The sequence below is a fragment of the Hemibagrus wyckioides genome, linkage group LG11, assembly GCF_019097595.1.
Source record: "Hemibagrus wyckioides isolate EC202008001 linkage group LG11, SWU_Hwy_1.0, whole genome shotgun sequence".
NCBI lineage: Eukaryota > Metazoa > Chordata > Actinopteri > Siluriformes > Bagridae > Hemibagrus > Hemibagrus wyckioides.
The window spans coordinates 21583561-21700500 of record NC_080720.1 but is presented as its reverse complement, the minus strand read 5'-3'; the positions used below and the strand labels follow the sequence as shown (position 1 = coordinate 21700500).

The following is a 116940-nucleotide window of genomic DNA, read 5'->3' as shown; positions in this document are numbered from 1 at the left end:
AGATGACCATATCTCAGCCACACACACACACACACATACAAGAAGAGATAAACACACAGATGTATTTCGTTATTAATTATGCCTCATGTCAACTAAAAGCCACTTTTAAAGTAGTTCACTTCAAGAAGGCAAAAGCTTTGGCATAATACATTAAATGGATTTCTTCTTCTATCTTCTAGATGTCTTGATGCACTGACCTTTTGGTTTGGTTTTGAAATAATCACATATACACATATACATACTTTATATCACATATAGCACCTGTGTAACACAAAATCAGTGCATTCGATGCAAGGAAAGTAGTGCATACATCTAAGCAAACTCAAGTCAAAGATTTTAATTTCCATATTTATCAGTAGCAATGCTTTAAACATAATGTAACATAATGCTAAGCTAGTTATATGTGATTATTTGATTATGTGTTTATTTTTAAATAAAAAATCTGGTTTTATTACATTTCCTTATGTTCTTCAGTTGTTATAAACAGTACTCGAGTGAAATGTTTTTCTGTGTATGAGATTGAGTGTGAATCCAAACTGGTTTGGATTGTGCGTGTGTGCATGTGGGAACATGTCTAAACATAAATCTTGATGTAAGACCAATAAAAATGTAATTAAGTGATGAATGCACACCAGCTTTAAATTCACACCCATGTCTAAGAATTGCCTCAAGTTGTTTTTTTTTCCTGCCTGTACATGAAAATAAAATTTCATTGTATTGTTATATCAAGAGAATATTTAAAAGAGAACTGAACGCTCGTCTAAGCAATTAAAAGTTTTTTTTCTCACCCCCTCCCCGCACCCCCTCTAAATATTACAAATATTGTTTGGTCATGTTAACAAAGCTGACCTGTTGTTCCTTGGTCTAACAGAGAAGCAATTCAGAGATTCTTGCTGTTAGAGCCCCGAGCAAGAGGCATCCAACACGTGTGGGACTGAGGTCTGCACTAAAGGCCTGATTTACCAGTCTTAGCGTCTTATAATGCTACTTAACTACTTCCTACTTTTCTGTTGAATTGCTTGATTACATGAATTGTAATCTGGTAATGACCTGATTTCATTTCATGACCTGATGTCATTGTTGAGATAGCTTGAAGAAGATTTTCTGGAGTTCCAATTAGGCCATTATTATGTTTAACGCAGAGTATTCATTTCTTTTAAGCATTATAGTTCTAGGAAACTTTTGTTTCCTTTAACTCTTTTTACCTGAAGACAAAAAAAATTTGGAATTTGAGTATGTTTTGCTGTGTCCATGTTCAGCACTGGATTTCTTTGTCATGTCACACTACACAGTGGTGCTATATAGCTCATATGAAAGAAGGCACTCATTTTTAATTCATTTTTATTCTAAAGGGGTAGGTTTTTATTAGTGTTCCTGTTTTTATCTTACCTATTTTACCTATTCAGGGCAATATACTCATTAAACAGTTCCAAAAAATCACAAAAGGTTGTTTCTTTTTATGCAAATGTTTCTCACACTGATTAAAATATCTGTCCTGATTAATTTTTATATAAAATAATTCAATTGTTTATACTGATAGAAAAGGTCTGATAATTTCTATTCTGCCAGTGGAATGGAACACTGGTATACTGGTAAAAAGGGTTAATGTTCAGCATACAAAATTATCTGGTTGTTCTAAGAACATTTTAGATAACATTTTTATTTGTAATATTATAAAATGTTTTGGAAGTTAATTGCCTAACCTTCATAGAAACTTTAGAAAACTTAGCAAACATTTATTTAAATGCACCTAACACAGTATACAGAGTACTCATTAACTCACTTAGTGAGGACTGACATCACATAGTCTTTAAAGATAAACTGAAATAAACTGGATTTTAGGGTTTAAGCAGTATATTATGTGGTAAAAATTTTTTAAATATTTTAACTGATTGAGAGCTAAACATTTTGCTAAATACACATTGCATTATATTTGTAAGAAAATGCTATCAAATGTGTATGTAAATGTGACACAACATATTTACTTTATGTCTGTAATGTAGTGATTACCGTAAATATAAATAGCCAAACTCACAGGACTTCCTAACATGTTTTTAAACCTTATACTGAGTTACATCAGAATTTGCATTTTAAGTAAAAGCTTTTCTAAAATAAAAAAAAAAATTAGCAAATTGTCATAATTTGTTTTTTGCAAATAGATCTATGTAACAATATATAGAGCATAGTGTATGAGTATGAAACAAGGCATTTGTGGTTAAAAAAAATGTGGAGTGAGAATTTGAAATATATAGACAAATAGCTATCTGAAATGTCTGATGGCACTGGGACTGGGACTGGGACAGCAGGACAGCAGGCGTGACGTGAGATGAGATGGACTTTATGAACGCAAACCGAGAGGTGATGCATGCCACAGACAGTTCCCTCCAGCCTAAAAGAACTTTGGTTTAAAAAAAGAAGAGAATGCTTCCCTTGTTCCTCCTTATCTCTTTTCCCCATTTTGTAAGTTTGTGGCATCTTCCTTTGGCCTGAAGTCTTTGGGATAAGAAGAGTGCATTCTAAATAGAAGCTATGTTCTCCAAAAAATCCCTGCAGTAAATACGCCATTGTTGATGAAGTCAGTGTAATGGCAGGCTTGTATCACCAAAAACGTGTATCATGTCCTTGAGTGGTTGATGACATTAATCGGAACTTGAGGTCGCAAGGTTTAATCACAGCTTTTAAAGACAAATTACTATTCAGTAAACTTTAATGGCAACACAGCATGGAAAAGGGGTTAAATTTAATACTACTGATTTTCAAGCAATTTTGAAAGAAAAAATGCCCAAAGGTCCTCTATGGAGTGTAATCTGCTCAGCATTGCTGATTTATTTATTATGATTTGAAAAGTTATGAGAAAACCTATTTTGAAATAACACATTGAGTTTAGATGTTAAAATAAAATATAAAATGTAAAATATTCCATAACTAGTGATTTAAGTGGTGTACGGGTTTATTCCTTGGACAAGATTTAGGGTTAAAATTTTGATATACATATTACATATTTACTCCCGATTTAAGGCTTTTGTTGAAATCTTTCTCCAAGAGGTTTTGGTTTTGATGCTGACTTAATGTGATTCAGACTTAATGTGATTAATGTTTGGGTTTTTATTAGCACATCGTCTGCTTCATGTGTTGATTGAAACTTTTTGTTGGACAATTATTGGATATTGCAACACATACATGGCAATGAAAATATGAAGGAACTAATCAGGAAATATTCTGTTTATCATGCTCAGCTCTGTGCTTTAGAGGCATAAATAACAGTATAATAGAAGTTATTCTGTTACTGGTCATGCAGTCGCCACCAAAAGACTGCACATTTTAGTCACAGCTCATTTCATGGAAGCAACAAGGACAGTATTTATTAGACGACTCTACATCAACAAATTCTCAGCTTATTCTCCAAACTATAATGACAATGAGTATTCAGTGCAGTTTAGCACCCTCTTTCCTTACTGGTGAACTGCAATAAATGTCCTCAATGAGGATGAGGATAAACAGAGGTTCTTTTTAAACAAAGATTCAAGCAATGTGCTTTTCAGCCTATAGCAATGAGGCAGTAAAAAAAAAATGGAGTGCTCACTTTTCAGAAGGACTAACATGAACTGACTTGCAGGAAGCTAAACCAACTGCTGTTGCTTAAGTGATAAACAATTGTAGTGTTTATGTGTTCAGGTAAGCTATTACCAGTAAAAGCTGCTATGACAGCCAGAACATATTTGATGCCCAGCCAGAAAATATTTGTTGCACCCAAATGGGGATGTCGAGACAGAGACGGATTTGTCACAGTGTCACAAAAGCCACAAACACCAAAAACAGAATGAATGATTTCTATCTAGGACTAGGAGAGAAAGACCAGGCAATTAGTCATTATCTCCAAGCAGACAATGAATTAATCATAAATGTATGATATAGTACAAACAAATGTATACAAGCCAAAAATAAGGTCAAAGTTCGATCTAAAAATTTGAATAAAATAAGAGCTAACTTATTTATAACAGGAATAAATCTTCTATAATTCTCTATCATAGTTAAAACATATTTCGGGACTGAATTGTAGTAAAACTAAGCCTAACTCACCAAAAGAACCAGATATACATCATGTAAAGGCTAATTTTATTTAATCCATCCATGAAGAAACCAAACATTTTCCTAGCCAGTCAAATCTGATTTTAAACTAAACTATTTTCCCCCCAGTTCACCCAAAGTCCTTTCATATCTTATTATTTTTAACAGAACAGAGGGCCTATTTCTATGGTCTGGGATTTGATAGAGCACCAAATACTGAGCCTGTGTCTCCCAAAGCTGGCACACAAAGAAAGAGTTGTTTGGGCCTGAAGCAGAGCAACTTAAAGGGCAAATCGACCACCAACAAGCTGAACAGGCAACCGTGAGTCCCATTTGCATGTGGAGCTCCAATCTGATGACATTTAAAAATCAGCTGGTTAGCAGCAATGGATTTTTATTTATGTATTTATTTATTAACATCTCACAACAACACAGTAAGTAAATGCAGTGGACATGCTTTTGGAATAGTTTTAATAGAAAATGAATATGTTAACCCAGATGTGTCAGAAAGACACATGTGACACGTTTGACCCCCCTTCAATAGTCCATACTATTTTTAACTACTGACACTGACTTGAGCTGGAGTCACTTATTACATTTACAATGTTATGTCTGTCCACACCTCAGAAACTAAAAGCTACATTCCTCATTCTTTCCAAGAAGCCTGTAAATAACTAACTACAATAATCACAAGCAGCAAATCCCAAATTTAGCACAGCTGTTCACAATAACAAATACTTTCTCAAATAAACAAGACTTTTACACCTGCATTGTGTCAGAGACATTACTAGGACTTGTATGCCTGTTTAGCTATTCCTATGCTTTATATTCCTGTAGTTTTGTGAATGAGAGTCATAAGATAATCAAAGGGGTGTCTTCATGATTATAGCAAAAGTTACAAATCCGTCTCTCAGGGTTCAAGGAAGCCATGCATTAAGACTCTTCTCCTGGGTGTTTTTTAAATGGATGGTATTCTTAGTCTGTGACTTAGTGACCTATCTCAGTGTGTTCATTGATATACACTTCATAAGCACTTCTGTAAGTCATGTAAGACAAAAGTAGTAATCCATATATACCCCAACATTGATAGATACTGCTCAAAAAATGTAGGAAACACTTAATCATCACAGTATAATGGAGGAGCACTGCAATAGCTTTACAAATTGAGCACCAACAGGACAGTGGTGTGCAGGTTTCTGGCTAAATTGTCAGAAACAGACACAGTGAGAGTGGTATAAGGGGCCGACATCCTCTAGTGGGACCTGTGGTTACAGCCCAGCACCATGCAAATCGATTGGCATTTGCCAGAGAACACCAGAATTGTCAGATAACAGCAGGGTCACACTGAGCACACTGACAGACATAAAAGAGTGTGAAGATGCCATGGGGAACATTAAGCTGCCTGCAACATCTTCCAGCTTGACCAGTTTGTTGGTGGGTCAGTGATGGTCTGGGGTGGAATATCCTTGGAGCATCACATGCCCAGTCAACTCAGAGCAGTGAGCTCTGGTTTTGTCTATGTCTGGTCTCATGTGGCCAGAGAGTGTAGGCAGTTTCTGGATAACGAAGACACTGATGCCACTGACTGGCCCTCATGTTCCCCAGATCTGAATCCAATTGAGAATTCAATTCAATTAAATTCAATTTATTTTGTATAGCGCTTTTTACAATCTTTTAGAATTTTAGAATCTCTATGATGTTATGTTTTAGAGCATCTGATACCGCAAAGTTGCACCACAGACTGTCCAGGAACTCACTGATGCCCTGTCAAGGTCATAGTAGAGATCCCTCAGGACACCATTCACCATCTCATAAAGAGCATCCCAAAAGTTGTTGGGCATGTGGCACCATACACACTACTTATTCACATTTTGAGTTGCCCTGATGAAATTGAAAATGCAAATTGAATCACCCTATAATTTCAGTTTTACTTTGATTTTCGGTGTGATTTTGAATCCAGCGCACAGTGGGTTGACAATTTTTGTCTCCATTTACCACTGTCACTGTCGTTTTGTTCTCAGCAAATGTTTATTAGTGAAGATTTTCAACTTTTGAGCAGTGTATATTGTATTTCATCAGTACATCCCACAAGAAATGTCAAGGCAAACAATCATAAGCCTTCTCAATACCATGTAGAACACAGTATTTATACACGTATGGCATGTAGATTTGCATCTTTTCTGATCAATAACAAAGCCAGCTAGAGTAAAGAGCAGGTCCATTTTACATGGCCTGGTCAGAGATTTCCTGAGTAAACCTTTCCAGGGAGGCTCAGGAGTGTCATTTTCCTATATTTGCAACACACTTAAAACTGTCCATCATGTGCCTTGCATTTACCTGACCCCACCATTCATCTTGCATGTGGTGAGCACACAAACCCACAAATGGTTTTCTGTTGCCTTTTAAGGCTAAGACCTACCAAGGTATGATGGTGGTCATCTTCAGCTGACCCTAATATTCAGACACCACTGCCGGCCTAATGCCAAAGATGAGATCCAGGTGTTTAATCTGCGCTACATAATACACTTCACATTTTTGTAACTTGCTCTTTACAGACCATAATCAAGGACCTTGTTTTTCATAGACAAATGAAATACTGATACTGAGTAAACAAACTCAAAATAAAATGAAAGACTTGCAAAATATTGAGAGGTTTAACTAAATTTGGTAGGTGGTTATTTAGTGGTTTTAGTATCATTGACATACTTCTTCAATTCCTCTGAATGGCCTGCACAGATTAGCAGTTCTCTGACCACCTCAAGTAGGCCTTTATTACTTCTCCTCTTTTGTGGAAGTGTTAGATGGCTCTGAGATGGGGAGATGTACTTAGACCCTTTTAAACTGTATGTTATAGTGCTCTACTTCTGCAGCACTCTTGCTAAGGCCAGTTAGATTGTATTATAATCAATTTAATCAGCAATATTCTTTTCACCTTATCATACCATCCCTGCTATAAGAACACTATTTTGTCATACTGATACTCAGTTTCTCTGAAACCTATAACCAAACACAGCCTATTTTCCCTGAATGGTGTTTTGTAGTGTAATTTGGGATGAACTGTATATATAGAAATTCCTGGGACCTGTGCAAACCATCCTACCCTTCTGTAATATCATGAGAACAAAATGTATGTGCCCTCTAACATTTGCAACAAATGAATCACTTGGGCCAAGTTGTATAAGTACAGGTCTCACCAAGAACCATTAACTACTTAGCACAATATACTAGTGGGAATCCATAACGTTGGACCTTCACAAATTCTTTAAATCATGTTCCATATGTGCAACAGTCCATATAATCTTATCAGCCTGTAAACCTCACACTATCAAGTCTCCATTGCTCAGCATCATTGGTTGCACTCAACAGAAGAAACCTATTCTAGTAGCCACAAATTGGGTCTCCAAGCCCTGGGAACTATTTCCTTTTCTTGATCTTCCTACGGCTTGCAAAACAGATGAAATACTTAATATTTATATTTTGGGCAGTTTGGCATTCCTGAAGGCATTTCAGATAGCAGGTCCTAATTCACGTCCCAGGTCTGGACAGCATTAATTGAGACTTTGGGGGTCTGCTCACATGGTGTCAGCTGCAGATCAATAGCCAAGCAGACCATGTCAACCAAGATGTTGACAGATTCCTAAGAAAAACTCACTCCATCATTTAGCATCCTAATTCAGGATTCAGTGTGTAACTGGGTATCAGTCTCCACTGTTCCCCTTAAATGCAACCAACATGCCAGTAGTTGATGGTCTAAGAAACCTTGGGTTTAAATTGAAACCGTAGTAATTTCTGATATTAATTTATTCATTAAAAAATAAAAATAAAAAAAATAAATCCACTAGCTAGCTTTAAAAATGGAACTGTACAAATGCTGCAGATATCTGAGGCAAAGATCATGGTATATAACTGTATAATTTGCTTCTTTATTTTTTATTTGTCCACAAAGAGCAGCGTCATAAATTTCCTGATCTTTACCAAGGAAAGAACAGACCCACATTCCTCATTACTATAACATCTGACTATCATGCAGAATTTATTTTCACACTGTTAATCATGACATTAAATCCTACAGATCTGTCTGACACCGTATCAAAGGAGTGACTGTTTTTTCCTTCTTCTAAATATGTTCTAGTATGAGAATAGCATGTGGAATTATGGGCATTCTTGCTTGACTTAGCTGGGTGTGTATGTACATGTGTGTAGTAAAACCACGTTTAGCTTTGTCATCTTGAGCTGCTTCTTTGCTAGTCAGGTCAGAGGTGATTGTACTAATTAAGAGCTCACCCAGCATTTGGTCTGAACCATTGGAGCTTAATGTTTTCACTTAAATGCTTAACCACTCTCTGCCTGGTACCTTGTAGCTAATTTTGCCTGCTTTGCAAAGACAAGCTAATCTATTTTATCAAAGCTTGAACTGCCACATAACTTTTACCAAACATGCAAGTCTGGTCATTAAAATGCAGACATTCAAAAAAAACCCTTCTGAATGAGAACAATTTGGACAAAAGCTATACATGACAAACACCAAAACTATAACCACAGCATTCAGCTTCAAAGCTGATAGTCTGCTTTGAAATAATGTTTCTCTGTTTGTCATTGCATGTCCTGGTGGAAATCATGCAAAACAGGATAATCATTTGCAAAACAGACATTAAATCAATGTTACAGCCTTTTAGTTACAGCACCCACACATGAAAAATGAACACTTGTCACTCAAGAACACTAAACATTTTTATTTATGCTGACTAGAATCAAATTTTACCTGAATACAATGGCAAGAATGGCAAAGAAAATACATATCTATTCTGTCTGGCTCTTGTACTGAAACTCATTAAAACACCAGTCACTTTTTCATGGACCCTTTCATTTCTCACTGTAAAGGTGGTACAATCCCCCTAATACCTTAACTGCATAAAGGTTATCATATCATATAAATAAATGCATCTTACCAGAGCTTATTAGGTTGAATTCTTGCAGAATTAATCATTTTATGAGCAGTAAGACCATGTTGTCTCCCTCACATTTAGTTTATGCAGTCTACTCAGACCAACCAGAAAATCAAAGCCATGAAAAATACGTCAGTGTAGTGGAGAAAATAGGATTAAACGTGCTGAACGCCAAAAGTCTGGAAACACAGCGCGAATTAAAGGAGGAATTCTCTGAGTAGAGATAATCCCCCTTATGGATTTAACACAGTTTGGTCGCAAAGAGCAATATTCTTTACCCCAGGACTGACACGGGCTGCAGAATTCACATGGGGTTTCATGAACCTACAGATGCAATCTTGGTGTGAATCCATCATCTCAATGTTTTAACAGTTGATCAACACAGTGCACAGAACATGCACTTAAACAGAACTATCTGGAGTGGGATATTCCTCTATCAATTGGATTTACTTGGATTTCCACTTTCAACCAGGGAGCAATTTGAGTCAGTACCAGAGCAGAGTAAAACAAGCACGATAAATTCTCACCTTCAGTACTGTAATGTCCACAGGAAGTATGGTGCATCTCAACCTCTCTAATGATTGCACACTTGCTCTTTTTTCTCCTCCTTCAACTGCTCCTGCATTTGCTGTGAATGGAATGCCAGTGATGATTATGTCAGCAATTTTGAATGACACTGACCTTAACTACAGCAAACATTCAGTGCTCCCGTGTTCAATTAAAAAAACGTCTGTGACATTACGAGAAACCGAAACAGCAAAGGAGATGGGCAATCAGCTTCTACTGAAAAAAGACAGCTAATTCCTTTAGTCTGAGCTTGCTTAAGGCAAAAAATAAAGTAAGTGAGCGAATAGGGAAATATCACTAAAGCAGCTGAAAAAGGAAGGATGGTATTACACATCTAGCAGTAAAAAGGAAGTAGAAAAACAGTAATGGATGACTGCTTCTTTAGTGGATGAGGGCCAATGCACTAGAATTTTTTTAAGTGTCAATATCTGGGACAATGACCATAGAGACTCGCCAACAGCAGCCTAATCACCTAATCCACCACCTGGACATCTTAAAACAATGACCACTTGTAACAAAGACCTTCAGAGATTAATATGTGCCATATTAATATTTTCCATAACAGAGTGTATTGTACTCTGTCAACCCCCAAATTAGTACTCGAAACATACTAAAGAAGAACATACCAAGTTTTTTTGTAGCTTTTTTACTATTGTATTGTAATAAATAAATAAATAAATAAATAAATAGAGCTGCTATACTTTTTATTTGCATTGGTCAGAAATGTCAGAAAATAGCACACAGGAATAATTGCTTACATGAAACTAAATTAGAAATGCATCAGCAGAGTACCAGAAAATTATGCATGTGTCTGTGCAAAATATATACATATATAATATTTATGATACAATATTAATTACACAATATTTGCTGTACTCCAGAAACTAAGGTCCCTCATTAACACTGTCTTCTTAATGGTTTTACCTGGATAAAGAATAGTTGCCAACCTTCAGGCCAGAATTTCCGGTAATAAATCTCTAGTAATCTGTCATAACTTCTATTTAATCTTTAATTATCATAGATGATGCTAAGTTTTCAGATTCAGTGGAAACTCAATAATTGCAATATGGTATGAACTACACATGAAACCAGCTGAAAAGTCCTGAAATTTGGGTGGAAAAACACACAACCCCTGTGTCCCGTGATGAATGCAAGCATTTTCTTTAATTGGAGAGCTTTATTTTAACATTTAGATGTGTTCAGACCTTTAACAAATGACAAAACTAGTTAACCACAATTATAAAAATAATAATAATAATAGTTAAAAAATAACAATAAAAGAAAATCGCAAACTCTAAAAATGATTCAGACTTGTTTGTTTGCATAAAGGTTTGAATAGAACTTGGTCTAAAATAAACCTCTTAATAACCCAGCTTATCCTTTGAACAATGTTATTCAGTAACTACTATAAATTATTTAGTAATTATACTAAGTAATAATAATACTAAGTAATTACAGAAAAACAAATAGAAAGGTCAGTCTGGATGCACCAATCCTAGATGTTTATATGGTTAAAAAGACAAAAAATACTAGTGTTTAAGCAGAGTTTCTCAAAACCATAAAGGTCATGTAATGGAAAATATGGAAATTAGTTCAACCTAAAGCAAAAAAAAAAAAAAAAAAACAGAGGTCTATATCAGGACCTACAGCACAAACGCAGAAACATGGCTCATGGGTGGAAATTTCCAGTCATTCTAGTCTTTCCTATTCCAAAGCAAGTCTATGTGTGTAGCCATCTCGGTGCCTGTGGTTGGTGCAAAAAAGGAAGAATGGGACATGACAAATTTGTCTCCAGGCTCTAAGTGAATCCAAAAATATGCTTCTTTTGTAAAAAGGTTCCTGCTGGTTTCATCACCTTCTTCTGTTCTTCTCAGCGTAAATGAATGCAGTTGTAGAGCTGCTATATAATTAATGTGTGAACAGTAATAGTTCTTATCTAGAATCATTTTCCAGTAACACTATGCAGTCTACTACTTTAGATAAAATCAATAACAAACTAAATGCCTTAACAAATTATGTTAAGTGGTAACACATTCTAGAAAGACTAGATAATTACGTATATTTATCAGGGGTTTTTTTTTCTTTTTTTAGAAGAGGGATTTTATGTCTTGAGTAAATACAGCATTGAATTTCATGTAAGTAGACTGTTCACAGTATCTTCAAACTGAATGTTGATATCAAACCATTTTCTGCTTTCTAAGATGCCTCAAGTGCTTGTTCATAAGCATCATAAATATGAAGTTATGTTCAACCACTAAAATTCTGTGTAAGGTTATTCCAACAGAGGAAAAAACATTTCACACTGAAAGCCAACACTGTCCGGACTAATTTTACATCAGACTTGCAGTGATAAAATAATTAATTTGTTCACACTGATAGAAAATGTCTGATAAGTTGATTTTGGAATGCCAGTGTACTGATGAAAAGGTTAATCCAGTTTCCAGTATGAGACAGTGCTATAAGAGACACAGATACAACTAAGTAGTTAAGCCAGTAGTCTCAATTAATTCTGTCATAGATTACTCATTAGCCTTAGTTTTTACAAAGGCTTTGTGAAGTCTTGCAGATGAACAGGTTAAGATCAGCTTTTCTGTACCAAGTTCCCAGTTTCTGCATCCTGTTAGTCCTTCTGTATTCAAATCATGCATATGGATGCACTATATTGCCAAAAGTTTTGGGACACCCCTCCAAATCATTGAATTCAGGGGTTGTTTTTCAGGGGTTGGGCTTGGCCTCTTAGTTCCAGTGAAAGGAACTCTTAATGCTTCAGCATACCAAGACATTTTGGATAATTTCATGCTCCCAACTTTTGAGAACAGTTTGGGGATGACCCCTTCCTGATCCAACATGACTGTACACCAGTGCACAAAGCAAGATCCATAAAGGTCCATTCAGGTTCCCTGCTCTAATTCATCCCAAAACTGTTCTCTCAGGTTGAGGTCAGGACTCTGTGCAGGCCAGTCAAGTTCCTCCACACCAAACTCACTCATCCATGTCTTTATGGACCTTGCTTTGTGCACTGGTGTGCAGTCATGTTGGAACAGGAAGGGGTCATCCCCAAACTGTTCCCACAATGTCCAAAATGTCTTGGTATGCTGAAGCATCATGTATGTTTTGCCCTGGATATGTTGTGTCTATGAGGACTGGATGAATACTAATAAATCACATGTGTACCCTGCTAAAGCTGAAATGAAGAGAAAAACAACAAAAGTGGCAGCGAGGACAAAACAAGAACAAAGCTACAAGAACAAAAGAGATTAATTGCACACTGTAGACCAGAATCATCGAATCACAAAAACCTGCTAACAAAACTGTCAGGAATTGTTACTAATTTTATTAGGATTATATATAGATGACATTGAATGAATCTATGCAAATGTCAGTCAACACTTAAATAATTGAGCATAAATGTCTGTGCATTGATTGGCAAACACAAAATAAATAATAGTTATCTATTTTATATACTTTAAACAATTTATTTATTCCCCTAAAGATCTGAAACTCTTTTAGAAGAGCTGACTTCTAAAAGAGATACTTTTGTGTAAGATGCTTTTTCCAGATAAATACATATATTCACAATAGTAAAATCATAACCATTATGAATAGTCAATTTTATTTAATTCTATGAGATAAATATATTGTGGAAAAGCTTACTCTTAATCTTACTCTTAATTCATTTAATAACAAACAAAGCACACTTATGTTTTCTTGTATTCCCTGATGGTCCAGCAGCCCAGGTTTGATACCCAACCAGCCACTGAGGGGTTAACTCTTCGTGCCAGTCCCAAGCCTGGATAAAATGGGAGGCTTGTGTCAGGAAGGGCATCCACCGTATAACCTGTGTCAAATCAAATATGCTGATTGGATGATCTGCTGTGGTAACCCCAAACAGTGCGCAGCTGAAGAACAACAACAATTAATTTTTTTCTTTTTTTGTGAAAGAATGACTAATCATCTTACAAACCATGCATGTTTTGCACCTCAAACATGGTTTCTAAATTTGATCTGCTCCTGAGTAATACTCTAAATCCATTGCTCAAAGTTAAAGCTGATCTTTGTTTCCCATTTAATAGCAAACAATACAGTTGTTTTGACTTGAAATGTTTTTTTTCTAGAACATATTTACATAGAAAAAGGCAAAAAAAAAAAGTAAAAAGAATGATAAGGAAGATGGGATACATGTATTTTTAACATACATAGACTGATGATACCAGACCTCTATAAGAGCCTTAAAGACCCTATAAACCACTTTTCCCTCCTGCTTTGATTATAAATAGGCAAAGTTCTGCTGCCTCCTCTTGGCTGACATGTAACTGTGAATTTACTGGAATCACATAGAAACTATGAAGATGGCTTTGGACTGCAGTTCATAAAAACAGTGTTGCTACGATGGCTTAGGACTACAATTGCTATGATAAGAAATTTGATACGATTGCAATTGATATATATAGTTGTGCTTCATCAGCGAACAGTTGATAACTTCAACAACATAGACTTCTTGTTAAATCTTAAATTAATTTTCTGTTTACATAATACATTTATATTTGATTAGATTGATAATCACACTTTCTGCTGTCACCCACATGATGATGGTTTTCCTTTAGAGTCTCATTGTTTCTTCCTTATATCATCACAGGGAGCTTTTCCTTGCCAACATTTCCTCAGGCTTGCTCATTAGGGATACACTGAATATAAAATTTAAATCCTGAATTTATATATTTCTCTTAAACTGCTTTGTGGCAATGTATATTGTTACACAAGCTATACAAATAAAGTTAAACTGAATTGTATAGTTATAATGTAAAAGATTCAAGATTCAAGAAGCTTTATTGTCATTTCAACCACATATAGCTGACGCAGTACATAGTGAAATGAAACAACGTTTCTCCAGGACCTGGTGCTACATAAACATACAACAACAAAGTTCAGCATAAAAACAACACCACAGAGCTAGGACAGAAGTTTGTCTTAGCCATGTACAGTGTGATGTGAAGTATGATGTGAAAAAAGGTTTCTCTGTTGCTCTTTTTTTCAAATTAAAAACAGAGTACAGAAAGCCAGTTAAGTCACATATAATATAATAATATGATATCTGATAATAAAATTTGTGAGCTCCTGACCATTATACCCATATTTGCTTTTGAATGTCCCATTCTAGATTTACTCCTGCTTTACTGTTACAATAATCTCTTCTCTTCTGAGGCTTTCCACTAGATTTTGAAGCATGGCTGTGAGGATTTGTGTTCATTCAGCCACAAGAGCATTAGGGAGATCAAGTTCTGATGTCTGGGGCATAGTCGGCATTCCAGTTCATCCCAAAGGTGATCAGTGGGGTTGAGGTCAGGGCTCTGTGCAAGATACTCAAGTTCTTCCAATTCAATCTTGGCAAGTCATGTCTTCGTGGTGTTTGTGTTGTGTATAGATGTACTGTCACACATTTAGGCCTTTTAGTTCCAGTGAAGGGAAACCTTAATACTACAGTATACACCAACCAGGCATAACATTATGACCAACATTGTGTTGGTCTCCCTTTTGCTGCCAAAACACAAAAAAATGTAATGCGTATTCTGACACCTTACTAACAGACCTAGCATTAACTTCTTCAGCAATTTGAGCAACAGTAGCTCGTCTGTTGGATCGGATCACACGGGCCAGCCTCCACGTGCATCAGTGAGCCAGCTGCCCATGACCCTGTCACCAGTTTACCACTGTTCCTTCCTTGGACCACTCTTTATAGATACTGACCACTGCAGACCGGGAACACCCCACAAGAGCTGCAGGTTTGGAGATGCTCTGATCCAGTCGTCTAGCCATCACAATTTGCCCTTGTCAAACTCATTCAAATCCTAACACTTGCCCATTTTTCCTGCTTCTAACATCAACTTTGAGGACAAAATATTCACTTGCTGCCTAATATATCCCACCCACTAACCGGTGCCATAATGAGGAGATAATAATTGTTATTCACTTCAATTGTCAGTGGTAATAATGTTATGCCTGATCGGTGTACAAAGACATTCTAGACAATTGTGTGCTTCCAACTTTGGGAAAGAACCACATATAGGTTTAGTGCTCAATGGCTCTATACTGCAGTGGTGTCGAATCTTGAGTCTACTTAAAGCCAAGCTCAGCTGACTAAACAGGTGAAATCAGGTGCAGTTCCTGCTAGTTGGAATGAAAACATGCTCCATCAAGATTGTATACCCCTGCTATATTGTATGAATGGTGTAGACTTTTTATGTTCACACATACTATGTAGGATTAATTTAATTCTAAAATCACACAGCTATAACATATTTATTATACTGTTTGGCCTATGCAGTGAACAAAGCTAAGAGATCCTTCTTCATTTTTTCAATATGCTATCAAACACTTCTATACCAGACTAGTGTCCCTGAACTATCAATTCAGTCTTTCTCCTGGTCAGGGTCAAGGATGATGAAGGGACTACACCACAGGAACACCACTAGAGGTCAGTATGGAATAGGTCAAGCAAGACCCAGTGACCATGCAAACGGTGTAGCACCCTTTGATGTCCCTGTTTAAACACAGCTGACTACTTACTGAGTTTAATATGTGTGTTACTGCATGAAAATCAACAGACTAGAGTGTTCTAGACTAGAGTGACAACAGACTAGAGTGTTCTAGAGTGTGGCCTTCCAGGATACTGGGCACAGCAGTGACAATGAAACATTTTATAGAAAGTCATTTGTGCCTCAACTAAGAATAAACCCACCATGAACAATGAGTAAGTGGTTAATTTAAATGTTTCTTTGTATATAAATTGATTTTGAGTAGCAACTGTGAAACAGGAGAACCAAATCATGATGAGGACCAAAATTCTATTCACTTTAATCTCACAATGCACAATTATTCTAAATGTTACAAAACACATCGTTTCTTATATGAATGCCTAAGAAAGGATTTTCCCAAACCAGTCAAACAGACAGTAAAATAAATCACACCAACAATTTGGGGATATGTGATCGTTCACAAGAGAGTTGGTGAGATCAGGCACTGATGTCAGGTGAGGAGGCCTGGGGGTTCAGGCCGTGTTCCAATTCATCCCAATGTTTGGTGAGGTCGAGGTCATGACTCTGTGCAGGTCACTTGAGTTCTTCTATGCCAATATTGGAGAGCCTCATCTCCATGAAGCTTGCTTAGTTTGCACAGGCATTGTCATGCTGGAGCATGTTTAGACCTCTAGTTCCAGTGAAGGGAAACTGTAATGCTTCCAAATTGGTGGAGACAATTTGGGGAAGAACTACATTAAGTGTATGATGCTCGCTCAGGTGTCCAAAAAATTTGTCCATGTATTGTATAATGTTTTTCTGTTCACAGGAGAACCACTTGTTTACTGAATTCACAGAATTGTAATGCACTGGATGACAACAACCTATTTTATCATTTTAATGAGACATGTATTAATGTGTAGTTTAGGGCAATTATACAGGAATGACAGATAATTTGTCTTGATAATATCTGCAACATATCCATTATTCTTCTTATTATTATATTTTACAATATGCAGCAGACTATGGCAGATTTACCCTCAGGCGATGGCATGAGACATGCTGAATAATAAGAGATTAGGACGTTGGGTGACATTATATTGCAGAAGATAGTGACAGGTTTGCTTTTGACAGGTAATTTCTCTGTGTAAATATTTGCTGCATGCGAGGCATAAGTTAATGCACAATCAAATGTTTACAATGTGTAATTCGCATTGAATCACACAAAGCGTTAAATCCTACACGTATTGCAATATATCACAAAACATGACTTTGGAAATGTGGTAATGATCAGGTGATCATGCTGTATTCATTTATACGCGTCCGAATGGCATGATGTATTGTCATTGCATGTGGAAAAAAACAAGCTTGGTTTCTTTACACAGATGATCTTAAATCAGATGTTCCTGATTTCATTATGATGAACAACCCACCAACACAATCCCTGACAGGGTGCAAGCCTACCACATTAGCATTTACATGTAAACGGATGCAAATGACAGAGCAGCAGAGGAATGGTAGACACAGAAATTACACGTCAGTGATAATCCCCAGGGTAGATAAGGCCGGGGGGAGATTTTCGGGGGGCACAGAGATGCATACTGCACACATGGCACTGGATAAGGAAGAGGAGGAGGAGGAGGAGGAGGAGGAGGAGGAGGAGATGGAATAATGTCATAATGTCTTCCCAAAGTATCAGCCAGTGGGGGGTATAAAAAGGAATTAGAAGGAAATCCTTATGTCAGCTGGATTTAGCTTTTAGTTTTACTAAAGTGTGTTGGCTTTGATCCTGCTATTATTGTTGTGCATAAATTTTGCTATGCTTTATCAGTTGTTTAATATTTCATAAGATTTTACACTTATTACATGGCAGACAATAATTCTAATATACACAATGATTGATTATTCAGATCAGTAATATTCAGTGTAAGCAGAACTGAAGTATTAATCACTGTCTTTCTTCATGTACAATAATAGAAAACATGGACATCTTGTGTTTAGTGAGTGATGCTGTGTTTTTCCAAGGTGTGTGGTTCTAATTAACAGGCTGAAACTGTGCTATTCGCCCCTTCTGGTTTCCATACAGCCACAAAAGCAGCTTAAAAAAAACTCACAGTGAGCACAAAGACAGCTATGATGATTCTCTTTTGTTGTGTCTATTGTATTTAGACAAAGTTCTTTTATTGTACTGGTCTTTGTTGCTTATTTTGATACTGGAAACACATTCTATAATTATGTCTTTGCTGTAAATCAGTTGAAATTATGTACAATAACTGTGTTGAAGTTATGTACAATAAAGAATTTTTTTATTCCTTCCTTTTTCCTGCAGCAGTGGATTTAATGATTTCAGGAGTGTTCCCATTGTTACAAATGCTATAGACTCCCAAAGCTCCGACACTCCCTTCCTTCCCCCATCCCTCCCTCCCTCTCTCTTTCTCTTTCTCTCTCTCTCTCTCTCTCTCTCTCTCTCTCTTTCTGTTTCTGCATGGCCACACGTTTTGCCTTTTAGAGCAAAGCCATGGTCACACACCTCCACACGCAAATAAGCTCTCATGCAGCTGTAGCTTTTTAGAATTCCTCTCCATGAGGAAAAATAAAAGGGAGTGGCAGAGTAAGAAAGCAAACCTGTATGATATATGAATTAAGATTAGCCACAAATGACATTCCTTCTAGATTGCTATTTTGGAGGTTTTGTTAAAGTGGCTTTAAAGATCATTAAACAGCTAAGACCTTTGCTATTTTTAAACCACAGTTTGAAAACAGCACATTCTTAGTAAAGTTACCAGCTGTACTGTTCCTCCTCCTCCTCTTCACTCATGGCTGATAAGGTGAGAAGTGGAAATGTTTTACTGGCTGGTGAGTCACAAGAAAATCATTACATTACGTTATCAGGCCAATGATTATGGATGTGAGATATGGAGTAGGCCATGCATTGCAATTTCACACACACTCAAGGGAGAAATCACGGAGCAGGAATAGTCAAGGTTGCCAGTCTTTATACACTTTGAACCTGATTAAGCAGTTTGTGTACTATAGACACTCAGAGGTCTGCACTGTTCCACAATGCAACAGTTATTTACAGTTCAACAGACACTGCGTATGTATATACAGTAAATACCAAGGGCATTGATTTACTTTAAAGTTTCTATTTTTTTTTCTCATACTATTTTTTATTTTACTCTTAGATGTATAGGGTTTTTTTGTTACTCCTCTTATTTGCGCTGCTGTGTTATCTTGAATTTCTCCAACGGTGGATTAATAAAGGTACCTTAAAAGCATCTCATCTTTATCATCAAGTATAATGTATGAGATTTCAGTCAATCATTCTGTTTTTTCATCAAATGCATTTTCAATGTGTGGTAAGTTGGGAAAACATCCATTTTTGACCCTTTCCCTCGATATAGTCATAAAAACTTAACCTTCTTTCTTTCCCTGAACAGAAATATGTTTCTCTTTGCATGTAATCTCATCCAGAAGTCAAGTAATAGTTTCTTAAAGATTGCATTTATAATTTATAACTATACAATCTTATGCTTATGGGGAAAAGTTAAGATCAAGTTTGCCCTTATTAAAAACTTCACTCACTGCCTTAACTTGAACTCCCAACAGAGTTTCTCTTCTGCTGTTGACACTGACACTACTGAGCCTTATTTACCTATGCTTTGTATATCCGGGTTTGTTTTTCTGCCTGCCTCTTTCTAGTTGTGTCCCTGCCGAGTTCAGCATGTTTGCTGATCACAGAACCCTTTACCTGCTTATCAAGTCTGATTGCTGCCTTCAGTTTGTCTGTTTTGGTTTGATAAATTGTAGATAAGAAAAAAAGAGAAGGATTTTCAATATCTTTAATTTTTAAGTTATAATTAAGATGTCTGATCTCTTATTTTGATGCATGTGTTCAGATGACACCCAGATGGATTTGATCTCAAATGGAACATATGGTTTTGTAACTTGTCCATGCAAGCATGAGTGCACACTGTCATTAAAGCAAAAATAGATAGATAGATAGATAGATAGATAGATAGATAGATAGATAGATAGATAGATAGATAGATAGATAGATAGATAGATAGATAGATAGATAGAAGATAGACTTTATTGATCCCAATGAGGAAAATTCTTGGAAGTTTCTTTATCTATCTATCTAAGAGGACAAACCAAATACTAATAAACTCTGAAAAGATTCTACTTTTCACTCAAGTTGTGGTCAGTAATATCATTTGTAATGAAAATTGCTGTATTCAATTAGAAAAGAACGCCGATAAAGATTCATTTTAATTAGTCGCTTCAGACTTGTACAGACTGCATGTTACGTGCTACAATTTCCTCATTAAAATGATGAGATGAGATGAGATGTACTTTCATTAATCCCCCACAGGGGAAATTCAAGCACAAGTTCACCGCAGCACAAGTACTACATCCACTTTTCCAATTAGATTTTTGCAATAAAATAGCCTCAAACATCTCTCAGTTCACTTTCTAATTCTAGAGTTTGAACTCATTTTAGAGTTTAATATTTTTTAAATTTATGTTTTTTAATTTTATAAAGGACAAAAAGAAAGAAACAGTATTTCCAGACACCAAAATTCATTCTGAGGCAAAACTACTGCAGGTCATTTAAAGTTAAATTGTTTAAACTATATGTTACTACACCAAACACAGCTTTTTGACCATCTACTTATCGTCTGTGTGAAGATGATATCGTATCGTCCATTAAATCTAAATGGAGCAATTTTGCGATGTTTATTTGCAAAAGGCTGCGTGTAGGTTTAACATAAAGATATTACTATTGGGAAAATAAATGAAAAAGGAAAAGCTATTCTGTATTAATTTTATGTTTACTTTTCAGTGTTAACATTTATTTATTGCTAAATTGTAATTATTATGTAGTGAGAAGAACCTTGGACCATGAAAACCCTGTCATTTCAGTTAAACTTCAACATTAGTTAAATAAAAAAAAAGAAAAAAGAAAAATAGCTTATTGATTTTGCTTCATTAAATGCAAACATCAGTTACATGCATACACAAGTTACATTAAGTTTTCCTACATAGAGAATGATTTGATAGTATATATATATATATATATATAAAAATCCCTGAATAGAATCAAACTCCATGCTCTTACCAGAGCTGAGGGTTGAATTTAGGTCATTGGTATGCTGCCACAACCGAATTACAGCTGTGCTTTTCTAATACACATGTTCTAAACACCTTAATTTAATTTTGTAGTCGTAGGTCACTTCAGAGCCAACATCTTCATTAGATTTCATAATGTAATTGTTTTATGTTTACACTACATGAATTGTTCACGCTCACTTTACATAATTCAATCTAGCAATTAAAAACTTGTTTTAAATTTGGTATAAGCAATGAAAACACATTTGGATAAGAAACGTAATATTTTTATGTAAACGCTACACTTATCAACCATAACATTGAAACCACCTGCCTAACATTGTGCAGGTGGCCCATGTTCCACCAAAACAGCTCTGACCCTTCGAGGCATGGACTCTACAAGATCTCTGAAGGTGTGCTGTGGTATCTGGCATCAAGATGCTAGCAGCAGACCCTTTAAGTTGGGAGATGGAGCCTCCGTGGACTGTACTTTTTGATCCAGCACATTCTACAGATCGATCAGATTGAGATCATTGTTATGAAGCTCAAACTATTCCTCAAAAAATTTTTGCAGTATCCTGCTGAAAGAGGCCACCACCATAAATGGATGCCGGTGCTATGAAAAGGGGTTAATTGGTCTACAACAATGTCAGAGTAACATCCTTCTTCCTATAGTGCCTCCTGGTGCCATTTCTTCCCCAGGCCACCTTCTACTATTGTTCCATGTCCCAGTTCTGATGCTCACATACCTATTTGTAAGCACTTTCAAAAAGTAGGTGGGATCAGCATAGGCACTCTGACTGCTCTGGATGCATGTAGCACCATATACAACAAGTTGTAATGCACTGTGTGTTTTTTTTATTATAGCCAGCATTAACTTTTTCAGCTATTTGTACTACAGTAGCTCATCTGTGCAATCAGACCAGATGGGCTCAGATCCTTACACTTGACTGTTTACTCACTCCCTAATATATCTGACCCAGTGACAGGTGCCACTGTAACAAGACAATCCGTATTATTTACATCACCTGTCAGTGTTTTTAATGTTACGGCTGATCGGTTTTAAATCTGACCGAGCCCATATTCCATTGTTTTCAAAGAAGTTACATATCCAGAGTCATCGGTCAGTCTGGGGTGAATTAAACATTTTGTGGCTGTGTTGGTTTCCTCCAGGTTCTCTGATTTCCTCCCACTCTACAAAAACATGCTGGTATGTGGACTGGCAAACACTAAATTTCCACAAGTCTGAATGAGTGTATGAATGTGCGTGTGCGTGTGTGTGTGTGTGTGTGTGTGTGCGTGTGCATGGGCTTCTACCATAGACTGGCATCCTAATGAAAGCATTCCTGTCACACAAAGGGCTCTAGACCACAGCCCTGACCAGAATAAAGCCATTACTGAAGATGAAGGAATGAATATGAGTAGAAGAATGAGTATTCCTCTTATTGTAGCCTATATGACATCGAATTTATTCTTTTTTTTTTTAGTTAGTTTTGTGTTTATATTTAATTCTTTTTATAATAACATGTCATTTATGACGTCTTTTTTTTGATGGACTGGGCTGTTGTCACTCAGCCAGGATAGGAGAGCGGGTGCAGTGTGGGCTGGTCTGTGTGTGGAGGTAAAGGAGGCGGAGGGAAAGTGCGCTTTTGTGTGAATGGGACGCGACCGTGGCGGCGGTATCCCGCGTCCTGACAACAACAACAAAAAAAGGGGAACTGGAGGAACGTTTGTGTGTTTATTCTGCGTTTATTTTCATGCCTTAATGCTTACCGAGTCACCCTTTTATTCCGTACTGGAAATGAGGCTGTAGTATAAACTAAAGCGAAGAAGCTCCGTTAGAAAGACAACACCGGGAACCTGACTGTGGACTGGAGCAGCGCTGAGAGGTGAGCTCGCTTTGTCACTCTAATATTCATGCCACTTTTTATTTCTTCACTGTACAGAAATCAGACACTTTGTCCAGGCTTGTGCCCTTGCTTTTCTGTAGCTGTTTGAGTGCAGGTTAACTACATTTATCATGTTCGAGCTCTTTTCATATTATAGTCTAATAGACAGAGATCTAGTTATATACGTGTTATAACCGCGTTGCTCTGCGTTATTAAAACACTAGGCATTTATAACTAGTGGAGGAGTTGCTTTGAACAGAGTGCACACTACCTGAGCAAGATGACACAATGACTTACTCTTCTGCTATAGGATTTCTGGTTTGCTTGTGAAATGTTTTCAGAAGAACTAATCAATGAAAAGAGATCTGATAACAGATTTGCATTTAAAATATGGCATTGTTCCTGCAGTAGCTCATAAAAAGCTGTTGGGTGAATGATCTCATGCCAGGTTGCCAATCGCACAGTGCTTGGCAAATCTTAAGGGAAAAACCTGTGGTGCACCAGGAGACATGTGTGTTCATGTTTTCCTGTTAATGACACATGGTTGACGTTGATTAAACCTCTGGTCTGGGTGTCTTGAAAACTGAGGGGTTTTTTTTTTAAAGACCCAACTCTATCAAAAACGCCTGTCGTTTCCCTTCACTGTTCCTGGCCGTGGTGGTGAACTTCCCGTTTCCTGGGAAAGACAAACAATAGGAGAACAGAGGACATGTGACATCCGGGCTGTGTCTGAAGCTGACAGAGTGCAGACCAGATTTAGACCGGTACCCTCACATCTAATAAAGCTGATTGTTATGGAAAGTGTTAGTGAGGACTGGGATATTTGAAGCAGATGATGTTGAGGGTTTAATCAAATGGAAGTACACATGCCTTAGAGAAAAGAAGTCTCTAGTCAGGCAAGGATTGGGTTGTGAATTAACAGGTGATGCATGACTTGAGGGCAGACATACTGTTTCGAACATTTCATGCAGGCTTGTTATTGTATTGATCACGAAAAGAGCACACACACACACAGAAAGAGAGAGAGAGAGAGAGAGACACACACACACACACCGCACACACCTCGCACACACCCAAACAAACAGAACAAAAGCAGACAGGCATTGTGCTGATTTTTGCTCTCGGATGTTCAGTTGCCTTTAATGCGGTCAGCTGTTCTAGTTCAATAAAGCTATTAACAGACACAAAAGGTTGAAGCTCAGCCAACACACATGAGAGTCATTTGACTCTCAGGCTACATTAATGGTCTCAGATATAGAAGTTATGCTTTTAATGTAAAGAATATGCATAAAAAGTCCTTTACCATATGCCATATTCATCGTGTAGGGGATTTGTTTTGTGTTTTTGGTTAAAGAATTTGACTTTGCATGCCATCTTCGCTTGCAATTTTCACTCTTACTGCATTTCAGGCATTTTCTTTCACACGGTCGAATATGAGTGAACGCTGTCATACGATCCGGTTGTAAATCCAGTCCTGTTTGTGACGACTAAACTGACAGATGGACAAATTTACAATGACATGTCGTTGGACAGGTTTTTAAGATGCAGGCGCTGCATAAAGTATTGGCTATTCATGCTTGGGAAAATACAACTTATTATAGTTGAAGCTACATATATGTCTTTTTTTATTTTTTGACCAGCTTGAGCGGCAATATGTGCTACTGAAACAACAGGAGGCTTTCATGTTTATAATGGAAGTCGGTTCGAAGCCCCTGTAGCCAGTGGTCACAGCAGGCATGGCCTGAAGGGACACGGAAATGAGGAGTCAGTTAAAGCAAATCAGTTAAAGTGTGACCGAGCCACGTTATGAGCTATAAACCTTCATTAGTAGTGGCGGGCAATGTGGGCTTACAGCAGGAGTGCAAAACAAGATTTAGAAGTAATTTGTGAGGATTGAAGTAACCGTGCTGCTGCATATTTTTTTTGGGCTGTTGGGTGGTGCTTTACATAGAAATGACCATCTTGTGGTGTAACTCGGGTCCACAAACTCAGAACACTTTTGAGAAAGAGACTGGCTGCTCAGGAGTAAGAAAATAAAAAAAACGATTTATTCTGTTATTTCTCTATCCTTCTCTCTTTTGCTCTGTAAACTCATAATATTGATAATATCTACATTTTCATTCTCTCAAGAAAGCAAAACGTGGGAAGGTTGACGCACGACATATTTTTTGTAGCTGTTTCGGAGCTATGTAGCTGTTGCTCTTATTCCCAAGCTGCAGAAACATTTATTAAATATTTCTGCTGTATGACTTGTATGAAGGTTGTTTATGTGTTTCAGTAAATTCATTAAAATAGAAAATACAGTTAAAAGCATTTACTTTTGTAGGCCGTGTTCTTTTTTTAGACACAATTGTTGGACATGTACTTTTGTAGACACAATGTTCGACATTTTTCCTGATAACCTCCCACATATGGAAGACTCTTGAGTCGCATTATTCACTCAAATGATTCCTAGGCTAATTCACAGTGACACACTCGTTCACCTTGTGCATGTGTGTGTTGAGTGGGTGTGTGATGAGGGGGGATTTGATGGCAGATGCTTCAAGTGCTCTCTACTGATGCGGGATCCCGTCGGGAGGCTCTACCTCTTTTGACAGGGACATTTCCGGAACAATAGACGGCACATTTGTTAACAAATCCGCAGAAAATTGCGCATTCCCTATTTGCCTAATGGATTACAGAGCCTTGCCTTTTTAGGCATTTGTGCCATGCTGTAAGAATAAATGCAAGTCCGAAATGGAAAGCTGCTTGCTTGTAACACAGCTAAACAGACCAAACATTCACAATGTGCTGCAGTTCTTTGTTGTTTTATGACTTGTTGCTCTCTGATGTCTATTTACATCTAATCCTTTTAAGTTTTTCCATTGTTTTCTTTTCTCGGTTTACGTTCTTAGAGCTGCTTTGAAACAGGTTTCACTGCCTTTTCTGAGAATCAAAGAAAATATGCGATGTAGCTGCGATAGCCTCAAGACTTGTGGCCTTTCAGAGTGGTGGGTCAGTCCGTTCTTATAGACCTTAAGGTGTTTGATTTTCTGGCATCGTTTTACTTCATTTATTTATCCATACAGATCTCAGGCAGAAAACCCCGAGAACAAAGCACGCTGTTCTGTTTCATACAGTATGCTGTAGCATCCCTGCTGCTCAGCTAATGCGCTAGAGGGAAAATTGAAGATGATTTGTTCGGTAATTACCTCATTCATCACACTCGCACATGCACATGCACAGCCACACACAACCACACACAAACACCTTATGCCACTGCAGAATAATAGTGATTGTTAATTGAATTCATTAGTAATTGGCCTTCGAAAAGATGGGTCATTGATGATGGGTTAGATGTCTGCTGCTGCTCTGTGTGTGTATTTGTACGTGTGTTTCCTCTCTAGAGAGACATTAGCAGAGAGTATTTGGAAACAGAAGGGCACCAGGGAGCAGTCATGACCTACAGTCTGGAAACGGCAGCAGAAATCAATAGAGCAGCGTGGGTAAAACGCGATGTCCCAGATGAATAGGCCTAGTTGACTGTGGGGGAGGAGAGGTAAACTGTAGTGAGGCACAGTGAGATAGAGGATCCCTCCTCCCTTTTCCTGTACTCCCTTGTCTCTGTCTAACCCGGTATGTGTGAACCAGGGCAAAAGAAGTGTGCAGAAGTGTCAGGCTCTCCGGCCAAGGTCTTCAAGCCAATTCAGACCACTGTATAATCTCACCATTAGTCAGACAAGACTGTGTAGTGAGTCAGAAGACTAAGACCGAATGAAACACAGGCCTTTGGTTGAAAGAAGAGGTGGTATTTTGTTGTTTGAGCTGAGTGGAAATTAAACAGTGCCACTGTACATCATTGCTACCTCGTTGTATTCACTGTTAAATTTGCTCATGTCCACAGTGTACATTGGGTCAGATAGAATAATTTCTGTACCTTTCACCTTCAAAGTGTGTGAAAGAGCTCTTCTCTTCATTGTTTTGACCTTTTTTAATTATATCTGATTCTAATTTGATGGTATGGAATTAAAAGTGATGTACACTACAAGGCTAAAAGCTTGTGGACATCTGACCATGACACTCATGTGCCTGCTGTTTAGCCACAAGACCCTTAATAAAGTCAGGCACTGATGTCGGGTGATGAGGCCTGGAGCTTGGTCAGTGTTACAGTTCATCCAGCAGAGAGGCAGTGGGATTGAGGTCAGAATCTAAGGGTCACTTAGGATCTTCTTGCAGCAACCTCAGCAAACCATGTCTTCATGGAGCTCCATCCAACTATGTGGCAGCAGTTTGGGGGAAAAACAACATGTGGGTGAGAAGGTCAGCTTTCTGCATACTTCTGGAGTTATATAGTGTATGTTTTTGTGAGAACACACACTTGACTAACAAGGTCTTAGAAATCTTCAGGTAAATTTGTTAAACTGCTTTTATTCACAAGATCTTTGCGCAAGGTTTCAACAATTCATCCATCCATTTTCTGAAGGACTTACACAGGATCATGGGGTCACAGCATCCCTGAGAGGGGCAACCCTGGATGGGGTGCCAACCCATCACACAATTGCACACACACTTACACACCCATTCTCACACTACACACAATTTAAAGATGCTAATCAGCCCACAACACATGTGTCTGGATTGGGGGAGGAAACCAGAGTACCCAGAGGAAACCCTCTGAGGCATGTAGAGAACTTGCATGTATTTAGGGGCAGAGGCAGGAACCAAAGCCCCAATCCTGGAGGTATGAGGCAAACATACTAACCACTAAGCCACTGTGTCCCTTGTCCCAGTTCTTCTGTGAAGAACATGTGACAAGAATTTACAAATAAAGCTCTTTTAATTTGATCTCCAGAAAACATTTGCAACATTGACTGGAGCAAATACCCTGGAATAAATAAGAAAGACCTTTTTCGCAATGGTAGCCCTTTCAGCTGACAAGGACAGAGTGTGCCTTGGTTAACTGTGAGAAGAAAGAAGATTGTCTGTGTCTGACAGCCTCATTGACATCCATATAGTAATTACAGTAAGGTATAGTCAAAATGAACTTTAAAGTAACTATTTCTGCCCTTCATTACAATGCAATTACTTGTTATAGAGTTCAGGGAAGAAAATTGCGCAACACCCTACATTATGACCCATGCACTCTATTCTGGTGAATGAAATATCCCGCAAAGTGATGAGACAGGATTTCCTGCTGTGAATCAGCCCTTCTTCTGTTGTGTCAGGACTCCGTCTACACAATTGCACAATCTCATTTCACCATCTGCAAATGTCACCATGGATCTCATGCTGACCATAAAATCGCAGTAGCACACATGGCTGGATAAAGGCTAAAAATGTCTAAAGAAATATACTGCATATGAACTTGTCTGAATGTTTGAAAATGATAAAAATGCTGTACAATTGCAGCAGCCTCAGGTCTACCCTATATCTATATATTGAGGTGTATTATGTTCTTTTGCCATATTTCACTGCCCTGAAAGAAAGCACGGTGTTATGTTATAGCCTCATCTACTAATGAAAATGACCTGCGTCAGCACAATGGTGTCAGTCACACTAACAATATGACCCGAGCTCGAGCTGAAACCTGATGCTCTCGGATTGTACGTTGCCCAGGCCACTGTTCCCAGAAGTTTTCAGCTGAACCTATAGATGGTGTGGGATGATGAGGTAATTTGTAGGACTGATGAAACTTTGATGACCCTTAAACTAATAACAGAAAGAACAAGGAAGTACAGATGTACGCTGAAGTGAATATAAACTCATCAAGTTATATGACCTTGGCACATATGCACTATTCCTGACCGTTAATTTAAACCTAGTATGTTAATACAAGCAGTTATCCTCGAATAATTGTGTTGTAGTGGTACAAATACAAACAAAAAGCTGGATACATGTACTGTTCACAAGTTAACAACCCTCATGGTTGTTAAGTGAGTGGAAAAAGGATGTTCCCTACTTTACCTGTTTACAGTTTATCATGAAACAGTGATTCAGAGAGGTTAAAAATGGATCCTAGGTGTAACTACCAACAAGACAGCAATACAAAACATTATAATCAAACTGACAAATCATTTATTTAATAAAAAGGGAGAACGATAAAATAAAGAAATATGTTTTCAGTCAGATTTAAGAAAAAATATTGTGTATATTTTACATAAAAATATTACATTTCTCAACAAAACTTTTTTAAAATTTTTGTTGCTTATATTAAACAAGTTTCTAATTACTGGATTGAAGTAAGGTAGAGCGAGTGTGATCATGTACTATTAACGTAAACCAGTTACACTGTAAGATGTTATGAGAATATGAGCACTGGTGGGAATTAAACCTCTATAAAGTACTGAATTCTGACAGTTAAACGTTTTAAGACACCAGCGTCAGGGGTTCAAATTTGGGCTCGGGTTCGAGCTTGTCATGTGTTTTTGTTCAGCGCTTTGAAAATTAATGATCTATTCATGTTGAATGTACGATAACTAATTGTTAATAACTATTGTTACAAATGTTACTCAACTCAATCAGATGGAACTGATACTGATGAGTTGATTAGGAAAAAAAATAGTGAGGTGAATATAACAACTGAGAGGATCCAAAAGTTATTTAGATGATAGTAAAGAACATGGAGACAGTTATAAAGATAGTTAATAATTCTATTTTATAACATTTACAAAAGGAAGTGAAAATTTTAACAATACATATAGAATTATTTAGTTTTTATTATATTATCTTATTATATTATATTAACAATATTATTATAATATTATATTAACAATACAATAAAGGAACATCTGTGAACTGTGCTAAATGTAACAGTATGAGAACTTTATTGTAGTGGATGGCCATGTAACAGAGTCACGATACTCTACACACAGAAACCCAACTGTCCTGACTAAACATATCACACTTGCTGTGATAAAATAATTCATTTGTTTATACTGATTGAAAATGTCCAGTAAGTCGATTTTGGAATGAAACGCCAACATACTAGTAAAAATAGGTGAATGAACAGGACAGTAGTATCTGTATATGTCTGAGCATTATCAGGAATCAGAAGGGGTGGGTGTGGAACTTAACATGCTAAATGTAACAGTATGAAAACTCCATTGTAATAGATGGCCATGAAGGCTTGACCTAATGTTCACCCAATGCAATAAAGCGTTTGTGTTGGTGGATGAACTGCGCCTGACTCTTGACAGATTTGTTGTAACATGATGCGTCTTAGGCCGTATTCTTCCCATGAGCATATTTCACTACAAAAGGAAATGAAAGGGTTATTAAATATGAATGTTAATACAAGATTTCCTCTCTTAGCAGCCTGTTGCATTTAAATCCAATACCACAGAGAGTAACATTAATCAGGTTTAAATGACTGACAGTTTAAACAAGGTATTACAGCGCTGTAATAGTTAAATAAGCAGGTGTTTGTACAACACTTACTTATTTCCAAATAGCGTTCCATGTGTGTCAGCAGAAAGGAGGATAGAGGACACACATACATACACACACACACACACACACACAGTTCTGGTAAATAATGCAAAAGGATATAAACTAAAAGAACAGACGTGTTAAAAACTGAGCATGATGTTGGAGGGATCTAAAAGCATCCAAGTAAAAGCCATTAGTAAAAATTTCTTGTTTCATTATTGATCACAAATTAATAAAACATTTAAGGATATGTTAATAGAAATATGAACTTATTATTTAGCAGTGTTTTAAAAATCCTTGAAATTAATGTAAATAAAAACTTTGCCCAGTCTGGGTCCACCATAGTGAAAAAAATTAATAAATAAATAGATAGGTAAATAAATAAATAAATAAACAAACAAACAAACAAACAAACAAACAAACAAACAAATAAATGTAATTGGGACTTTATATTTCACAAATTCTGACCTTTTTCTTGCAATTTGGAGGAACATCTCAGTTCTGACTTTTTTCTCAAAATTGTAAGTTTAAATCTCACAATTCTGGCATTATTCCTTGTAATTCTGTTTTTATATCTCTCAATTCTGATTTTCTTTCTCATAATTTCAATAATGAAGTCATTACACATACGTGCAATCTTGTAAATACAGTGTACTCTATTTACTATTTATTCAGCTTTTTATATTTAAGTTTTAACATAATTTAAATCCCTTTCAGAGTGTCCTCATTACTGTCTGAGAGATGCCACGCTAAATTCTGTTGTGTTGTGTTCAATGACAATTACCCTTTAACTCTTAAGGCTTAAAATTCAACTCAATTCTGCATTTATTCTTGCAATTTTGAGTTTACATCTCACAATTCTCACTTTTTGTCTTGCAGCTTCACGTGATGCAGTACCTGACTAACTCCAGGTAACAAGCACACTTTAGCGTCTGGTTTTCCTTGTTGTAACTAATTAATGTTCTCATGTAGCCTATTTATAGACAGTAATTAACGCTCGGAGTATTCTTTGTAACTAACAAGCCGAAACTAATCCTCTAATGTTTTTCCATTATCACACAGTCCTGGCGTCTGATGACATGCAAAGACAGACACTATGATCAAGAAATATGACGAAGTAAACTTATCATTGTGAAGAAATAAGTCCGTTAAATCGCAACTGAGAGAAAACAGTAACTTAGAGAAAACGAATATAAAGCAAGATACAAAGTGAGTAATGACCTTTTTTTATTTATTTTTTCTCCTTGGCAGAAACAGGCTTCCATAAAATTCTGACCACATATGGAGTGCTTAACTTTTTTTCAGTGTTCTAATGCTGTCTGAATAAATATACATGTATGTATCCAATGTAAGATTTAGACTAGTTTGGACATCTTTTTATCTGAGCCTTAATGTATTTGGAAGAGGACATCTGGATGGATTATATACCAGTGGAAATGTGCATGAGATATAAAACCAGGATTGAACTGGATTTTTGTCTTTGTCTGTAGTGCAATTAAGTTAACACTCTGATCATTTTGTTATAATCTTATTGTGAGGTAGCGTCCTGCTATCAAAGCTGCAAATAAATACAACTGAGGGTTAAGGGCCTTGCTCAAGGGCCCAGCAGTGGCAGCTAGGTGCACCTGGGATTTGAACTCACAACCTCATTCACAGTTGCTGATCAGCAGGCCAATGGCTTAACCACTAAGCTATCACATCCCCTGTGTGTTGAGTTGAGATGTGTTGTGTTGAGAGCTTGAGTGCGCTTGAGTTGTGCTGTTCATCCTATTGGATATAGTGTCATTGTGGAGAGATAAGACTTATTTGCTCAAAAGGGGTCTTTCACATTGCCTTGCTTAGAAGCAGCTGAGGTATCATGCAGAGTCACGATAATCTATGCATGGAAACCCAACAGTGTCCTGACTTATATCAGACTTGCTGTGACAAACCTATCTATTTATACTGATTGGAAATGTCTGATAAGTAGATTACAGACTAGTAAAAAGGGCTGAATTAACTGAACAGTAGAAACTGCATATGTCTGAGCATTACCAGGAATCAAATGGGGTGTGTATTCCCGCCTACTCACCGAATATCATTCAGACTTCTACAGTGCTTGAGTGACTAAGTAGGCCTTTAAATTAGGTATTGCGAAACATACCATTTGTATGACTCAGTAAAAACCTGCGTACGAGTAATGCTAGCGGCATCAAGTAATGTTACTGGGAAATGAACATGACTTGTAGTAATACAACACCTCAGGTGTTTTAACCAGTTTTTTAAACAAGTTTTTTTACAAGGCCCTTATAAATTTTTTAACGGCTGCTCCCTGTCCATGATGTCAGATACTGTGTTTTTATTAATATTTTGTGTCAGCATTGTAATAAAAACTCAACAAATGCTATTGGTTTTATGGTTTTGCAAGGGAGGTACAGTTGCCCTCAGGTCATTCTAGCCCATGCAGGGAAGCTCAGGGAATCTATTCATGCTGGTCATCTATTGCATGTGATATTTAAACCCAACACCCCTTTTCTTCTCCTCTCTATTCTGCCTTCTATTCTTTCGCTCGAAAGCTCAGCATCTGTGCTGTCCCTCAGAGACCTTATTAGTGGGGGCAGACAGACAGCATGCATGTGACGTTAGGCAGTGGCATCGTTTACCTCCCCCTTCTGCTCTGTGGCATCTGTGCTAGGCGCGCACACACACACAAACACAAACACACACACACACTGTTTTCCACAGTTCAGAGGCTGCTTGGTGGGGTGCAACTCTGTAGCTCAATGCCAGCAGCAAAACCCCAAATCTTAGTGTAAATGGACATCTCAATGGTTCAGTAGTGGCAGAGCCAGACATGCTGTCGCGACTCACAAAGCAGGGCCTGACTGTGCTGCTGAAACCTTTCTTCCATTGTTTTTTATCAGACTTGATCACACTTTTTGCTTTCTTCGGTGAACCCATGGTTTAGTTCACTAACAGTGTTTTGTGAAACTGGACTCCAATAAGAGAATGAAAGAAGCTCCAATAAAAAAAGTGATGATATCTTAAATCTAAATAAATGTATCTGCTATTTCCAACCAAATATACTGTAATTGTCAAACTAAGAGAATTTAAAGCTTAAATGTAGTAAAATGCGCCTAGAAATAGGTGTAATAATCTAATATTTATATGGAAATAGTAGATAAATCTCACTAGGTTCAAGATATTATTACTTGCTAAAACTTTTGCATTTTTACAAGCCCCATTTTATTGAAGCTTCTTGTAATAAATATGCTAATATGATAATATCTTGAACATTGTGAAATGTATTTACTATTTACAACCAAATATAACATTATTTTGCCTAAATCTAGGCATGCTGTACAGTTTTTAGGCATTAAAATTTTATTTCATTTTATTTTATTTTATTTTAGAAATGCTTTAAATGAGCAAAAAATCTGCCAATAGAACAGCTTAACAATAGTCAAATATGTCTAGAAATATGTTTAATAATCTTATATTTGGTTAGTGGATAAATAGTAGATAGATTCAAGATATTATCCCGTGCTAAAATATTTTTAAGCCCAATTTTATTGGAGCTTCTTTCATAAACCATAGTAAATTAAATTATTAGTAAATTATAAATGTCTAGAAATAGGTTTAATAATCTTATAACTGGTTTACTGTAATCTAAAATAAGAAATAATAGTGTGGTACTATATTCAGAAGTGGTAGCTGATTGGGTTACAGCTTAAAAGGTTGTGAGTTCAAATCCTAGGACCAAGGTCTTTAACCCTCAACTGTTCAGTTGTAAAAATGAGATAAATTTAAGTCACTTTGGATCAGGACCAAATGTTGTAAATATTTGAGCTTGCTGAAATGTCAATTGAGGAAGCTATTAGACTGAACACAGTTAATATTAACTCTCATCTCAATTCAATTCAACATGCTATTCAATCTGATCATCGTTTTATTTAATAAATCGTATTTTACTAAGTGATTTGTAGTTCAGAGTGACTTAAGCTGGTGCCTGTGCTTTAGTAAGACAAACAGGTTTTATAAAGTCAAAATTGGTCTTGTGCCTTTATCTAATTGTAATGTGTGGATATTGGCTGTCTGACAGCTGCTTGCCCATCGAGACTGTTGAAGCCATCTGGATATAGCTCTGACTCCTTCTCACCTCTGTAAGATCTTCACACATTTATCATTGTGTGAATGTGATCATGAGCAAGAGAATCTTTTACTGGAGCAGCTTTTATTAGCGGGAGTGCAAGAGAGGGATCAACTGCCACTAGAATGATTAAATAATTAAAAATGTGTGTGTGTGTGTGGTGAAAGTCCACTTTAAGAAATAAATATATAAAAAACTATAAATAATGAATGTATCTAAAAAAACAAACAAAGAAAACCTTAGTACACATCATTTCCTGATTCCCCCGAAGCCTCCTGCCCTCTGCTGCCTTAATGTGTTCAATAACAGTGGATTCATAGTTGAGCAGTGATGCATTGTGGGTGTTCTCTAAAACAGCATGCAGTTGAAAACCAGACAATAAGTGCTTAAGGGTGAGCAGTATCTTGCCTGGAGAGTAATCGCTATTGCACTGAAAAGATATGTCTGTACAACCCTTGATATATGGAGTCTTGACAATGCGGAGGTCACGCCAGAGGTCACACAGATGACACGAGAGTACTGTGAGTCAGGGTGTGAGGTCATCATGAATTGCCCAGCTGAAGCAGGAATACTAGACAAAACCAGGGGCAGGAATTGACAGACACACAGGACAATCTACTCAGTGAACTAACTGCAACCTCTAATGCTCTGGGTTTATTTTCTGTTGTTATGCTGGGGAAAAAAAGCTTGTTGGATTGATCTGAGCAACATTACATTGTGTGTTCACTGGTAAACATTTCGAGACTTGAAGATAAGCTTCAGTTCAACTCACAAGACAATGGATTACTTTAATTTTTATACACAAACTTCCAGTTAGAGTTAAAGAGAAGAAATAAGCTCGCATAACTTAATCAGGCTAGCATCTTTTACAATGTATTACAATGTATGTACGTGATTACAATATGATTCAAGTATATTTTTAAAGCACCCGCGCTGAGAACAAAACCCACGATGCTGCTGTTTTGCAGTAAACACATTACCATCGCACTACTCCATGACACATATTCATTTGCTAAATCTTTTCCCCAGTAGAGCCAACATCCTTGTGAGATTGCACAAATGTTTGTAATTGGTTTATGTTAATACTACGTGAATTGATCATGCTCACTATACATGATTCAATCTAGTAATTAGAAACGTGTTTAAATTAAGTTTAGTATAAGCAACAAAATCACATTTTGTTGAGAAACGTAACAACTATACATATTTTTTTCCCTAAATGCAGTCTGACTGACCACATATCAGTACATGTCATGTAGATGTAGATGTAATGCATGGTGCCTATAATATATTTAAAATTATTACGATGTACCAAGTATTATAGTTCTCTCAAGCATATTTAATAAAGATTTTAGTCCCTTCAAACTAAATGTTTTGTATATTATGGTACTGATTAATATATTTTAAAGCAAATCTAACCTATAGGTAAAGAAACCTATTGGCAAAAATGTCAGTATTTCAAAAGCACCACAGAAAGAATTTTATTTAATGTGATTCAAATATACACAGTTTATATAGTTTTGACATGTTCTATACATTTAAATCATCGCCTATCACTCTGTTTTTATGTCACCGACAAACGTCATACCATGTATGGTTGTGTATGTGAACAGTAAAAGTTTGATTTTGATTCGATTCGATTGAACACAGAGTAAGAAAATCTCCTGATCTCAATAGAGTCTCTCTTTGTGTAGATAAGACTGCCAGAAATTCTTCGGCTGATTGTGTATGGCCGTAACTGAACTTGCTCTTACATTTTTAACTTTTACTGTTTTAGCCTTTCAGATTCAAGGGTGGGTTTTTCTGCTTTTTTTAGCTCCCAGTTAGTTAATTGTTAATCAAATGCACAGCTCTTGCACTGATGTAACTTAATCTTAAAGCACAGGGTTCAGATTTAGAAGAACAGTGGTATATTCTTCCAACCTGGAGGCTGTGTGTGTGTGTGTGTGTGTGTTTTAGGATGAGTGCTTTGCAGAGTCTGGAAGCGAGGGATGTGGGTGTGTTTGTTTTGGTCTGTGCTCACTACCGTTTTGTCTGCAACTACAAGCTGTACCTCAGAAAGCTGACACAAGCTCATTTTGTACTGAAGGAAACAGACCTTTTTTCCTGCTCCTCCTTTTCAACACACACTGGAAATCTAGAACGCTGCTACAGATATCTGCTTGGTTCTATCCACCTGAATGAATTGGATCGAATGTGTCTCATGTGATTAGGAAAAGCATTGGCTGTAATCCACTGTGTCTGCTACTGTTCCAAACCTGTGATAATTAACACCGCTGAACAAAATGTCAGTACTTGGATACTCTAGCTAGAATAGAGGCTTCGCGTGTAGAAAGAGAGGCACTTTGTATATAAAAATTAGTTTGCTTTGTGATCCTGAATTATACCTAAACTCATTACCCAATTAACCAGGTACGATTACTGCTATTGTGTGTACACTTCTATTTCTTATATAAATGAAATGAGACCATCATAAACCCACAAATATGCAGATATTATCTGAGTGATACACTCTTCTCAGAAGAGCAGTAAAGCATGGCATGGTAGTGGTAAAGTGTGTGTGAATGTGTGTGTGTATATATCTGTGTGTGTGTCACTGGTACAAGAAAGTACTAGTCTGTGTACATAAAAAGTCAACCTAATAAGTATGTTTAGCACTGCCTAGTGTATTAGATATCTGATAGACTCCTAAAATGGTTTAGAGGAAGATAACAGTGTTAGTAGTGGTCCAAATCTAATGGAGACAGATGTCTAATCCATCCCGGGGTTTCTGAATAAATCTGTACCGATTAACAAATGGGAAATTGAAGCTTCTTCCCAAATCCCTAACCTGCTTCAGGGGAGATTTTGTTTTGATCCTCTGCTCCTGTTCGAACCCTGATCTTAATGATCGATGTTGGTTTAGACCCAGTTGCATGTTTAAACCTGCTGATGCTTATAACATGCCTTTCTGTGCATTCCACTAAGCAAAGAAAAAAAAAACCACATACCCTTATTCGACCTTATTTATTGTTTGCAGAGTAGATGTTCATTGTGAGACAGTGGAATGTGCCTAAGTACAGACCTGTGTAGATTTACATTTACCCATTTGGATGGCGTTTTTATCCAAAACAACTTGGAGACAGGATTCAGCGGAGAAAATGAGGATTATGGGACTTGAACCTAATAGAGGCCGGAGAAGAAGTGGTGGAGAAGAAGGTGGTGGGATTTAAACTAAAAACCTTCTGAATGAACAGCCACAAATGGCATATATGTAATGAATAAGTTAGCATTGTCACGTCATGGACTTTTACTCAGGGCATAAAAGAAAGGCACATAATATGACATGCTTTAGCTGTGTTTATGTAAGTCAGTTTAAGGCACTATTGCAGTAGTTTGATAGTAGTTGATATCTAAGTATCATTGTCAGAAATATTTTGATGCCCATCCTAGATGTTAATATCCTTCTTTCATTATTCACAAAGTTAGCACTAAATGAAATCTACCCTTCAACCCTGTTTATATAACTGCTTATAGCCAGCTTGGCTTGTGTGGTGGCGGTTACTGGGTTATTATCCAATTTGGGGCAAATTAAATTAGAGCTATTGCTGCAGTTCTTTTATATTGATTGGCCTGGTTTCATAAAGCAGCTCGGTGCATTGATTCAGCCAGCAGAAGGGGTGTACATTAATAGCTGGTGCTTGATTGTTTCTCAATTTCGGTCACGCTGTTTGACTGGCACTTGGATCCGTTCTTTTTGTTTCACCCAAACACATGAATCATATGAAGTCAGGAGCCACACAGCAGTGCACATGCATGTGTACACTTTAGTTCCTTATTTCTCCTTTAATCTTAGGGGCTTATACATGGCACTTTAGTCTGAATCTGTAATGTGAAAGCTGTCATGTGGAGCAGGAAGCACAGCAAGTTACTGAGTCCGAGGCTACCTGTAGGAGGTCATGTGAGTTCACTTGAACTGTGGCATGATCCCGGTGAATGTGAACGCAACTCGTACTCGGGTCTGCACTTGTTCAGGAAGAAATCTAAACTGCGCTTGTTTTTTAGTCAACACCATCAGTTTCCACAACACAACACATTTGTAGCATGGGGAATGTTGTGGGACAGTGAAGAGGTGAGGTGTCTTACTGTGTATAATAGCAAATAATAATAAGAAGAAGAAGAAGAAGAAGAAGAAGAAGAAGAAGAAAAATTCATTCATTGATTGATTGAGATCTCGATGTGCTTCTGTGAGGATGAACGCAAATGCACCAGGGTTTTATAGAATCTGGAAACATGTAAAGTGTGAAAACCACCTGAGCATGTTCTGGGAGACTGGTTTCTCAGATTAGTGAAATGTTTTGTGAAATACTAATCAGCCAAAAGAATATTTATTTCCCTTTAAGTTTCATTAAAATTCCTTGATCTGATTCAATTTTATATCTATAAGCCTTTCAACAATAGATATCGTTGCAAACCAAAATCAGGATGTAGATTTAGATGCCTAATGTGGAAGACAGAGGACATGACAATGGCAAATTCCCTGAGACAATGCGAGGAAGAAACCTTGGCTACATCAAATAGTGGGATTATAAATCATTATACTTCAAGAACTGTATACCATAAAGTCGTCATACAGTACAGTGTATATCCAAATCTTCTTGTATAGTGTATTGAAAGGATGCCCAGAATGAGTCTATAATGAACAGGAATCCTGGAATAAATACAGGAATGTCTTTATGATAACAGTAGCAATTATTAGGTACAATACAGTATCTAGTTGAGATTATCTACCATAGGCAGATTTTTTCGTTTCCATTTTGGACTACCAACATTTACAAATATACTGCCTTTTTTCTTTTTTTCTTCAACTTCCTTGTACAATGTTTTCCAAAGTCAAAGTGCAGACGGAACCATGTTACCCTTGTGCCACCCTCACGTCACGGATGAGTGAAATAAAGGTTATTTTTAAAAGGATTTCCTTTGGAATATACCGGGTGGAGTCGTCTGATGCCTGGAGGAAACGACACTCTGGGGGGAAGCTCAGAATCCAGTCTTCAAAATATACAGTATCTTTTAAATAAGCCAGTTTTCTCAGCTCTATGACGTCATATAAAGAACCACTGCACAGAAATATTATGAGCTTTTAATTATATATGGAAGGACATCAACATGTCTGGAAAAGCTGCAGCTAATGGAGTCATCAGTGTACACCATTATCCGCTAATCAGCGTAAGCACCAAAACAGCTATTCTTTTAGTGCACGTACATCTTTACTGAATGTCAGGCTGTAGTGCAGGGTTCGAGTGAGAGGCTTTGGAAAGACATGAAAATAACAGAGTAAGAAACCACAATGCCTGTTTATGTGGACAAGGCGGAAAGACTGGGCTAGTCATTGTGTCTGCTTGTGTGCGTGCGTGTGTTTATACTTTGACTCCGCATGTGTATATGTTTTGTGCATTTGTGTGTGTGTGTGTTTGTAAAGTGGGCAGAACGGGTAAGCTCTGGGGCCTGCCCTCCATCTCTCTCCTCCAAAAGAGGGAGAAAGTCTTGGATTTAAGCCTGTACATGCAGCACTGAGCACCAGCTACTAGCATCAAGACCCAAACCTTTTTTTTACAGTTAGGTTAAGAGAATTCCCGTAGGAGTACTGCTTCTTAGCAGTGTTTCCTCCTGAAAAAAACATGGCCCTGGGCTTCCTGTGTGGCATGGAGGATGTTCTAGCTTCTGGGAGTCAGTTAGTATGGACTGTTACTGAGCAGATGCTGAGAAGATGCTACAGTGATGGACTGCTGCCATGCAGGAGGTTGATTCAGTCATGGTGGCAGATCGGAGATGTTTATCAGGTAGGACAGGAATGAGCTTTCAACAGCAGTTGCGGGGTCATGATAGTTACAGTCTATGGTTAGATGGCTTATGGATTCCAGACTCATCCTATTTCTTGATTCATTATAGGTCTGAGCTGGAAAAAAAGGGTTAAACTTTAATGCCTCATCAATGTGGAACAACTTTATGGCACTTGTAAATAGCTTTGAGATGATGGAAGCTGTTTCTGTGGTATCTGATTGTATACTACTATGTTTTGTCTTGTTTTTTTTTAACATATGTTAATTGTTGTGTCTTTACTTTTTGTTGTGTCTTTTGCTGCCTTCTTGGCCAGGTCACTCTTTCAAAAGAGATTTGCTCAATGAGTTTTTATCCTAGTTAAATAAAGGCTATTAAGATTAAACATAATTGTCAAAATACAGGATTTGAGCTTGATTTCCAAGATAAGGTTCCTTTTGGGGAATATCTTGTGGCAGATCTGCGATTTTAGTATATTATTTGTGTTGTGATGTTTGCATAAGTCTTTTACAGCATCATCACCATTACATCAGCTGTAAGTTAATGTTCTTCATTTTAGTGTGTGTGGAGGGAATGGGGTGGATGGTGGGGGGTGGGTTTAGGGTCTGTGTATACACGGCCGTGTCTGTCACGGTTCTCAGAGCTTCTGTGGAGAGAAAACTGATTTCCATGAGATCCATGTCAGTTTGAATGATTTGAATGATGCCACTAATGTGTTTGCATTTTTCAAAGAAGGTTTATTTGAACAAAATGTCATTTTGTGTGTGTGTGTGTGTGTGTGAGAGAGAGAGAGAGAGAGAGAGAGAGAGAGAGAGAGAGAGAGAGAGAGAGAGGAAATTAGACTGATTTTAAGACTGGGACCTCGTGAACTAATAACAATGATAGAAATTGATAGAAAATTTCGTATACCACTAGGGACAATGATCATAGTGTAAATATAGATGAACACAAATTGGTGTCATCATTTAGAAGACATAAACCATACATAGTAATATAAAGAATATCAAGCAAGAGAGGCAGGTCAGAATTTGAAACCAAAGATGTGAAACAACTGGAATCTTTCAAAACATAGGAAGAAAGGTATCCCATGAGGCATTTTTACAAACAAGTCTGCATAAGTGATGTATAAGTCGATGAGCTATATTCTTGTATGTGACATTGAGATTAGACCAAACCATGTCCCCAGTTCACTTTTATATTAAAGGTTATCTGCAATTTGTTGTTCTATTCAGATTAAACAGAAAGAGGCTTCGGAGTATGATCAGTTATTGTACTATAGATCAGGGGTGTCTAATCTTATCCACATAGGCCTGGTGTGGGTGCAGGTTTCATACCAGTAAAGCAGAAGCCAAACCTGATTTCATTGGTATAATCAGTTGATCTTGGCTTTCAGTAGACTCAGGTGTGGTTTCTGCTTTGTTGGAATGAAAACCTGCACCCATACATGCTCTTTGTGGAAATTATTGGACACCTCTGCTATAGAGTAAAGAGATACACACATCTCTAATAGTCAGATCCCAATCCAACAAGGGAAAATGACATATTTAGAACATTATAGCTAAAGGATGTTATGTGAATTGCACAGACTCAGAAATAATGTCTTTGGTTTGTTGGTTAAATCAAAATCTGGGCATAAAGTGTGGCTTTGTTGTGGCTTTATTAATGCAGATAAACATTTTCAACTTTTATATGAGGAAGAAGTTTTTAGAAGATTTTTATACTTCTTTTGTCATCCATAGTTATTTCAAATCCTTTGTCCTTTTGTCTATGAACACATTTTACAGCACATTTATCCACAGTGTCTTCTTGTCGTCACTTTTTTCACTTTGGGTTGGATAGTCATACGTTCAGACAATCGCCTCTCCAGATGTTGCGTTTGGCGTCAGACCTTTATAGTAGTATTTGGAGTTGGTAGATATGAGTCATTGCCAGTCAGTTTTATTTTATTTTTTTTCCATGATGACTCCAGTGGTGACTCTTTGTGTGTGTGTGTGTGTGTTTAGTATAGAGCTAGGGAAATTATCAGTAAAGATTTAAGAATTTTCAGGTCACTGACACTGCATTGTCAAAGTATTAAAGAAAATTAGTAAAGCACTGCTGAGCTGGTTAGGGCTTTTGTAGAGTCTCACGTCATTGACTGCAGAAAGAAACTCAAGTTTTGGGGTGAGGATATTTGTGAGGGGGCTTTGTTTGAAGATTCTAACCCCGAGACTGGGCCTCGGGGGATGTTGACCCCTGTGTCATAATCAGTGCACATCACATGACCCCTTTCTGTTTTTACCATGGGATACCCCAACTACACTCACACTCGGACACAAACAGTAAAAAAAAACAATAGTTTTGTAGAATTCTGTATAATTAACAAGTAAGAGAACATAACTGTTTGTGTCTGGGTCCAAACAATAACTGGATATAGCTTTCTCCTTGTGACTTGGTGGACCCTGGTGATGCAAAATCCACTCTGAACCAGGCAGAGCCACCGCCTCGTAGATGGACAGACAAAAGCACAATGAAGCTGCTGTGCTGAGTGAATACATACAGATTCATAGCAGCCAAACAGGCACTTATCAGTGAAGGATAAGTGCGAGTGGTGGATAAGGACAATAGAGTGGGGGTCGGGTGTTGGGGCCACATTGAGATTACATAATACGAATACTGCCAGGATTAAACAAAAAGCTTTTCAGAACTGTGTCTTTCAGTCAAGGTAAAGTTTCTCGATCTGCACTACTGCGTTATGTTCATTGAATGACATTGTTTTTCTGGTCATGCTTATTAAAAATGCTAAAAGCCCCTAAACAGTTAAATTGACTGTGGTTTCAGATTAAGCTCTGCTTAGTATGGAGACACAACTATTGTTGACTTGTACCCATATAGGTGTGAAACATTAAACCAGCACTAATTCTGAGTGGTGTTGATTAACTTTCTATAACAGCAGCTCTTACAGAAGCTCTGATCACAAGGTTTTAATATATTTGCATTCGCTGTAATATAGTAGCAATTTACATAAGTACAGAGAATGCTCCACTTTTAAGTGTCATTTTTTGTATGGTTGTCTACATGTTTGAAAGCAGTGTGCAGCGTCAGATCTTTTAACCCTCAGAAGTAAAAGCTGAACGTTCTCTGATGTGGGAAACTCTTCAGGGCAGAAGGCTTTGTGGTTTCTCGGTAACATGACAAGCTGCATTTTTGTCTTATTAACTTCGTCAGAGAGAGGCTGATACATGAAGAGATCAACATGACAATATTTTAATGACAGTTTGAGGTGGGCAGTGATTTATAATCTTTAGGAAATAATAAGTTTCCGATAATAGCATGCCTGGTCGTGTTTTATTCCTTATTCCTGAGCAGAACAATTTACAAGCGTAGACTGAAAACTAGTAAAGTTATTGTGTTTTGATTTTGGCATTACAATGCAGCGTTGATAATGAAGTCCCTTAGGGGGTTACTATAGTGAGTAATTCCTTCTTAGACAATAGAGCTCATGAAATTATCAGCGCCAATACTTCTCTTGATTAAGATGGATTAAGCAGAACAGCGGATGTGTTTATAGGGGCTGAGCATGCCACAATACAAAAGCAACACAATTTGAAATTTCATATGTTGACAGCATATTAAAACATTTGTGTTAATATGATTACATGTGTAACCTGGATGTACAACTTGGCAGTGCTTCTGAATAAACCAAACACACATACCTTCTATATACTGAACCACAAAACTCAGAACAATTTATTTATCCATCTTCTTAGTTATGATTAAACAATTTGCTAAAAGCCACATGAAGAAAGAGAATCTAAAACAGATAGACAATCTGGGTCTGTCAAAGACAGTAGCTTATGTCTTAATGTGTTTCATTGCAATACACTGAAAAAAATTTGTAAGAGAAAGAGCAGCACATTGGATAATTAAAACATTTCTGTGGTGATCTTTTAAAGAGGAGAGCAAGTTCTGACAAAGTGTACAAAGTTTACATGTTTACAGTGTAATTTATTCCAGCTCTTATTGCGGGTGTGCGTTGGACTGGGTGTGTATTGCATGCGTGAGTGTGTATGGGTAGGTGTCCAAATTTTCCATCAGCGGGAGGAGGTTTCTTGGTACTCAATGAAATGGTGCATGTTTGCTGTAGCTTTCATTTCTAGGCAGCTGTAATGCCTGTACATAGTCTTATGTTACAAAGTATTCACAGGGGTGGGTTGTATATAGCTTATCTGTGTTTGCATGAATGACTAATTCTATAGAGGAGTGTCCATTCATATTATGAAAATAAGGGAAAATGCCAAAAATGACTAGATATCATGAAATATCCATATGGAAAAGGCTGTATTACTTAAAAGGTGGTGTAATAAATGTGTGCTTTGCCATACTGATGATTGTGGGTTTGGCTGAAGCTGTTTTAATGGTGTTATCTTGTTGCTTCTTTTCAAATTAAACTCATATCAAAAGGTACAACACATTTTCTTTTCTTCTTGGCAATCCACTTTTAAATATATAATCCATTTGGATGGAAATATCTGAAAACATTCTCCTCTAAAATGGTTTCTCACTTGCAGAATTGTAACACACACTTTTTTTTGTACATTTGTATATTGTTCAAAATGAGTAATGCAAGGTATTTGCAAAGCATGGGCCCTTGGGTCCTAGGTTTGATCCCAGTCTTAAGTTTCCTCTCACTGAACTTTCCAACCCAAAGACATGCATGTAGACAAAACAGCTCTGATAAATTGCCCTTAGGTGTGAATGAGTGTGTGTGTGTGTGTGTGTGTGATACAATGTAAGAGTTACAATACCATGTACTATACATCAAGTATGTACAGATCAGCCATAACAGTAAAACCACCTGTCTATTATCGTCCCCATTGTGCCACCAAAGCAGCTCTGAGCTATCAAGGCAAGGACTCTAACAAGATCTATGAAGGTCTGAAGGTGTGCTATAGTATCTAGCAACAAGATGTTAGCAGCAGAGTCTTGTCCTGTAAGTTGTGAAGTAGCTCCTCCTTGTTTGTCCTGCAAATTCCACAGATTCTCTATCAGTTTTAGATCAAACAGACTAACCTTTGCTACCCACGCACATCAGTGAGCCATGGGCCCTCATGAACCTGTTGCCAGTTCATTGGTTGTGCTTCCTTGTACCACTTTTGGTAGGTAAAAACCACTGCATACCAGGAACACCCTACAAGGCCTGCTGTTTTTTGACCCATTTTTTCCTGCTTCCAACAGATTTGAGAACTTTGAGAACTGACTGCCCAATATATCCCACCCCTTGTACTGAGATAATATTATTCACTTCACCTCTCAGTGATTTTACTCATTTCTCATTTTCTCACCCACCAGTCAGCTCTCCCATTTCACCCAGCTGAAAGAGTGAGGGCTGCCATGTGCTTCCATGAGACACATGAAACTAGCCAAAAGCATATTTTTAACTGGTGCTCCTGTACTATGATTGACAGGGGAGAGAGGTAATTATACAATTCCTCATAGCCCGACAGCATGGCCAATTTTGTTTCCTTGGCCAAGTATGGCTTCGGCATTCTCAAAATTCAAACTCTTGGTCTCCAGAGGATAGGATGGACACTTTTCTGTTGCATCTCTCTTTCCCTTTCTAGGGTGCCATTCATCCATCCGTTTTCTATACCACTTACCCTGAGCAGGGTTGCGTGGAACCTGGATTTTATCCCTGCGCCTTGCGGCACAAGGCCGGGAATCACCCTAGATGGGTACCAACCATTTACAACCCATTATTATCAGCCTACAACAAGGTCTTTACAACAAAACCTCAAAAATGATGGTGGTAGCATCAATCAGAAATGACTTTTAACCATGAAAACCCTTTAGTTTTTCTGGTGCTGATTTTCTTCTGTGTAGTACTTTAGTACTTTAGTTAGTAGTTGCACACATAGTACTGTGTTTATTATTTGAATTATTCCTCTCATATGCTGTCAATATTTGTCCTGTATTGTCTTGTATGCTCTGTCATGGTCTTGCCAACATTGTGGCACACTGTCCTTGTTTAAATATAAAGGATAGCATTAAAAATGGGCTTGATCTTCTTCATTATGTATCCAGACTATTAATATCCATTTAAAGTTGCCCTCAAAGCATCTTCAGATTATTAGATTAATTGTAGTTGTTTTCTGGCTATAGGAGCTACTGTCTCAGGTTGGTAAAGATCGCATGAAAGTGTACAGAGATAAACACTGCATCAGCTACCATCATCAGTAAATGGCATCATACCTTGATATATTAGTCAAAACACCAACTGTTCCTTTTTTTCTCAGATGACGGAGGGTCGGCAGTGTCAGGTGCTTCTGCTGGATGACAGACCGCTAGAACTGCTGGTTCAGGTGAGGTGACTTTTTTCCCGAAGTTTTACAAGTTATTCATCAGTGTTTCTGCTATATTACTAACTTTCATAAGCAGACTGCTAAAAAAAATCAGTTTGTAACACAGTGGAATGGAAAATAGTATCAACCTGTTTTTATTTTTTTTCACAGCCCAAACTGCTGTCTAGAGATCTCTTGGACATGGTCTCATCCCATTTTAGCCTGAAGGAGAAGGAGTATTTTGGAATTTCATACACCGACACAAAGTAAGTGCATGAAACAGCTGTTATGTGGATATGTTACGTGGCAGGTTAACTGACTTGATATAAGTAGCACACACACACACACACACACACACACAGTAGAATTTGTTTGTCCTTCTTACATACTTCTATCTATCTATCTATCTATCTATCTATCTATCTATCTATCTATCTATCTATCTATCTATCTATCTATCTATCTATCTATCTATCTATCTATCAGTGAACTCCTCTGACTGTAATTGTAATATATGAATAAAAAGGAAGGGCAACAACATGACAGATTATTCCAGTCATAAAAGATGAATGAATAACCAGCCTAAGTGTGTGAGAATGTTCCTGTAGTCAGTTAGAGCACAGAGCAAAGCTAAACACTGTGATGATTTACTGCTACAGATTGTGTGTGATGTATAGTGAATAAATCATTTCTTTGTTAGTGGTCAGACGAGCTGGCTGCAGCTGAACCGGAGAGTACTGGAGCACAACTTTTCCAAAAAGACTGGACCACTCGAGCTCAAATTTCATGTTAGGTGAGTGCAGACATTAAAACTTGTTTAAATGTAAACACAGACATGCGTAGGACATGATACCGTCTACTAGAGGGCGATGTTGTGCAACATACCGAAAAAGTGGGACCGTTGGAAGTGGTTCCTAATGCATGTACCATAATGAATACTTTGTTCATTATTGAGTATTATATTCATCTCTGATCTATGTAATGTTTATGTTTAAGGAGAATTTATAGTTCACATGTTTACATACACCTAAATTTTAAAAATGTGTTTAAAATAAGAGGGATGAAAAATAGCATTTCATTTTTTGTTCAGTTGTGGCCGTGAATAAGCTATTCCACATAACATATGTTTCCATATTGTCCACAATAGTATCTGAATTTACATAAAGCAGTTCAAAAATTTACAAACACTTCATTTTTAATACTGTGTATTGTTACGTGGTTGATCAGTGACTGTCTTTCATAGTTTTTCATGAATCCCACATTTGTCCTGAGCAGTTGTTCTTCATGAAAAACCTCCAGGTTCTGCACTTTCGTTGCTTTTCAAGCATCATTCTGCATATCTGACCCCTTTCCAACAGTGGTTAAGGTACAAACATTCATTGATGCTCAAGAAGGTAACACAACTCAATAATAGCCAGAGGGGCGTAAACTTTTGAACTGGATGATCAGTATAAAATGGTGTTATTTTGTCTTCTGGGAAGCATCTAAATATCATATGTAGCTTCAGAAGGGCAGTATTAAGGGCAGTAGGGCAGTATTAAAAAAAGGGCAGAAGGGCAGTATTAAAAAAATAAGATCGTTAAACAGATTAACAACTTATAAAAGTTGTTGCCTTTTTGAGCATCAGTGAATATTTCATCTTTTGTAATCGTTGAATATGAATCCATCAGTCATCCATAATGTGAAAAAATAGATCTCAGTGTCATATAGCTGCTGTTAGAAAGAGTTCAAATATGCAGAAAAACCTGGAAAAGCAAAGAATGTGCAGGACCTGGAGAATTTTTCTGTAGAACAGTGGGAGGTTTAACTGCTCAGGACAAACAAGGACTCATGAAAAAATAACATAAAATTGGCTGTTGATCATTCAGTAACAACACACAGTATTAAGAGTCAAGTGTATGTAAACTCAGCTATCATTGTGTCTTGTGGACTGTATGTAAACAACTGCACAAATGAAATTGCCATGTGTTTTTTAACAGATTTTATATTGAGACTGTCGGATTATTGAAAGATCCCTCCACCGTGAAGCTGTTTTACTGGAATGCAAAGTCTTCTGTCTACAATGTAAGTGCTTCGTGCTTAAGTATTACAGCAGCATAAAGTACTTCACTATACTGAAATACCTAATAAAAAACAGTCATTGTATTTTTTTTATTATTTCAGTTTCTTTATGCTAATTTATATTAGAAAGATTATTTATTAGGCAGATATCCAAAATGTTTTACAAGTAAGGCAGAATGCAGCACAAATTCAGAGCTGTTGAACAAATCTACAGTGATCCAAGGATGAGAAAAAGGATGAATTTCTACCAAGGAGGAAGAGTATGCTAAAAAGAAAGACTAAACAAACACACAGAGCAATTAAACATGAGGGTTGGATGTAGTTAGTCAAACTATATATGGAAGTCTTAACACTGAAAGAACCAGCTTTTAATAATGAAAGCAAAACTCAGTAACAGGAATACGAAGAAAGGAATACATGCAAGCATAGAACAACAGGTATGGGAGCAACAGGTAACATGATCCCAGTATGCCATCTATGATAGAACATTTTCAGCATCAAAATAATTCTTCTGTTACTAAACAAACCAACCGTAGGTTAGTTTGCCAGTAAGGAAAGCATTTCTGATTTGCTCTAAGACCCTCTGAAATGTTAATCTTCATTCAGCTTTTAGTTTTAGTGCCCAATGCTACATCGCCACTGGTTAAACAATGCCAGCATTCAACTCTAGTACAAAGTATCAACTGATTCTGTAATCCTCCAAAAATATCACTTGACTGCATGGATTTTTTAGTGTGCCACTGTAATAACAGTGGGAGCAGAGGCAGGGAATAAAAATGAATAAAAGGTCGTCAGTAATCTGAAGCTTGTACCACACACATAGTCCAACAGACACAGGCCAAAAGTGTGTTAATTAAAAAGGGGGAGTGCAGCAGTGCATTGCCAATAACTGTGAGGAGAACTGGCTAGACATTCCGTCCATCTATCTCACACACACATATATGCACAAAATGTAACATGTAGCCATGTTAACCAAATTTGCAACGCATTTCAATAATCATACCAAATTTGAAATATTGCTAGCTAATTTGCTTATTATTTGCTTAATATCTTCATTTCTGCCTTATATTATGTGTTCTAATTTAGTACACTTTCCAATATACAGTCATAAAGCAATTTATTAGGAATTCTACCTTAATTCAGAGTAGGGGCTTTATTTACTCTCAAAACATGGCATGAAGATAACATAACAAAGATGTTAGGAACATTCCTGTGAGATTCTACTCCATGTTTATATGATTGCATCTAGCAATTCCTGCAGATTCTTCAGGTGCATTTTCATGCTATGAATCTCCCATTCTACTGGATCCAGACCTGGTGACTGGGAAGATCACTGAAGAACACTGAACTCATTGTCATGTTCATGAAACCAGATTGAGATGAATTTTGGGAAGATTGTGACCATGAAGGATGCACATGATAAGCAACAATGCTCAAATAGACTGTGGAATTCAAGCGATAATTGATTGGCATTAACAAACCCAAAGTCTGCCAAGAAAAGATTCTCCATACCATTACACCACCAAAACCAGCCTGGACTGTTGACACAAGACATGTTGGGTCCATGGATTCCTGCCGTTGGCACCAGATTCTGACACTAATATCTGTGGCTCAGTAGAAATCAAGATTCTTCAGACCAGGCTATGTTTTTTCAGTCTTTAATTGTCCACTTTTAATGAACCTGTGTCCTTTGCAATCTTAGCTTTCTGTTCTTGGCTGACAGAAATAGAAGTGTTGTAGCCCAACCCCCACGTCTTGACGTCTTACACATTCCAGGATGCTTTTCTGCTCACCAATTGTACAAAGTGGTTACTGTAGCCTTTCTGTCAGCTCGAACCAGTCTAGCCAATCTTCATTGACTTGTCTCATCTAGGCATTTCCATTCGCAGAACTGCTGCTCACTTGACATGTTTCTTTATTGCACAGTTCTGCGTAACTTATAGAGACTGTTGTGTGTGAAAATCCTAGGAGATCATCAGTTACTGAAATACTGAAATGCAGGTACAGGTGTTCCTAATAAAGTGCTCAGTAAGCGAGTGTATTTACCTTGTCTTCAGTTTTTCTTTTCTATTGTAATGTCAGCTCACTTGTCAGATCCGATAGTGATGCAATTTGACTGCAACCAGCTTGTATTACACGTGCATTGGGTAACGTGGGACATCTACGCATTTGTGTGTTTATTCTTTGGTGTTATGAGATCAAGTAAACATTGCTAATACTAAGCCTTAGTATTGACACAGTCAACTCACATGACATCATGGTGCGCAGGGCAAGATACCAGGTTTCCAAGACTATGAGTAAGGTATGACCAATGATAATCTATAAGATGTAAACCGGTTCTTTATTGGAATAAAATTCAAGTACATAAACATGTAATAAAATACACATTAGATTGATTAAATGATGTTTTCCTTCATGTTTCTGCAACACTGGGAGAATTCTTCAAGTTGCCTTTATTTGTCACATATACATTACTGCACAGGGAAATTCTTTCTTCACATATCCCATCCTTGGGGTCAGAGAGAAGGCTCAGCCATGATGTAGGGCGGGTTGGGGGCCTTACTCAAGGGCCCAGCACTTGGCAGTGCAGGGGCTTGAACCCTGATCAGCATCCCAGAGCCTTAACCACTCAAGCTACCAATGTCCAAGTTATCACATCAAAAAAGATATATATTTCAAACAGACATTTATTTTACTAGGCGACGCTCCTTCTCACCTAACTGGTTTTATCACGCTACAGTGATAGGTGGCTTTTACTTTGTATCTCTAGTAGTCAAAGTTAAGACACTCAGGCTCTTATCTTTGAACAAAACACATGAACCTAAATGCGGTGTTAAAACATGGAAAACAACACTAAATGTTTGGTCATGTATCTTGTGAATATCTTATCTCCATAGAAGTGACTATACGGGTGGTGGGGGGGGGGGTGAAAAGACCTCAAGTGTTCTTAAATGCTGGATTCATGACAGAAACCTTTTGAATTCAAAATAATAATAATAATAATAATAATGGTCCCAGATCATCCTATTTTATCACTTTCTGACAATACTCGAGTAAAGCTGTTATCGATGTTGATGTCTTCTGCTTTGAAGGAATTTTATCTTTCTTTTTTCTTGATGCTACTTGACGCGGTTTGCTGAACCTGTTAGCAGACTGTACCAATTCAGTGCAGGGGCTCCGATTACACTGAGGTTTTACTATCTGTATTAAAGAATTGTACGCGTTTTCATTTTAATATGCTGTATAATTGTGGTCATGTGTTTATCATTGTGCGATAAGAACTTTTTTTTTTAAATGACGGGCATATCGTTAAATGTTTATAACAAAGGGAAATGAATGGCTCCAGTTTTTGTGGTGAATGGTTTCTCCCTCGTGGAAACCTGCGAGGGGACGGGTGGGACTGAAATAGTTTAAAACTATCGGAGCCGCCAGTCGGCTAAACTAAACATTTTTTTATTTACATTATTTCTGTTTGTATTTTATTACAGGGCGCTATTGAATTGGAGAGTGAAGATGTTTTTAAGTTAGCTGCGTTCGTGTTGCAGGTAAGTGCGCTGGTTAACGTTGCCTTGTTTGACAGACTGTTCACACAAACACGTTGCGTAGCTTCTTCAGTTTGAATCTAAACTCATTGAAAGCCGCGTTCAGCGCTGCTACACTGTAAAGCTGAAGATTTCTGTTTGTAAGGGTTTCGTGTTTGCGTATAAATATTGCATTGTACGTACGTGTTGTGTCGTATATTTGTTGCTCGTTTACTCCATGGAGAATTTCGAAAACAAGCTTATTTGTGCTCGCGTGAAGCTTTTGCACGAGTGGGAGAGTTAAGCTTCTTAGTCTGTGAAGATAAGTGGGATGCATCATGTGTTTTTATCACTAATCCACCTAATATTGTTTATTGTCATCATCCAGCTTTTCCACGACCCGAGTATATAAATGCCATTAAATATAAGGATAGAGTGGCTTTCAGCAGGATTATAACATAATAACAGTACAATAAAAACATTGTGTAGCAGAGCTTGCACTGGCTAGATATCCTGCGCTTGCGCACTGCTCACCTAATGAAGTGCAGTTCAATATAGAAATTGTATTATTGTTCAGCCAAAAGTCAATATGCAGTGTTCACTAATTCTGGTGTGTTTGTGTTTTTCAGGAGGCTAAAGGGGACTACACAAGGTAAAGCCCAGATCTTCATCCTTATCCTTACTATGAAGAATATAAAATGGTTAAAAAAAAAAAAAGTTCATTGTAGTTGTATCTGTGTTTACAATTTGCACGTTTTTTTTGTTGATCTCACTGTTTACATTGTCATGTTTTGTTTTGTTCTTATAATTTACTTTTTGAAGAGGATTCTTATGTATGTTTTGGGACATCCCTCTAAATCATTGAATTCAGGGGTTGGGCTTGGTCCCTTAGTTTCAGTGAAAGGAACTCTTAATGCTTCAGCATACGAAGACATTTTGGACAATTTCATGCTCCCAATTTTGTTTGGGGATGAGCCCTTCCTGTTCCAACATGACCACACACCAGCACACAAAGCAAGGTCCATAAAGACATGGATGAGCGAGTTTGGTGTGGAGGAACTTCAGAGTCCTGACCTCAACCTGACAGAACACCTTTGGTATGAATTAGGGCAGAGACTGTGAGCCAGGCCTTCTCGTCCAACATCAGTACATGAACTCACAAACATGCTTCTAGAGGAATGGTCAAAAATTCCCGTAAACACACTCCTAAACCTTGTGGAAAGCCTTCCTAGAAGAGGTGAAGCTGTTATAGCTGCAAAGGGCAGGCTAACTCCTTGGCCCGGCTCACAGTCTCTGCTCTAATTCATCTCAGAGGTGTTCTATCAGAGGTCAGGACTCTGTGCAGGCCAGTCAAGTTCCTCCACACCAAACTCTCTCATCCATGTCTTTATGGATCTTGCTTTGTGCACTGGTGTACAGTCATGTTGGAACAGGAAGGGGTCATCCCCAAACTGTTCCCACAAAGTTGGGAGCATGAAATTGTCCAAAATGTATTGGTATGCTGAAGCATTAAGAGTTCCTTTCACTGGAACTAAAGGGGTCAAGCCAAACCCCTGAAAAACAACACCTGAATTCAATGATTTGGAGGGGTGTCCCAAAACTTTTGGCAATATAGTGTGGGTCTGTTTTTTCTTTTTCTGATTTTTTTTTGTTTGTTTGTTTTTTGTTTTTTTTTTGTTTCATGTTCTCTATATCTGTAACAAAAGAAACTTGAATGAACCTATTACAGTATACCACCATACCGGTATATTGTCTCACCCCTAGTGGCAGTGTAGCTGCAGGTCTTTAAATATCCATGAATTGGGTGTGTTGGGAAAATATCTGTGGTTTGAGTCATCAGATGACTGTCATCACTTGTGTGTTAAGGGTGAATGGGCCGATGTTCTAATCTTTAAAGAGCTCACCTGCACAAAATATTAAACAGCCAATGAAAAGTTTACTTGTGGAGACTAAAGTACTCTCTTTTGAGCAGTATGTGAATTGGCACACCATTTTGAGTTTGATGTAAGAACTGATTTGGAGTTTAAGGAAATGGATTCCTTGAATAGATTTGACCCTCAGTACCTTGAAATGTTTTGTTTCGTGAGCATTGCTTTACTGTCACTCTTGTGATTGTGATTTGCTTCTCAGCTTGTTTTAAGGGTATTGTTTATATGTAAATTTCTACCAGAGAGGCTGACACTTCATTCTTAGTGCTAGTTAATATTTATGCTTGATTTTGCTCATGTGGTGGTCAAGTGCACTTGATTATTACTTCAGGTTGAGCTAGGTCACACTGAAAGGCCAGAAATCCCAGTATTTCAGTATTCTTGAATTGTATACTATAAGAATAGTCATTGATAGCTTAAATTACTTCTGACTGCATGCAGTGATACATTAAGAAAGCATAATCAGGCTTAAAAAAAGACTTTTGTAAAGCTTATATTTATTATGGCATAATGATTATTGAGGTACTTTTCTATTACGTTTATATTTTATGTTCATGCTCTGATTCTTCATGGAGATCGCAACAAATATCTCCTCTGTTAAGCTGGACTCTTTTGGAAGTAGTAGCTGCCGGGTTGCATAATCAGTAAACATCACACCAGTAAAGTGGACAAGTGTGTAGGTTGACGCCAAACCAGTTTGTTTGCTTTTGTCCCTCCAATTGTCCCAGGTCACATTGTTAGAACACAAAGCGCTGTACGCTTTTAGTTATGTGGTGTGAAAGTTCAGCGCTGGACTCTTTTTTACTCTGTCTACCGTGTTTGTCTTTCAAGAATGACCTTTACTTTTCCAGTTAACTGCAGCTGTGACACGGTGTGCAAATTCTTAAGAAATGGCTCTCCACAAACTAGAAATATGACCCTAAAATAGCCGCATATAGGGACGTGTTAAAAGCATGCTTTCAGCTGTCTTGAGCTTATACACGGTTTGCTTTTTGCTTATGTTTGAGGTGAAAAGACTCAGACAGGCATGATATTGGCCCTTTCACTGAAAATGAGCAAAACAGAATAACCTGGCGAGGAGACATGAATTTTTGAGCTACAAAATACCTGCACATGTTTATCATGTTTAAATTTTTGTTCTTTTTCCAAACACAATATTTTTTCTAAATAAATCAATGTTTTTCTGGCACACCCACTTAAAATATTGGCACTTTTACGGTTCATATTTTGTAAAGAACAGTCTCCACCTGTAATGTCTAATTAAAATGGAGGGACTCTGTAAACTCCTCCACGCAGCATATTTTACGCTTTCTCACATTCTCATGTTAGTCCATGTGGACTTTAACTTCAGACCACACAGGCTTTAAATCCAGAAAGTGAGATGAACGTTAGAAAATATTGCTTTTGTACTCTGGTTTGGTCTATGGCGGAGTCTGCACCTCCTGGCAAGGGAGACCAGATTTTGGGGTGAAATATCCTGGTGTCCAGGTAGATGGACGTTATGATGTCATCAGTTTTTAGAGTTCATGGACCACCAGCAACAAAAAAAAAAAGCACTAAAGCGTAAACAAATCCCTGCCATTTTTCATTGCACCTTTCAGGTGCTTTGCCTTGTACTTAGTCACTTTTGTCCAACTTTCTTTTTGACTAACTTTCTGTTAGTGTGCATGACCATAAAGTTCACAACACACAGTACCGGTTGCTGTGTTAATGATAGTTGGTGAAGTCCAGGCACTGTATTTTTCTTGCAACTCCTCCAAACTGCCTGGTTTTGCAGAAGTGGCATTTAACAAGTGATTTTAGAAATATGGCAAGCACAAGAACTAAACATACCTTTAATTGTTTGCTTGTGTTTTTAGCCATTGTGCTTAAGTATTCAAGGTGGTCTCATAGCCATCATATTAAAACTGAAACCACTTTTTGGCACTAGGCGTTTGGTGAACTCTTCTTTCTGAAAAGTAGACTGAAGCTCCTGAATCCTCTCCATACAGCCCATGCAGTAGACACCAGCATGCCATGAGATTAGGCCCCCATCCTCCCTTCCTACCGCTACCTCTGCTTTTAAGCCTGAGTGGCTGTAAAGCTTGAGGGAGTAAAGATATTGTTCCCTGGCAGACACTCGGGCGTCAGGCTGGTTAGTGATGTATCAGTGATGGGTGTCATTAAAAACATAAAGAACCACTGTTGAACATCTTATCGCTTAAAAAAAAAAACATCGTAATGGCACATAATTCTAGGCAACATTTGCTGGAGAAACTCCTCTGAACTCTTTAAAGGGAAGTCAGTAATATCCTGGTTTGATGTGAAGCATTCCGTACACTACATTGTGTGTGACCAGTGCTGATGAGGAATGTGCTGATCATTTCTGTAATGTAGCATTTAACAAAAAATGTGTTGGTGTGGATTTAAAAATATCCTCTTTACCCCACCTACACCTGGGAGCGGGGGAACTGGGTGGACCTTACCGCTGATGAAGAGAGATTCACTGAAAGAACATTCAGTCATTCACTGAGCATTGACGTTTGTTTCACCAAGGCTCGTGTTCTGTTTAAGTGCATCAAAAAAAAAAAAAGGTTAGTTTTGCATGATGGTTGAGCTTTTAATCAAGCCACATGTGTTTTAGCTAAATGTTACAAGTCGTTAGATTCCATTGAAAATACTTGGAAGACCTCAAAATTGTTTTGAATTGGTTAAATATGCAATTAACTATATTTCCCGACCATACTAATTTTTATAGTTGTGTATTGTGACTCAAACATGTATGCAGAGAGTCTATGAAAATTTGCATCGTATTACAGATATTTTGCTTTTATTCCATTGAGTCTAACTGCTGGTATTTAACAGATCATCCACCTTGTTTAACAGACAGAAATCAGTTTCATCTGTTTGCTCTCATATCATTTTCAGGTGTATAACCAAGAGCTTTTAACATTCCTGGCTGATTATTAATGAGCTGCTGTACACAGCATGTACACATGGCAGTTGTATCAAAATGACCTTTTTGTTTTCACTCCCCTCTCTGCAGGAGGTGGCTCGGTCTCCAGTGAAATAGCTGACACATTACTGTTCCTCTGTGACACGTTGCCTCCTGTAGTCAACTGTTTGATAGTACAGACATCCTAATGAATTCCAGATTGCTGACTGGGCTTTGCGGTGAGAGCAGAACCGCTCCGAACGTAACCGCACGATCAAATCCCCCTGCACAGCAGCCAAATTAATGCCATCAAACATTAAATGCGAATCAGCGAACTGTTAAAGACTGCTGCCTTGCTATAAAACCGCTTACAAAAGAGCTCCTGTTCCTGTTCCTGCTTTCATTCATGCTAGCAGGGTTGGCTGTGTTCTTGTGTGGCTAACAAGGAAGTATTTCATGTATTAAAAAAAAAATGAAACACTTGCACTGCTGCTCATTAATCAATCTTTCGGTAAAGAAAGATTAGTTTACATTAGTGAGTTTCTGTTATTCCCTGATTTACACGTACTCGAGGTCGCTTGTAAGATGCAAGCGTTTTTCTGAGCTAGCTACATTTACAGACATTTTCTTGTAAATGCTCCTATGAGCAGGGTGAATATAAATGTTTTGTTTGGTTTTTTTTTTTGTGATTGTTGCGGCAAAAAATTCCTCATGCTTTGCCACAACATACTGCCACAGCTGTACTCGTCACATGATGCACCTTGTCCTATTTCTATGGAAAACTGCAAGCGCCTTCAAATATTGCCTAGTCTGCTTGACTTCTGCAATCGCAAATATCTGGTCACCTGGATGGACTATAAAAATGTAAAACCTGAAGATAGAGAATGTGTGGGCTGGGTCACTAGCTCTCAGTACTGATTAAATCTGCTTGAATGGCTTTTGTGTAAGTTGAGTAGTACAGCACCCTGCCAAGCAGCACTTCTCTTCATGGTGTTTTAATTGCAAGGCACTTTGCTCTGCACATCACTCGTGGGATAGATGGTGTTGCTTTTGCACGAACACCTCAATATCTCGACAGTGTCCTGCTCATCCTAACAAGCTCGGTCCCCTAAGATAATGTACTAATACCACATTGGCATTTTTTTTTTTTTTTTTTAATAATGCTTCAAAATAAGACTGTATAAAAAGTTGCCTGTAGTTTGTTTGAGATCTAGGACAGGAAGTGTCCATAGTAGTGTGCTTGTTGCAGAAACCGTTGACCTCTGGAAGTACTACAGGGACGTGATCTGGAAACATCAACAAACTCCCTTGTAGAAAATATTTCTGTTCGGTGTCTCCAGTGTTTGGCAGAAGAGGTTTTATTAGACATTTCTGTCTTATCAGTTCACACACAAACTTAGTTTGAAATTAGGCACTTTCTTATTGACCAAGCAGTTCAACAGTTTCTGTGTATGAGTTCTGAATTATTGTTCACTCTATAGCAGCCGATATCAAATTGGCATATGGAGCACTTCTGCTTTCCAGTTAATACAAAATGTTTGTTTGTTTTTTGTTTGTTTCTCCCTAGTGATGAAAGTGCAACATCAGACTTGAAAAAGCTGCCCGTGTTTCCCACAGCTGTTTTAAAGGAGCACCCATCCCTGGCCTATTGGTAAGAAACTTGCCAACATTTAAAGGACCATTAAACAGTTGAAACCTCTGCTTATATGTTTACTAGCAAACAACCGTAAATTTTACTCCCAACGCCCATGTAATTACCATTTCCAGCATGTTTAATTGTAGTCTGGAAGTGCAAAACCTGCATGCTCCAATGATGAAAGTTTCTTTAGTGCACTCAGAAGGCAGTGTGCCAACGTGCTCAGGCCATGCATGCAGTAAACTTGTGAGCCAATTGATCCTGGTTGGTTACAGTAATTCCTAGATGTAGAAGTTTTTCCCTCTGGATCATAGTGGCTCATAGGAGGACGTGTGTTGAACACCTGTGTGGCTATGTGTGTGCAGAAACAGCTGTGAGGGCAAGCGTGTGTGTCTGTGCGTGTGTGTCTGTGCGCCCGCATGTGTGTGTGTGTAATACGAGCATATATTAGACAGAGGGTGGATGTTTGACAGGACAGTTGGCCAGATGGCATTTCATGGATGAGTGTGCTGAACTTGTGTCAAATAATATATTCATAGTTCAGCCTAGCGTTTAATTCCTGTTCATTTTGCATGTGCAGATTGTAATGCCTCTCTCTCTCTGTCTGTCTTTCTTTCTTCCTTTCTCTCTCTCTCTCTCTCTCTCTCTCTCTCATATACACACAATTTTCCTCTCCCCATATCTGCTGTGTAGTGAAGGCCGAGTAATTGAGCATTACAAAACCCTCAAAGGGCTCACCCGAGGAAAGGCCATCGTACAGTAAGTGGCCGAAAATATCTCACTAACGCACCAAGTGCATTGGATATACCACATATAACGTATTTACTCTAGAGAGGCGTGTCAGTCTGTGGTCATTTCGATCAGATTAAGGCTATATTCCATGATGCACAGATAAGATCAACAGTAACCTGTTGTATTAAAAACTAAATATTTCTTCGTTTCTGATGAATGCTTATTCTATTCTCAGGTATCTGTTGTTAGTGGAATCCTTACCGTCATATGGTGTTCATTATTATGAAGTGAAGGTATGCTAACATTTGGTTTGTGGAATTTTATTGAACCTATTTTTATGACTTGGCAAAGAAGCATTGTAGTATATCATCTGATATCTGTAAGCATTCGATGCCATGGAAAAGTCGTGGTAAAGCCAACTGAGGAGATCAAATGAAACAAATGTTTAACTGACGAGCCATATTACACACATTGGATCTTTTGTCTTGATAATACAGCTTAAATTAGTAACTTCCTTTTATAACCTGTGCAAATTTCCCTTTCGCAGGACAAGCAAGGAATTCCGTGGTGGTTGGGAATCAGCTACAAAGGCATTGCCCAGTATGACCAACAAGACAAGCTGAAACCCAGGAAGGTAGGTTACAGTGAACAGCAGAGGAGACAGTGACCTTTTCCCTTTCACCTTTTTAATGCTTTATCTGTCCTCAGAAGTTAATGTTTCACCCAACTACAGATATGCCCACAACAAGGCAAATGTGTGAGAGAATGTTCAGAGTACACAGAATCCGTATCCGTTTCCCACGTCATATACTCGCACAATATTTCAGATGATATTTGTGTATATGTGACTGTCTAATGAGCAATAAATATCAGAATAGTATTTTAAAATAGACTTGTATCATCTAGTTTCACACCTGCAAACCTTTACACAGTTGGCCAAGGAGCATCTCTCTTTTGTTCTCCAAAATTAAATTGCAGATGAGTGAACTGACATGTGAGTCTGGAATGATTGACAGTTACATAGTGTACAAGCTTATTTATTACAACACATACTTTATTTATTTTTTTTATTTCATAATGTAGGAGGTCATGCAATTTTTGTATCCCAACATGCAGCATAGATTACACTTGTCTCCATCTCAAAACTCTTGCCATTAAACTTCATGGAAATAAAAATGCATGTACTGCAACATTTTAGTAATGGAAATAATCTGGCACCTTTGTTTTAAATGACTTTCTACATTGTCCTCAAAACACAAAACAGCTATTCAGATTTTGAACTGGACTCTTCTAGGTTGCTATGCAGTAAACCCTATTTTGGGTGGAGTCGTATGGGACATAAGACACGGCTTGTGAGAATTACAGGGAGGAGTGAAAGACCTATTTAAATGTGAACTTTGCGGTGTTAATGTAAGCAGCAAGGTGTATTGTGAGTGTGCGTTTCTGTAGTTCTGTATTGTTATTTTGCCTGCTAGCTAAAAGAACCACACCTTATTCGTGCATAATCAGACTGCAATCGGATAACATGCTCTGGTGCTAGGAACATGTGGTTAATTAGCAGCTTCATCTCTCCTAGTCACAATTTCTGTTAAACTGTTTTTGGCTTCCTGCCTTTCTATTTATGCTCCATATAAACCTTGTGCTTTTTTATTTGGTGGCTGTCCTGCATTTTTCTGCAGGGCGCATGTCATTACAGTGTGTGATTTCTGGCATTCGTTAGTCGAGTGTAGCTGGTTGAGTGTCTGGTGGCACAGCATGAATGGGCAGCTCCCTGTCTGTACAGCCCAAGTCTTTAGAGATATGGTGTAATCATGGTGCTTGAAGGCAGAACGGGGACTGAAGCTGGCATCATGCCAGCCAGAGACAGGGTTTCTGAAAGGGGTCTCAGCTCATTTGGTTCCTCCCCGCCAACCTACTTTTCCTCCGGCAAAGCTGAGGTGGATATAGGGGGTTGAGTGGAAATGTCCCAGGAGCACATCCTTTTCTCACTCTCATTTTCTTTCCCAACCAGCTCTTCTGGCAAAGTTATAGCAAGGACATGTAAAGGCGGGGGCAGCTCACCCCTCGTTTTCCTCCGTCTTCTATTCTGCCTTGCTTTTGGGCAAGGTTTTTTTTTTTTTTTGTTTTTTTGTTTTTTTTTTGTACATTCTTTTTAAAAGTACCCCCTCACCCGGTTGTCAAAGTGCACCCCATCTTCCTGCCAGTATTGATTGTGCTTGCTGTCAACACTGGCTGCCTTTGTATCTTCCCAGCCCACTACCAGCAGACTGCTCTCATTATGCAAATCCACCCCAGTCTTTGTGCTCTTCACTCAGTCCAAACAATTGATCAAGCAATAAAACACAATTAGTCTGGCAGGGGGGCTGAGAGAGAGGAGAGGGTGGGCCTCGCAGTTGGGCCTGTCTCACGTGAACAATCTATTGGGGGTCGTCGGATTAAAAAGCTTTTAAAAAGCGTTTTTCCTGCACTGTAAAATCCTGGCATGTGAATGCTGCCACTGCAGAACGAATTCTTTTCTCTTACTGCTACAGTAAATCTTAGCTTTAGTGTGTTTGTGAGTGAACCAAATTATTTCTTCTTGGTAATAACTAATAAATTCAGACATGGTTTTTCTGAATTCTTCCAGAGCCATTAAAAAAAAAAAAAAAAGACACGGTGGACTAAAAAAAGGAGCATGTCCATCATTTCAGTTTTAAGGAGGGCAGGGGAGGTGTAGAGTATTACTAAGGTACTGTAGTATTTATGAAAAACTAAGCTGTATGGTGAACTTTTTAAGTAACTCTTTAAAAAATAATACACAGTAAACAGTTAAAGAAAATCACATTTCAGTAAAATTCTTCCTGACATTTTCTCTCTTGATGTGGCTCAGTGTTGAGCAGGAATGTACCATTAAGAAGAAACCCCTGCATATTTAAGCTCTTTCTAATCATCACAATTAACATTAAGTTGTAAAGTGTTCGATTTGACACTCCTAGACCTTTTTAATCCCTTTGAACCAGATTCTTTGTGTTTTCACTTTATAAATAAACATGGTGATGTTTTGTTGGGTAAGGGCAATAATGTCTGATAAAATCGAACAGAACTCTATGATTATCTGACTGTCGGCATTTCCCAATTAAATCAGTTCGGTCACTGAAAGTTTTATCTACGTTGACTGTTAGAGCTGGTGTGGCATTTTAACTGCATGAGAGAAATTAAAAACCATAGTAAAAATATTGCTTGCAGACACCGTCACCATGTTTAGACACACACAATTTACTTTGTGTGTGTGTCTCAGACTGTTTTCTCGCACATTATGTCAGACATGTCATTAAGCTGTACGTCTAAATATGTCTAACTTTACAAACCCTGTATCATGTATATAATTTATTTTTTAGAAAGTCCTCCCTCACACCGGAGAGTCGAGCTCTTCTTCATAAAGGCGTAATAAATCATTAACCATCACCTCTTTACCAAGGTTTTAAAATGCTTACATTTTTTTTTTGGATCGGCTAATATTGGAGAATGATTACACCAGTTCAGTGACACAGAGAAGCTCAGTTTATACAGTAATGAGCAGAGGAGGAGACATTGCACTATGACCCATGGTACATGTTTCTAAGATTTAATTACATTTCCCAGATGCAAATTTAATTAAAAACAAACGAGAGCCAATCTTGTTCCAGTGTACAAATGTCGGCCTTTCTTACTAGTACATCTGTTTATCAGGGGAATGTGTAGGCGCCTACAGGGTTACAAGCCACTTTGCATATTCATCAGAATTTCTTGATGTGTGCAGCTATTGTACAGTCTTTTTCTGTCCTCAAAGTATTTTTTGTTTTTTTTGTCTAACCTTGACATTAAGCCATTTCCTATTTAGCATTAAAAGATGTATATGTTTTTTAAAACAAGTAAGTGACTAAGTTACTGCTCTCGGCTTATTGCTGAGGGTGTATGGGTGTGTCCCTTCCTGGCTTAGGGCCCAATAAACAAACTCCTGTTGTAGTAACTACCTGAAACCATAATCTTCATAATAATTAGATAAATTGTAAATCTCTTGATGAGTAAACATCTATTGGATGTTGATGTTTACTGTACAGGGTGCCTCTCCATACATAAAAGAAACTTCATTTCTTAGCAAAACTTTGTGTGAAACATCCTCTACATGATTGTCATTTTTTTGTACACACACACACAAGGAGTCGTCTCTCGTTCTCACGATGAACACATCTGGTGTTATTCATGTAATTGCACTTTGAATGCGTTCCTTTAGATTATCTTTGTGCTGTATCTTTTACTGGAACAGCAGTACCCTTCTTTTGTTAGAGGTTTCTTTTAAAGGTGTTTAGACATTTTAGCTTCCCTTTAAAGACATTTAGCTACAAAGTGTTCATTTCCAGTATGTATGGAGACTTTTAGGACACACATACGGATGCTTAATGCTCGTGATCAACATTCCAAGTGGCTGATAGTTTCTTAATCAAATATTTTTGGAGGAATAAGGTGTGGTGTTATCCGTGACACATTTTCTTGTGTCGTCTTTGCTGTCGATCTTGGTTAATTTGTGGAAGTGTTTCTCGTGTGTGTTTTCGTTTATTTTAAAATTAAATTTTTTAGCACTAGATCTGATAAAATGTGATCTAAACATTATTTTTACCTGGCTTCAAATGAAATTTTTCATGTTAGAGCTTGCTACGAAATGGTTCAGTTCAACTCTTAATAATTCTCAACCCTACAGCAGTGTGTTTTCCTGTCAGAGAGGGGTTTTAGGGACCTTTTATTTATCCAGTAAACCAGGATAATATTTTGACAAACACACACACATTGTTAGACTAATGTAAGCTGAGATCGGGTAGTGACGACGGGTCGAGGTTGTAGCCCGCCTTCACGTGATCTGAATCTTCATGTGATGTTTGCTTCATAAACACAGTGTACCAATGCTCTGTTTTCACAAGGTAGACTGAAGTACTTTCTCAGCCAGCAAAGTTTATTCCAGAAACATGTGAGGATGGTTGCACTAGTAATGCACCTCCACTCGCTCGTTCACACCTCCAGACTCGTCTGGATATAACCCGCCTTTTGAAATTCAAGTAGCCTTGTTAATTTGGGGCTGTAATCTAAACAGTTTGTATGTGGTAAAAAGCTTTGTACCTCTCCCTGTAGTGTAGATGTAGGATTTTCTCAACACAAATCCTTAATAGAATAAAGTTGTTCTATAATTGAATTATATCTGAATTACTGGTAAATATATCCAAGTTGCTTGACAGAGACATCTAATTGGATAAACCTTAGAATGCTAAGAGGTGGTGAGAAGTGGTCTGGAGTCAAAAGTAACAGTGCACTTTTAATTAAACAGCAGAATTTCCGACTCTTTCGACTGAGCTACAGCTAATGCGGAAATTATCTCTTTAGATTCCACAGAAGCATCACATCACAATGTTTTTTTTTTTTTTTTGCTTCCTCTTCCTTTTGCTGTTTCAACAACACTTAATTCCAGCTCTAATGGAATGGAGTTTTGTAAGAAGTTTCTTTTTCCAGGTTTTGATTTTTGTGTGTGTGAGAAAGCGCACACACTGCTTCCACCTCGATCTGTCTGTAGTGTCTATACGTTCTCTCTGTATATTGGGGCATCAAGTAGAGAGGTTTTCTGAGGCTTCTGATAAGGAGAGTGAAACATTTTCTGTTGTCAGCATGAGCAGGGGCCGTCATGTTTTCATTAAGAGGTTAAGAGTGCCATGGCCAGCGATTAATGATTACATTTAAGTAGTAGATTCCATGCATATTTGCCCTGGGAAGCCTCGGGAGTGTTGAGGAGTTGCTGCACAGGATCTGTTGTAGGTGGTGCATGCAAGGAAAAAAAAAAATCACACACCAAACACCAGGAAACGAAGCATAAAATTTAATGAGTGGCTACAGAAGAGCGTGCTAAATCTGCTGTGTGCTAGGAAACGGGCAGAATCAGAATCAAATTTGTTGCCCAAGTGAGACTATAAGCAGTAAAGGGTAGAAGCTGTTGTCTATCAGTGTATAACCTGTAAATCTGGTTTGAGGAAGGAGGCACAGCCAAAAGTACAGGGGGGGGGCAGTAGATAGGCTGAGAGAATGAGTATAGGCTTAGTCAGAAGAAGAAAGGGAGGGGCAGAAAAGTGTATTCCACTCAGAGTTGTCAACCTGCCGTAGATGGGCTAGGTTTCTATGTGAGATTTTTTCGTGATGTCACACAGAGGAGGAGTGTATGGGAGGGACATGTTGAGCTGAAACTCTTGCAACACCTTTTGCTTTCTCGGAGCAAAGACAAGAGAGTATTGTTCAAGGAAGCCACAAGCTTGTGGGAAACTTGAGCGTAGGACTTCACAGAACCTGTTCGACTTTAAAGGGACTTTATACAGCATTCTTCACCTCACCGATAAGAGCTCCCCTTGGATCTATGTAAGTCACAGCACAGTGATTCTTAAAAAAAAAAAGGTATTCTGCCAGGTGTATTTGAGATTTTTCTTTTTGGAAACCCTACCTGAATCAATTGAGTTGTCTTCACTATCCGGTTTCTCAAAAGCTTGTATGAGAAAAGGGTGACAAGCCCTTTAAGCATAGTCAAACAGGTTCCCAGATTATATTCCGTTTCAGCTGTATACAGTTCATTCATCGTCCTTCGTTTTGTGCATGTGTTCGAAAGCTGTGGAGTGTGTTTCCTGGTTGTGGGATTGTCCGCTAGTATTTCCGCTAGTTTTCTAGGTAATCTGTAATCGTGATTACACGCGCTGAACCGATATTTTTCTATAGCTGTTTGGAGTGTGACCGAGCCGGCGATGAGTTCCTAGGAATACTTTTCCAGCCTGCGTTGCCTGTCGGTAGCAGATGTTTTACAGTGAACATATCCATAGCCTCATTTTGAGCTCTCTTCCTTTAGGGCAGATTTGAAAATAAAAGCTGTGGCTTTGACTGTAGCTCATCTTCTGTAGTTTCATTAAAGGGGCATTGGTGCTAAACTGACCATGTAGCAGATGCTTTTTGTCATCCGTTTCCAGCTAAATGAACTTATATAACACCTAGTGCTCTTTGTTTTCGCTATTTCTAAGAAAAAAAAAAGTAATAGTATTTTAAACACAAATGTCTTGACATAATTTACAGCCCATGGGTTTGTGCAATAAAATGGATATAAATATTTGTGTTCTGTCCGTTGTGTGTCAAAACACCCTTATGTTCACTTCTGTTTATCTGCCGATTTTCCCCAAAGCATTTACTATTGCCATCTCTTTTTTTTTTATTTTTTTTTTTAGGTCTTTCACTGGAAGAAGTTAGAGAACTTGTATTTCCGTGAGAAGAAATTTGCAGTTGAGGTCAACGACCCTCCCAGGTGAAAACCAGAGAAGAGTTACACATCTGAGTACATCCTCACACACGCTGCACTATTCAAATCATTTCAATGCTCTTGAAAGTCTGTTTCTGCAGTTCACAGGAGTTGAAACATTTTAGCTGTGTGCTACGCTGCTTCCGGATTGTAAAATGCTGCTCCTGGCAACATAAGTCATAACTGATAGTCACTGATGCTTGGCTCATGATGGTAGCTGCCTGGCTGTTAAAGCTGTACGATGACCACAGAGCAGCTGCTGAGAAGAGAAAGTGTAGTTATAGCATTTTATGGGCTCATTTATATATCTTCCTAGCATCAAGGTCAGGGCTGCTGTCCATATTGAACTATTTTATTTGTAATGGGGGGCTTGAGTTGATGTGTAAACACACTTTTCCTAGCAGGCTTTTCTCTTTTCTAGAGCTTGATTATGGCCATTAGTTGTCATGATGCCACTTTTTAAATATGTGTATACATTAATCTCCAGGAGAGCATCATCCAAATCCACTTTTGGCCAGTCTGGACAGACGATCCACACGTGGTATGCCAGCCACTCACTGATCAAAACCATCTGGGCGATGGCCATCAGCCAGCACCAGTTCTACCTGGACTGCAAACAGAGCAAAGTGAGTCTTTCAGCATTCAGCTACATCAGACTTTCTCTATTCTGATTTGGAGCTCATGGAGCAGTGCATGTTATTACAGTACACTTAACTTACATTAGAAGTTTGCTTCAGGTTTTACACATTTCTGGTATAATGTTGATAGACAAGGCTCACATGTTTTCAATGTTTGTCATTTACTTGTATTATTATTGATTCATTGCAACCTGAATCTTATACGTATTTAGCAGTACAGAGGTGGAGCATTTTCTTGCCGCCAATTGTCTCGAGTTGAGCCGCTGATCTTTCTAGCCTCTTCGCTGACATTTTCATACTTTTTTTTTTTATACAGTCTAAAACAAGCACATCTAAGAATCTGGGAGACATTGCCATGGATCTTACAGATAATGGAGCCTCCAGAGTCAGCAAGCTGGTGAGCGGAGAGAGCAAAGACCAGCTCATCATGGCCAGCAATGGAAGTTTGGCATCTGCAGGTAATAAATCTAATAAACAATCACTGTTCTATTTTATTAAAGCCTTTGAGCCCCTCGTATTGGTTTATTAGATGTAGACAGCCGAAGCTGGACTGGACTCACTCCCAGTTTGACATCACTTTCATATGTATATACTATATTTGTATTTAACGCTGAGCTTGTTTTTGTGTTCAGGTTCTGCAGATTCAGAGGTAAACGAGGAGCTGAAGAAAGAGAAGATTGCCGAGCTGAAGCAGAAAGCGAATAGCCTTCAGGAACTTCTGAATAAGAAATTGAGTGAGCTTAAGAAGATCTGCCTCAGAGAAGCAGTTAGTGTTTTCTTTCAACCTAAAATCACTGTAGACGATTAATGTTTTAGACTACATTACATTAAAAGATATCTCTCTTTCTCCAGGAACTGACAGGCAAATTGCCAGAAGAATATCCTTTAGCATCAGGAGAGAAACCTCCTACTGTTAGAAGACGTGTAGGAACTGCTTTCAAGCTGGACGATCTTTTCCCTTACAATGCAGTACGTCACTTTTGTCTTTTATCTGCTTTTCGGGTCAGTAATAAAGTGCCCTCAACTAAGATTATCCATTATTTATTTTTTTTAATTAAGTGCTGCTGTATTTCCTCTCCTTGCAGGACCCTCACGTAAGGAACTTAGAAAGCCGGTTTGCTCTACAGCAGAAGATTGTAGAAGCTGCAAAGAAGCTTGCCAATGAAACCGAACTCTGCAAAACTGTGAAGAAGAAACGAAGGAGAAACTTTGAAGATGCTATGAAGACACTTCAACAGATTGAGAATGAAATTAATGACTATAGAGTGAAGACGGGCAAGAAACCTACGCAGAGGGCCTCTCTGATTATTGGTACATGCTTTTTTTTCTCTCTCTCTTTTTCTTTTAAAGGGAGGAAAAAAGAACAAGTTACATGGGTGACCTTATTTATAGTGGTTTATTGTGTATTGATAATATAGGATTAATTGATATGGCTGCTCTAATTGTTTATTTCAGTTTTACAAAAAAAATGTCTTTATAGTTCTTTTATGTGGCTGAAGTCAGTGCTAATTACTGTGTTATAATTGATTCGTTGTGTCAAACAAAACAAACTGAAGTCTTTGTCTCTTCTTAGATGACATGAATGCAGCAGATCTCAGTTCACTATCTGACAGCTTAAACCTGGATGACGGTAACCGTTAAAACAGTTCACATTTAATTCTACTGCTTTGTTATATGAAAGTGGAAACCTCTCTCTGCATCTCACTCAAACCCTTTTCCATTCCCTTTCACCTCAGACGAGACATTCGTAGTGCAACGGCAGCGTTCCCGTTCAGTCCAGTATTCTCCACGGCCTCAAGACAATCTCAGTGTTCCATATATCGCCGATCGCAGGGCCTCTGAGCAGCCAAACAACTCTGACAGGTGAGACCCCCCCCCAGCTGGAACACTCCTTTTCTTTCTGTTTATGTCTAAGTGGAGCTTTTATTTTGCATTTGGGCCTTAGGCTGGTTGAGGCCTGTTAAGTCGTGTTAAGGCTTGTTAGAAACCAGACATACATTCCTGTTTGGGTTCCTACCTCTATCTATACCTCTTATCAAATGAAGCACACTCAATGTGTTAAAAATAGTGCGAGACAAGCTTGTTTTTGAAGGACTGCTGAAACATTAAGGAGACAGAAAAGAAAATGTAGACTTACTGAGGAAGCTTTTGCAGAATTACTTTTAAATGATTGGAAACTGTGCTTAGAAAGTAGAGAAAATCTCTTTTAGCTGTTAAATGTTTGTAAAGTGTAAAGTTTTTTTCCCTCATGCCAATCGACTGGGTTTTTTGTTGTTGTTTGTCCTTTTTGTCTTGCTGCTTGAGTGATTGGTTTGCATAATCATAACCTTTTAGAAGTCAAATCTTCTGCTCTGTGTTGTAGAATAAACTACGGTGAAGTCCAAGAACCTTACTCCTACATCAACCAAGATGCTTCATCACCGCACAGTAGCCCCTTTTACGCTCCCTCCAGGCAAGCAGGAAACTCCCGCAGCATGCCCCCCACACCCCAGCTGACCCGCAACGCCTTCAGCAGCATCCAGCTCAGGTACTGAATACCTACACTGGTACACTGTACCAGGCGTCCATGTCCAGCTCTCCAGCATGCCTCCATCTGTCCCATTTACCGTACATCTATTTCAAGCCCACCATGATTAATTTTACTGACTTTAGCCTCAACACTGCTGCAGCTCATGTACACAAATACATATGCAAAAGTCAATAACCTCTAGTTATATCTAGTGAATAAAATGCATGCATTAGTGTGGTCATGCTAACCGCTATAAACTGTTATTTCTTAGTCACGGTTAATCACGCTAGCATTTCTTTAGAATGATGTATATATGTATGTGTATGTGCACACAGGTGCGAGGAGGACACGCCTCAGCACTTCCGTCAGCGGAGTGGCAGTCTGGAGTCTCAGTCACTCTTTGCCTCAGAGTGTGATGGCCCCGAGCCTGTGTTTACAATCACCGCTGGAGCCCGCCGCAGTAACAGCACAGAGGTACTTGATGATGTCTCCTCACACACCAGCCAGTCAAGCACAGAATACTGCGGCCATTCGCGTGCTCGAAACCGCCACCGACGCCAGAGGGATTACACCTATGCTAATACAGGCAGCATGCCCAACCTGGCACAGAATGATTCTCGCTGCTACACCCACAAGGCACCGACCAGGCCCCCCACAACAGCCTACTATGTCACTGGATACCCCTGCTACGCAGATCCGTACACCAACGGAAGCTACGCATACGAGGACGAGACTGCGGGCCATTATAGCGTAAATCCCACCTATCAGGCTCTGTCCTACCATCCACAGGAACCATACAGTGACTACGCTCATGCTGAGATGGACCCCATGAGCCAGAATCCATATGCTACACTTAGGCAGGCAAGGAGTCGACCGCCATCGAGGAACGAAAACGTCATGAAGGACATGCAGAGGGCCATGGTGGCCGAGCACTTACGAGGCTGGTATAACCGGAATGCACAGCACAAGCAGATGCCGTACGAGTATGAGAGGGAGCCCCAGCAAATCCTGCCGTACAGAATGACGCCACATCCTTATGGCTATAACGATCGCAGCCACTTATACGGCTCAGGTTAGGCATTACTGCTTTCATTGTTATGGAAGCCCTTGTGTTCTGTTTAGGTCCATATGTTTACATATTTTTGAAAATGACCAGATCTAAAATGAGTGTAAAATGATTCATATTCATTATATATGAAACAAAAAAGGATAATTGTAGAATTATTTTTGACACCCACTCACCTTCAGAAGTATCCAGAAAGCAGGTGAAGGAGATTTGTGTCCTTTTAATTAAGTATTACTAGTATTGCTATTAATTCAGATAGATGGCGAGTACGTTTTACAATTCCAGCAGCATACTGTATAAATAAGTTGGCCCAGGTCACTGAGCATCCATTGTTATCAGAACATAAGGTCTTCAAACAGTCTTATTCTCTTCTGCTTCTCCAGCCTGCTCAAGTTGGAATTCTGTAGGTTTTTGAAACGCACAAGATCGTAAGATATGAAGTATAAGATACAAACTGCATTGTTATTAAATGCATGGAAATAAATATTGTGATTTTATTGAAATGTATGTGTAATGCATACGGATGTGTTTAAGCTCTGTAAATGAATAATAGCTAGTGCACAACAACACATGACCATCTCATGTGGAAATCATGACATCCAAATAAAACTCGCAGGCATACACTTTTAATCATTAGTCACTAATAGTTGATTTTAAAAAAAATACACTCCTTAGCAAGACATAACTTAAATGGATTTATACACTGACTTGAATTGCATTATTCTTGATTTCCAGTTTCTTCAGCATCTAGCACGGGAAACTGGCGTGATCACTTGTCTGTGGGTTTATCGGAATACAACATGGGTCTTCATCCGCAACATGCCTATAGCTACAGTTCAGTCCATCAGAGTCACCTTCCACAGAGCCGGTAAGAGCCTCTAGGCTTCAATGACCTTGTAGTCTTTACATTAATTGTCTTAACCACCATGTCATGCACCTTGTAGTAATTCCAGAGGATCAGTTCACCGTTGAGCAGTGCACTTGGGCCGCACAACGCTCAAAATATATTTTGCCAATTGCCACTTACTACATCTTTGATGATTTTGCTAGTGGTGTACTAGGGGTTAGAACTCAATAGAGCTTAGGACTGTATTCTTACGGTACTGTGTTCTGCATCTCGCCTCTCTCTCCCTTTCTCCCACCCTCTTTCTCAGACATGCCTTCAGTCCACACCCTGCACCCTCCTGGTACTACCCACCTCCTTCCTTCTCACCTAGTGCCTGTTCTTCCTCATCCTCTTACTTCTCCCTCCCGCCACCCCCTTCTTCCCGCTATCGGGTGGAGCGTTCAGGCTGTGATGGTTCCAAAACTGACATGGTTAATAAAGCCTCCTTGCTAAATGTAGCCCTTGATAGTAAGTAAAAAATGTGTTTAGTCATGTGTGTTACTCTGTTTTTCTGTGTGTCGTTTTGTGAGTCGAGTTATTTAAGTCTCTGGTTGTTTGTGCTCCATGTTTTTGCGGTTTATGTGGATTTTCTGGGTTTGTCCTTTCATGAAAGTAAAGTTGCATGGCTTTAAGTGTCTGTGTTTCTCCAGACAGAAAAGGTCTTAACATCATTTCCTTGGCTCACACATTCCTAGTTGTGTGTAAAGGGAAAAAAAAACACACAAGTTTTCTGCTTTATCTGACTAACCATCATCCCTTCCATGCCAGCCGCCAGACACATCTTCTAGCTCCGCCCCCAGGCCCCAGAGCTCCATCTCCATTTGCTAGGAGGAGCCCAGCTCCAGGAACTTTAGACATGCCTGGTGCTGTTGCCAGTGGTTATGACCAGGACTTTTATTACACTCAGTGCTAGTGCAACTTGCAGCACTAAACAATGTGGTGAGCTGCATACAAAAACCCCACACTGCTTCTCTAACCTGTGTGCTAAATTAACTGTTCTCACTCCTAACAATCAATTTCCTTATGCACTAAACCTGTCTGGTAGCTCGGCTTTTTTGCACCACACTGCTGGATAGGTTTGTGCGTTCAGTGGTGGTGGGTCGGTGTTGTGGGTTCGGGTGTCATACTACACGGGTGGTGTCGTGTTCTGAGGACCAACATGTCATGTCTTGATTTTGTGAGTTGTACATGTGATTGTGCACGTCTGTCATCAGATGTATGAATATTTTAACCCCATGTTGAACAAACCTCTTCATACTGAAAAGTTGACTTAGTATTAGCCATGCATGCAACACCTTCTAATGGTGTTGAAATCTAATCTCAGATTTCTTCATTATCCTCATTTATTCTGAGAACCTGAGGAAGAGGAGTTATATTATTGCATATTAACTTTGGCCCTGTATTTCCTAGAATTTACTGTGAAAAACTAGGGGTTAAAATGTTCAGAAATTTTTGAATTTTCTGATGCACATTTCTAATGCCATATTTTATATTTCAGGTCATACATAGATGTAAACCAGATGGATTCATGCCTGAATAGCCCAGTGGACAGTTTTGACTCTGAGGATCAGACACTTTACTGGCACGAAGACTCTAAGCCTGGAACGATAGTGTAAATTAAGATGACTACTTCATGCTTTGTGCCTTTTTTAAAAAAAAAAAAAAACTATTTTTGACACGTTCCAAGCATCAGTGTTTCAAGGATTGTTACCAGGCAAGAATTGTACACGACAGCATTCAGTCAGCTCAGAGAGCACAAGTGCATAACAGGAACCAAAACAGGCCTTTGGGACACTCTGGAGAGCAACACATATTGTGTGTGTGTGTGTGTGGTGCTAAGCACTTCTGGAACCTGGCCTGCCCTGACAAATGCCTGCTGTGGAATTTCTTTGGGATTTGTTAATATGCTAATAGCGTTTGGGCCAAGGAAGGTGGTATTCGAGCCAAATAGCCTTGACTATTCCATTGCCATGGAAGGATATTACAATCGTAAATCCTCTTCATGGACACAAAGCAAATATTAATATGAAGGACTAAACTCAGCTGGTTTCTGTTGTGTGGAGCTTTTCCCATGGATATTTTTACAGATTGTTTAAGGAACCCGAAGCATAAACCTTTATATTGCTATTGAAGTTAATTCTCCTTTAGGGAATTTTTTTTTTTTTTTTTTTTTTTTTTTTTTTAACAAAAGTTTCATATATAATTATACTTAAAATTGGATTCACAAGGGCTTTTAACAAGATTTTGCAACAAAATGGAAGTTCATTCAGTATTTTTTCTCCAAGTTACCCCACTCCAGCAGGTGTTGCTCTTCTAATCATGTATTGACTTACTGAATTATTTACACTCATTATTTAAAATGCACTGTGTTGCTTTACTAGTCTGCTGTGTGTATCTATCTATATATATTTTTGAAAGAGCAGGAATCTGTAGCAACGTATTGACAGATAAACACTACTTTGGAAAGGTGCTTGAGAAAACACAGCCCAGCTACCAGCCATGCCATATATGTGTAAATCATGCCTTAAAGCCCAAACTGTTTTACTTTTTAAGTATAGCTTAAGATTGTTACAACATTTTTATTTTATATTTTATTTTTACGTCCAGTAGCAGAAACCAAGGCCTGTTTGCCATTTGTTTCTCTCTCTCTTCAGCAGAGAGCTGTTTATATGTATATAAATTCTGTATAAAGAGTTTATTTTTTGTCATTTTTAAAGAGAATTTTTTTTTTTCTATGTGCTTTTTTGAAAAATGTGTAATATATAGTAATCAGAATTGTTAAGCTGGTTCTTAGTAATTTCTATTAATGAAATTTCTTTGAATTAAAGAAAAATGACCAAACAAAACAAAGCAATTATCATTTAAAACATACATAGCGAATGATAAATGATGAAGTAATAGTTTAGTGAGTTCTATAAAAGATTTAGAATTAAGGCTCTAAACCCGGTAATAATCTTTAAATTAGATTGTAATATGATGTAATGAAACATGGATCTGAACTATACAGGAACGTATAAACTATAGAATGATTACTTAGCACACAGTCACTTAACTAGCAGTGCATTTTTCTTGTTGTTCTTCTACAGCGTGACATACTAGGTTGTGAACATTTTCTCCGCAAGAAGACATCTAATGTCTTACATTCTTTCTAGTGTCAGAGTATGAAGACAGACCAGTGCTGTTGTGCTGCATATATAGAAAACCAGAAGAACCTGTAGGAGGGTGGACACACCCACTCATTCCTCATGAGGACCAAAACCAGATCAGCCATGTTTACATAGTTGAGTAACAGCAGATCACACCTGCAGTTCTCATTCACCGTGTAGGTATAATACACTATTTACAAAATATATGATCCATTTAAAGTTCATTTTGTTATGCTACTTCTGACCGGTACACTAGATTAATCTTTCTAGGTCATGCTGGTGAAACATTTCAGAGCTTAAGCAGTTCACCATACTCTTTCTGTTGGCTTTTATTGTTGTTGTTCTTGTAATAAGCAACATCTGAAAGTACTCCATGTAGACACTTGAAGTATAGTCAACTCCTTCCTGACTTTCTGGGAAACACTACAGCAAAACACAACACAAGCAAAACAGCAACTTGTTCTTCTCAAACTCTGATTTAAACCTGGTTACACTTTAAAAAGTTTTATGTTCAGTAGTTGTATTGTAGCCTGAATGTAAATGGTCACAATCATCAGCACAGTATGTAAATTCATCACTACACTCTTATTCTGGAATAGAGAGGTCTAAACAGTCGCTAAGTTAGAAATGGTGAACGCATCAGTCTGTTAATAAAAAAAAAAAGCTGTTGTAGTAAGCAGAACAAGAGGCAAAGTACAAATACAAGAGTTTAGTCACCACTTTTTATTTGTATTTTACTAAAATTGAGACACTTTGCTTGCAGGAAATATTCTACTGGGAAAGTGCTCGTCTGTGACTTGATCTGTATGTAGTATGTATTTCCTGTTAAGGTCAGATCATGTTTCTGATTGGCTGGTGATAATAATCTCAGTCCACTGATGCCAACCTGGTCTTTTTTTAGACCCCCGCAACAACTTGATTTCAGTAGAGCTAATCTACAATTCTAGGGACGGTTTAAACAGACTTTAGCAATGCCCTGTGCCCTATACTTCCCTCCAGCTCACCATCACAGCTGCTGGTTACACACCAGTGTGTAAAGCCTGACTTGCCCTTGCTGGAACTGGCATTGCTTGGAAAAAAAAAAAAAAACTAAACATCCCACCCATGTACCTCTTTGTTTTTATTTTAAGCTCCTCAGCTGTGCATATGTTTATATTCAGGCAATTGGTAGCAATCTTATGTAATTTGTAAATCTGTAACATCTTTCTTCATGTCTGTTTTTCAACTCCACCATCACTGCTTCTTTTCTGCTGCATTCCTGGGAGAAATTATACTTGTGTATTTTTAGTAAAGACACTTTAGGGGGTCATGCTGGCTAAAATTGATCATTTTATCAGTACTTAAAACTTGGCTTTACTCTGTTTTTGTAAATTCATATATAGTTTGTCGTGCCATGAAAATAGATAATCCATAAGATTACAACCACCTTCCTAATATTGGGTAGTTCCTCTTGTGCTACAAAACCAGCCTGAGCCGTCAGTATGGACTCCACAAGACCTCTGAAGGTGTGCTGTGGTATCCGACACCAAGATGTTAGCAGCAGATCCTTTAAGTCTTCTTGTGAGGTGGCTCTCCATGGATCGGACATCCTACAGATGATTAATCAGGTTGAGTTTTGGGGGATTTGGAAGGCTGGAACTTGAACTGTCATGTTCCTCAAACCATTCATAAACAATTATTGCAGTTTGGCATGGTTAATTATCCTGCTGAAAGAGGCCACTGGCATAACCCATGTGCATCAGTGACCCTGTCACTGGATCACCAGTTGTGGGGGGTTTTTTTTTGGATCACTCTTGGTAGGTATGATCTACTGCATACCAGGAACACCAAGTCCTGCTGTTTAGGAGATGCTCTGACCTAGTAGTCTAGCCATCACAATTTGTCAAAGTTGCTCGAATCATTTCTGTTGCCCAATTTTCCTGAATCCAACACATCTTTCAGACCTGACTGTTCACTTGCTGCCTAATATATCCCACCCCTTGAAAGAATGCCTCTGCAACAAGATAATCAATGTTATTTTTTTACCTGTCAATGGTTTTAATGTTATGGCTAATTAATGTATAATAGACCCGAGCACACCTTAAGTACACCAAAATAGACTTCCGGACATCTTAAACACACCAAATTAGACCTGGGGACACCTTAAGGACACGAAAATAGACCTGAGGACAACGTATGGACATAAAACTAGACCTGGGGACATATTAAGGACACCAAAACAGACCTGGGGACACCTTAAGGACATGAAAATAGACCTGGGGATGCCTTAAAGACACCTTATGGACATCAAACTAGACCTGGGGACATATTAAGGACACTTAAAGGACACTTTATGGACACCTTATGGACATCAAACTAAACCTGGGGACACCTTATGGACACGGAAATAGACCTGGGGATGCCTTAAGGACATGAAAATAGACCTGGGGATGCCTTAAAGACACCTTATGGACATCAAATTAAACCTGGGGACATATTAAGGACAGCTTATGGACACCAAAACAGATCTTGGGACACCTTAAGGACATTTTAAATAAATGACAATGACTGTCTTTTTTTTTTTTATCATGCATTAGGCAATGTCTGTAAATTAAATTTTTACTTCAAAGTTTTAAACTTCACCCAGTTTCACTCAACTGGAACAACTGGCTACTGTACTCTAGTAAACTCAGGTCCACACAGCTCACCGCTCTCCCCAAACAAACCAGGATGTCCAGGTCACAGCTGTGCCCTGCTGTCTCTCTTCCTTCTCTATTCAAGACACAACAGCTGCACAAAGATATCAGGGAGGGCAGCAGCAGCTGACACCGGTCTTTAAAACAAACAATGGCCTTCTATCTGTATCTTACCTTACCAGACGCTTCTTCCTGCATCTAAGCGCCATTTAACACGTGTGTATGACCTGGGTTTTTCTTTAGTAGCCAACATCAGTGGCTTGGTCGTAGATTATTCTACAAACCTGTCTATTTCTGAAGCACATTTTTACCTTGAAAGGAAATGGCTTGACCGTTTAAACTTTGAGGGCAGAAAATAGTCTTGTACCTACCTTCTAATTATACAGCAAACCACAGGTCAGCAAGTTCATAAGAGTCCTAAACAATGCCCTCTAATTATCGAATTATTAGAAGCCCAACCATTTCAAAAGCAGATTATTTTGCTCTTGCTGCTAAACATGATCAGTCTTCTGAACTGTACGTCAGAGGAAGAAAATTTGTGAAACATGTTGTAACACCATACAGCTCATCTTGCCCATCAGGATAATTTATGAAGAGATCATATTCATCTAATAACTGAGGGGAAAAGCAGAGTAGCAAGAGTTTAATACCACAGGAAAAATTGTAAAAATTACCAATTGTAAAACAGCTCTTAACCCTTTTTACCAATACCCTGGCAATCCAAAATCGACTTATCATACATTTCCATCAGTATAAACAAATGAATGATTCTATCGCTACAATGAGTCAGGACATTGTTAGCTTTTAGTGTGAGATGTTTTTACCTCAGTTGTGATAACCTTACACAGAATTTTAGTGGTTGAAGATAACACTTAATTTTAGATGCTTATGAAACAAGCACTTGGGGTGTCTCAGAAAGCAGAAATGGGTTTAATATCAACATTTACTTTGAAAATACAAACGTGTGGAAAATGGGTTTTTTTTTTTGTAACCTTTCTTTGAATTTATTGTTCGTAGAAGACTAAGTAAAAACAAATACTAGGAATAGAGTGTCTACTTTCATATGAGCCATTAATCCCCACTACAGAGGTAAAAACTTGTCAGAGGAACTCTAATTACAGTCTCACAGTTTCGGTTGAAGTACGTAATACTGCTACTGTGTACACTATTCCTGTTCTGCACACCTTCTACAATGGTGAAACTTCTCCTGTCAAATACAGTATGATTGATTTTAGTGTTATTGCAAAGTGGTGAGATAAAAGTTCTACTTTTCATGTTGCAACTTATTGTTTTGCTTATATTAATTTGACCGTAAGATAAACCACATGGAGATATTGTCTCTTCTGTACAGCTGTTGCAGAGAAGGGGTTGTTCTACATAAATGATCCAACTGAACAGGGAGGCACAGCAGGTAGTGTTGGTGCCTCTACACGCTACTCGGCTCAGATTACTGTCTGTGTGGAGTTCCGCATTTCCATCCCATGTCTGTCTGCATTTCTTTTCCTCTCCAGGTTCAGGTTTCATCTATGCATGTAGACCTAAATGTATAATGTCTGCATGGATCTTGAGATGGATCGGTAAACTTAGGCTAAGGATCGACTCAGACCCTGATCAGGATAAGGAAGCAGGTACGAAAGATGAATGAGAGTAGAACCAGCTGATTAAAACTTAACGCATAATCAAATTAGCTATTATTGGTGTTGCTAGGCCAATAATCAAGAACTGAAGTCCAGCACCAGCACTCCAGTCACTTCAGGACACACTACAGCAAACACACACAGCTGTTTGCGGTCTGTTTTGGAGAGATTCCTATAATAGCATCTGCACTCCCTCTGATCTATTGCTACATTCATTTGGTTGCATTGGCCCATGTTGCATAAAAGTCATCAACCTCATAAGCAAGTATTTTTTGTTTATCGAATTTAATAAACTATTAAATAAATTGATAGTATATTATTGAAGGACATCAAAATTCTGCCTTAAAAGTGCCTTTTTATTGTAAGTAGTTGTATACAGTATATTGTACTACAATACGGGCTGTTGAGTTCTTGAACCTGACTGGCCATCGTTATCCTAACAGGAACCTGGCGCTATAACAGGACACAAATCAAATGCACCCATACACCTATTCATATACTATAGACAGTTAAGTGATGCCAATCAGCCTCATGTCCTTAGAGAGTGGAGGGGGAAACCGGAAAACCCTGAAGCATGGGGAGAACAATGCAAACTCCACATACACAGGACAGAGGAGCAAAATGTGTTAACCACTAAGCTTCCAGCAGAAGATTTGGTATTTGAAACTTGGATCTTCTATTTACTAGGAAGGCACTTCAGAGTCCTCTTTAGCTTCTGATTGGTCAAAAGGCGTTTTCTACAACAGCTCGGCTTTGACAAATGTAGCAGCTGTCGTTTAAATGATTATTTAATGCACTTGTTCCAATACACTATTGTTTCAATAGCAGCAGCTCATTCACTAGGAGGTATTACATAATCTAAGGCTAAATAAAAATATAACAAGTAAAAAATTTAACAAGTAAACCAATGTTAATGTAAGGAGCTGTGTATGTAACATGGTAGGAGTGGAGTGTCAGTGTTTGTAACAGTCAATATTCAGGACATTTTCATATTCTCTGTAAAAAGAGAATGAGTTAATTGTTTTATAAACTTCAAGAAAAAAAGTAGTCTCAATAAGCTCCCTAGCTTGCTAGATTATGAATCAGTATGTCTTTGTACACAATTTGGGACACTTCTAAAGACCCTGGCTTACTCCACACTTGACATGACTATCCATAAAACGCAAACATATAAACTATTTAAATTAAATACATTTGTTGGCTTAATCAAGCAGGATTGTAGTCTAGCTACTGGATATTTTTAAATAATGAAACATTTCATAGTCATTAGATTTAAGCAAACTGTATATAGGATGTTACATACAGTATCAACAACAAACAACTTGTACATTTGTACATGAAGATGACCGAGAGTTCATCTGCCATTTTTTTTCCAGCTGAGAGGCTTCAGAAAATATGAGGGAGCATAGTGAAAATCGATGCTTCTGGTTTTGCAGTGCATTGTGGGATTTTTCGGGTTGCAAGCATTCTAGTGCACTGGAAGGATGTTGCGAAGTGCCCTGACTACTGAACCGATTGAGACTCACCCTAAGAGAGCTTTAATTCCTGAAGGGATGAAATTCTATAGGTTTTATAACCTGATAACAGGAACTGACTTGTTTTGCAGAGATTTCCCATTGTATATGTATAGTTACATTTAACTATAAAGGTTTGAAAGCATGAGAGAATGGCTTTCATTAATAAATAAAGAATTGTAATTGTAGGCGAACTGCTGTGGTATGAGGAACGCTGTTGTTGGACTTCCAGGCGGCATCACACCATGCCACCATTGAACAATTTCCTACAACAGCACATCCCATAGTGTTTTATTTCTTATTTAACATGCGCCTACTTCTTATATACATCCCAAAAAACTGGGCTCATAACAAACAGAGCAGGATTCATTAGCTCACATGGGGTGCAGCTTGGAAAAAGAAGCACATTATGTTGCACTGTTGCTAATTCAGCAGCCATATGAGTAACTGCAGAACCCTCAAACTCCATAAGCCCCCATAGCTCAATAATTCAGTCGCCATTTTAAAGGCTCTGTCTCTCAATCGCAAAATTAGTGCGCTGGAACGTTTGCTCCCATGATGCAACACAAAAACCAGGAGCATTGTTGCTTACTATGTTCCATTTCTGGAAAGTATGTCATATTTTCTGAAGTGTCTCGGGTAAGACAAAATGGTAGAAGAACTCTCTGCCAACTTTACAAACATAAGCAGCTCTCAAATGATTACTTGCATTTCCATATTTATTTTTAAATTTTATTTAATTTTCTATATACATTTTGCATCTAACAACTTTAACAGTTAAAGAAATCCACTAGATAGACTACCATCCTGTTTGAAGTACAATGAAACATTAAAAAATAATGATATCGGTTCTTCCTGTTGTTGATGAATGCTACTGGTGAAGTTTTAAGTTTTTACACAAGCAGTAAAGTGTAGTTATGTTGCCGGAAATTGATTCTTCAGTGTTCCAGTGAGCAGTACACCAATACATGTACAATATACTGAGTCATGACCTAGGGAGCTGTTCCTGCAATCTACTGCACCTATTGAGGAGGGTAAGGTGTGAGAGAGAGAGAGAGAGAGAGAGAGAGAGAACACTCTATTAGCCATTCTACTGATGTGCTATGAAAGAGCACGCCGTAGAAAGAAAAAAAAATTCAAACACTTTATTTTTGTAATTCAGTAACATCATGGAGTGTTTTTGCTGTATTCATCTGAATGATGAATTTTAACACTTGATCTTCAGGTTAACTGTATAATAATAACTTCATTATTTATTAATACTAAACATCTTGATATTTTTAAGGTGGTAGCTAACAGGCAAACAGAAGACAAACGGTTCAGACTTTCACAGTATAAATGATTCATTGCATTATTTCCTCTTGAAGCAAGACATGCTGCTGTTCATGACTGTTCAAGATAAATGAGACGCATTCAAATACAGAGAAGTTACTGAAAATGAGCAAAATATTGTCAACAAATTTTGGTTTCTCATTGATTAAATAAATCCCAGAAATCCACCCGGGACGAAAAGTGGACCTTTAAATCATGCTAATGGTACTTGAACCTAGAAGCCACACTCATCACATTAGCTTCACATCCTGCAATGTTCCTTTCTTTTCAGTTCTCATAATCTTTGGTTATTTCTTTATTTAAAAAAAAAAAAAAAACCTTCAAAGAAAAACAAGAACATATCAATTAACAGAAAAAATTGTGCTTTGTAACATATGATATCATGTCACTTGATAAACATCTCACTGCAAGCAGTTAAGCGCACTCTCACATCTTTTGCAGATGCAATCATCCGTACACCCGGATCCTGATCATGCAGAATGAAAACATGGAAAAGTCGCCAACGTCGCCATCATTCCTTGAGCTTGCTTTCCAGGAAGTCTTGAATCTTGTTTAAATTCTCTTCCTGTTGGCCGAGTGCTTCCAGTAGAATGCCCATGGGTGACTTTTTCAGCCCTGCGCTCTCCATCTTATTCTCCAGTTTGTTCTTCATGTTGCGCAGACGCAGAGATGCGTGAGCGAAGATCACTGGAATGCAAAAGGACAAGATTCAAATGAAACTGAGAATGCTTTGGGTCATAGAGTTTCATTTTTTCCCCCCAATACCAATAAGGTGGTGATTCTGGGATTAGAACAAACATCCAAATATCTATCCATCCATCCATCTATCTATCCGAACATCAATTCATCTGAACATCCATCCCAACATTCATCCATCCATCTGAACATCTATCCATACGAACATCCATCCAAACATTCATCCATTAATACATTTGAACATCCATATATCTATCCATCTATCCATCCATCCATCCCAACATTCATTCATCCATCCGAACACCCATCTAAACATCGATCCTTCCTTCCATCCACCCGAACACCCATCCATCCATCTTCTTTACTGCTTATCTTACACAGGGTGCCAAATTGATATATTACTTTCTGAAATGTATATTCTGCCTGAAAACTCTGTCTTGTATTGTAAGTGGTTTCATGTATATTATTATCATTATACTACATTATATCATGTGCTGTTGAATTCTTGAACCTGACTGGTCATTCTTATCCTACACAGGGGGAACCTGGAGTCTCTGGAGTACCAGGAGAGGGGACACCATAGAGTTCCAACACATCAAACACACATACCCATTCATACACTACACACAAGTTAGAGATGCCAATCAGCCTACAATGTCTTTGTATTAGGGGAGGAAACCCCTTAGTCATGCAGAAGTGTCTTGTGTCAGACATTTGGTCTCCTGTTCACTAGGCAGACACTTCACACTTCAGAGAAATCCACACACACACACACACACACACACACGTCAGAGAATCAAACCGCAAACCCAGAGCTGTGTGGCAAACGTGGTAGCCACTATAGTTTATGATCTTAACAATTCACAAGAACTTTCATTTTATCAAATAATTTTGATTTGATTTTAATTTCTATGCTCATCTTTGAAGAAAAAAAAAACTTGGACTGAGATACTTTAATGTTAACTAAATCAGTATGTTGTTTGGATGATTAAGTTTTCCCATATTGTTGCATCTTAATTTGAAACACTGAGCATGATTCTCTTCCTTAATTCATCGCTGAATCATCGATCACAAGACCTGAACAAATTTTGACTCACACATCAGCGGGAGTTTAATCCCCAAAAGTAGAACCATGACTCCGCCAAAGAGAGACATAAGGAGGTAGCTGGCAATCATCACTAAAAAGACAAATAGAGTAGGGTTGTCTTTCTTAAAGTTCTTGATCACAGCTTTGTTTTCTCCAGCCCACACAGCGCCAAGGAACACTGCTACCACTACTGAAGCTCCGGTCAACATGCCAATGGGGTTCATGAACCTGAGGACAGAGAAGAATGGACAAAGGCAGAAAACACACAGTATTTGAGAATGGTGACATCTAGTGATGGACTGAGAATACAAGCAGGTAATCCTAGTTTGATCTAGACAAACACCTAAACTAGATCCACTTTTTCAACAATTACTTAGAACATAACTCTATTTCAGCATATATATGAGACATAGCATTGTACCATATCTCAAATATACTAAGAAGTACAAGAGAGTCATTTCAGGGTTTCATTTCTTTGCAGAAATTAATGCAAAATCAAGCCAACTCCCTCTCTAGATTTTCCCTCTCTAATTCATAAGTACAGCTATCAGTAATTACAGGTGGCTTCACTGCTAGTAGTTTAAAAAAGTATCCTGTGCTTAGAATTTCATCAATTTACACAAAGCTCTGAATCATAAAATTTTAAATAAAGCCACAAAAAAACTTTTTACCTAGGAATTTTCCTGAATATCCTAAAGGGACAGTTTCATCCACAAAACCTAAAGCAAGCCAAAAGTAGAAACTATACACAATACAATTACCTCATTTATCAAGCTGGATATGAAAAATTTATGTGTAACTTTCATAACTTTCTCACATTTACATGTGAAATCTATCACTGAAAACTCAGCTAGTTTGGAAAAACAGAGTGTGTGTAAATCAGGGAATATAAAGAACTCACTAACGTAAACCTTCAGCTATCCTGTGCTTGCAGATTTGCCAATTCAAGTAATTTACCCAGCAAAAATGAAAGAAACAAAGAAATAATGGAAAGAAAGCACTTTTTTTTTAAAAAAGCGGCAGCAAAATCAAGCGTTTTTGGCCAAAACAATAATAAAAATCTGCCACAGAATCCTGGAGGGAGTGATAAAAGTGCAGGAGACAAACACTGGGTGAGGTTCAGCAGAAATGTAAAGCAAACATGATCAGAATGTTTTCAGTAAGTAAAGCAAACACTCATTCAAATCAGTTCAATATTTGACTGATTTTCATCATACAGCTTCCTGAAGTAAAGATCCGTGTGCTGTCCCTTTTCATCCTGTGACTGGTCAGCATTTCTTTTCTTTTTTCTAACTTGATCATTAGCTACACTATATTGCCAAAAGGTTTGGGACACCCCTCCAAATCATTGAATTCAGGTGTTGTTTTTAAGGGGTTGGGCTCGGCCCCTTAGTTCGAGTGAAAGGAACTCTTAATGCTTCAATATACCAAGACATTTTGGACAATTTCCTGCTTTCAACATTGTGGGAACAGTTTGGAGATGACCCCTTCCTGTTCCAACATGACACCACACCAGTGCACAAAGCAAGGTCCATAAAGACATGGATGAGTGAGTTTGGTGTGGAGGAACTTGACTGGCCTGCACAGAGTCCTGACCTCAACCTGATAGAACACCTTTGGGATGAATTAGAGTGGAGACTGCGAGCCACCCCTTCTCGTCCACCATCAGTGCCTGACCTCACAAATGCGCTTCTAGAGGAATGGTCAAAAATTCCCATAAACACACTCCTAATCCTTGTGGAAAGCCCAGAAGAATTGAAGCTGTTATAGCTGCAAAGGGCGGGCCAACTCCATATTACATTCATGTGCATGTAAAGGTAGATGTCCCAAAACTTTCGGCAGTATAGTGTATATTACAGTTTAACAGTATAAGTGAACTTTAAATTAAAGGATTACAGGATAATCAGGTCATTACAAACTCAAATAATTCAGCAGTTGTGTGTGATTTGACAGAAAAAAGTAGCAATGAACAAACAGCTTTGTGAATGGGGTTGAGTAGCTACAGACTGGTCAGAGTGCCCATGCACTATGGGAAAAAACGCAAGCCAGTGAAGGCAGCTCTGGGAAATGTTTTGCTGTGCGTGTGGATGTTGCTTTGAGACGAACCACCTACTTAAACATTGTTGCAGAACAAGTACACCCCTTCATGGCGACAGTATTCCCTAATGCCAGGCTTCTTTCAACAGAATCATGTGCGCTGTTTTGTTCAGGAATGGTCTGAGGAACATGGCAAACAGTTCAAGGTGTTAACTTGGCCTCCAAATTTTCCAGATCTCAATCTGATCTCAGTTCAAGATCCATAGAGGCTCCACATCACAGCTTACATGACTTATTGTCTTAGTGTCAGATATCACAGCACACTTTCGAGGGTTTGTGGAGTGATGACATGAGTATACTCTGAAAACAAAAAGTTGTGAGAGCGTCACATGAAAACTGCTCCTTCTTGTGGCTGGAGCTGGACTTCATTCACAAACTGTGGAGCTGATCCCTGTGGATCTGGCATTAAAAGACAGTTCAGCAGTTTATAGATATCGTGTCATCAGGGTTAGCCATCACTGTGGGCGGCTATATTTACATCCAGCAATTATCTCATGTTTCCATATTGGCCTAAATGTTGAAACACTGCAGCTCATTACTCAGGAGCCAGCGAGCTGGAGCTGATGTGCATGTGGCAATATGGCCTCTTTTACTCAGCACTTTTTTAGTCGTCTCAGGTTTAAAATGTCGGATATTGATGAGTCAAAGTTTATATTAGGTTAAAGAGAAAAGCATGATTAAATAAAGAGTCTCTAAGTATACTCGAAAGCTGAGGATCACGACGCCATTTACCTACTAAGTTTTATGCAGAGTGGAGCTAGTTTATTAGATACACAGATTAAATAGCAACATCATTTATCTTTAAGATAAATTGCTAAACAAATAATAAGTTAATGAGATAATAAGAAATTGATCACAGTTCCGTGTTAAATCTCTTAACAGAGGTGAAGGAGAGTAAAAAGAGAGACTTGTGCATCCGGCACTCACCCAACTATCAGAAACACGATCACTGCCATCGCCATGTAATTAGTCTGGTAATAAAGAAGGTTGCTGACAACTCTGTTGTTCCATTTCGATAAATCGCGGATGTCTGGTTTGGCAAATCGTTCAGATCCAGGGAAGAAATCATCCCAAGGTCTAAGCGGCGTTAACTCTACTTTAGCCATTCCGCCTGCTTGTAAACTTCTTGACCGCTGTTAAGCGCGGCGGATCTGATAGAACTAAGAGTCTCGGGAAATCTCGCGAGATCTCAGCAGAAGCTTACACACGCTTCGTTATTTACTGTGAATGTTAACGTATATAAGGTTAACATTTTTCTCTTAAAGTATTAATGATCCGCAAATGTGCTTACTGATTATTAATATTTGATACGAAAACGTAAACGAGAGCTCACTTTTGCGCTGATTCTGAAGGTAATTTGAAATCAGTGAGCAAGCGCTTCAAGTATACGCCTTTAAAAAGGTTCAATTTCAATTACCCCATTGTTTTTATAAAGTGCACTATATAGGGTATGGGATAATGGGTTTTACCATCTAGTGTATCTTTTGTTTAATGGTTAGCCATTTAGGATTTACAAATAACATTTAAAGCATTTCTATTGGCTGATAAAAGTCGGTGTGTGTCACGTGCTAAATGACGTTGTGCACACACACTTGCGCTGCCTTTCAGTTGTCATGGCCGAACAACAGCATGCAGCCAACTCCAGCATAGGAGAACACTGACCTTTATATTTGTGCAGGTAATTTTTGCTCTCCTCTCATAAAACTCAGCTTGTCTTACATAATAAAAATGTCGTGTTTTGTGTACAAGCACAAGGAATTATAACTGTAGCTAAGCTAAGAAAAGTACAAACAGGCAGACAACTACATGCTACATGCTGCTTTTAGCGATAAATAATAAAGTGAACATTACAGGCAAACGTGTGTGTGTGTGTGTGTGTGTGTGTGTGTGTGTAAGTAAGTAATAGAATTAACATATGTAGCTGATATTAACCCGTATTGTCAGAACGTCACAGTATATGATTTACAGCTGTTTATTTACTTCCAGATGTGGGGAAGAAGATTTCTCTTCCCCCAGGTGGTTAAAACAATTCGCTTCACGTGGAGTCACCGCCGACATTTCTACACCATGCAGCTGAAAACCAAGGAGTTCCAGTCATTATTCACTGATGGACTGAATGCTCTAGCAGGTAAAACTGACAAGCTACCCATGATGCATCTGTTTAATTGCATTAATGCTAAATTTACCTAATACACCACGAACTATCCAGTTCCGCTGGAATTATTTGACAGTGGTTTTGTGTGTATATACACTGATCAGCCATAACTTTGTGACCATCTGCCTAATATTGTGTTGGTCCCCCTTTTGCTGCTAAAACAACCCTGCCCCATCAAGGCATGGACTCCACTAGATCCCTGAAGGTGTGCTGGGGTATCTGGCACCAAGATGTTAGCGGCAGATCCTTTAAGTCCTCTAAGTTGTGAGTTGGGGCCTCCATGGATCGGACTCGAGGATTGAGATCTGGGGAATTTGGAGGCCAAGTCAACACCTCAAACCCGTTGTTGTGCTCATCAAACCATTCCTGAACTGTGCGATGCACTGTGTATTCTGACACCCTTCTGTCAAACCCAGCATTAACTTCTTCAGCAGTTTGAGCAACAGTAGCTCGTCTGTTGGATCGGATCACTCGGGCTAGCCTTCGTTCCCCAGGTGCATCAATAAGCCTTGACCGCCCATGACCCCGTCTCCGGTTTACCACTGTTCTTTCCTTGGACAACTTTTGATAGATACTGACCACTGCAGACCGGGAACACCCCACAAGAGCTGCAGTTTTGGTGATGCTCTGATCCAGTCGTCTAACCATCACAATTTTGGCCCTTTGTCAAACTCGTTCAAATCCTTACACTTGCCCATTTTTCCTGCTTCTAACACATCAACTTTGAGGAGAAAATGCTCACTTGCTGCCTAATATATCCCACCCACTAACAGGTGCCATGATGAGGAGATAATCAGTGTTATTCACTTCACCTGCTCATAATGTTATGGCTGATCAGTGTATGTCTACATGCATACTGTATTCATCAATTCATTCATCTCCAGAAACAGCTTAATATAATTCTTTAAAATATTGTATGAAAATAAAGCAACAGTTTTCAGTGAATGATGATGATTGTGTTTGTCCAGAGATTTTTCAGAAGCATCAGTTTGAGCTAAGGATTGCAGGGGGAGCCGTACGGGATCTTCTGTCAGGGAAACAACCTGAAGATGTAGATTTTGCCACTACTGCTACACCTGAGGAGATGAAGCACATGTTCCAGGCTGCAGGGATCCGAATGATTAACAACAAAGGAGAGAAACATGGTACCATCACTGCCAGGGTGAGAGAATTCATGCACTGTCCAAATGTCTTTTAATCACTTTTCACTTCACTTTGTTTATTCAATATGAATAATGAAAGATCTCTGCATGGGAATGTATTGGGCACTCCTAGCCAAATTATATTGTTGTTTTTTAAATACAGATAATTTTAATCACTGTTTAGTGAGTTTTAATGCAGATTTTAGTACTGCAAGTTGACTTGCATATTGCATTTAAATGTGCATGCTGAAAGCTATCTCTTTATATACATTTATATACAATACATGCATGTTAAAGTTTATAAAATGGATATTTAAATGATTCAATTCTTTATGCATTGGACAATTTAAATTCTAATGTTGATTCAATCCACATGCAGCTGAATAACCAGAACTTTGAAGTGACCACTCTGCGTGTGGACGTGCAGACAGATGGGAGACACGCGGAAGTGGAATTCACAACCGACTGGCAGAAAGATGCTGAGCGCAGAGACCTCACAATTAACTCCATGTTCCTCGGTACTTCATGATTTCGTGCCCTATTGAAGAACAGGTTGTTGAATTTTGGCATTACCATCTTACTTCTTTCTATCTGTCTTTTTAGGGCTGGATGGGACCTTGTATGATTATTTCCAAGGTTATGAGGATCTCCAGAACAGAACTGTTCGCTTTGTTGGGAATAGTGCACTTAGGATTCAGGAGGACTACTTGCGGATTCTGAGATATTTCAGGTGTGTTAGCGTTTCTGTTTGAGGTAATAATCCATTTGGGTCAAACGATTCATGGTAAAATTAAAAATGTGAATAGCTTTGAACAGGATATCATCAGTGTGCAACTCGGCTGCAACAGTAACAGACTGTATGTTGTATTATGATGTGCGTTAGAGTAGTGAAAAGTATGGAAGTATTTTCTGGAAATTTTTCCAGAAGTTATTCTGTTTTCTTTTTTGGCTGTTTACCGCAAGATGGTCTAAAATGAATCACTTCAAAATACAGACACACACCCCAGTGTACACTCCTAGTCCTCACACTGACTGACAGGTTTTTGTTCCAGGCACCGGAAATGCAAACGCACATTGGAAATGAGATTACGATTCCATTTGAATTTTGGCAGACAACAAGCGCGATGCAGAGGAAGTGCGATAGCATGCAGGGTCATTGCTATTGCTATTTCAATATGACAGGGTCATAACTCATAGGACATGAGAAGTGCATTTGTGCATAGATTTTGTTTTCCATTTGAAATTTGGCAGTTGTTGTACATTCTTGTAAACAAAAATGCAACCTAATATGCGATTTTGAATTTTCATTTGAATGTTCACAGTGTATGCATTAACTGATAGGAAATGCAACTGCATATTACTTTTGAAAATTGTTTGGAAAAATCTTACCATTTAAGCAGGCTAAGTATTGGTGAAAAAAATCTGAATATTCATCAAGAACAAGTGAGTTTGCCTCCACAATGTGGAAACATCTGTGACTTGTTGGCAGCTTATGTGTCTGTTGTGCTATTTTACTCTTTAAAATCTTTTTCACAGGCCAATACAGACTGAATTAACAATATGCTTCTTATTTTCACATGTACAAAAAAACATGACAGGCATTATTTTTTAAGCACTGGATTAAGTCATGCTGTAATGTTAAACTGCTCATTCATTTCACACACAGATGATGTACATACAGTGCTGTGAAAAGGTTTTTGCCCCCTTCCTGTTTTTTTATTTTTTGCATGTTTGTCACACTTAAAAGATTCAGATCATCAAACAAATTTGAATATTACACAAAGATAATGCAAGTAAATGCAAAATGCAGTTTTTAAATGATTATTTCATTTATTAAGGGAAAAAATCTGCACAAACCTGCCTGGCACTATGTGGAAAAGTAACTGCCCCCTAAATCTAATAACTGGTTGTGCCAACTTTTGCAGCAACAACTGCAATCAAGTGTTTGTGATATCTGGCAATGAGTCCTTCACATCACTGTGGAGGAATTTTGGCCCACTCTTCTTTGCAGAATTGTTTTAATTCAGCCACATTGGAGGGTTTTCGAGCACGAATGGACTGTTTAAGGTCATGCCACAGCATCTCAATCGGATTTAAGTCTGGACTTTGACTTGGCCACTCCAAAACATACATTTTTGTTGAGCCATTCAGAGGTGGACTTGCTGGTGTGTTTGGAATCATTGTCCTGCTGCATAACCCAAGTGCACTTGAGCATGAGGTCACAAACTGACAGCTGGACATTCTCCTTCAGGATTTTCTGATAGAGTTCAGAATTCATGGTTCCATTAATTATGGCAAGTCATCCAGGTCCTGACGCTGCAAGGCAGCCCCAGACCATCACACTACCACCACCATGTTTGACTGTTGGTATGATGTTCTTTTTATGAAGTTCTGTGTTGGTTTTACGCCAGTTGTAATGGGACACACACCATCCAAAAAGTTCAACTTTGTCTCATCAGTCCACAGAATATTTGTCCAAAAGTCTTGGGGATAATCAAGATATTTTTTGGCAAATGTAAGATGAGCCTTGTGTTCATTTTGGTCAACAATGGTTTTTGCCTTGGAACTCTCCCATGGATGCCAATCTCTTTCTTATTGTTGAATCATGAACACGGACCTTAATTGAGGCAAGTGAGGCCTGCAATTCTTTAGATGTTTTTCTGGGTTCTTTTATGACCTCCTGGATGAGTCGTCGTTGCGCTCTTGGAGTAATTTTGGTAGGACTGCCACTCCTGGGAAGGTTCACCACTGTTCCAAATTTTCTCCATTTGTGGATAATGGCTCTGACCGTGGTTCGCTGGAGTCCCAAAGCCTTAGAAATGGCTTTATAACCCTTTCCATACTGATACATGTGAACTATTTTATTTCTCATCTGTTCTTGAATTTCTTTAGATCGCGGCATGATGTGTTGCTCTTTAAGCATGCTTCACTTTGTCAGACAGGTTCTATTTAAGTGATTTCTTGATTCTGGCAGTAATCAGGTCTGGGTGTGTCTAGTGAAATTTAACTCAGCTTTCTAAAATAATTTGGTTAATCAGTTCTTTCTTGGCAATTAATTTTTCACATAGGGCCAGGTAGGTTTGGACAGCTTTTTTCCCTTCATAAATGAAATAATCATTTAAAAACTGCATTCTGTATTTACTTGCATTATCTTTGTGTAATATTCAAATTTGTTCGATGATCTGAACCATTTAAGTGTGACAAATATGCAAAAAAAAAAAAAACAGGAAGGGGGCAAAAACCTTTTCACAGCACTGTACATATTATCAAGCAGCCCGCATATATTTGTTGCAGGTTTTATGGGCGTGTAGCGGCCGAGCCAGGGCAGCATGATATGGACACTCTGGAAGCTATCCGGGACAACGGAAGAGGCCTGGGTGGAATCTCAGGGGAGAGAATCTGGGTGGAACTAAAGAAGATGCTGGTGGGGAATCATGCGGCTCACCTGCTCGAGCTTATTTATGAGCTCAGATTGACTCAGTACATAGGTCAGTGTGCACACACTGGACTTTGACTAGAAAATCGAATTCTACTTTCTTGTTTATGAATGGTATGTGTAAAGAATGGTTATTATAATGCTGTTTGTCAGAGAACATAAGCATTCATTAAGCATGTAATGTAGTAGATGTATTGCACTGATTTGACTAAATACAAGCCTAAGATGTACTTCTTTTTTGTGCCTTTTATATATATATACATTGTTCACTTACCATTTGTATTCATGCAACAACTTGCATCCTAACTTTCATAGGACTCCCTGCTTGTGCTTTGACATTTTCCAGGTCTTCCAGCAGATGTCAGTATGGAGGAGATGAAGCAGGTGTACCAGAGGACTGAAGGCAGCTCTCCTAAACCAATGACCGTGCTCTCAGCTGTGCTGCGTGGCGCAGAAGACGTGGAAAAGCTGGATCTGAGGTTGAAGATCTCCAGAGAGGAGAAGACCCTCGGCCTCTTTCTGGTGAAGCACAGACGAGACCTTGTCAAGGGACACGATGAGAATGATGGCCTGAAGACCTTCACTGATTTCATCATCGACGTAAGTAAAACTCACCGGCTGATATGGTGTTTTTGACAGTAGATGTAAACTGTCACAGAGAGAAGGTGGAGTGTGATGTACAACAGTATAATGCTTGTACAATCCTAGCTGATAGTGAAAACGACAGATTTCAAGACTGGTTCAAGTCATCACACTTTCTTTGACTTAACAATTTGCCATTAATAAAAGACAACACATTATCAGATTACGGTCATATAACCTGCATAAAACCTTTTGCACCTTTCAAAATCAGCCTGATTTATCCTGAAGTGCAGCCTAGCCAGTAGGGTGATTCATTAGATTATCTATTCTGAGTAAAGGTTGGGATTTAATGGTGTATTCATTAAATTTGTAGTCTCGAGAGCCAGACGCCCAGAGCAAAGTGCTGGAGCTCCTAAAGTACCAGGGTGAGAGGAAGCTTTTGGCTGAACTGAGCCGCTGGTCCATTCCACGATTCCCTGTCAGCGGCCATGACCTGCGTCGCTTGGGAATCACCTCGGGCAAGGAAATTGGTACGACCTTGCAGGAGCTCCGTGATATCTGGAAGAAGAGCCACTACCGGTTGGGGAAGGAAGAACTCTTGAGTACCATCAGCAGGTCCTAATATAAGACAAAGAAAACCAAGAGATGGTTGTCTCAGTGAAGTGCCCCTACCTCCATACTATTCACAGTTAACAGAGAGATGAGAAATAGAGAGGAAAAACTGGCTGTGTGCAGCATAAAGTTGTGTAGTTTGGTGAATCTCCTACCTATCCTAGCTGCATGAGAGCTAGGAATATTTGGTAATAATCTATCAACACACACACACACACGCACTTAAGGGATAAACAAATTCCTTTGGTGTCATGATGGACAGACCTTCCCCATTGCTTCACTTTGTTCATATAGTTATCTTTGCCATGTTACTTTTTTCTTCACCTTTCTTCACTATTTAATATCAGTAAAGTAGTTTGCCATTTGACCGTTGCTGATGATTCATTTAAGACCTAATTTGCCACGAACTTTATATTTTTATGTTTATTTTGCTTTCGTAATTTACATTTAGAAGTCATCAGAGGTAAAGTTCAGCTGGCTCTGAAAGAGAAAACGTTTGCCTAATGCAACAACCGTCATGAGTTCATTATGAAGAGAAAAAAAGATTGTAGGTTGTAATGTAACACTTATTCACTTATTGTCTGATTTGGAAGTAAACAGATCTATAAACTAAAAAGGTCTCTGACGTTTTGTTTTTAATGGTCCACATTAACCTTTCAGAGTTTTATGCATGATGTGCCAGCTGGAGTGGAAGTTAATTACATGGATGTAATTAATGTGGGGCTTAGCACCGATGTAAGCAAGGAGGCAGATGAATGTAAAATAAAATTTAATCACATATAATGTGCATTCAGTAATCTTATGACCCTCTGACATCACATGCTTTTCAATCATTGTTTGGATGCTTTCACTTTTTGCAGTGATTTTTAGATTCCATTGAATTAAAGGGATTAAGACTTCTGCTTTCAGCTAATTGAGGCATGCTTTATAGGATACAATTTACAAGATTGGCTTGACCAGTGCAAAGTCCATTTTCTATGTCCTTTGATGACTCTAAATATATTTATTCTTGTAAATAAACGTACTTTTTGGTACACATAATAAAGTAAATACATCAGTACTAAAGCTGACAGAACATAAAGTTGATTCTTTTAATGCTAAAATCATGGATTTCCCCAGTTTCACATATAAGCTTTTTTGCATTTCATCATTTACATCATGTTAGATTATTTTGTCCTGTATGTCTCTATACTCTTTGCTGCATAACATGACTGGCTTCTTAGAAATCATGATTTTATTATAATCTATTTTTGGTTGCTGGTATAAAGCAGAATTTATTTCATTGATGGATGCTGCATCTACCCTCCCCATTTGTTTCCTCATCTGACCAATTAATAAGCACATAGCATTTGTCTTTTGTTGTGTTTTTATTTAAATATTTACTTTGTCTTTATTTCATTTGTCTAGTGTGGTTCTGATTAGAGTTTTTTGCGCAAAATTAGTCTGATTAGAAAATTGTTTTCTTAGGAAGCTTTCGGAAAATATACGTGATTTGTGCGTAAAGGCGCATCACACCAAACACGGCTGGTTAGAACATCTGGGCATTGGGAGCTTTGATTGAGCAGACAGACGAATCAATGTAAAGATGTCACGTGTGCATTACATGGGAGGTCTCTTGTATCAGTGTGAGGTGGTAAATTCGCACAATTCCTCGACTCACCTTGACTTTCTTTAGAAGAAGGGACTTGGAGGAGCGTGGTGCTGGAGGACAGCTCCTCTTTTCCAAGCAATCGGAGACTACATATAAATATAAATCAACTTCTCTTACTTGCTCACAGCTCCAGTCTGCTCTCCAAAGTGGTCAAGTGAACGTTTCTTGCTTTTCCTACATTCATCGTAGGTGGGTCTATGAATTCTTTGGCGTCTGATTTAGATTTTTAACAATGGTTCAGGACAAATCATGAACGCTAACTGTTTCTTTAATGGTGTAAACATGTCGTTCTTGAGCTCAAACCTCAGCAACGTGAACCAGACTCCGCAAGCACTAGACGACCAGCAGCCGCGAGATGAGAGATTAGCTCGGATCGAGATCGCACTGCTGGGTGTCATCTTCCTGAGCGCCACGACTCTGAATCTGGGACTCCTGCTCGTGCTGGTGAAGCGGCGCGAGTCCATGTCCCGCATGCGCGTGTTCGTTTTGCACCTATGCCTGGCGGATCTCACTGTGGCTTTGTTCCAGGTGTGTCCTCAGCTCCTGTGGGACATCACGGACCGCTTCGTAGGTCCAGACTTGGTGTGCCGCTTGGTCAAGTACCTACAGGTTGTCGGCATGTTCGCCTCTACTTATATGATCGTGGTGATGACATTAGATCGCTACCAAGCCGTGTGTAACCCCATGGGCACTCTGCAGAGGAAGAGAGCACGCTGGAACTTGCCGGTGTGTATCGCATGGGCAGTATCCCTCGTGGGCGCCCTGCCGCAGATTTTCATTTTCTCCCGCGTCCAGGTGGCTCCGGAAGTCTTCGACTGCTGGGCGCAATTCGTGCAGCCGTGGGGACTTAAAGCGTACGTGACCTGGACAACTTTAGTCATATTCGGACTGCCGATCTTGACGGTGATCGTGTGCCAGGTATGCATTTGCCGCGCCGTGAGGGTAAGATTGCACATGAATACACACCACGAGGGCTGCACAAATGCTAGCCGCGTGCCCGGGCTCTCCAAGGCGCGCGTAAAGACCGTCAAGATGACCGTTGTGATCGTCCTCGTTTACGTGGTTTGCTGGGCGCCGTTCTTCACCGTACAGCTGTGGTCAGTATGGGACGACGACGCTCCGACTGAATGTAAGCGATTAATTTGACCTTTTTTTTTTAATTAGTGAATATACATTTACAACTTTTTGGCACAAAAAAACACGCATAGGGTTCTCTGTCTAAGGTTACCAGATTTATATAAAAACCCATATTTAAATGATTATATGTGATCTGACTTCGATAAAAGAATTTTTTGCGGTCAGGGACTACTTACACTACTGAATGAACCTACTGACTAAAATTGTCATTAGATTCATTGTGACCTATTTTGTTTACTACTAAATCAGTTAATCGGGCTAATAAGAACAGGAACGCAATAAAAACAAAAAAGGAACAAAAATATCTGCATGGAACCATTTCAACAACTTTTTTTGTTTTACATACAACTTTTAAGGGTTTTCCCAGGGAAGTAACCAAAGATCCTGAGTGTAGCAGCCATTTCCCCGTCCTGGTACGAATAAAACTAATCCAAATGGAATAGAAAATTTGGCACTGATTGTGCTACCTGCCATCCTGAGGGAGGGAAATGTTAATTATTCCTGCTGGCTTGTCTAACAGTTCTGATGGTATACTGTTTTAATTGCAGCTGCAACATTCACCATCCTCATGCTCCTTGGAAGTCTGAATAGCTGTGCCAACCCCTGCATCTACCTCGTCTTCAGTGGCCCAGGACCCAAGCAACTGTTGGCACTGATGTGTACAAGCCACAGTGAAATTAAAGGGTCTTTGCCTGAGGACGCCACAGTGATCAGTACTGTCTACCTGAGCTTGAAGGGTCTCTCTTAGGTAAAAGCCTTTGTCTCATACCTATGAAGCTGCCTAAGAGTTGTGGTGATAAATGATTGTATCCAAACATTGTATTGTACTTATTACCAGATTAATTTATAGTACACCTTCAGCCCTGACTCTTACAACCATGGTTTGTTGGTTTCCCAAGAAGGAAAAAAAAAACATTTGACTATTCAATGAACTCTATTTTAAAAGTACCAAATGTGCATTACAGTCATTGTTGCAACCACTATCATCTGCCTGACCCCCACCCACCCACCCCCCAAGGCTCACTATTAGATCCTAGATATTAGCCATACTATAGATGTGGTTATACACTTGAACATCCATACTCATAACCAGGATGTGGTCACCAAAAAAAAAAAAAAAAAAAATTAAGTTATTACGTTAACCAGAGGTCAGAGGTCTTTTATTGTTTACTTTGCATCAGTGTGAATAAAGTGTTTGTCTGTGAATCAACATATAGTCTTTAAGAAATGTAGGAGTTTTTAATGCAATGTATAAAAGAAGGATTTAGATTCACTAGCCACATTATTAGAAACATATGTACAATACACCTGCTTATACTGATATATATATATATATATATATATATATATATATATATATATAGATATAGATATAGATATATATATATATATATATATATATATATATATATATATATATATATATATATATATATATATACACACAGTTACATCCTACCATAACCAGACTATTACATTCACTGTCCACTTTAATAGGAACACCTATAAATATAACTATGTCCCAACAGTGAGTATGTGACTATATGCTCATGATGGTCCTATGATTTATTTGATCTCATACAGTTTCTATTCTTAGCTCATTCCCCCTGTTCCCAGGATATGTTCTCCATTTACTACAACCCTAATTAGTATAAAATGAATAATTCAAAAATGAAGATTACATGAATCAAGTAATATGAGTTACTAAAAATGAATGTATAAAAAAATGATGTATGTCCTGTAAACTGTATAATGTCTCAAGTGCCATAAATACATGGATACAAGCGGTCCATGATGTCCCACAGAACAGGACACACCTTGAACAAAGCCACGGTGAGATCCACCATACTGACCCATTTTGGCCAGATTCAGGTTGTTTATATAGATTATATAGAATCCAAACTACTGTGTGATTTTCTTTTGTTCCTGTCAGGTCTGCCTACCTGTCTTCATACTCCATTTCAGTTGTTCTTGTTTTCTTTACAGCAGTCAGGTCATGACCTCAAGCTTTATCTGTGTTCAGAATAATTAGGAGATACCTAAAATATGAAGGTCACTGAAGTGCTGAAAGTAACACCTTCTGAAAGTAAATGCATGTAGCTGAAAGTGTTAACATAAATGTCTGTTATAAATCACTGTAGCCTGTAAAATGATTTAAATGGCTTCCCTTGAGCAAGTTTCCTCTTAAACAGCTGGAATAATAGCATTTGATTGACAGAAGGTTTTCCCTGGATAGTGCTGCTCTGAGATTTATGCGTGGTGTAAATCAAAGCTATAAGATCCATACCCTGGTGAGATTTTGACTAGCAGAGAAAGGTTTAGGGGAAAATGGCCTGTAATTCTATATTCTAATATAATCTATATTCTGCTTAATTTATAGTTGAACAGAAGAGAACAGTGATCCCAGGGAAAATCTTCAGACATGGCAGCAAAAAGTGAAAAAACAACACCAGGTTTTTCATGTTCTTTCCTACACTGTCATCTTTTTGCTTTTAAACCACATAGCAACAGAACCCCAGAAATATAGTAAGCTTTGTAAATGCCACGGAGCAACAGAAACACAAAACAATTTGTAATCTTAAACTACTGCCACTGAGTGAAATATGTATGATTTATAAGAACAGATTTACAAAGTCCTCAATTGTTCACTATAAAAACAAACAAGAATTTGTGAGGGGATAGCACATGGTAGGTTATATGTAATCAATCTCTGTGTCCTTACAAACACTAAACAGATCAGCACTGATCATCAGTCTTGCAAATAAAAATGATGTGTAGACAAAACTTTCACAATTCTTTTAATTCTTCTTTCAATTCTTTAACAATGCACTGTATATTTAGCCTGGACCTGCAGTCTTGGGGGAAAAGAAAGTACAATATCCTTCAATTCTATGTTCTATTATCACAACCTAATCACTAACAATTGTGTAAACTGGTTACAGTTGCACAGATTCTGAGCACAGTAAATACTAATAGAAATAAAATCACATCACAAGCACCAGAGTGATGGACAGGGGTAAAAAAAAAATACGATGCCTGGTTCTATAGGTTGAGCGTAAAGGAAAACAGCAAAAATCAAGTGAAATGCTAAATGGAACTGATAAAATTGTAAATTTGTGTGCTCTGCTTAGTAAATATGGGGCATAAATAACCTCAGGTGACAACAAAAACTGACATATTTCAGTACAAAGTCATTTTCCCCTAAAACATATACCAACATTCACTAAGCAAGTGTGAAAAAAATAAATACACCCTTCCTACAGTCATTACAAAAGAAATCAGCAGCCATGTGCTATGAAAGAAATACACAGATTGGTTAATCTTCTAGAAGTGTGTATCTACATCTTACCAAGAAGAAAGGTCAATAGCCATAACCTCAGAGAAGCAACTGTTGTTTCTTACCAATCTGGGAAAGGGTATAAGGCCATTTCCAAACAATTTGAATTTCTACAGAGAAGGATTGTTTGCAAATGGAAAGCCTCTGCCAATCTTTCCCAGGAGTGGGCATCCCAGCAAATTCATTTCAAGTGTTCAGGTCAATTCAGGTATTTCAGGTTATCAGGGATGGTTGGCTAGGAAAAAGTGCTTTGAACAAAGGGACAATGATCCTAAGAACAACAGCAAATTACTTTTGGATGGGGAAAGAAGACAATAATGAAGGTGTTGGAATGGCCAAGTGAAGTCTAGACGTTAATGTCATTGAGCTGCTTTGGCAGGATCTCAAGACAGCTATATATAAACAAATCTCCTCAAACATCAATGAACTGAAGCTGATAAAAAAACGTCTATTATTGGTGATAAAAAGAGTTCTACATATTACTGGGCACTTATTTTTTCACACCTGCTTTCTGAATGTTGGTTTATGTTTTGGGAACAAAATGGCTACAGTAGCAGGAGGACCACACAGTTGTTTTGTTGGCAAGCTGCACTTTACACAGGACTTTAAATGGTGAAGTGTCATAGCACATGAAATCTGTATCTGTATTTTATTTGCTCACACAATAAATTACTTCAAATATATACACAATACCGATCAAGAGATATGTTATAACTGTCAAATAGACAGAAAAGAACTCAAAACATGTTTATTAAAGTTAGAATATTCTATGTTGATAATATGACAGTATATTTGCTTTTAATTAAATCTGACCCACTCTTTGGATGATGAGTAATTCATGTTAGACTGTGTAATGCATAGACCTGTTGATGTCTATAAGAAAATATGTGGAAGTATTTAGGTAGATAAACTTGGGTATTCAATTAGTCACATATAAGACACAGACAGTCAGAAAGAGAGACAGAGGGGTTTTTTTTGACTTGCAGTTTAGTCAGAAACAAAGCACAGTTTCCGTGTATGGTTGGTAATGTGAAAGCTGGAAGCCTACCATGGAAATGAACCCAAGGTAGTGTGAGTTCAGTTGCACTGAAACTGTGCTGTGATTCCAGTGAATGCGAACACAACTCATGCTTTTACAATAAAAACTGGAACCTGCACATGTGCCTCATCCGATGAAGTCATCATTAGTTTCACACCAACACACGTGTACCATAAGTAACAGAGGAATGATAGAGTATAGAGTATATACAGAGAGAGAGAGAGAGAGAGAGAGAGAGAGAGAGTGAGTCATTGTGTTTTACATGTGCGTTTGTGATGATGGAAGATGAATGCAAATGTACTGGGGTTTAATATCCTCAAGTGAGTCTGAAACCAGACCGACACAGTAGGAACACCAGGAACAATCACACACTGATTGAGACCTCCACAAACATGGAAAACCATCAGAGTGAAAGCTACGGATTTACTGCTTATCTTAAGGCAAACAGTTTCATTCTCAATTCTTAGTTGGCATTTCTTTACATGCATGTGCTCAAATGTATAAATGTCCAACTTTGGACACTGTAACTATGTATTGAAGTGTGATTTGACATTTTTATCAAAATCCCTGGGGTTATGCTACTGTTTAAGAACCTATGAACTTATGTTCTGGTCCCTAGTGAGATCACTTTTCACATATATACATGATAGATACCAAACTGACCTTCAGAAAAGACTTCAACACACCTATATATATATATATACTGTATATATACTGTATATATTTTCCTATAAAGTATATCTAAAATGTAGCATTTGAGAATCAGTTTTTCAAAATAGCACAAACCCTTGATGTGAAAAGGGAAGTACATTTAACACTGCACAAATCCTGTTACAGATCTACCAGGGTGCAATCACACTAATGCTCCATAACAGACCTGTAAATGTCTTGCGCCACAATCCATTCAAACAACCGAACCATTATAAAAAGAGACATTTCATCTCAGGCAGAAATGGCACGTTATATCCCATGTCAGCCCGAATGATCAGAAAAGCTCTAATGACAACATGTGTGGACAGATTTCACACTGACTGTTGGTGACTGTTGATTACTAAATCAATTGCCAATGGGTTTAATCACCGTTCCAAGAAAACAGACCTGCTGGGGCTTATTTGAGTGCACAGAGGGGATGGAGGCTGCAAAGAAAGAGAGAGATCGAACTCTGTATTACTCCTATCAGCTAGTGTTCTTCTTGGACTTTGGGCACGTGTTTTTCAACGAACACGTGGCCACACACGTTTTCCATGGAGATTTGAGTTCATCTGGTAAAAATGCAATCACTCCACTTAAATGCCATGTGTGCATGACGAGCATGCATGAAAAGACGTATACAGCACATCAGATGCACAGCATTAATAAAATGTATGTTGTTTAGCATCCACTACTCCCAATTAGTAACATTCAAGTGACTGAAAGAAGCAAAAGAGGTTGCACGTGAGACCATCTTTAAGAGTATCCTTATCAAACAATAATGTATTTAACTCTGAAATTTTTCTGTTATGTAGAAATAATTAATAGCCCTAAAATCTTGTCATAAGGCACAAGAATCATAAGGCAGTTCTCGATGGTGGGCAAACTCACGTGAGCTTCATGCAAGTTCATGCACATGCACATGCACGTGTACTCACACTTAGTCCCATTAGTCAGAACCTGAGAGTGCTTTGATTCACCTCACCCTGATACAACCATGTCAGGTTTTTTTCATTAGCATGCATTAACAGCATCCTCTGTTTGTAAGTGTAGAGTGCACCCACTCCATTTGTTCGTCCCTAAGATGATTTGAGAGACATAACCTGTACTGTGTAGTTCAAGTTGTACCCTAAACAAAAAGAGGCCATTTTTACATTTATGTGAAAACACTTTGACCAGCTTATTTCAAAGCTGTGCTATTTTACTCTAGCATATTTGTGTGCTGCTAAATTTTAAATAATGTAATTATTTGTGCGAGTGTGATTTGAAAAAGCTCCAGAAATAACTATATGGCTGATGTATAAAAGGGTAATAAAGTGTCTTCTACATATTAATCACTGAATTTAAGACTGAAATGAAAAACAACAACAACAAACATATTTTAGTCTGACATATAGCCACAAAGAATGTTTAATTCCTGATATGGCTGGAGCTCTTCAATTACATTTATAGAGTTATAGACATTTTATTTCTTTGCACTCTCTCTCTCTCTATATATATATATACAGTGTATGTGAAAAGTAAAAAAAAAAAAACTGGGATGGAATTTTTCTGCTCCTTTTGAAGTAACTCCCTACAGAAATAAAAAATAAATAAAGCAAAATGTGTCCTCACAATGATTTGAAAATAAATGAATAATTAAACCTCCTGTGAGTGTGTGAATTGCCCAGCTGTACCTCTATGAAATTTGCGCTTCTATGATCATTTTAATTTTGATGTTGTCCTTGTCACAGATTGTACCTCTGCAGCTTCCATTAACTCACAGCCACCAAACACCAAACTTTCAGCAGCCATCAGCACTCCTCCGCTTTCAATCTCTGGACTTTTAATCACACAAACAATTAGTCTGTGACTCACTCACCCTTTATATACTCTGTGTTTTCTTTTGTTCCTCATGAAGTATTCACTCCTTTCTGTTTTGTATATGCTTCTTGGACGTCGATTTGGATTGCATTTTTTGGTCTGATTTTCCATGTCTCTTATTTTTGCCGTTGTGCTCCATGTGTTTTATGTCACAGCCCTGTTCCTATGTTTTGTTTTGTTTTTGTTCAGTTTTTGTCACAGCTTAGTTGTTTTTTAGTTCTTTAATAAAGTATTTTCTGCATTTTCCATCCTTCTTCAGCTCTGTTTGTGACAGTCTTACTTTACAAAATGCTAAATCTCCCACATGAGATGGAGCACATGACTGAACTGCAATCTTCAAGTCATGCCACAAATTGAGCTTTGACTCGGCCATTCCAAAACACAAACCTCTCTTTTTTCCCAAGCAGGTTTGTTTTGGCTTGTTGTCCTACTGGAACCTACAGTCATGGGAAAAAGGAAGTATACCCTACCCCCAATTCTATGTTTTAGTTATTTCCATTTGAAAACCATTCACTCCTGCTGAGGATTGCCCCTAAAGAGGCTGGACTACTGTGGATGATACCTCTAAGAAACGATGAAGATGGCTTTGGACTGTAATGGATGCAATCTGTTTTGCTATGATAGCTTTAGGACTGCAGTTGTCACAAACAGTTTTACACTCAAGTCTCCATCAGTGAACAGTTGATAACTTCAACAAGATAGACTTCATGTTGAATAAATTTCCTGGTTCTGCACCTTTTGGCCATAAAGTCCACAGTTATACAAAAGAAATATTTTATCACACTATACTGTGTCACCCAAATGAAAATGGGTTTGCTTTCGAGTAAGGTTTCTTTCAAGGTTTCTTCCTCATATCAGCTCAGAGAGTTTTTTTCTTGTTTCCATCAGTTTTGACATGCTAGAGAAAAATTATACAGTTAAAATATATATCCTGAATGTATATATTTCTGTAAAGCTGCTTTGTGATAATGTCCATTTTTAAAAGTGCTATACAAATAAAATTGAGTAATTGAGAAACCTAAATAACAACTGTGTACTTCTCACCAGCTTCCATAAACAAACAAAAGACCTCAGCTGACAAAAACAACAACACAAAAACACCGGTTTCAGAAGATGTTGATTAATTTCCTAGTGCTCTCTGCCAGGCAATTGAGATATTTATATTAATTTCACTTTCTAATACATCATTGTTTATATAGTGTAACAACAAATTCACAGCAAATACTAGGGCAATTGCTTTACACAGTCTAATAAACAGATAAAAAATGTGCTGTTATTTAACAAAATTGAACAAAAGACATAGCAGTTGATAATGGTGATGTCATCTTTAAAGAGACATCGAGTTAACATTTTTGACAGATGTCTCAGAGCTTTGTAACGGTGTATAAGTTTTCTGCCATGGGGGAATTATTATGATAAATGACTTGCAAAAATGCATGTACTTCCCAGTTGAGTTACTGCTATAATGTAAGTAATAACAGCAATAACAGAAACTATGTTTTTCATGTACTGTATATTTTACATATTGTATGTAACTATATAAAAGTATATGTCTAGCTGTAAATACCTTTTTTAAAAAAGGAATCAAACATGGCATGTCGTTATAGCAAAATAATCAACTTGTTCATTTAGCACTGGACTTTTGTGTTTCGTAAACAGTTGTCTTGAGATCTCCGTGGACAACTTGTTGATCTCCACTAGACTTATCTCACCATCTCTCAGGGTACAAGGAAGCCATCCATCAAGACTCTGTTCTGGCACTGAGGCGGTGGAATTAACTTTCTCTTGATGTCCAAATAGTTGAGTCACTAGTCTTTAAACAACCCCTTACTGAAATAAATATTTCAAACACTTCTTTAAATTAGCACTTCTATTCTTGTTCAATAAATACAACCAACCAGCCAACCAACCAAGCAAACAAACAAACAAGCAAATAAGTATTACCTCTCAACAGTGTTTTGGACTCGTGGTAATGATGTATATAGACACTTTAAAAGCACTTCTGTATGTTGCTATGTATAAGGACATCTGCCAAATGCCAAAAATGTAAGTGTAAATGTAAATACATCTAAATAAAAATCCAGAGAGCTTTCTTATTTTGACACATTTATCTCTAGCAATCTGGTGAGTACATTGATTTTTCTCATCAAGAAACCTGCCATGTGTCTGTCTCTCTGTCTCTGTCTCTCTCTCTCTCTCTCTCTCTCTCTCACCCTCTCTTTTGCTAGGTAGATGTAAAGATTGGTAAATGTAAAGATAGATGTAGATGTAAGCATTCATGCAGCCACAATGTGGATGAATCTAAGAACATAAAAATGTTAATGTAATATCGCTTCATGAATAGACCTGTCAGATTAATAGTCAAATGAGAGGGGAGTAAATATATAAACATGAGGGTGTCAGTAGGCTGTTGCTCATATATGACATAAGTGCAATCAGCTGCTCTAATCATTTTCGAAAAAATTCTCAACATCATCAACAAATATGTACCAAATACAGAAAAATGACTTTGCTTGCAAAACATTGCCAGCTTTGCTGTGATATTTATGATAAAGTAGGTTTTCAGCAAGTAGTGCAATAGAGTGTAGCAGTAATGTAATCAGCAAATTCAATTCAATTGAATTTTATTTATATAGCGTTTTTTAACAACAGACATAGTCGCAAAGCAGCTTTACAGAAATATAAAAATTTTGAGCAACTTATAAATATGAGCATCAGCATAATTTCTGAATCCCTTACAGCTTTAACAGAAATTACAGTTCTCAAAAATGCCTCAGTTCTACATGGTATGGATTCCACTGTGTCAGAAAAAAATCCTGTTCCATGTTCACATGATTGCATTGAATATTTGTTACAGTTTTGCCAGCTGAGGTGAATGTGGTGAATCTCATATTCCACCACATCCCAATGGGGATTCAGGTCTGCTGATTGAGATTCATTGATGTGAACCAGTTGAAGTCACTGGTGTGTTTGTCGAACCAGCGGGAGATGACTTGTGCTTTGTGGCACAGCATAGTGTCAAGCTAGAAGTAGCAGTTAGAAAACTGGGGCAATAAGATTATATAAGGCAATAAGAAATAAGCCATTTTCACCAGGCACCAAATTCTTGTGCCAGAAAGACAAACAAACAAAAATAATTATATAGATGGCAAACAAACATAATAAAAAGTAAAATATTCTTTAAACTGTATGTTGTGTTTCCGAGGGTTTGGGACAGAGGAAATTGGAGGCATTCTCTCTCTCTCTCTCTCTCTCTCTCTCAAACACACACACACACACTCGCTATATAGAAATAAACTCACTTAAGACCTCAACAAACTGAAAAATTAAGAAACAGACACGACAAGAATATCTATCACAGCTGATCAACCCATTTAGATGCACAAGAGGGAAACATTAAACAAAATAAACTTAACTCAAACATAAGACAAATAACTAGCCATAAAGTACTCAGGTAACTCTATAAAAGTAGTCCACAGTCTGGTATAGTCAGTGAATCTACAATATATAGGTTAACAACACACCAGAAAAATATCAGGAAAATGTACAGCAACATTAATGGGCAGCTCTCAAAGCAATATGGTAATGTATAAAAGCTGTGCTTGTATAACAGCTATTCAGTGCATATATGAGGGAATAGGGGTGTTACTATATCACTGGTTAATTTCTCTATCTTAGCCCTAAACTAAAACATTCCCCAAAGACATGTTATAACCTTTTGTACGCTGAAATCAAAATGGATTCAGGTCGGGGATCTGATAATGAAAAAAACCTGCATTGCACAAAGAAAGTGCATTTGCTTAGAAATTTTTATATACACATATATGACAGACCCTAGCTTTTCTGATCAAATGGACAAATTGACTTATCGGAGAGATGGAATAGTAAATCAACTTTGTCCTATCCTTTTTCTTTCACTGAGAAAATAAAACTGACCTAGATTTACAGAATAAATGTATAATGAATGGATAGAACAGAGGACCTCGCTGTAGGCCTTACAACCTGTGCTCAGAGGTTTTAGCATGATTTATTCAAGAATCAGGGTGAAAATCAATAACAGGTCAAAGCGTAGACGTAAAAGTTCAGACAAGTTAATTAATTTAGGGTCTAAACACAAAAATAAGGAATCAACACAGAGATATGCAGTACAAATACAGGCAAAATGGTTAACCAGACAAGGATTACAATAAAAATGATGATTTTATCTGTGTTTGGTTGCATGATCATACTAATACACCAATCAGGCATAACATTATGTCCACCTCCCTAATATTTTGTTGGTCCCCCTTTTGCTGCCAAAACAGCCCTGACCCATTGCGGCATGGACTCCACTAGATCCCTGAAGGTGTGCTGTGGTATTTGGCACCAAGATGTAAGCAGCAGATCCTTTAAGTATTTAAGTTTCTACTTACAGGACTTAAAGGACTTACAAGACTTAAAGGACACTTTTGATAGATACTGACCACTGCAGACCAGGAACACCCCACAAGAGCTGCAGTTTTGGAGATGCTCTGATCCAGTCATCTAACCATCACAATTTGGCCCTTGTCAAACTCGCTCAAATCCTTACACCAATCCTTGCTGCCTAATATATCCCACCCACTAACAGGTGCCATGATGAGGAGATAAACAATGTTATTCATGTCACCTGTCAGTGCTCATAATGTTATGCCTGATCGGCGTATATTCCATACTCTTACTACTTTAATGACAGGTGAAATACTAATCTTTTGAATTTTCACATCTGTGGAGCTGATTTGAATCAGAAACATTTGCGAAACATGCTTTTAAATGCTGAAGTTAGTTTTTAAATAAAAGTTAAGATAAAAAATAAAAGTACAATCACTTCTGAGTTATGATGTTATAGACAATGCTTATTAACCATACTTATAGACCATGCTACACCTAAACACTTACAGTTGATTTACACATCCCACGGGAGAAATCCTGCATGTAGTGAAGGCAATCTGATCTGTTTTCTTCTAGTTCATATTTCAAAAGTGACTAAATGGGCCTATCCTTCTGCAAAAGTAAAAGAGAGCTAGATCTTCTTGTGTCATTTATGTAACAATATTAGGATGACTCAGACACGGTAAATGCCTCTTGTCAAATGTTCTTGGCCTGCCCTAAAACTGTCCATTGATTTCCCCATGGAGCAATTGGATATGGGATTACACCTATTAAACATGTCAAGTGTGTCCTTGCAGGTTAAGGTCCAGGTTGGGCTTTTTATATGACAGATGATCTTTATATGGCTGAAGAGCAAAGAGTAATAGTTTCCAGGCTGAGCGTTACCGTCAAAACATGACAGTGTTGACAGGAAGGAAGTGCTATATATAGAGAGAGTGTGATAGATAGATACTGATAAAGATAGATAGCTGGATAGGGGGTATGGTGGTTTAGTTGCTAGCATGTTTTCCTCACACATCTCTCCTGCTGTGTGGCCTTTACATGTTCTTATTGAGCTTCAGGGGTTTCCTCCAGGTACTCTGGTTTCCTCCCCAAAGCCGGAGACATGTGTGTCTGTGATTGTGCTGTGTGATTGGTTGGCTTCAGGCTACCTGTGACCCTATGCCTATACAAAATGTACAAATTAATTTATGATTATCGTTTCTATTTCACACATGAATTGCAAATGCAGGTGAAAGTAAAATAGATATGGCAATACAGCAAGGAAACATGGGTTTGACAAGGAAAAGACAAAAAATATCCCATGAAATTCCTCAACACAGAGTTTAGTGAGACATAATTCCAGTATGGCTGCTCAGACCAAGAGTAAATAAACTACTAATTTTGTACTTTAAATAAGATTTTAATGGCATTTCTCTCTGTGTGCAAAGTTTTTATGTTCACCCTGTGCTTCAGGGGTTTCCACTGGTTAATCCAGTCTTCTTCTCCAGTTCAAAGACTTGTGATGTAGGCTGATTGGCGTCTCTAAATTATTTATAGTGTGTGTGTTTGTGTGTGTGTGTGTGTGCCCTGCGATGTGTTGGCATCCAAATCATGGTGTCTCATCCAGCACCATAATTATTACTTGAGTGCATTTACTGTTCTTACTGTTGCTTGTTCTGAGGTTTGAGATTATAGAGAAAATGTATCACTGGCTGTAAAATTCAATTCAATTTGATTTGATTTGTATAGAAATTGCACCAATGAACAATGTTGCAAAGCAGCTTTATAGAAATGAAGCAATCCAGGATATAAATAATACATTTTGAATTTATGTTTATCCCTAATGAGCAATCCAGAGGTGACTGTGGCAAGAAAAACTCCCTGAGATGATATGAGGAAGAAACCAGACTCAAATGGGAACCCAAATTAGATCTCACTCTCTGGTGTCACCCAGATGAGGATCATCTGGGTGACACCAGAGAGTGAGATCTAATTTGCAATCTATATGGTCAATAATTGCGACAGTGGGATTCATTCTAGCCTTGGCTCAAGGCTCCAAAAGTGGCAGCTTGGTGGTCCTGGGATTTGAACTCACAACCTTGTAAGCAATAGTCCAACACCTTAATCACTGACCACAATCCCTTATTAAGTTATTAAATGCTTTACTGAGAGTGGTGTGATTAGATTTTGTTTGATGTCAGACAATTAAGATAATCCTAACCCTGCCCTTGACACTAATATTAACCTCCATGACCTTTCATGTGTATTAAGTTGTGCAACGTCTTACAAATTTTCAAGCACAAGTCCATGTTGGGAAGTAGGGAAGAGTTGATTTTGAAAGTAGAATACAGCAGAAGAAAACTCAAGTGTGCCTGCATTAAAAATTGCTTAGGGCTAACCCTAACCCTAACCCTAACCCTTGCCAAAGAAAGAACTCCAGGACCATGGAAGCTATTTTTCTATTTTTTAGTAATTTTTTGTAATAACTAAACCATTTTCCCTAACCAATGAATCTAGCACTTCGGGAACAGTTAAAGTTGATTTTAAGAGTTGATTTTAAAAAATGTAATTTCACATAAAGTAAATTGTTGGAGTGTAATAATTTTTACAGTAATATAGAAATGCTAAGTGCTACAGTCAGACCGTCAGAGGACTTCCATTAAAGCCAAGCACAGAAGCCACTTCAGAGGACATTGATTACAGATAATTCATCTGAACACAATGAAAGAAGGATCTGAATGGCTTAAAATAGGTTTGAGCAACTCGTTGTTACATTCTGTGAGAGCAGTGTGTGATTAGATGATCTTTTCAGATAGGAAGGATCTTTATTTATCAGGTCTGATGGTACTGTGTCCATTTCTGACTATAACAGGCTAACATAAAGTTCAGATGTTACAATGACATACTGTGTTTAGATATCAGCATCAATTGCTGAGAAAGGGGCTTGAAAAAGAAACACAACATGACTTATCACATACATAGAAGTGATTGGATTTTCTTTCCTCAAGCCATCAGGCTTCTCAACACCCAGGACTGAATTGTACAAAAAACTCTCTCTCTCACACACACATTCACACACATGCACATACACCCAGAACTGTACAAGACTAAAGAGAACTGAACTGTACAAAACTCTCTGTCTCTCTCTCTCTCTCTGTTAGAGAGAGTCACTGTTACAAGAGTAAGAATAGATAAAGAAGCCTTTATTTGTTTCATATACATTAAAGCAGAGTAAAAGTATTTTCTTTGCATATCCCAGCTTGTTAGGAAGTTGATGATGCAGCACCTCTGATCAGTAATGCCAGTGCATTAACCACTGAGCCACCACTGCCTCTAAAACGTACAGCATTCCCAGGTGGTCTCCCATCCAAGTCCCTGCTTAACTTTTGAAATCGGATGAGATGAGGCATTTATTGTTCAATTTTCAGTTGTTTAATACTTTATACAATAAATGATCGGCACTTGCTTCCACCTCCTTCTACAATTTGCGTCATTAATCACTTTCTGTTTTCACTCTTTAACCTTTAAATTGTGTCTATCCCCATGTGACAATCTGCACATGTTCAAGATTTACATACACCTGTGTGACTTGTGTAGTGAATACAAATATGAACATTAATCCAAAATCCAATATGGAATTGCCATAATTGAGTTCATTTCCCACCCAGCTATACATGTGGTGATTTTTTTCTCCATTAAACCAATCATGAACACTGTGCCCTTTTGATTATGTTATTTATGGAGGCATCTATCATTTTTTCAAGCCCTGCCTTCCCCCTTCCAGTGTCCCATGCTATTATCCTCATCAGCCCCTCTAAGGCAGCAAGTACCTTACGTAACTACAGAGCCTGATAATGTCTCTAACTCCTATGAAATAATGGCAAGAGCACTGTCCGCCCTTGCCATTGTGTGCACACTCACCTTTGTTGATTGCTATTATCTAAATGAACATACACAGTGCAAATAATTTTGAAGTAAAAGGAGGTTTGGTACATCAATACGTAAGTGTAAGTGTCTTAGTTAATGTTATGTAATGTGTAATGTTATATTATGTTATCTGTGTCACAGTTCACATCCTTTTGTCGTCGGAAAGAACATGAAACCTGGATAATGTAAGATTCATTCATACATATTTCTTTTTTTTCTTCTTTTAATTTTGACACCATAACACATATTACTCAGTTAGCTAGCTTGCTCACTAAAATGGAATTATGGTCAGATACAAGCTATTTTCACAGTGTAAGATATTCTGTAAACATGCATTGAATGGTTGCTGATAGAGGTTGCAGAAATGAATATAACCAAAGCAGCCATTGCTGTACATTTGGCTGCTTTTGTAAAAATGAACAAAATCTGTCATTTAGTACAAAAACTATATTCCCCTCCACTGTTTTGAAAGTTTAAGCCTCCTTCCATCTTGGAAACTGAGGTATCAAAATGATCTTTGAGTTTCCTATTCAGAATTACGATTTGAGGGGTCATTCATGTAAAACTTCCAAGTGGGAAACCTGTATTTACAATAATTTCAATGGCATGTGAAAGCAGCATTAAGCTCTGATTCAGCATGGAAATGTTTTTTTTTTTTTGTAAAAAAAAAAAGAGAACAGTCTGGAGTGTGTTATTTACTTATATCCCACAGCAATATGTCAATGATTTATTAAGGTTTATTAATGAAAGACACATCACCTATGTCAACAGTTTATAGTTATATTTATTGTAATATTTGAGGTAGTTCTTAACATTATAGCTGAGATAGACAGTTTTTCTTCACCAGTCTGCATCCCTCTCTCAATCTACTCATTTTAATGTTATTGTTTCTATAGTAACAGCTCAGGAGCTTGTACGGCAAACAGTCCACATAACCTAAGACTAATAATAAACAGACTGGAAAATAAATTGTTGTTTAACAAAATAATTATTGCCATTGTTGAGTAAATTAAATAATCAAATGGAACTTACAGGCTGAATTTCATTTAACAAACTGCTAATAAAAAATACTGAAACTCTTAACTAAGTTGTAAATATATTAAAAAAAATAGAAATACTTAATTGAGATTCACTAAATAAATTTCAATATTTTATCAAAGTTGTAATATTAGTATATATATATATATATATATATATATATATATATATATATATATATATATATATATGTATATATATATATATATATATATTAAAACACATAAAGAATGAAATGTACCTTTTAGTTAAAATGCTGTTTATTTCATAAACATGTTACACTTGTTACATATTTGCTTTAAAATACATTTGTGTTAACAACAGTTACTGTAGTGATGCATTTAATCACACTTTATTTAAGCATCACTAAAGGGCAAAATATTAAATAATATTAGAAAATATATTTAAAATGGCTTAGAAGTTCTATAGTACTAAAGTATTTACTAATTCATCTATTGATTAATTAATATTTTATATGTTACTTTCATTTGTACTTTCAAGTTCATATTTCAGGTGTAATTAGCCTAAACATTCATTTATTCATTTGTATTTTTTTTTAAATGATTTATTTTGCTTGTTTGTTCTTATACTTTTAGTTTAGTTCTGGTTTAATTTTTTAAATGCCTTTTTCTTAGCGGTAGGAACATCTATTGGTTCAATGTAATCGGTATAATAATCATATTGTCATTTATGTTTATGCTGCTGCAATAGTTTTGTTTCCTCTGCAATATGTGAATTTGACATTTGCCATGGAAGAAAAGGAAGGAGTAATTTATCATTTGTAGGTTACCAACATGCATATTTACACTTGTGAATTTCTATGAAATTTAATACTTTTCTATAACCAGTAACAGCTGTTATTGTGGCCTCCAGGAGCATCCACCCACCTTAAATATTATTCCATTATCTGTGTGTATTTCTTCTTGCTTCTTGTCCCCTTATTATGTTGCTAAAGTCATAGTAAGACTTCACGCACATTCAAAGCTGTCTTTATATTTTAATAAAACACACAAAAAATGATTTCTGTTGGTAACAAAGATTAAAGCTAATGTTTGCAGTACTTAACTCTAATGCTAGGGAAAGCATATATTTATGGATGTAAATTATATTTTATGTTGTGATTTTTTTTTTAAATCAGAGCAATAGATGTACACTATAATGCCAAATGTTTTGGGACACCCCTCCAAATCATTGAATTTAGGTGTTGTTTTTCAGGGGTTGGGCTTGGCCGCTTAGTTCCAGTGAAATGAACTCTTAATGCTTCAGCATACCAAGATATTTTGGACAATTTCATGCTCCCGACTTTGTGGGAACCACATGACTGCACACCAGCACACAAAGCAAGATCCGTAAAGACATAGATGAGCGAGTTTGGTGTGGAGGAACTTGAGTGGCCTGCACCTCAACCCGATAGAACATCTTTGGGATGAATTAGAGTGGAGACTGCAAGCCAGGCCTTCTCATCCACCATCAGTGTCTGACCGTACAAACGTGCTTCTAGAGGAATGGTCAAAAATTCCCATAAACACACTCCTAAACCTTGTGGAAAGCCTTCCTAGAAGAATTGAAGCTGTTATAGCTGCAAAGGGTGGGCCAACTCCATATTACATTCATGTGCATGTAAAGGCAGATGTCCAAGAACTTTTGGCAATATAGTATATATTACAGTTTAACAGTATAACTGAACTTTAAATTAAAGGATTACAGGATAATCAGGTCATTACAAACTCAAATAATTCAGCAGTTGTGTGTGATTTGACAAAAAAAAGGGCGCAAAGGGTGGATCAACTCCATATTAAATTCATGTGCATGTAAAGGCAGACATCTCAAAACTTTTGCCAATATAGTGTATCTGTGGGTAAACTACATGTGTGTGGTTAATGCTCACCATATATACTTATACACTGTCTGTATTGCAATGAGATTCCCAGAAACTAAAGAAAGCATCAGCTGTCACTTCCTGTGTCGAGTGCATTATTGTATCTGTTTATTTGTTTGTTCCAATGTATTGGAAAGTACAGGAAGCAACCTCTCTAACCCCAGCCTCCCACATACTCAATTCCATCAGAGGCAGCTTGGTGACAGAGTGCACATTTACTTTCATGGAAAAGGATATTAAGACAGTGTTTTCTAATAAACTAACAGTGTGATAGTAGTGTAATTGCATACACTTTGATTTCATGCTAAAATACATTTTTAATTTCACGTCTGCATCATGGAATCAGATACAACATAATCTATTTAAAGTATGTCTAGGTATACCTAAAAGAGTTCCATTATATAATATGTAAAACAATAAAAATGTTACTTAAATATTTTTAGACTACAATTAAACTATGCTAAGTAACTTTATTGGAATTTAGCAAACCATTTTCCCCTTTGGAGCCAAACCAAATCCTGTATAATAGAGGAGAAGCAAAAAGACCATCACACCCTTATGTGATTCTTCTAAATATTGTTACCACAAGGTAGGAAGCTCACAATTGTCTAGAATGTTTTTGTATGCTGTAGCATTAAGATTTTCCTTGTTTCATATTCTTGCATGACAGTGCCCCTGTGCACAAAGTGAGGGCCTTCCAGACGTTTGTCAAAGTTGGTGTACTCGGGTACAGTTCACCTTTAGGATGAAATGAAGCACTCACTGAACACTAAAGCAGCAGCTGATGATGGTGGTCAGGTTTCCACATACTTTTGGCCATATAGTGTATCTGTTCTTATTTCAAATAGCCAGTAGCGCCTTGTCTCTAGTCTTCACTTGGATTTCTAACTGAGAGCTTTTGATTATTTGGAAAGCACAGTAGGCCTAGCATAATATCATGTACAACTAATAGTTATGATTTAAAATTCACCCGAAGCTTCGTCTGTCATTGTCAATCAAGCAAATTTATGTACTTGATTCCAGGCTTGAGAGTACAAAAGGCAATGTAGAAACACTGTTTTTAGGAGTATAACCTTCCTTTAAATCTATTATATATCTATACATTATCTCTGAGGTAAAATTATTCTACATGAGGATCATATGATGAGTACTCTTTGCAGAAAAAAAGATTAAATATAACAGAAAGGGGCCCAAATAAAGCTCTTTTAGGAAACTATCCAAAGATATCTATTTGTTGTAGTAGTTTTAATGACTGTCATTTAGACACTATACTGTATGTGCGTTTCACCTTGTGTGTGTTTTTATGTTCGCACCCTTAAGCAGCTGTTCCATGCTTTTACTTCAGGTAGTCAATCGGGACCTTTGACCTAAGAATTTGTGAAATCAGTAATCGGAGTCCCATTCAGATAAAACTGTAATTGCATATACAATACTCAAGAGGGCCCTCAAGCACCATACAGTACTGCAGTGTGGTAGAAGAGGAGAAGGATGAGGAGGAGGAAGATGGCTTATATTACTCAGACATACTAGGAATGTATCAGTGAAATCACAAACAACAGCAAGATCATTAAAACAGAATGCAGATATATAATTTTGGTAATAAAACTGTGGGTGATTAAACCAATAGATCGGACAGTGAGGCCCTCAGAAGAGGCTTCATGCACTTTATATTATTCTCAAGCACTCAAAACTGTACTTCTGGAGAGCACTGATACGAGTATGATTTGCCATTATATTTAATTTGTCTTTTAGGATGCAGAGGAACATGATTACTACTACTACTACTACTACTACTACTACTAATAATAATAATAATAATAATTAATATGATAAATAGTGCTCTCATTAAGGATGCACTGTTTTTGTACAGAGCCTACATCTCTGTGAA

The 116940-nt window shown here is 37.9% G+C and overlaps 4 protein-coding genes across 8 annotated transcripts; 3 read left to right on the top strand and 1 right to left on the bottom strand.

Annotated features, from left to right (window-relative positions):
- The first annotated feature begins 22854 nt into the window (after nucleotides 1–22854).
- frmd4ba (FERM domain containing 4Ba) lies at nucleotides 22855–74165 on the top strand. Of its 5 annotated transcripts, XR_009206050.1 has the most exons (27): nucleotides 22855–23094; nucleotides 31381–31412; nucleotides 31564–31710; nucleotides 46726–46791; nucleotides 46942–47036; nucleotides 47471–47563; nucleotides 48750–48834; nucleotides 52320–52376; nucleotides 52982–53004; nucleotides 58762–58845; nucleotides 59524–59589; nucleotides 59798–59855; nucleotides 60110–60196; nucleotides 66819–66895; nucleotides 67377–67515; nucleotides 67844–67985; nucleotides 68160–68293; nucleotides 68380–68496; nucleotides 68613–68838; nucleotides 69101–69157; nucleotides 69264–69390; nucleotides 69890–70054; nucleotides 70372–71108; nucleotides 71838–71970; nucleotides 72257–72456; nucleotides 72757–73165; nucleotides 73487–73610. XR_009206050.1 is itself a non-coding variant. In XM_058402898.1 (24 exons), exons 1-23 carry the CDS (start codon nucleotides 40291–40293, stop codon nucleotides 72899–72901), a joined length of 3075 nt encoding a protein of 1024 aa, XP_058258881.1. In that variant the 5' UTR covers nucleotides 40276–40290; the 3' UTR covers nucleotides 72902–72927; nucleotides 73487–74165. The 5 variants fall into 5 exon arrangements, 3 of the variants coding, with proteins under 3 accessions (XP_058258881.1, XP_058258880.1, XP_058258882.1); XR_009206051.1 differs by lacking the exons at nucleotides 31381–31412; nucleotides 31564–31710; XM_058402898.1 differs by lacking the exons at nucleotides 22855–23094; nucleotides 31381–31412; nucleotides 31564–31710; nucleotides 72257–72456 and adding an exon at nucleotides 40276–40452 and having other exon boundaries at nucleotides 72757–72927; nucleotides 73487–74165.
- A 7925-nt stretch (nucleotides 74166–82090) lies between these two features.
- On the bottom strand, nucleotides 82091–87508 carry arl6ip5a (ADP-ribosylation factor-like 6 interacting protein 5a). The gene is made up of 3 exons (XM_058404074.1): nucleotides 87100–87508; nucleotides 84086–84303; nucleotides 82091–82979 (listed from the first exon to the last, which is right to left on the bottom strand). Exons 1-3 carry the CDS (start codon nucleotides 87276–87278, stop codon nucleotides 82804–82806), a joined length of 573 nt encoding a protein of 190 aa, XP_058260057.1. The 5' UTR covers nucleotides 87279–87508; the 3' UTR covers nucleotides 82091–82803.
- A 225-nt stretch (nucleotides 87509–87733) lies between these two features.
- On the top strand, nucleotides 87734–94838 carry trnt1 (tRNA nucleotidyl transferase, CCA-adding, 1). Its single transcript, XM_058403917.1, has 8 exons — nucleotides 87734–87850; nucleotides 88159–88300; nucleotides 89296–89489; nucleotides 89849–89987; nucleotides 90073–90199; nucleotides 92764–92957; nucleotides 93252–93505; nucleotides 93861–94838. Exons 2-8 carry the CDS (start codon nucleotides 88159–88161, stop codon nucleotides 94107–94109), a joined length of 1299 nt encoding a protein of 432 aa, XP_058259900.1. The 5' UTR covers nucleotides 87734–87850; the 3' UTR covers nucleotides 94110–94838.
- A 534-nt stretch (nucleotides 94839–95372) lies between these two features.
- avpr2b.1 (arginine vasopressin receptor 2b, tandem duplicate, 1) lies at nucleotides 95373–104742 on the top strand. Its single transcript, XM_058403918.1, has 3 exons — nucleotides 95373–96879; nucleotides 97436–97635; nucleotides 99268–104742. The coding sequence occupies exons 1-2, from the start codon at nucleotides 96000–96002 to the stop codon at nucleotides 97633–97635; spliced, it is 1080 nt and encodes a 359-aa protein (XP_058259901.1). The 5' UTR covers nucleotides 95373–95999; the 3' UTR covers nucleotides 99268–104742.
- Nucleotides 104743–116940: the final 12198 nt, after the last annotated feature.

Excerpts from the sequence above, each read along its gene's own strand:
- frmd4ba (XM_058402897.1), top strand. The coding sequence starts at position 40,291 with ATGGCCCTGGGCTTCCTGTGTGGCATGGAGGATGTTCTAGCTTCTGGG. Across the intron at positions 59,856-60,109 it reads TTCATTATTATGAAGTGAAG|GACAAGCAAGGAATTCCGTG; the intron begins GTATGCTAACAT and ends TCCCTTTCGCAG. Across the intron at positions 67,986-68,159 it reads TGGAAGTTTGGCATCTGCAG|GTTCTGCAGATTCAGAGGTA; the intron begins GTAATAAATCTA and ends TTTTGTGTTCAG.
- arl6ip5a (XM_058404074.1), bottom strand. The coding sequence starts at position 87,278 with ATGGCTAAAGTAGAGTTAACGCCGCTTAGACCTTGGGATGATTTCTTC. Across the intron at positions 84,304-87,099 it reads ATCGTGTTTCTGATAGTTGG|GTTCATGAACCCCATTGGCA; the intron begins GTGAGTGCCGGA and ends CTCTGTCCTCAG. Across the intron at positions 82,980-84,085 it reads GATTAAACTCCCGCTGATGT|TGATCTTCGCTCACGCATCT; the intron begins GTGAGTCAAAAT and ends TTTGCATTCCAG.
- trnt1 (XM_058403917.1), top strand. The coding sequence starts at position 88,159 with ATGTGGGGAAGAAGATTTCTCTTCCCCCAGGTGGTTAAAACAATTCGC. Across the intron at positions 89,490-89,848 it reads ATGGTACCATCACTGCCAGG|CTGAATAACCAGAACTTTGA; the intron begins GTGAGAGAATTC and ends ATCCACATGCAG. Across the intron at positions 93,506-93,860 it reads TCACTGATTTCATCATCGAC|TCTCGAGAGCCAGACGCCCA; the intron begins GTAAGTAAAACT and ends TTAAATTTGTAG.
- avpr2b.1 (XM_058403918.1), top strand. The coding sequence starts at position 96,000 with ATGAACGCTAACTGTTTCTTTAATGGTGTAAACATGTCGTTCTTGAGC. Across the intron at positions 96,880-97,435 it reads CGACGACGCTCCGACTGAAT|CTGCAACATTCACCATCCTC; the intron begins GTAAGCGATTAA and ends TTTTAATTGCAG.